Here is a 120,451-nt window from a genome sequence, read left to right on the forward strand (position 1 = left end):
ATGGCCAAAAACTACAATACACAGGATGACTAATCTGGACATAAACAGCGCTCCGACTAGAATGTGGACAAAAACAAACAATACCTCACAATGATAGGGTGCAAAGAACTGAACTGAATAGTGTGTGTAAATGACAGACAGTTATGTGAACAGGTGATCAGAATTCAGGTGTTTGGGATCTGGAGAGTGAGCTGTGTTCAGGGGATCTATGGGTTTGAGAGTGTGAGCTGGAAAGTGAGCTGCGTTCAGGGAATTTATGTGTTTGAGAGTGAGTTGGAAGCAGACGTTACACATGTAACCATGTTTTGTCCTATATTTTTTATTTAATTCATTTTTAATCCCAGCCCCCATCCCCACAGGAGATGTCTATAAGTCTTTGCTAGGTAAAGCCCCGCCTTATCTCAGCTCACTGGTCACCATAGCAATACCCACCCATAGCACGCGCTCCAGCAAGTATATTTCACTGGTCACCCCCAAAGCCAACACCTCCTTTGGCCGCCGTTCCTTCCAGTTCTCTGCTGCCAATGACTGGACGAATTGAAAAAAATCACTGAAGCTGGAGACTTAGATCTCCCTCTCTAACTTTAAGCATCAGCTGTCAGAGCAGTTTGCCGATCACTGTACCTGTACACAGCCCATCTGTAAATAGCCCACCCAACTACCTCATCCCCATATTGTTATATATTTTTGCTCTTTTGCACCCCAGTATCTCTACTTGCACATCATCATCTGCACATCTATCACTCCAGTGCTAATGCTAAATTGTAATTATTTCACCTCTATGGCCTATTTATTGCCTTACCTCCCTAATCTTCTACATTTACACACACTGAACAAAGATTTTTCTATTATGTTATTGACTATACGTTTGTTATGTGTAACTCTGTATTGTTGTTTTTGTCGCACTGCTTTATCTTGGCCAAGTCGCAGTTGTAAATGCTTGTTCTCAACTGGCCTACCTGGTTCAATAATGGTGAAATAAAAGAAAATAAAAGGAGGCCTTTTGATAGGCCGTGATTGTAAATAAGAATTTGTTCTTAACTGACTTGTCTAGTTAAATAAAGGCTAAATTAATTATTTTTTTTAAAAACAGCGTCTTTTCGTAATTGAAGATGTAAACTACAGCTGTAAAACTAGTAATTGAAGATGTAAACTACAGCTGTAAAACTAGTAATTGAAGATGTAAACTACAGCTGTAAAACTAGTAATTGAAGATGTAAACTACAGCTGTAAAACTAGTAATTGGTGAGTATTACTCATCCTTACTTTGAGTCCATAGCCTGAAAGAGGTTGAGTGGTCATATCCATTGGCCTGATAGTTGTGTTAAGATGTGTACTATTCCTCAATAATATAGCAACAAGTCATTATATTATTTTCTATCATGAAAGCCTCTAAATGACACTCTAGTTTTTCTGTCATGGTACATAACATAGTAGAGAGAGAGCGAGAGAGAGACACACACAGAGCGTATTGATGGGCTCTCAGGCTTGCACCCTTCCTGCTGCTCAGTCACATGCTGGCGAAGGCTGTGCTCCCATGATTCAGTCTGATTTAAGGCTGTGATAGAGCGCTTATAGGGATAATAAGCAACATCATTTGCAGGAAGATGTGACCGGACTGGATAAATTAGGCAGTCGTTTTCTGCAGCGCGCTTCTCTCCCTCTTTCTCGCTCCGTTTCTCCATCTTTCTCTAGTTGTGTCAATGTTTCTCTCTCTGTGTCATTCCCTCGTTCTCTCTCTTTCTCTTTAGAAGAGGAGGGTTTCGTTGTGACAGAGAGTAATCACATCTATAACCTGTGTACCATATGTCTCCTTTCTTTCACATTGATCATGTTTATCCTTATCAAGCCCCGTGCCGTTCCTATCAGGACGACAGAAGCAGCATCTGAAAATGGATCGACTGCATGCATCACTATCATCAGTCATACTGACTGATCAACAGGCTAAGACATGAGCTATGAAGTCTGCTAAAAGAACATGATTGAACAAGTCTGTGAGATCTTCTCCTTTGCCAAGCGTCTCAGAAAATCGTGAAGGTTCAAGAATGAACAGAAATTCCGCTCCAAAGGTCCTCCAATGGAGTGTGTTTCTCTCCAAGACAACTAGGAGAAAAAACAACAGAAAGCAATATTTTGTCAAATGAAATATTGATATTCTACATGTTCAATACTGTAAAAGTGCACCTCGCCTTGGCGCCTTCAAACAACCATAAGAGACTTGCAGCCAGGCCAATCATGTAATGAAGCAGCCTCTCTACAGCCTGGTCCAAGATCTGCTTGTACGTGTTTGCCACTGCTGACCAAGACAGCACAAACAGATCAAACTGTTCTGGGACTAGGCCATCTCTCCTCTAGACCTACAGTGCAAAGCTGAATTGCTGGTCATCAGAGGCACAACATGTATCATTTTCGTCATTTTAGTCAATAAGATTTTTGCAACGTAAGCTTAACTTTCTGAACATTCGAGACGTGTAGTCCACTTGTCATTCCAATCTCCTTTGCATTAGCGTAGCCTCTTCTGTAGCTTGTCAACTATGTGTCTGTCTATCCCTGTTCTCTCCCCTCTGCACAGGCCATACAAACGCTTCACACCGCGTGGCCGCTGCCACTCTAACCTGGTGGTCCCAGCGCGCACGACCCACGTGGAGTTCCAGGTCTCCGGCAGCCTCTGGAACTGCCGGTCTGCGGCCAACAAGGCTGAGTTCATCTCAGCCTATGCTACCCTCCAGTCCCTAGACTTCCTGGCGCTGACGGAAACATGGATTACCACAGATAACATTGCTACTCCTACTGCTCTCTCCTCGTCTGCCCACGTGTTCTCGCATACCCCTAGAGCATCGAGCCAGCAGGGTGGTGGCACTGGAATCCTCATCTCTCCCAAGTGGACATTCTCTCTTTCTCCCCTGACCCATCTGTCTATCTCCTCATTTGAATTCCATGCTGTCACAGTTACCAGCCCTTTCAAGCTTAACATCCTTATCATTTATCGCCCTCCAGGTTCCCTTGGAGAGTTCATCAATGAGCTTGACGCCTTGATAAGTTCCTTTCCTGAGGATGGCTCACCTCTCACAGTTCTGGGTGACTTTAACCTCCCCACGTCTACCTTTGACTCATTCCTCTCTGCCTCCTTCTTTCCACTCCTCTCCTCTTTTGACCTCATCCTCTCACCTTCCCCCCCTACTCACAAGGCAGGCAATACGCTTGACCTCATCTTTACTAGATGCTGTTCTTCCACTAATCTCATTGCAACTCCCCTCCAAGTCTCCGACCACTACCTTGTATCCTTTTCCCTCTCGCTCTCATCCAACACTTCTCACTGTGCCCCTACTCGGATGGTATTGCGCCGTCCCAACCTTCGCTCTCTCTCTCCCGCTACTCTCTCCTCTTCCATCCTATCATCTCTTCCCTCTGCTCAAACCTTCTCCAACCTATCTCCTGATTCTGCCTCCTCAACCCTCCTCTCCTCCCTTTCTGCATGCTTTGATTTTCTCTGTCCCCTATCCTCCACGCCGGCTCGGTCCTCCCCTCCTGCTCCGTGGCTCGACGACTCACTGCGAGCTCACTTCTCCTCCCTCCTGAATCCTCCTCCCCTCCTCCCTCTCTGCGGATGACTTCGTCACCCCCTCCTCCCTCTCTGCGGATGACTTCGTCACCCATTTTGAAAAGAAGGTTGACGATATCCGATCCTCTTTTGCTAAGTCAAACGACACCGCTGGTCCTGCTCACACTGCCCTACCCTGTGCTTTGACCTCTTTCTCCCCTCTCTCTCCAGATGAAATCTCGCGTCTTGTGACGGCCGGCCGCCCAACAACCTGCCCACTTGACCCTATCCCCTCCTCTCTTCTCCAGACCATTTCTGGAGACCTTCTCCCCTACCTCACCTCGCTCATCAACTCATCCTTGACCGCTGGCTACGTCCCTTCCGTCTTCAAGAGAGCGAGAGTTGCAACCCTTCTGAAAAAACCTACACTCAATCCCTCCGATGTCAACAACTACAGACCAGTATCCCTTCTTTCTTTTCTCTCCAAAACTCTTGAACGTGCCGTCCTTGGCCAGCTCTCCTGCTATCTCAGAATTACCTTCTTGATCCTAATCAGTAAGGTTTCAAGACTGGGCATTCAACTGAGACTGCTCTTCTCTGTGTCACGGAGGCTATCCGCACTGCTAAAGCTAACTCTCTCTCCTCTGCTCTCATCCTTCTAGACCTATCTGCTGCCTTTGATACTGTGAACCATCAGATCCTCCTCTCCACCCTCTCCGAGTTGGGCATCTCCGGCGCGGCCCACGCTTGGATTGCGTCCTACCTGACAGGTCGCTCCTGCCAGGTGGCGTGGCGAGAATCTGTCTCCGCACCACGCGCTCTCACCACTGGTGTCCCCCAGGGCTCTGTTCTAGGCCCTCTCCTATTCTCGCTATACACCAAGTCACTTGGCTCTGTCATATCCTCACATGGTCTCTCCTATCATTGCTATGCAGACGACACACAATTAATCTTCTCCTTTCCCCCTTCTGATAACCAGGCGGCGAATCGCATCTCTGCATGTCTGGCAGACATATCAGTGTCGATGACGGATCACCACCTCAAGCTGAACCTCGGCAAGACGGAGCTGCTCTTCCTCCCGGGGAAGGACTGCCCGTTCCATGATCTCGCCATCACGGTTGACAACTCCCTTGTGTCCTCCTCCCAGAGTGCTAAGAGCCTTGGCGTGATCCTGGACAACACCCTGTCGTTCTCCACTAACATGACCCGATCCTGTAGGTTCATGCTCTACAACATTCGCAGAGTACGACCCTGCCTCACACAGGAAGCGACGCAGGTCCTAATCCAGGCACTTGTCATCTCCCGTCTGGATTACTGCAACTCGCTGTTGGCTGAGCTCCCTGCCTGTGCCATTAAACCCCTACAACTCATCCAGAACGCCGCAGCCCGTCTGGTGTTCAACCTTCCCAAGTTCTCTCACGTCACCCCGCTCCTCCGCTCTCTCCACTGGCTTCCAGTTGAAGCTCGCATCCGCTACAAGACCATGGTGCTTGCCTACGGAGCTGTGAGGGGAACGGCACCTCCGTACCTTCAGGCTCTGATCAGGCCCTACACCCAAACAAGGGCACTGCGTTCATCCACCTCTGGCCTGCTCGCCTCCCTACCTCTGAGGAAGCACAGTTCCCGCTCAGCCCAGTCAAAACTGTTCGCTGCTCTGGCACCCCAATGGTGGAACAAGCTCCCTCACGACGCCAGGACAGCGGAGTCAATCACCACCTTCCGGAGACACCTGAAACCCCACCTCTTTAAGGAATACCTGGGATAAGATAAAGTAATCCTTCTACCCCCCCCTTAAAAGATTTAGATGCACTATTGTAAAGTGGTTGTTCCACTGGATATCATAAGGTGAATGCACCAATTTGTAAGTCGCTCTGGATAAGAGCGTCTGCTAAATGACTTAAATGTAAAATGTAAATGTAAAAGATGTCAACTGTTGATGTGTGTGGTGATGAATTCAAACGGTTAACAGAAGCCTGCTGCCCAGTATTGCAAACATTTACTTTTATAGTTCCTGTTGGGTCAACCTACTCATGCATTGACAGTTATTTGTAAGACCCTCCTGACCAGTAGTTAAATAACAATTAAATAAAAAAAATAACAGCATAACAGGGTCAACAATGCTATGGGCTCCGGTCAAAAACAGTTCAATTTATAGGGAAATAGGGACGGAATCTTGAAAATCCAAAACACCACACAGTCTCAAAGGAGAAACCCTCGTCAGTTTTGTCTGCTTTAGTCCTCTTCAGAAATAAGGCCTACACTTGTAGAACAATATCACAACATGCAGCCTGTTGCATCAGAACGATTAGAGCTCACTCTGCACCATTCGACAGGCACACACACACACACACACACACACACACACAACACACTCTTTGACAACAGGCAGCCCCGCTCGGCGATCCATAACGCGTGCCCTTAAACTCTACAGTTGCCAATTACAGGGCGTCATTAGCATCAAAATGTATTTCAAATCAGGGTCTTTTTGTTAACTAAACCATGGTGGAGCTCCTCGGCGGTGCACGCACACGCTCCTCAGCGGTGCACGCACACACAGTGTGATCAAGTGCACTGAACCTCACAGCTTGTTCACATTAATTAAGGGGTTTTGAGAAAACATTCCATCTACATTCACGGAATGTCTCAAATCTTTTGGGTTGGGGTTTGTTTCCACTTATGTACACTCAGGAGGACTTTGTTACACAGCCACCCAGAACGGGAAGATTCCATGGTTTCATCACCACAGCGGTTGGTGTGTGTCGTGCATTCTTATGAAAAACTCCCAAAAAGTTCAGGGGAGGAAGAAACTGACTGTCAAGGAATGCGTGATTTTAGTAGATCGGTTTAGGGGTTTAGCGGGAGCATTCCTAAAGAGAAGGTCTTGTTGTTCAATGAATGTCAATCATCTATGGATTGCGGAATATGCAGACATTTTTTTTTTGGGGGGGGGCTAAGTTACTGTATATAATATGTCTGTGGTTAAGCAAGCATGAGGAGTTACACCAGACAGACACACACCATTCAGGATCAGGGAATACATCTTCCTTTTCAAGTGCCATCACTCATTCACCAATTAGGCAAGGAGAGAAGATAGCGCACCATAAATTGACAGTCTTACAGCAGTACTCCTGTATACCAGGACACTGTGAATGTGTCGGTGGTGAGCTAACCAACACTGGCGCTGAGTGCTAACTGTGCTATAAGCCCTGTGGGCGTCACGCTGGGCTGGCCACACAAAGCCACAGTGTGAACAAGTGTTTGGTGTTCAGAATCCTTGGGTCGCCTCCATGGGGAACCCTACCCCCCGCCTGGGCCTTGTCTTTCATACAGGCTGGAGCATGTAATGGGGGAGGTGGGGGAGGAAAAGGAAGAGGAGGAGGAGGAGTACTGTGTGTTTAGAATTTCAAAACTCATCTACTGAAGGAAGATGAAAAGCAGAGGCATTAATAAAGCCAAGATGCTTTCAGAAGTAATTCAACCGCCGCTGAGTATGACTACACTGCATTCTACAGATATCCTGTTTTGTTGTTTTCTTTCAGAAAATCAAAAAATGACCCAAAAACAAGAAGACTATCTGTTGTTATCATGGAGCCAGCTCGCTCCTGAGATGTTTGCGTGTGTGTGTGTGTGTTTTTTCTCTGGATATGTTGTCTCCTCAGTTCCCTGCACAGCAGCAGTGTGAGCATGTGTGTCTGCCTCTCGAGGGTGGAGCAGACATCCCCGCAAACGCCGTGGACTTCTGAGTGAGGCTTAGGAGTGTGCGTGTGTATGTGTGTGCATACGTATTGAGATTGCATGTGCTTGATCCCCTCCGAGATGAGGTTACATCGACAGCGTATGTAAGATGGTGGGTTGGGACACCTCGCCACCCCCCCCCCCTCACCCTTCCTGCTCCTGACAGGAATGTACATGCCGGAATCACACGGTCACGCCAATGACAGGAGCCAATTTCAATGTGATCTGAGCAGGAGACACATTTAAAGAATGTTGGGTTGGGAGAGAGAGGAGAAAGGGAAAAGACATCCTCCAACCAGTCTTGCACATTCCAGAAGGTTCTGCCATATGCTTGTTGTTGAGGACACAGACACAGCTGCCCCCGAGACTGATTTTTGCTGGGTTTTCGTGGTCCTGTCTTTAGGCGCCAGTGTGGTTCTGGGTGCTAATTACAATTCCAGACCAAAAAGGAAAGGGAAAAATGAAAAGAGGGAGATGGAGAGAGAAAGACGGAGAGGAGGGGATCTTAGCTAAACAAAGGCTTCTGTGTAAGTGAGGATTGGGCCAAGATGGAGAGTTAGTTATCAGAGGGGAGATAGAGTCTGATTGAAACTATACTCTGTGGAGAAACCATTGTTAGGAGACATGGAGAGAAACTGACAACACTGGGATTGTTCTAGCGTTGCTTTCGTCCACTACTTCAGACGTCGATTTTCACACAAACTAAAAATAATAGAAACTCCTTATTGATATTCTACTGGTCAAACCTGAGCAACAAAGGAAAAAAGCATCAAAAGATTGTGATGCAGAAGGGATACCTCCAATCATTCACTAATCTGACTATAGGCCTACAGTACCAGTCAAAAGTTTGGCCCCACCTACTCATTCAAGGGTTTTTCTTCATTTTCACTATTTTCTACATTGTAGAATAATAGTGAAGACATCAAAACTATGAAATAACACATATGGAATCATGTAGTAACCAAAAAAGTGTGAAACAAATCAAAATATATACTTTCAAAGTAGCCACCCTTGATGACAGCTTTGCACACTCATGGCGTTCTCTCAACCAGCTTCACCTGGAATGCTTTTCAACAGTCTTGAAGGAGTTCCCACATATGTTGAGCACTTGTTGGCTGCTTTTCCTTCACTCTGCGGTCCAACTCATCCCAAACCATCTCAATTGGGTTGAGGTCGGGTGATTGTGGAGGCCAGGTCATCTGATGCAGCACTCTATCACTCTCCTTCTTGGTCAAATAGACCTTACACAGCCTGGAGGTGTGTTGGGTCATTGTCCTGTTGAAAAACGAATGATAGTTCCACTAAGCGCAAACCAGATGTGATGGCGTATCGCTGCAGAATTCTGTGGTAGCCATGCTGGTTAAGTGTGCATTGAATTTTAAATAAATCACTGAGAGTGTCACCAGCAAAGCACCAGCACACCTCCTCCTCCATGCTTCACGGTGGGAACCACACATTTGGAGATCATCCGTTAACCTACTCTGCATCTCATAAAGACACAATGGTTGGAACCAAAAATCTCAAATTTGTACTCATCAGTCTAAAGGACATGTTGAGATGTGTCTGTTACTTGAACTCTGTGAAGCATTTATCTGGGCTGCAATTTCTGAGGCTGGCAACTCTAATGAACTTATCCTCTGCAGCAGAGGTAACTCTGGGTCTTCCTTTCCTGTGGCGGTCCTCATGAGAGTCAGTTTCATCATAGCGCTTGATGGTTTTTGCGACTGCACTTGAAGAAACTTTCAAAGTTCCAGATTGACTGACCTTCATGATGATGGACTGTCATTTCTCTTTGCTCATTTGAACTGTTCTTGCCATAATATGGACTTGGTCTTTTACCAAATAGGGCTATCTTCTGTATACCACCCCTACCTTGTCACAACACAACTGATTGGCTCAAAAGCATTAAGAAAGAAATTCCACAAATGAACTTTTAACATGGCACACCTGTTAATTGAAATGCATTCCAGGTGAGTACTTCATTAAGATGGCTGAGAGAATGCCAAGAGTGTGCAAAACAGTCATCAAGGCAACTTTGAAGAATCTCAAAATATATTTTGATTTGTTTAACACTTTTTTGGTTACTACATGATTCCACATGTGTTATTTAAAAGGGGTTGCTCCATACATTCTTCGATTTATAAATTAATGATATGTACCCATTGATTCTTGAAGAATATAACTTATAAATGCTTCAAGAGCTTAGTTCAACTGTCGTACCCAATCAGTACCCAACATATAAGCTTGTTTTACTCCCATGTTTGTAAACAAAGTAAATTTAAACAAACACTATATAGCCTCAAAACATGCTTAGAACGATAATTTTGAAATAATGGATGGTCAGTCTTTGCATCCATAACTCTGTCTATGAATTTGAAAGTGGTTACATTTCTCCAGCCCCATGCCTCAGCTTTTACCGAAACAGGGACGGGGAGAACGCTTTGTTATTGTTTCTACTGCTGATTGACGCTTTACGTGAGATGTGTGTGAACGCATGTGTGTGTTGGGAATGTAATATTGCATGAGGCTAGACTAAAGTCAAGAGCACACACTCAAACCAAAGCCCAGGTAGCCTGACAGAGTCCAATAACCCAGGAGAATAGTTATAGTTATGATGCCAGCCGAGTATCTCTCAATAGTGCCACTCACAGACTTTATCTCTCTCTCCTCTTTCCCATTAGTTTGAGTGAGCAACTGTTTGGAAAACATAAGGCCAGGCATGGCTCCTAAACGAACACACCACACACACACACACACACACACACACACACACACACACACACACACACACACACACACACACACACACACACACACACACACACACACACAACAAGAATCCAATCTATGAGAATGATTGGCCGTGGGGTTAGAATGCAATTCACCACTTCAGAAAACAACACTGTAAATAAAGAGGCCAAACTCCTCAAGTCACCTCCACACAGGGTTGGGGAGTAACTGATTACATGTAATCAGTTAAAATGTAATCAGTTACATTACCAGCAAAAATATTGTAATCAGATTGCAGATACTTTTGAAAAACTAGATCAGTGTTTCCCAAACAGTGAGTACCCTGAACAGTACACATTTTTACTGTAACCCTGGACAAGCACACCTGATTAAACTTGTCAACTAATCATCAAGCCCTCAATGAGTTAAATGAGGTGTGTTTGTCAAGGGCTACAACCAAGGGCTACAAACTGTGTACTGTTGGGGGTACTCGTGGACCGGGGTTTTGCTGAGTTTCAGTTCATATAAGGAAATCAGTCAATAAAAATGAATTCATTAGGCCCTAACCAGGGGTGGACAACTCCAGTCCTCTGGGGCCTGATTAGTGTCACACTTTTCCTCCATCCCTAGCAAACACAGCTGATTAATCAAATTGCATTCTAAACTGAAGATCATGATTAGGTGATTACTGGAGTCAGGTGTGTTAGCTGGGGGAAAACTGTGACACCAATCAGGCCCTCGAGGACTGGAATTGCCCACCCCTGCAGCCTAATCTATGGATTTCACATGAGTGGGCAGGTGCGTAGCCATGGGTGGGCTTGGGAGGGCATTGGCCCACCCATTGGGGAGCCAGGCCCAGCCAATCAGAATTAGTTTTTCCCCACAAAAGGGCTTTATTACAGACAAAAATACTTCACCTAAGAGAAATAAGCTTTTTTGGCGTATGGAACATTTCTGGGATCTTTTATTTCAGCTCATGAAACATGGGATCAGCACTTTACATGTTGAGTTTATATTTTTGTAGATGATTACTTCTTGGATGACACCTGCTCCTTATAACACCTTTCTGTTTTCTCAAGGACATTCAATTAAGCAATGAAAAAAGGAGAAAGTTTTAGTTTGTTCCACCTGAGCAAGTCTAACCACAAGTCAGAGGCCACTATGATGACACACCAAATGCGTTTGATGGATCCTTTTAGTCTTCTTCTAATGCAGGGGTAAGGCAACCCCGGTCCTGGAGTGCCGCAGCACTTCATGTTTTTGATTTAACCGACCTGGAAGACCAGGTGTGTTGAATTTAGGCAATCACTGAACTGATCAATTAGCTCAGTTGGTCAGGTGTGCTGCCTAGTTGGAACAAAATCCTGCAGCACTCCAGGAACAGGGTTGCCTACCCCTGTTCTAATGCCTCTTAAGGGTAAAGTAATCCAAAAGTAACCGAAAGTAATCAGATTGTTACTGAGTTTTAGTAATCCAAAAGTTACGTTACGGGCAATTCCACACAGTAATGTTACGGTCTTCTTAGAGAAGACTTACAGTTGAAGTCGGAAGTTTACATATACTTAGGTTGGAGTCATTAAAACTCGTTTTTCAACCACTCAACAAATTTCTTGTTAACAAACTATAGTTTTGGCAAGTCGGTTAGGACATCTACTTTGTGCATGACACAAGTAATTTTTACAACAATTGTTTACAGACACAAGTTACAAAGAGAGGGTTTTTTTTTTAATCTCTGACTACCTTCCACCTGAAAGAGAAACCCTCACTCCATTGATGGTTAGGAACAACAGGGCCAAGGGGGCCATGTTCTTTTGTATTCCCCTGAGTCGATATAGAACATCTCCCGCCTGTGTCGACTCAGGGGAACACAATATAACACAGCCCTGGTGTTCCTAACCATTCATGGAGTGAGGGTTTCTCTTTCAGGTGGAAGGTAGTCAGAGATAAAAATGGCATTCATCTCTTTGTAACTCGTGCCAGAAGGTTTCTCAAAGCTCGAGTATGGCACTGCAAGTACAGAGTCCCGCTGTTTGTTACCACAGAGGTTCAATATAGAGCGGTTTAGCATCCGCAGTAAATACTTTATGGTATCAGTGTAGAGTAGTTTTAATGAGACTGCTAGATGGGAATATGTGGTACTAAGTCTGAAGGGTTTGAATGGTAGGCTATTTGGCAGAGTGGTTATCTGGGTCTTGGGAGTTTGAGAAAGTGGGTATCTGCAATGTAACAAAGTGGATATCTGGGTCTTTGTGGGGGATTTTGAAGTGGAAGGTATTTGTGGTATTTTGGGACCGTTCTCGCCCCCATCCCAGACTCCTGAAAGGGATCTGAAATCTGAATTCAACATAAGCTCTGCTGAGTGTCTGAATCCTCTAGTCTCTCGCTCCCTCTTTCTCTCCTGCCTTCCCCCCCTCTCCCTTGCCAACTTCTGAGACACTTATCGCTGAAACATTTATATTCTTTCTCCTTCCATCTGTCCCGCCTTCCTTCCCTCCCCTACTATTTTCTATGGGCGGGTATTGGTACTTCTCAGACACTTGAGGGGGAAAACGTTATTATCGAAGAAACATTTCTCTTTGCCGTACACACACATTTGCTGAGGTGTCGGCAGGCTCCTGTAATAATTACCACACTACAGTTTAAAGTCATTTTACAGGTTATCAATTAACAGAAGATGAAACGACACACATTGTTAGTGGTGTCCTCGTTAGATGTTTAATCCTCGGCTAGATCAAACTGTTACAACACTATACTTTCACGTCCTTGTAATTAATTAGTTAAACGAACGCTTTAAAATGACTAATTTTGCAGCTGAAAGCTAATTGGAAATATTTAGACAGTGCATTATAGCGCTGGCAATTAGCAACAGTTAGGAGGCCATTGAGCCTATTGATTCAGCTCTAATGTACAGTGCATTCGAAAAAGTATTCAGACCCATTGACTTTTTCCACATTTTGTTACGTTACAGCCTTGTTCTAAAACTGATTCAATTGTTTTTTCCTCCTCATCAATCTACACACAATACCCCATAATGACAAAGCAAAAAATATTTTTTAGAAATGTTTGAAAATGTATTACAAATAAAAAACTGAAAGATCACCTTTACATAAGTATTCAGACCCTTTTCTCAGTACTTTGTTTAAGCACCTTTGGCAACGACTACAACCTCGAATCTTCTTGGATATGACACTATAAACTTGGCACACCTGTATTTAGGGAGTTTCTCCCATTCTTCTCTGCAGATCCTCTCAAGCTCTGTCAGGTTGGATGGGGAGCATCACTGCACAGCTATTTTCAGGACTCTCCAGAGACGTTAGATCGGGTTCAAGTCCAGGCTCCAGCTGGACCACTCAAGGACATTCAGAGACTTGTCCCAAAGCCACTCCTGTGTTGTCTTGGCTGTGTGCTTAGGGTCATTGTCCTGTTGGAAGGTGAACCTTCGCCCCAGTCTGAGGTCCTGAGTGCTCTGGAGAAGGTTTTCATCAAGGATCTCTCTGTACTTTGCTCCGTTCATCTTTCCCTCAAGCCTGACTAGTCTTCCAGTCCCTGCCGCTTAAAAACATCCCCACAGCATGATGCTGCCACCACCATACTTCACCGTAGGGATGGTGCCAGGTTTCCTCCAGACGTGACACTTGGCACTCAGGCCAAAGAGTTCAATCTTGGTTTCATCAGACCAGAGAATCTTGTTTCTCAGGGTCTGGAAGTCCTTTAGGTGCCTTTTGGCAAACTCCAAGTGGGCTGTCATGTGCCATTTACTGAAGAGTGTCTTCCGTCTGGCCACTGTACCATAAAGGCCTGATTGGTAGAGTGCTGCAGAGATGGATGTCCTTCTGGAAGGTTCTCTCAGAGGGGTTGGGTTAAATGCGGAAGACACATTTCAGTTGAAGGCATTCAGTTGTACAACTGACTAGGTATCCCCCTTTCACCATCTCCACAGAGGAACTCTGGAGCTCTGTCAGAGGGACCAGCGGGTTCTTGGTCACCACCCTGACCAAGGCCCTTCTCCCCCAATTGCTCAGTTTAGCCAGGCGGCCAGCTATAGGAAGAGTCTTGGTGGTTCCAAACTTCTTCCATTTAAGAATGATGGAAAATACTGTGTTCTTGGGGACCTTCAATGCTGCAGAAATCTTTTTGCTACCCTTCCTCAGATCTGTACTTCGAACACAATCCTGTCTCGGAGCTCTCGGACAATTCATTCGACCTCATGGCTTGGTTTTTGCTCTGACATGCACTGTCAACTGTGGGATCTTATATAGACAGGTGTGTGACTTTCCAAATCATGTCCAATCAATTGAATTTATCACAGGTGGACTCCAATCAACTTGTAGAAACATCTTAAGGATGATCAATGGAAACAGGATACACCTGAGCTCAATTTCGAGTCTCATAGCAAAGGGTCTGAATACTTATGTAAATAATGTATTTCCATTATTTATTTATTTTTTTTATAAATGTGCAAAAATTTCCTAAAATCTGTTTTAGCTTCGTCATTATGGGGTATTGTGTGTAGATTGATGAGGAATAGTTTTTTATTTAATCAATTTTATAATAAGGCTGTAATGGGGAAACAAATGGAAAAAGGGAAGGGGTCTGACTACTTTCCGAATGCACCGTATGTAGGTACAACGTATGCCGACTTCCGGAGTGCTTCGGGGTGGCAGGGTGCAGCCGCCTAAATGGTGCCACTTAATGCGTCTACAAGTGTCATTTGCTCTGTCGTCTTTTGAACTGGGTCATGACAGAGTGGCGTTACAATTTTATATATCCTTAGAAGGGCTATGCTCACGTTCATCAGGCACCAAACGGAAGGAAACTGGCTACTCAGCAAATCGGATGCAGTCTATCACAGTGCCGTCCGTTTTGTCACCAAAGCCCCATATAGTACCCACCACTGCGACCTGTATGCTCTCGTTGGCTGGCCCTCGCTTCATATTCGTCGCCAAACCCACTGGCTCCAGGTCATCTGTAAGTCTTTGCTAGGTAAAGCCCAACCTTATCTCAGCTCACTGGTCACCATAGCAGCACCCACCCGTAGCACACGCTCCAGCAGGTATATTTCACTGGTCACCCCCAAAGCCAACTCCTCCTTTGGCCGCCATTCCTTCCAGTTCTCTGCTGCCAATGACTGGAACGAATTGCAAAAATCACTGAAGCTGGAGACTCATATCTCCCTCACTAATTTTAAGCATCAGCTGTCAGAGCAGATTACAGATCATTGCATCTGTACATAGCCCATCTGTAAATAGCCCACCCAACTACCTCATCCCCATATTGTTATTTAGTTTTTTGCTCCTTTGTACCCAGTATCTTTACTTGCACATTCATCTTCTGCACATCTATCACTTCAGTGTTTAATTGCTAAATTGTAATTATTTTGCCACTATGGCCTATTTATTGCCTTACCTCCCTAATCTTACTTATTTGCACACACTGTATATATACTTTTCTATTGTGTTATTGACTGTACGTTTGTTTATTCCATGTTTTAACTCTGTCTATGTTTGTGTCGCACTGCTTTGCTTTATCTTGGCCAGGTCGCAGTTGTAAAATGTGAACTTGTTCTCAACTGGCCTACCTGGTTAAATAAAGGTGAACATTTGTATTTCTTTTTTTTAAACAGGGAGGGACTAGCCTACCACCTGGACTTGTCCAATATGAAATGCCCATTTTTCTTTTTCCATTGCACAACATTTAAATGTTTTCCATTATGTGCCCTGATGAACATGACAACAGCAGTTTAGGACAGCTTGGATTTTAAAGATGCAATCTGGGATTTGTGTTAAAGCTCAACATTAGCCCACCACCAAATATTAAACAGCAAATATCCCAAATTGCACCTTTAAAATCAGAGAGTGCTGCGCTGAGTTATGAAAGTCAAAGCTGTTTGAAAAGTAAATAGTTTTTATGGGTCTTCTCCAAACTGCTCTAACAATCAAGGGCTGAACATTTCCTCATTCATTTAAAAGATGGATGAGTCATCGTGTGGATAATGTGTTCCGACTACAGACACTATGTCGGACCACATTCACTCTGTTTGCACATTCCATAGCACTAAATGTTTTGAACTGTTTTTGGAAATCTTGAATATTTAACGGAAGAATAATTACATAGTACAATGCCACAGCGCTCTTGTTAAACCTTTGAAACAGGAATTAAATTAGGGGGAGTGTTTTTCTGTTTTTGTTTGAATCTAGTTAAACATTCAACTGTTTTGTGAACATACGGCTTTTTGCATTCTATAGCACACAGGCGTACGCTTGTGTTCATTCACAAGGAGAATAATAAAGATTCTGTACTCTCTCTATTCTACACACACACACACACACACACACACACACACACACACACACACACACACACACACACACACACACACACACACACACACACACACACACAAAGAGAATACTGTTAATAAAAGCAGGGCAACTGAAAAAACTATGTTATTTTGAATCTTTTGAACTGATTGGCCAGGAGGGGAACCCCAGTCTGTACATGCCCTCTTACATGGGCCTTTATATCGTTCTCTTCTCTACACACCATCTCATTCAGGGTTATTGACGGGGGTCGGGCTTCGCCCCCATTTAATCAGAAAATAGGGCTGTATCCATGGCACCGGGAGGAGCAGGCAGAGTGGAGGTAGTCCTGAAACACAGGCTGGTCAGAGAGAGAGGAAAGAGCGAGAGAACGAGGAAAGAGAGCGAGGGTAAACTAGAGGAGAGCCCTCCTGTTCTGTTCTACCTTAGAGAAAGGAGTGTAAGGACCCCCCCCCATAATGCTGCCCCCCACTCTGCCTGTGTGAAAGCAGCGGTGGGAACAGGCCCTCTCTGTGGCACGCCCTGAATAGGGAGCCTTCGCTCTTCAGCGCTCCTGAGCGGGCCTGCCAAAACAGAGGCTTTGGCCCTTCTCCCTCGCCTTCTCTCTCTCTGTCTTGGTCTCTCTCTTTCTCTCACAGAAGAAAGAGAATAGGGGTTTGGCTGAACAAGAGGTAAAGGGAGTTGAGGGGAGGGGACCCATCTGTGTAGCCCCCCCATCACTGTAATTAGTCATCTCCTCCAGCCTCCTCCAGAGAGTCCGCACTCTCCCTTTGTGGAAGGCTGGACTCGGACACATCGAGGTGGGCTTAGTGGTTTACATTCATCCCCTCTCTCCCCTCCTCCTGGTGGGGTTGCTATTGGGCTGGGCTGGGCCGGGGAAGGTCCATTATCTATGGTGATTTGTGTCCTAATGATGCTGGATTTATCTCCCTCTATAGAATTGTTTCAGCCCTGGCTCCACCCCCTACCACAGAAGGAGGGATGAGACACCTAATGGAGGGTGGGTAGGATACTGTCACAGTTGTGTGGAGAGACGGTCGTAGCCCCAGCCCAGACCCCGGATCCGGCCATGGCGCCGGGCTGAACGCCGTGCCTGGACTGGGCATCGGCGCAAAGGAGGGCTCCGGCCATGGAGCTGGGTTGGACGCCGTGCCTGGACTGGGCACCGGCGCAGAGGACGGCTCTGGCCTGTGGACCGTCGCCGGAAGCATCCGGACTGGGGACCGTCGCCGGAAGCATCCGGACTGGGGACCGTCGACGGAAGCATCCGGACTGGGGACCGTCGCCGGAAGCATCCGGACTGGGGACCGTCGCCGGAAGCTCTGGGCTATTGATGCGCACTGGAGGCCTAGTGCGTGGAGCCGGTACAGGTGGCACCGGACTGGTTACACGCACTTCAGGGCGAGTGCAGGGAGCAGGCACAGGACATGCCGGACTGTGGAGGCGCACTGGAGGCCTGATGCTTGGGACCGGCACAGATTGCACCGGACTGGTGACACGCTCTTCAGGGCGAGTGCGAGGAGCTGGCACAGGACGTACTGGGCTGTGGAGGCGCACTGGAGACCTGGTGTATAGAGCTGGCACAAATTATACCGGAACGATGACACATTTTGCACGGTGAGTGCGGGGAGCTGGCACAGGACGTACAGGGCTGTGGAGGCGCACTGGAGACTTGGTGCGTAGAGCTGGCACACATGGTACAGGACAAATGATACGCAACTCAAGGCGAGTGCCGAAAGTTGGCACAGGACATACAGGGCTGTGGAGGCATACTGGAGACCTGGTGCGTGGAGCTGGCACAGTTTTTACCAGACTGCTAGCACGCTCCTCAGGACGAGTACGGAGAGCTGACTCAGGTGGCATCAAACTGATAACACGCTACTTAGGGCGAATGTCCTGCATCATACACCAACACAACAACTCTAGCATTTCTCTCTCATCCAATTTCTCCATCAACTCACTGACGGTCTCTGACCGATTACCAGCTGCCTCTAATTGGGAACCATACCAAGCACATCAACATAGAAATAATAAACCTAGAACACCCCCTAGTCACGCCCTGACCTACTATACCATAGAGAAACAAAGGGCTCTCTATGGTCAGGACGTGACAGATACACACATTCAAGGTAGACGTTTACAGCATGAATCAAGAAAAAAGGAGCAAAACCGTGTACAAAGAATGGTAAAGTATTGGAAACAGTTCTAGACACAACTGCAGGCCTCATCTTGGTGAAGCTCACCGAGAAATGTTACCAAAACAGAAACTATAGCCTGTAATGCTTTGCTTTCCTGAGCTCCGTTCCCCCCATGCCCATCAAGCAGAACAGATATGAAACAGCCTTCATCACAAATTCATTTTTCACAGATGAAACGGCTAATGAGGCAGCAGCACTCTCTCAACAGATCTATGGCAAATGAATAAAAACAACCTCAGAGCGTCGCGTCAAATCTGGTATTAAACAGAGAACAGGGAGATGTAAAGCTGAAAGCGAACATGAAATGAAGGCGGGTAGAACAGCGTAGCCATACAACAACACATAGGAAAATAGGCCAGATGTGCCGAGGCATCATATAGAAATGTTGCGAATGTTTTGCTTCTAATCCCACATGAATCCATACCTCGATTATCTATGTACATTCATTATGTAGCCTGCATTCATTATCATTATATGAAAAAGATACACGGTTATTTGGTTGTTAGCTGATGATGGGCGTGTTGGTTCTTTAACATATCCAGCTGGTTCTTTTCTTTGAAACTGAATTAAAAAAAGACAAATACTGTTCCTCTAAATTGATAGATCATAGTATTTAAGCCTAACGTATAACCTTTCTTTAGAAAATACCCCTTCTAGGCCTTCCTACTCTGACAGTATTTGCTCGGCAGCCCTATGAAGATGTATAATAATAGAAATCCTATGTTATCTACAGCGTTTTATCTCTCTATTTTGAAGCCGATGTCAGCGGACTGATAGCGCTTTGTGCCACGGGTGGTTACCAATGCAATCCAGGGGTATTATTAACGACTACAATCCCCACGAACTGCTCACTCGATGCCGCCTGGAGAACTACGGGATCTTCCCATGGTCCTCCTGAAATATGCATGGCGGGACATGGCTCCATACCGCAGGCTCCATCCATAATCTATGAGCTCACATGTTGGAATGAATTCACATGTTGGAGGTGTGGATTACCTCTGGATAGTTGGATTGGCCTGGTGTAAGAATGGTTGTGGCATATGTGGGAGGGCTGCACCTGTTTTCCCCCAATGTAAATCTTGCATTTCGGCTGCACCTCAATTCTAAGTCAGTTTGGGTACTGCCTTTTTCTACAGACGTGAATTTGGAGGAAAGGAATCATCAATAGAGGGAATATGATGTTGCTTGTTAGCATCTTTACTGGGATGTGGTGCAATTGAGACATTCACATTGCAGTCCTAAAGGGCCTGTCTCAGTCCCTATAAGCCAAGGCCCAGCAGTGTACCCAGGGACTGTAATGTGGCAACACCGCTCACTGGTGCTCCGTCCTAATCTATCCTAAGCAGACACTATTCAGGGCCCATTACTGTAAGTTCTGCTGGAACTTTCCTGGACCCGTGGAGGTCCAGAGAGAGGTGTCGTGTTAGTGGGAGATGTGAGAAGCTTCGTCCCTATAGTGATGGGGTAAGCGATGACCTGTCAGTGCAGACACAGGAAGGGATGGAGGGAGCAGCTGGACACTGTTACAGGCCAACGTCAAGAGACTCCTAGGTGGTAAGACAAGGATGTATAATGGGACGAGGGACGGAGTGTTTTCAAAACTGTAATGTTTACATGAATTTGGATTATTTCCATTGATACACAACATCCTGAAATACCTGTAGATGTAGATATCTTTGTTAGAAAGAATACTATATTTCCTTTGACTGTGGGAGGCTGAATGTGAAAAATGGCTCAACTTACCCCTCTCTCCCCTACAGACATTCCAAGGCGGATCCACCGTCACTCTGTTTGCATATTCCAAGTCATTAAATGTTTAACTGTTTTGGGAGATGTTGAATATTTCATGGAAATATAATAATTACATAGTACAATGCCACAGCACTCTTGTTAAACCATTGAAACAGCAATTCAATTAGAGGGAGTGTTTTTCTGTATTTGTTTGAATCTAGTTAAAACATTCAACTGTTTTATTTAGCTGTATGGCTTTTTCCATTCTATAGCATACAGGTGGTGTATGCTTGTGTTCATTCAGAAGGAGAATAATAAAGATTCTGTACTCTCTTTCTCTATCATGCACACACACACACACACACACACACATGCTCACACAGGTTCTCAGTCTCACTACAGAATTAGACGTTTATTCACGTTTCTCCAAAAGTCACATTTCAAAGTGTTTTTGACACCCCGGGTTGACTCCTGCTCAGCATCGTTCTGTTTCTCCAAACATCTCATTTTGAAGTGTTTGACACCAAGGGTGTGGAGGATAGGAATCATCAGTAAAGGGGATATGATTTCGCTTGCTAGCATCTGCACTGGAATGTGGCGCAATAGTCTTGAGCCATTGCAGTCCTAAAGGGCCTGTCTCAGTCCCTATCAGCCAAGACCCAGCAGTGTACCCAGGGACTGTAATGTGGCAACACCGCTCACTGGTGCTCCGTCATAATTTATCCTAAGCAGACACTATTCAGGGCCCATTACTGTAAGTTCTGCTGGAACTTTCCTGGACCCGTGGAGGTCCAGAGAGAGGTGTCGTCTTAGTGGGAGATGTGAGAAGCTTTATCCCTATGGTAGTTGGGTGAGCGATGACCCCGTCAAAGCTGGCACACGAAGGGATGGAGGGAGCAGCTGGACGATGTTACAGGCCAACGCCAAGAGGCTCCTAGGTGGTAAGACAAGGATGTTTAATGGGAGAGGCTAGGCACTGAAAGACAAAGGGGGACAGAGGAGCGAGGGAGAGAGAGAGTACACGTCAGGGGAGGGAGGGAGAGGAGATGTTCGACAAAGGGATCTCCTCTCCCAGGTTTGACTACTCTGAGGTAACCACAGACAAGGGAGGGGAGGACGTCAGTGGGATCATGGAGTACTACTCATCTCATCTATATTCTGGGTTCGTCTCACTAAGTGCACCAGGGGTTGTGTTCTGTTCATATGCAGCAGCAGGTGCAGCAGAGCCAGCCCACTGCACCCTGTGAGTTATGGAGAATACGCACACCCTTAGCAGGGCTTAATGGCAAACTACCGTGTGAACTGGTTTACTGCTCAGTTCCTTTGAGTACTGCTAATATGTGACACGAATGCAAAGACACGCACGCGCACACACACACACACACACACACACACACACACAAACAAAAGGCATATGTTTCTGACAGTTGGGCCTTAATGGAATTCGTGGAGGTTGTGTTCGCAATAAAGCAAAATTATTAGCATAGACAGTTTTACAATGAGGGCAAACCTGAATGACAACACAAATCTGCATCAATATAAAACATTTCAAATGCTATGTTCTCCAGGTGCTGGAGAAAATCAATACTGTGGGTCTTCTCACACCGTAACTTTACGGCTTATTCTCAGAGTTAGACCTGCCTGTCAACATGATTGTGACCTATTCAATCCTAAAAGCACAGAAATACGGTACACTGAACGAATGTACCTCCAGGCCTGGTCCGAGCTGTTCCACACTCCATCAACTTACAGTTTCTCTACACCATGGCAGAGCTCAAACTGTGTTAAACAGCTTTTCATAAATGTCTCCTCAAAATGGCACTGGGGAGTGTGCCTTCAAAACCCAGGTAGACTAGAGAGCTAGCTATGGGGACTTGGAGAACAGAGCTCAGATTAAAAATGAAGAGAAGTGAAAAAGAAAAGCATTTATGAAATCTAAAGGTCCTGGTAGTCAGTGACTCATGTAGAAGCACATTTAGAGCGCTACTACTGCTATGGAAGTTATGGAATCATTCACCAATGTCAACAGCTCAAAAGCACTGAACACAAACAGATGTACTGACCGACGCATCTTGGCATTTTCATCAAAACAACAGTCAAGTCCTTCTCGGTATCTTTCAATTCCGTTCTATATAAAACTCGGTTCCTTTATTCCTTTCTCTTCCCAAAGCCTGTGAGGCAGCATCGTTCCACCTGTGACCCTGTGACACTGTTCCGCGCAGGATGGACCCCATTGAGGCGAAACAAAGCCATCTGATTCACTTCCCCAGGTTAACCAACCTGATTCCAGATCAGTTTGTGCTGGATGGCCAAGCAGTTTACTATGCAGCACTAACAGATCTGGGAGCAGGCTACAGGTTAACCAACTTCTCTTGTTGACTTCAACTAGTACATAAAACAGAGAGAAAGGGCTCCTCCTAGTGGTAGAATTGAAGACCTGCAACTTCACTCAGATGAGAAACGAGGCAGCGAAATAGTCAGCCTCTTCCATAGCAACAGCCCCTACATAGCAACAACTTCCTTGAATAAAAAAGTGCTATTATAGCCTTGATCTCGCTTTCAAAAGAGACAGCTCTTTGTAGCCATCATCCTTGGGCACAGAATTGAATTCGATCCAGTTGTTATGTGAACGACCTTGCGTGGTATACAGCACAGCCAGCATTTCAATGGTGCCCTATGCCGACCTGATATTTAGAACATGGCGATTCCAATCTATAGTCACCATAGTCTCTCTATAATCCATTTTGTTTTTCATGGATTTAATCCACAGTAGCTATAAAGACAGAGGGTCTCATCGATCAATCCAATCTCATCTACATAACAGTGGCAGACAGAATCTATAAGGGTAAAGTGAGGGAGATAAGTATTCTCCAAAATATAAAAGTGAGGCACACCACCTTCAAAGCATACCACATCCCTATTGATTTGCGCAACACTCCTGTCCACATTAGCATTTCAGTCAGAGAATCCTCTTTCCTCCACTCCACCATGGACTTTTTACTCCATTTCCACACTGGGATGTGTATGATGAATGCAGGCCTATGATGAATCCCTTCAAAGCCAGAGCCAGAAATAATCTCGGGGGGGTAGCCTCGGATGGTGAGCCCATGGTGTCCAAACGGTCCAACTGCAGCCCCCACAATGCTGCACTTTGATCAGGGTCGGTTGAGGTACGGTTGATTTAAACGCCCCTGCTTCTGGCTGTCACTACCCGCCCAGCAGGGAGCTAGCTGAGAATTCTGGGTATTGATACCTGGTGGAAATCAGTGACTGGATGAAACAGACTCCCCAAAGGACTGCATGGTGGAACGACTCTATTGCCAGCTTGTCTGGTACATACTCAGTATATATTAAGAGGAAAAACAGCAGGTGGGGACAAAAATGCGGTAGAATATCATCAGGGAACACAAACAAGCAGACTACTGTCCATTTTCACTGCCGGTAAGCATCACCTTTGAATACAGTACAGGCATATGCTGGCTTCTAGAAAAGGATAAGTGTGCTAGGATGCAATTATGCAACTAGTGGCAATCTAATGCCTGTGGACTTGGAACAGTTTGATGCCACATTGGTCTGATGTAATATTGCAACTTGAAAGTGATGCACCCAGCACTTCCCTCCGAGGGACCAGTGTTCCACCACAGGCACAGCCCACAGAGAAGAGGCTGTCACAGAGATCCTTATGACAAGTGAAGGCAACTGCCATCTTGTTGTCAAGTTTCCCCAAAACATCCCAGCGTTTATTACTGCGGTTGGTTTAATTTCAATTAGCATCAACCAACAGTTAGTAACATGTCTTCCTGTCTGTCAAAGAGTCTCTGGTAGCCTTGAAGTGTAGCAGTCCCAGCATTGCAGGCATACAGTGCATTAGGAAAGTGGCCCAGCCAGAGCCTGGACTTGAACCCGAACGACAATCTCTGGAGAGACCTGAAAATAGCTGTGCAGCGACGCTCGCCATCCAACCTGACAGAGCTTGAGAGGATCTGCAGAGTAAAATGGGAGAAACTCCACAAATACAGGTGTGCCAAGCTTGTAGCGTCATACCCAAGAAGACTCGAGGCTGTAATCGTTGGCAAAGGTGATTCAACAAAGTACTGAGTAAAGGGTCTGAATACTTATGGAAATGTCAATATTGTAAATATTTCCGTTTATTATTTGAAATACATTTGCAAACATTTCTAAAAACAGTTTTTGCTTTGACATTATGGGGTATTGTGTGTAGAAAACAATTTAATCCATTTTAGAATAAGTACGTAACATATTGTGGAAAAAGTAATGGGGTCTGAATACTTTACGAATGCACCGTAACGGCCCAGATGACAAGTTCTCATGGGATGAATGTATGACGAAAACGCTGTCCAACTTAGACGGTAGTTTTGGCTCGAGCCAAAACTTTTGGACTACGAGCTTCATAATTTTGTCAGGTGCGGTCAACATCAATCGTTACCATCATCAGCCTCATCAATCACCATCATCGTCATTATCATCGTCCTGACCTTGTAAAGGCATGGGGACTAAGAACAAAGTAACCTACATAAGATATTTTTTCAATAGAAAGTCTTCAGTAAAACATCAGTAGTCTGTGTGCGTGTACCCACACACTTGCGTCACATCAGTGAACAAAACACTACACCACCGTGGCTTTTCCAATTACCTGACATTATGTTACAATTTCCTGATGGAAAACTGAATCACTTCTACGGTATAGCATCCATATCCCAACATTTGCGGGGGAGAAAACGTCAGGTTGTTTTAAGCAGAACATTGGTGTCAGCTTTTTAAAAAGTAACAGGGAAAATAAATATCTGACATTTTCAGCGAGCAGGAATCAAAGAGGTGATAAAGATAGTGTTTACTCCCAAATGGCACCCTATTCCCTTTATAGTGCACTACTACCCCCATGGGGCTCTGGTAAGAAGTAGTGCACTTCTATAGAGTATAGGGAATAGGGTGCCATCTGGGATGCACACAGTGTCTGTCTCTGTCAGAGCCAAACAAACAGAGGAGAGGAAAAGAGAGGAGAGGAAATCACTGTCTGGCCATTAACAGGGTGGGTGGCATGAGAAATCGCTCTGTGTGTCTCTGTCTGGGCGATGCGATGTGCATCTTGGCTGTCACCTGGGCACCCCTGCTGAGAAGGATCTGACAGAGGAGATAAGGAGAGCACAGGGGAGCAATGTGGGTGTTTATACAAATGGTAGGCATTCCTCACATCCAATTGTAAAGAAGGTTGTGTAGGTTGGTGCTATGTAGGTCTGGAAAGCCTATCTGCTTCAGCCCTGTGTACATATGGCATCATATCAAAGCATGCAGCCTGCATTACATAAAAAAAAAACATGTTAAAATGTATGGTAGAAGTCATACGTCTCATAATAATGGGGAAAGTCAAGACTTCAGTAAAAATCCCAAGGCAGACTTCAAATCAAATCACATTTTATTTGTCACATGCGCCGAATACAACAGGTGTAGACCTTACAGTGAAATGCTTACTTATTGTATCCCTTAACCAACAATGCTTTAAGAAGTTAAGAAGAAAAACGTGTTAAGTTAAAAAAAATGATATGTAAAAAGAAAAAAGAAGATGAAAGTAACAAATAATTAAACAGCAGCAGTAAAATAACAATAGCAATAGCGAGGCTATATACCAGTACAGAGTCAATGTGCATGGGCACCGATTAATCAAGGTAGTTGAGGTAATATGTACATGTAGGTAGAGTTAAAGTGACCTTGCATAGATAATACACAGAGAGTAGAAGCAGCGTAAAAGAGGGGTGGGGGTGCAATGCAAATAGTCTGGGTAGCCCTTGGACTTAGCTGTTCAGGAGTCTTATGGCTTGGGGGTAGAAGCTGTTAAGAAGCCTTTTGGACCTAGACTTGGCGCTCTGGTACCGCTTGCCGTGCGGTAGCAGAGAGAACAGTCTATGACTAGGGTGGCTGGTGTCTTTGACAATTTTTAGAGCCTTCCTCTAACACCGCCTTGGAACTTGGGAAATAAGTGTGATGAATAGCAGAAAGATGCATTGCAGAGCCTACTTTTGCCTGAGTCAGAGCTGCATTGTCATTCAGCTGGGGTATTAGTTATAGCTTCAGGAAAGGGTTATAGAAATATTCATTTGCTCCTCATGATTACTCATACCCAGTGCTTTGGGGGTTATGAGGAAACAACACAAGGAAACCACAGTCAGTATACCAAATCACAACTATTTCTCAGTTTTACAAATGTAGGCAAGAAGAGCTCTCCAAAACCTTGTCTCAGACAGAGAACTTCTCTTGCTCTGTCACTGTGGCTGCGGGTAAAGACCCAAACTCCCCAACTCTCAGAGAAATAACAGGTACCACAAAGCTGAGCTATAGGGGAGAGCGGGGTAAGTTGAGCCAAAGGGGTAAGTTGAGCAACCCGTGTTTCTAAGAAACCATACACAAAATGAATAAATTGACCAAAAAGGTAATCCTTTCATGGAGTCAATGAAGGAAGAAACCACATGGAAAAAGTGGTAAGCAAGTTAGGTCTAAAAAGTCAAATGAATTTATTGTGTTAGAGACTGCAGGTTTTCTGTTCTACCTGATAATTATTTCCACAAGCCTGGTGTCTCAGGTCTAAATCAGTCCCTGATTAGAGGGGATCAACAATAAGCAGTGGAACTGGCTCTGAGGTCCAGAGTTGAGTTTGTTAGAGGTTTCATGACACTTGTATCTAAACCAAAGTAGATCATTCTAAGATTGTTCTATACATCAGTTGGGGTCTCTATAAGCTTCAATGTGAGGTCCTAAACCTAGCATGAAAGTGCATCCTTGTAGCTGTGTGGGCTAATATAGTCCAAATGTTTGTAAGTTGAGCCAATGGCCATGTGGTAAGTTGAGCAAAATGAAGTGTTTTCTTCCCAGGTGTAATTTAAGGCATTGACGCTGCAATATGAGGTAACAACTGGGCCTGGCATATGTTAAAAGTTTGATAAATGATTAAAAGACAAAAAGTGATTGTTTTGAATTGTGTTTGGGAAATAGAGATAGACATGTTTTTAAAAAGGTAGTAGTAGGGGGGATCACGTGACCCTTGAATGAGATGGCCGCATGAACTAAGATCTCCGCACAAGTAGTTTCCAATTCCTAATTTTACCTCCACTTCAAGTTTAAACTCCATTAGCTTTAGTCAAAAAGTCATGGCGGCTACAAAAGGTGACATTTTTACCCAGACTCGAGCACTAGCGGCGGAAAAAGCCTCCAAGAAGCAGCTAGCTTCAGAAAAAGCTAGCGCCATTAGCCAGGAGCAAGAGGACCCGTCCCCCTCCGAGGCCCAACAAATGCCAACCTCGCACTCTGTCGAAGACATCCTTTCTGGGCTGAGATCCCAACGTACAGAACTCAACATTAAATTAGATGCCATTAACTTTCAGCTCAGTGCGATAGGGGGCAAGGTGACAATCCTGGAAAATGCTTTGCCTGACATAAACAACAAGATAACCATCAAGGCGGGGCGCCTGGACGAGGCAGAGGGGCGAATCCTATCCATGGAAAACTTACTGACAGACGCCATGGAAACAATAGCATATGCTAAAAAGAAAATAGAGCATCTGGAAGAGAAAACAGAGGACCTGGAAAACAGGGGGCGAAGGAATAATTGTGTTCTATTAAATCTGGGAGAAAAAGAAGAGGGAAACATGCCACTGATCTGCTACCTGCAAGACAAACGTCCCGAGTGGTTCCACCTGTCCACCGACAGGCCCATAGGGAGCCCACCGAGCACTGAGGCCCCCACCAGCAGCCAGACAACCACCGCGCCCAATCACCATACGTTTCCTGAGATTCACCGACAAGGAACGAGTCCTACAGGCGGTGAAAATCAACACCATTACAGTGGGAAACGCCAAACTCACTTTACACCAGGACCTGTCAGCTGGAATACGCCGAGAGTTTGACGAGGTGAAGAAATACTCCATTGACTGAGGCATCTTTAGGGGATTCAAATACCCAAACGAGCTCAGGATTCTTCACCAAGGAGCCCTGCGACACTTCAAAACTCCCGAAGAGGCAAAACGTTTTTTGAAAGACAATCCTGGTCAATGAGAAAAGGACCAATGACTAAATGCGATTACTGTTATTACTAAAGGAGGTAAGACAACATATAGCCGACATCCAAAGACCCACCCGCCCCGCTAAATGTCATTATAGCCATCTAATCTATATCTATTTTCCTTTAGCTGAGAGGGATAGGCTCTATAGCCTAACCTAGGCCTACTAACGTTTCAGCCTACTTTTATTTCCCTCTTTTTTGTGCTATTATTACTTGTGGTTCCCTATGTCCCTTGGGGGAGGTATATGTAGGCTGGGCTATTGATTTTATTTTCTCCCTCTTTTAATGTGGTCTGGACGGGGGCTACGTTGTCATTTACTCAATGCGGGGCGGAGAGGATGAGGCATTTCTTTGGTAAGGAGGGGGAGACGTTGTGCGTTGCTAACTGTTCCCGTTTTTTGGGTTTTTTCGGAACACAGAATTGAGACTGAGCGCGGGGGTAATAGATCCAACGGGATGTGTCGAGTTGTTTGGGAACTCGGCTGGGGTGTTCAGAGATTGTTATTTTATGTACACCATTTATTTTCCTTTTATGTGAACGCAGCTGTAACTATTATCCACCTTTACCCAGAGATCACTTGCACTAAAGTTCGATTACTCTTCGATGACGATGACTAGTACCTTAAATCTATTGACATGGAACTGTCAGGGTCTAGGTCATGCAATAAAACGGAAAAAGATACTATGTGCTCTAAAAAAGGAAAAAGCAGACATCGCGCTATTACAAGAGACACACCTCTGTGATGCCAAACATGCCAAACTCAGCAGAGCCTGGGTGGGACAGGTGTATTTCTCATCTTTCAAATCAAACAGTAGAGGTACAGACATACTTATCCATAAGAATGTTTCACTCATAATTGACAAAAACATATCTGATCTGGAGGGGAGATTTATTCTGATAACTGGGTCACTGTATGGGCAACCAATTACTATCTTAAACATATACGCCCTAACACAGATACTCATACTTTCATGTCAAAAATTATAACCCTGATCAATGAGCATTGTGTTTCCTTTGGAGTGGTGGCCGGAGATTTTAATTGTACCCTCAACCCAACCCTAGACAAATCATCTCAAGTCCCCACCACAAATCCTAGATCTGCAAAGATGTTGAACTCTCTTACTAAAGAGATGGGACTGATAGATATCTGGAGAGAGACTAATAGCTCATCTATGGACTATACATACTACTCTAATGTCCATAACACCTACTCCCGTATAGATTACATTTTTATCCCAAAGAGTTTCATAAATTCAGCCACGTGTACAATCGGACCCATAGCACTTTCAGATCCCGCCTTTGTTCACCTCCGCTTTGACCTCTGCAAAAACATTCTGAGGTCAAAGAGCTGGAAATTCAACGCCTCCATGTTATCAAACGAAGCGTTCCATACATTGGTAACTACATGGATAGACAACTACACACAAGACAACAAAGATTCTCCTGTTTCTCCGGCCACAATGTGGGACGCTGCTAAAGCCACACTAAGAGGTCATCTAATTGCATATGCGTCCTCTAAGAAAAAAGCAATGGAAGCACACAGGCTAGATCTTCAGAGGGAGCTGGAACGCTGTGAAAAAGTACATAAACAATCCCCAGACAGCACCTCCTGGAGTCAACTTAAAGCAGCCAAAGCCAAACTGAATTTGGACTATACTCTGGAGATAAAAAAATATTTTCTTTACTAAACAGAAATACCATGCGTATAGCAATAGGCCGAGTAGATTGCTTGCTTACCAATTTAAAAAAAGAGCAGTCAGAGCGTACAATCATGGCTATCCGAACAGCAGAGGACGAGGTCACATATAACCCAAAAAATATAAATTTAACTTTTCATGATTTTTACTGCAAACTATATACCTCTGAGAGAAAACATACAGAGGCAGAACTGCACTCCTTCCTAGAGGGATTCTCGCTACCTAAACTATCAGAGACCGACCAAGAAGATCTCAACTCCCCCTTCACTCCTGAGGAGATCCTGGAGGCAATTACCTCCATGCCACATAATAAGTCCCCAGGCCCAGATGGATTCCCCAGAGAGTTTTACAAAGCTTTTTGGCCCCAGCTTAGCCCTATTTTCATTTTTGCAAAAACGAAGTTCTCCCAGACTCAATGCACACAGCTCGCATTACAGTGTTGCTCAAAAAAGACAAGGACCCTCTATCCTGCTCGTCCTTCCGGCCCATAAGCTTGTTAGATTTCGACTAAAAAATAATTACCAAATTGCTCGCCAAAAGACTAAACACTCTTCTTCCCAAAATAATAAAAGCGGACCAAACTGGATTTATCAGAGACAGATACTCTTCTGATAACATTCGCTGTCTTTTTGATATTATTGATCAAGTAAACGCACAGAAGACCCCTGTCCTGCTGGCTTCACTGGATACTGAGAAGGTGTTCGACAGGATGGAGTGGAGCTTTCTGTTCGCAGTCTTAGAAAAGTTCAATATGGGCCCAAACTTTATTAAATGGATTAAGTCCCTATACTCTCATCCAAATGCCATGGTGACTACTAACGGACTGAACTCTGACAGATTCCCTTTGGGACGGGGCACAAGACAAGGATGCTCACTGTCGCCCCTGCTCTACTTGTTGGGGGCGGAGCCTCTGGCAGAGTTGATCAGGAGCAATCCAAGTATTATGGGTGTCTCTGCAGGCGGCCTGCAGCACAAGATTTCGCTTTACGCGGATGATGTCTTGCTCTACATATCCAACCCTGAGAAATCCCTCCCATTTTAGACACAATTGCTCAGTATGGCAAGTTTTCAGGATATAAGAAATTTGAACAAATCCACTGTCTGCCCTCTCAATCTTACACTCACCGGCTCTATGAAGACACTATGTCCATTCCAATGGAAGACACAGGGGTTTCAATACCTTGGGATCTTCATAACACCAGATCTGAATAGCCTTTTCAAGGAAAATTATCTTCCACTCCTGGATCGAATCAAGAATGATCTCCAAACCTGGATCTCCCTCCCAATTAGCTTGGTAGGAAGATTTCATGTAATCCGTATGAACATCCTCCCTAGACTGAACTATTTATTTCAAATGCTCCCATGCTACCTCACAGATTCCTTTTTCAAAACAACTAACCAAAGCTTCACCAAATTTATATGGGGCAATACGGTCCCATGTGGCTCAGTTGGTAGAGCATGGTGTTTGCAACGCCAGGGTTGTGGGTTCGATTCCCACGGGGGACCGGTACGGAGAATTTTTTTTTATGAAATGTATGCATTCACTACTGTAAGTCGCTCTGGATAAGAGCGTCTGCTAAATGACTAAAATGTAAATGTAATAAAAAACCTAGGATCAAGTTCTCCACTCTATCGAAACCTGAATCTAAAGGTGGTCTTGCCCTTCCCTGCCTTCAATTGTACTACTGGTCTTCCCAAATCCGCAACATGCTAACATGGATCACAAATAGACAAGAGTCAACGTGGATTCAGATAGAAGCCCAATCCTGTGGTTCATTGCCCCTAAGCTCAATTATATTCATTAATAACTTTAGTGAAGTCGGCAACATAGCCAAAACCTTTGTGATTTACAGCACCATACTAGCGTGGAGGGACTGTAAGAAATACCTGGGCGTTTCCTCCAAAATATGTTCTCACTCGCCGATAGTAGGCAACCCAGACTTGCCAAAAGCCCTGAGTGATGCCAACTTTAATTCTTTGGCATACTCTAGGAATCAGGACCTTTTCAGACCTATTTCATCAGAGAACCACTACACTGAAATCCTTTCAAGAGCTCTGCAGTAAATTCAATGTGCCAAGATCCCATTTTTTTTAAATATCTTCAAATTAGACATGTCATTTCCTCATTTACTTCCAAGAGGAGGTTTAGAGCTCAGCTGAATGAGGTTGAAACCCTTCTTGCTACAGCACAATCCATTAAAGGCAAAATCTCCTATATCTATAGACTCCTTTCTGAGAATGGAGGCTCCTCCTTTACTCCTTTGAAAATAATCTGGGAAAAGGACCTTGGTCTGACTATCAGTGATGAGTTATGGGCGGAGGTTTGCGACAGGGTATACTGCTCCTCTACTAACGTAAAAATGAAAGAATCTAATTACAAATGTTTGTACAAATGTTATTACACTCCAATGAGACTCCACAGAATGAAAACAGACATTTCTCCTAACTGTAAAAGATGTACCTCTGAAAGTGGAACCTATATGCATGTATTTTGGAGCTGCAGAGAGATTGCCAGATTTTGGTAATCTATACATACTGCTGCACAGATAATACTAGATGTACAGTTTGATATGACCCTGTGTATCTATCTTCTTAATGCCCAGCAGGACTTTGTTCTTGATCCTGACAGAGAAAATTTGCTTATGACTATTACATACTGCTAAGAAATGTATTCTTCTATTGTGGGCCTCTAATACTTTTACATTTAAAATGTGGATTGACCAGATTGTTGACTTTCTCCCTCTTGAAAAGCTCACTTATGACCTCCGCAAGAGACAGCCCAAGTTTGATAGACTCTGGTCTCCACTACTCAACTATATTTCAAATTGGACAGAGTGAATGGGGTGATTAGGGAAATGAGCAGATACATGTTGTGTAAGGTGCTGTAAAATCTAAAAACTAATTATTTGCTCGTCATCTCAGCTAAGGCTGGAAATAGCTAATAAGAACCTTGATAGTGCTGCTGCAAGCTTTTATATATATTTATTTTTGAATAATTATTCTTTATTTTTTTATATATATTTTTTTTTACATTTTCATTTTTATTATTGTTAGTTTTTATTTTTATTTTTTATTATTAGTTTATTTGTATTATTATTATTATTTTTTAAAGTCTGTCACATCTGTGAGTGCGGAATATGTTTTGTTGGTTGTTTGAAAAACAAGAAAACTTTAAATTGAGAAAAAAAAGGTAGTAGTAATATTTCATTCAGTACAGAAATTTGTAGGCGGCTTAACTTACCCTGTCCCTCAGCTCAACTGACCACATACCCAGGGTAAATTGTGCCAAGACACCACTTTTTTTTGGACAAGCTATATTTACATGAATTCTGATTTTTTCTATGGATACACAACATCCTGAAATATATGTAGATATCTTTGTTAGGGGCCTCCCGAGTGGTGCAGTGGTCTAAGGCACTGCATCGCAGTGCTAGCTGTGCCACTAGTGATTCTGGGTTCGAGTCCAGGCTCTGTCACAGCCGGCCGCGACCGGGAGACCCATGGGGCGATGCACAATTGGCCCAGCATCGTCCGGATTAGGGGAGGGTTTGGCCAGCAGGGATGTCCTTGACCCATCGTGCACTAGCGACTCCTGTGGCGAATACTATATTTCCCTTGACGGAGTGATAATGAATGTCATTTTTTTTAACAAATTTAACATTATTTAACTAGGCAAGTCAGTTAAGAACAAATTCTTATTTAGAATGACAGCCTACCCTGGCCAAACCCGGACGACGCTGGGACAATTGTGCACTGCCCTATGGGACTCCTAATCACGGCTGGATGTGGCACAGCCTGGATTCGAACCAGGGACTGCGATGCAGTGCCTTAGGCCGCTGTGGCACTCATTTAATCCCACTCTCCCCTAGCAGCCATACTGAATAGCAATGAAGGAAGCAATGTGGTCAAAGGAACATTACTTCCTGATTCACAAGAGACAACCCACCCCTTCGGCTGTGAGAGATTGATTCCACCCTGCTACCTGCCTGGGCCATTTCCACACAAATTGAATAGTACTAGCAAACCAAGAATGTGTCAGCCAGGCCCAGGAGTTATGCTGCTATAGGCTCACACTATGCTAGAAAATGAAAATAAATTGTGCATCACATCTCGGGAATGTTTACCTCAGGCTATGGGGTATGCTATGGTGCAGTAAATCAACATTTGCAGCATTCACACAGAGTGCCATGGTTTCAATATGGTCAGTGCTATTTGGAATCCTTGGGAAGTCCCTACCCCTAAACGCTTACCTAACCTAACCCAGACCGTTTCAATATAGGCTCATCGAGGCGGAACACAATTTGTTTAGAGCAGTTGCACTTAAGAAGTGTTATAAACTTCAGAAATAGGAGAGTCCATTAGTGAAAATACAGCCTGGACACCGATCTGTTTGTGCGGACTTGGCGTGACTATGACTATAGAAGTTGGCAAGACGGCACAAACAAATCAGGGACCAGGCTAGTCAAACTAGGGGGCCCTAAATGTATTCACATCCTGAGCAAATACAGTCAATTATCAGTGTTGATGGTACATCAACATGTCATGTCACATCTGCAAAAATACAGTGTTCACTCACTGTTCATGGGACTGTGCTCCCACCCATCCAGGACATCTACTTGAAACTGTGCCTGAGGATGTCTCGCAGCATCATCAAGGACCCCACACACCAGCTGTTCGCTCACGTCAAGCAGACGGTATCGGAGCATGAGGTCTGATACCAATCAGGCCCAGAGACAGTTGCTATCAACAAACCATCAGACAGCTGAACACTTGAACGGGACTGACCACCTGCACTGAGTCACAGCACCTTAGCACACATGCATGCACACCTCTTATTTACTATTGCTAAATACTGCACATTTTAAACACTTGCCCCCAACCCCCCCTTCCCCAAAACGTGTAAATATTGTTAGATAAATTGTGGCTTCCTGTATTATGCTAGAATGTTCATTCTATTTTACTGAGCCATTTACTTTGTTTGAATACTTATATTGTATTACTTCTTATTGTTGTTGCATTGTCGAGAAGGAACCTGCAAGTAAGCATTTTGTTGGACGGTGTATATCCTGAACATACGACTAATCAAACTTGTTGTGGTTGGGTCTACACTGACTTGACACAGACAGGCTGCATCCCAATCCTCCACCCTTTTCCCAAAGTTTGTAATTGCACACTTCCCGTCACAGATTTATCAATGGTGGAAACTCCCTGCAGCCAACAATTACACCACTCAAATGCTTTTAGATCCATGACTGATGTGTACAAGTGTAAAGGGGGGGAGAATCTGGACACACACTCACACACACACACACACACACAGACTAGATAAATTGCATTGCATTTTATTACACAGACTAGCCAAAAACAGTCTTGACAATATACAGTTGAAGTTGGAATTTTACATACACTTAGGTTGGAGTCATTAAAGCTCGTTTTTCAACCACTCCACAAATTTCTTGTTAACAAACTATAGTTTTGACAAGTCGGTTAGGACATCTACTTTGTGCATGACACAAGTAATTTTTACAACAATTGTTTACAGACAGATTATTTCACTTATAATTCACTGTATCACAATTCCAGTGGGTCAGAAGTTTACACACACTAAGTTGACTGTGCCTTTAAACAGCTTGGAAAATTCCAGAAAATTATGTCATGGCTTTAGAAGCTTCTGATAGGCTAATTGACATCATTTGAGTCAATTGGAGGTGTACCTGTGGATGTATTTCAAGGCCTACCTTCAAACTCAGTGCCTCTTTGCTTGACATCATGGGAAAATCAAAAGAAAATCAGCCAAGACCTCAAAAACTAATGTGTAGACCTCCACAAGTCTGGTTCATCCTTGGGAGCAATTTCCAAACGCCTAAAGGTACCACGTTCATCTGTACAAACAATGGTACGCAAGTATAAACACCATGGGACCATGCAGCCGTCATACCGGTTAGGAAATAGACAAGTTCTGTCTCCTAGAGATGAACATACTTTGGTGCGAAAAGTGCAAATCAACAGCAAAGGACCTTGTGAAGATGCTGGAGGAAACAGGTACAAAAGTATCTATATCCACAGTAAAACGAGTCCTATATTGACGTAACCTGAAAGGCCGCTCAGCAAGGAAGAAGCCACTGCTTCAAAACCGCCATAAAAATGCCAGACTACGGTTTGCAACTGCACATGGGGACAAAGATCGTACTTTTTGGAGAAATGTCCTCTGGTCTGATGAAACAAAAATAGAACTGTTTGGCCATAATGACCATCGTTATGTTTGGAGGAAAAAAGGGGACGCTTGCAAGCCGAAGAACACCATCCCAACCGTGAAGCACGGGGGTGGCAGCATCATGTTGTGGGGGTGCTTTGCTGCAGGAGGGACTGGTGCACTTCACAAAATAGATGGCATCATGAGGCAGGAAAATGATGTGGATATATTGAAGCAACATCTCAAGACATCAGTCAGGATGTTACAGCTTGGTCGCAAATGGGTCTTCCAAATGGACAATGACCCCAAGCATACTTCCAAAGTTGTGGCAAAATGGCTTAAGGAAAACAAAGCCAAGGTATTTAAGTGACCATCATAAAGCCCTGACCTCAATCCTGTAGAAAATTTGTGAGCAGAACTTGAAAAGCGTGTGCGAGCAAGGAGGCCTACCAACCTGACTCAGGTTCACCAGCTCTGTCAGGAGGAATAGGCCAAAATTCACCCAACTTATTGTGGGACGCTGGTGGAAGACTACCCGATACGTTTGACCCAAGTTAAACAATTTAAGGGCAATGCTACCAAAAACTAATTGGGTGTATGTAAACTTCTGACCCACTGGGAATGTGATAAAAGAAATATAAGCTGAAATGAATCACTCTCTACTATTATTCTGACATTTCACATTCTTAAAATAAAGTAGTGATCCTAACTGACCTAACACAGGGAATTGTTACTAGGATTAAATGTCAGGAATTGTGAAGAACTGAGTTTAAATATATTTGTTAAGGTGTATGTAAACTTCCGACTTCAACTGTACACTGAATAAAAATATAAAACGGAATATGTAAAGTGTTGGTCCCATGTTTCATCAGCTGAAATAAAATATCCCAGAAATGTTCCATACACACATAAATCTTATTTCTCTCAAATGTTGTGCACACATTTGTTTACATCCCAGTGAGTGAGCATTTCTTCTTTGCCAAGATAACCCATCTGCCTGATAGGTGTGGCATATCAAGAAGTTGATTAAACAGCATGATCATTACACAGGTGCACCTTGCGCTAGGGATAAAGGCCACTCTAAAATGTAATGCCACAGATAGACTATACAGTTGAAGTCAGAAGTTTACATACACCTTAGCCAAATACATTTAAACTCAGTTTTTCACAATTCCTGACATTTAATCCTAGTACAATTTCCCTGTCTTAGGTCAGTTAGGGTCACCACTATTTTAAGAATGTGAAATGTCAGAATAATAGAGAGAATGATTCATTTCAGCTTTTATTTCTTTCATCACATTCACAGTGGGTCAGAAGTTTACATACACTCCATTAGTATTTGGTAGTACTGCCTTTAAATTGTTTATCTTGGGTCAAACGTTTTGGGTAGTCTTCCACAAGCTTCCCACAATAAGTTGGGTGAATTTTGTCCCCTTCCTCCTGACAGAGCTGGTGTAACTGAGTCAGGTTTGTAGGCCTCCTTGCTCACACACGCTTTTTCAGTTCTTCCCACAAATTTTCTATAGGATTGAGGTCAGGGCTTTGTGATGGCCACTCCAATACCTTGACTTTGTTGTCCTTAAGCCATTTTGCCACAACTTTGGAAGTATGCTTGGGGTCATTGTCCATTTGGAAGACCCAATTGCAACCAAGCTTTAACTTCCTGACTGATCCACATAATTTTCCTCCTCATGATGCCATCTATTTTGTGAAGTGCACCAGTCCCTCCTGCAGCAAAGCACCCCCACAACATGATGCACCAAAGTACTTTCATCTCTAGGAGACAGAACGTGTCTCCTTCCTGAGCGGTATGACGGCTGTTTGGTCCCATGGTGTTTATACTTGCGTACTATTGTTTGTACAGATGAACGTGGTACCTTCAGAAGTTTGGAAATTGCTCCAAGGATGAACCAGACTTGTGGAGGTCTACACATTTTTTCTGAGGTCTTAGCTGATTTCTTTTGATTTTCACATGATGTCAAGCAGAGGCACTGAGTTTGAAGGTAGATCTTGAAATACATCCACAGGTACACCTCCAATTGACACAAATTATGTCAATTAGCCTATCAGAAGCTTCTAAAGCCATGACATTTTTTTCTGGAATTTTCCAAGCTGTTTAAAGGCACAGTCAACTTAGTGTATGTAAACTTCTGACTCACTGGAATTGTGATACAGTGAATGATAAGTGAAATAATCTGTCTGTAAACAATTGTTGTAAAAATTACTTGTGTCATGCACAAAGTAGATGTCCTAACCGACTTGCCAAAACTATAGTTTGTTAACAAGAAATTTGTGGAGTGGTTGAAAAACGAGTTTTAATGACTCCAACCTAAGTGTATGTAAACGTCTGACTTCAACTGTATATACAAAAGTATAAAATTAGTGGATTTGGTTATTTCAGCCACACCTCTTGTGGCCTGTGGGACCACCGAGTGCTAAAACGTGTAGTGCGTAAGAATCATCTGTCCTCGGTTGCAACACTTATTACTGAGTTCCAAACTGCCTCTAGAAGCAATGTCAGCACAATAACTGTTCGTTGGGAGCTTCGTGAAATGGGTTTCCATGGCTGAGCAGCCGCACACAAGCCTAAGATCACCATGCGCAATGCCAAGCATCAGCTGGAGTGGCGTAAAGCTCGCCGCCATTGGACTCTGGAGAAGTGGAAACGCGTTCTCTGGAGTGATGAATCATGCTTAACCATCTGGCAGTCCGACGGGCGAATCTGGGCTCGCCGGATGCCAGTAGAATGCTACCTGCCCCAATGCATAGTGCCAACTGTAAAGTTTGGTGGAGTAGGAATAATGGTCTGGGGCTGTTTCCCAAGGTTCGGGCTAGGCCCCTTAGTTCCAGTGAAGGGAAATCTTAACGCTACAGCATACAATGACATTCTAGACGATTCTGTGCTTCCAACTTTGTGGCAACAGTTTGAGGAAGGCCCTTTGTTCCAGCATGAAAATGCCCCTGTGCACAAAGTGAGGTCCATACAGAAATGGTTCGTCAAGATCGGTGTGGAAGAACTTGACTGGCCTGCACAGAGCCCTGACCTCAACCCCATCAAACACGTTTGGTATGAATTGGAACGCCGACTGCGAGCCAGGCCTAATCGCCCAACATCAGTGCACGACCTCACTAATGCTCTTGTGGCTCAATTTAAGCAAATCCCCGCAGCAATGTTTCAACATCTAGTGGAAAGCCTTCCCAAAAGAGTGGAGGCTGTTACAGCAGCAAGGGGGGGACCAACTCCATATTAATGCCCATGATTTTGGAATGAGATGTTCGATGAGCAGGTGTATCTCAAGTTTTGAGGGAGCGTCTAATTGGCATGCTGACTGCAGGAATGTCCACCAGAGTTGTTGCTAGATAATTGAATGTTAATTTCTTTAACATAAGCCGCCTGAAGTCATTTTAGAGAATTTGGCAGTATGTCCAACCGGCCTCACAACTGCAGACCACGTGTATGACAGTGTGTGGGCAAGAGGTATGCTGATGTCATTGTTAACAGAGCGCCCCATGGTGGCAGTGCGGTTATGGAATGTGCAGGCATAAGCTACAATGAACACAATTGCATTTTATCTATGGAAATGTGAATGCACAGAGATACCGTGACAAGATCCTGAGGCCCATTGTCGTGCCATTCATCCGCCGCCATCATCTCATGTTTCAGCATGATAATGCACTGCCCCATATCTCAAGGACCTGTACACAATTCCTGGAAGCTGAAAATGTCCCAGGTCTTCCATGGCCTGCATACTCACCCACTGAGGATGTTTTGGATAGACATGTACGACAGTATCCAGCAACGTCGCAAAGCAATTGAAGAGTGGGACAACATTCCACAGGCCACAATCAACAGCCTAATCAACTCTTTGTGAAGATGTGATGCGCTGCATAAGGCAAACGGTTGTTACGCCAGATACTGACTCCACGCCCCTACCCTTTAAAAAAAAGTATGTGTGACCAATAGATGCATATCTGTACTCTCAGTCATGTGAAATCCATAGATTAGGGCCTAATGAATTTATTTCAATCAACTAATATCCTTATATGAATTACAACTCAGTTACATCTTTGAAATGGTTGCATTTATATTTTTCAGTATACTTGTAGCTCATTAAACCATCGGATTTGTCCAAACATACATCGGTAGCCTACATATTGGATGGCTAACCATAGGCCTGGGGCCATTAAACACTACTGTTTAACAGACTGCTTATCAAAATGAACAGTTACAAGAGTAACTCACTAATTTCCCTCATCTCCCATAGTAGCATTGTGTGCGTGTGTTCATTTCCCCATCTCCCATTGTAGCTAATTTCCCAGGGAAGTAAATAAGGTAATAGTGATTAAATCAGTCTACAATTGATCTGATTGATAAATGCATTACAGAGTCAATATACATAAATTACAAAACATCTGCAGGACAGCAAGTATAGTTGAAGGCACTTTTACTTTTGGGCAGAAGACTCTATTAGTTGCACACATGCACTGAATTTAAAGCAACAAAAGAACATAGCTTCCATCGATCATGGACAACAATATGGATTTAAGAGATTAATGTAGTTACTCATACTATGAAAAATAAAATTGACTTCTTACAAGGGCCTATACATTTGACTTTGGTGAACAGTTAAAATGACAAACCAGAGGGAAGTCAAAAGATGAATACCCATATAGTTCAAGAAAAACAGATTCAAAACGCACTTTATAAAACTAAAAGCAGTTAAGGGCAGTTTGACCAACTATTGAGATACAGTAGTTCACTAAATAAAAAGGTATAAACATTCTCCATTGCCATTAACTGAAGTTGAACAGTATTTTTCAGTTCTTGTCTACTTTGTAAATGCAGGGGTGTATTCATTACGCCAATTGGGCATGACAGCATGCAATCGCTCAGTCCTTGTATTCAGTGTACTTCTTAGACGAGCCATGCACCTTGCTGGCTGGGTACTTCAGCCTATTTAGGGCCATTTTGCACAGCACTGCTTGGGGTAAATCGATATGACACTTCTCGGCCAGCTCAACTAGGTAGATGAGGACGTCGCTGAGTTCATGTGCCAGGTGCTCGCGCTCGGAGTCGGTCCAGCCGGGAAGTCCTTCGGTCACCTCGCCACGCCACTGGAACAGCTCCGATACCTCGCCCACTTCTCCGACCATAGCTAGCAGGAGGTTGCGGGGTTGGTGGAACTGGTTCCAGTCTCGCTCGTCAGTAAATTCCGCTTGCATCCGTCGTATGTCTTCGATGGTAGGTTCGGCAGTGAAAGAGAACGTATCAGTTGGGGTTCTTCTCTTAGTTCCATTTTGTTTGGCAGCGTGGGTGTCTGCCTCGCCGTTTTCACAAGCTATTTTTGACTTGCTAGGAGTGCCATTGGTGTGTTTAGCTTCAGATGGGGCCACCGTCTCTCTGTCCAGTCCATGCACTCCATCGCCGTTCATTGCCATTGTCAATTTTACACCAAACTATTGCACGGATCAACACTTACTTCGCTGTAAACAGCCAACCTTGACGACAATATGGGAAAACTCCCGCCACATAGACGCTGCTCTTGTAACCCGGAAGGTGTAACATAAATCGCCGGAAATTCGAAATATGGGTTGCATTGTGGGGTGTTTAGTGTTCCTAAAGGCATTTGCCCTCGGACTTTGTGTGAAACTAATTTACTATGACTACAACTACCATAATACCCTAAATAGAAAGGCTAAACATGGCAGGCTCCTCTGCACTGCTATGTAATATGAATAAACAAATTGCAATATTTTATCCAACGATTACTTACCGAAGGCACAGTTGGTGTGTGATACGGAGAATATGTATGTCTGTCTCCCGATGCCAGAGTCAAGCCCAAACAAAACGGAAAAGGTAGGTCCACGGAGTGAATGCTAACGTTAGCTAGCTCGCACTGATGTGCACTGTTTGTGTATCGTGTGCGCGCCTGTGCTAGTTAGCGAGGATGACAGTCGCACATCATTCATAACCACATTCCCTCCGTATTTAGACGTTGCAAACATTGCTGTTACTTAAAAACCTTCATGCAGTTTATTTATAGCTAGTCGTCTGCATTGATAGCTTCCTTTATAAATATGTAAATAGTGTCCTTCTTACCCCTCTCTGCCTTCAGAGCATCCTCACAGGTTGTCTTGACAGGGATTCTGAATGACTTTGATTAGGTAGGATGATGTCACTAACGTTTTGCTGATATGCCGCATTCAAAACAACTGGGAACTCATGACGTCAGTGATATTTAGGTCGGAAAGTCGGAGCTCTAGAAAGAGGCCCGAGTTTTAAAAAAATACATTATTTCACCTTTATTTAACCAGGTAGGCAAGTTGAGAACAAGTTCTCATTTACAACTGCGACCTGGCCAAGATAAAGCAAAGCAGTTCGACACATACAGTCAATAATACAGTAGAAAAATAAGTCTATATACAATGTGAGCAAATTAGGTGATTATGGGGATGAGGTAGTTGGATGGGCTATTTACAGATGGGCTATGTACAGGTGCAGTGATCTGTGAGCTGCTCTGACAGCTGGTGCTTAAAGCTAGTGAGGGAGATATGAGTCTCCAGCTTCAGTGATTTTTGCAGTTCGTTCCAGTCATTGGCAGCTGAGAACTGGAAGGAAAGGCGGCCGAATGAGGAATTGGCTTTGGGGATGACCAGTGAAATAGTTCAGAGTTGGATGACTGTTCATATCGATTTTTTTTTTCTTCCCCCAATCGGAGCACGTTTTTCCCCAGTTCCCAGTTGTTGAACGCACTGAAGTTGGAGATTTCCGAGTTCCCTGTTTTGAACGCGGCAATAAGTCCACCAACAGAACTGTCTACATAAATGTTGCACTGTAATTAATGACCCACATCTAAACTCCTATAACAGACAACCCTGGCAGTTAGCTATTCATAAGTCCAGTCTATTAGTCAGTTCAGAAAATGAAATCGTGGAGTTGATATGGTGGCCTCCCATTTGTAAGTGTTCATTTCTCTGACTGTGATTGTGTGCTTCTAGTGCTCCCCAGGACCTGGTCGGTGTGGTGGGTCTGGAGATCCATGCTCAGATCCACTCCAACACCAAGCTGTTTTCTGGCTCCCAGGTCGGGTTCCAGGCTCCACCTAACTCCCTGGTGTCCTTCTTTGATGCCTCCTTACCTGGAACTCTACCTGTGAGTTATCGTGCATCTGATGATAAGCATGCCTCATGTCAATAAAGGCTGTTTGTTTGTCTATTCGTTGCGTAATAATACAGTTGTCCATCATAACATAATCTGGTCTATGTAACCTAGCCTACAATATGTCGGTGTACATAGGCCTACTCGGTCAAAGGAAAGTTCCTTTCCTCTTCCTCCTCAGGTGCTGAACAGACGATGTGTGGAGGCTGCAGTGATGACAGGCTTGGCCCTTAACTGTACCATCAACAGGAAGTCTCTCTTTGACAGGAAGCACTACTTCTACGCTGACCTTCCTGTAAGTCAACCCCGACCCCATCTATCCTCCAATCACAAGCAATCGTCAATCACATTTATGTCTAAAGCCCTTTTTAGGCTGCATCAGCAGTTTTTACAAAGTTATTGAATACAGTAACCCGGCCTAAATCACAGATGAGACAACTTACTCCCCCGTTAATAAGTAGCTCTCGTCGGTCAAAGCAGCCATCTCTCCCCAAAGTAACTTTGCCATTTTACTTCCTTATTGCCACCGATATCTAGCCAAATGACAGCTTCTGTTCCTGCAATCTGTTAGCTGTTAGAAGTTAAGTCGCGGCCAAGTGATATTCACCCTCACCTTGCTGCCAGGCGCTCCTGGGTAATGTTAGTGCCGTTATGACTGACATTTTATGACCTTGACATCAAGACATGTCATTGGAAGAGTCGATGAGATTCAATAGCAATTGCCCAACAAAGCCTCCCAAAAAGTTTCATTTCACTTTGGAAAGATGGGCAGCCCTAGCTTAATGTGACCTATGTAGAAAGAAATGACCCTGACATTACTCTTGACGAGCTGATGATGAGAAATTGTGGCCTGAGAAAAGGATGAATTTGAATAATTTAAGTGCCTTAGCGGTATTATACCATAATGGGACTTTCCACTCTGAAGAAAATGACAAGACAGCTAGGAGATTTGTCTGTTACAGTGCAATCCATACCTTTCCTGTATTAGATGAGTGAAGAGTTTCAAAAGCTTCCCTGACTTTGTCCTAAGATCAAGGTCATTTCTAATGACCAATAGAGTAGCTTGTGAGGGTTATTTTGTGGGGTCAGGGAATGGATTGTTGATCGTCGGGTTGTCAGTGCTGTTGTCTTAATGTTATGGTATGTCAATATCCTGTCAATTAAGAAATGGACTAGATGACATGATGGCCTAAGTCATTCTAGTTCTTTTGAATGAAAGCATATGATCAACACAAGGCCTGCCAAGCCTAGATTGTTAGAAGATTGAGTTGTCTTCGAACCCAGCAGTCAGATTCATTGGTAATAATGTTATCGTGAGGCTACAGCTGCATAATCCTTCCTCGCAGCAGAGGTACATTATTGATTTCAAAAGCTCCGACATGTATCCCAGGGGTGAAATCCCAGCAGGAAGCCGAAGGATTATTCCCAAATCCCACCTCATCTTGTTTCCCCGTTGTAGATTTTCGGTCCGCTTACTGAGTGTTGCATCACCTCTCTCTCTGGGTTATGTTAAAACATGCTGTTGAAACGATAGTGCTAGTTAAGATTTAAATGTTCACCATGCCCACAAGTGGTACCAATGCTTATAAATATGTTTTTGCTTACGCTGTAGACAACACTTGTGTTTTACCAGACCTGGGAAATAGACAGGGAATAGGGAGGGAGGGTAAAAGGCCTATATTGCATAATGAATCCTGCTAATGCGTTAAATTCAGTTGGGAGTGATGTTCATGCTCTCTTCATGATATGTAGAGCGAGAAAATAATAGCCGTGATGACTGAAGCATTAAGCAGCACATTCTCTATTAAACTATTTTACTAGCAGCCTATTGAAGTAGAGAGAACGAGGACATAAGAAAAACATGCATTTATTAAGAACACATATATGGAGTTGTGCATTATTGATGTGTTCCATGATTTAATTTCACACAACGAACGCACTGCTGCTCATTACATGATTTATGATGCGCTTGCCTGACCAGCAGCAGGAATGAATTGAAGTGACAGGCAGGTGTTATAACAGCTAGCCTCTTCTTAATAACATGCACCAGCAGCTTCACACTAAGCTACTAGCGGATATGCATAATTAGACTTTTCTGGAGTGTTTTCTGTGCAGACGTTTATCCCTGACGACTATTTAATGACTCAAATGGATCTGTTTCGTGGGACGTGGATGTACAGTAGCTAGGCCTAGTTGAATCCAGGGTTGTAGAGGGGAATAGATTGGTGCATCGAATCATGAATCCGTTGAAGTGAACCGAATCTGAAAACGACAAATAGCTGGAGAGAGAGCTCTAGTTGGAGAAAACGACAAATAGTTGGAGAGAGAGCTCTCAGGTTTGGATTTACTTTCCTGAACCGACTGAGTGCTTTAATACCAGACTGCTCATTAGGCTTTGGGGCTGGGGTGTGACGAGAAGAGCTTGAAGGACCCAGAGGCTTCCAGTAGCAGTTTTTTACCACCACTGGTCTGCATCCAACTTCAGCTGCCCTTCATTATACAAAGCACCAACACCCCTTCAGTGATTATGCAGGAATTGTAAATGATCCACCATTTTGGTGGATGCTAAGCTAACTAATGTAACCTGTGTGTGAACAGCAATGCATACACTATGCTAACTAGGAGGCACTTGCGCTAATGAATTGTAATGAATTACATTTGCATTGACACTGACAAAGCTCTATGAGTGAATTGATTATTCTAGAAAGGGAGAAATCAGCATCTTTTAATGCTATAATCCTGTATTTATAGTACATCGCTAAGATAAAATGGAATGTCTCACGTGGTTCATTATGCTTGTGTTGTTGCCAATGATTGATTTGTTGATCAGGTACAGTACAACACACAGATGGTTATGGTAAATTCACTTTATTTCTCTCCTTTTTTTGCTCATATTTATTCCTTCCCTTTCTTTTTCTTCCGTCGGCATGCCAATAAGTATGATGAATGTTTAGTCTTTTCTAGCGCCGGTTGCCGTGGCAACGGGACATAGTGCTACCGTACTCACTTGTGGAATAGCGGCAGCCAGCACAGTGGCTCTTCAGAATAAGAGAACAGATAAAATATTAATTCAGTTCGCTTTTGTGACTTTGAACCCCTCTCAACGAAACAACAATAATATTCCAACTGCATAATAATGAGTTGGAGTAACCAGTTTTAGGGGCCTATTATCCCCCCCAAAGTAACTAACTAATGGCTGAATCTTAGCTCATGTTTAATGCAGGGTTTTCTATTTTGTTCATAACACTCTTGACCCCTTTGAAATATTTAAAGTTATTTCCAAGTTAATTGTAATGGTAAATCGTTGATTATGCAGGCCAAGTTTATTTCGGTATTATCCCCATGTTTTCCTATAGTGTCTATAATATACATTACTTAATTGTATTATATAGTGGCTGTAATTAAATACCTAAGCCTGGTCCCAGATCTGTTTGCGAGGAGTCATCTATAGGTAATACCTATAATCGTTGTCATGCCAAATGTCAAGTTTATACAGCATATGAGACCAAGCTATTACATACCTGATAAATGAGACACATTTAGACTGCTGAAGCAAGCACACAGAATTGACCTTTTCTAGTTTCATGTGTTTCCTCTGTCCAGGCGGGTTACCAGATCACCCAACAGAGGCTGCCCATCGCTGTGGACGGCACCCTGACCTACAGTCACCTGGGGGGCCGTAAGAGGAACACGGTGGTCACCAAGAGTGTCAGGATCAAACAGATCCAGTTAGAGCAGGACAGTGGCAAGAGCCTCCACGATGACTACAGGAGCCAGACCCTTATAGACCTCAACAGAGCAGGTAGATGGAGTTTAGCTTCCCATCGGTGTAGCTCAATAGAGCAGGTAGAAGGAGTTTAGCTTCCCATCGGTGTACCTCAACAGAGCAGGTAGATGGAGTTTAGCTTCCCGTTGGTATACCTCAACAGAGCAGGTAGATGGAGTTTAGCTTCCCATCGATGTACCTCAACAGAGCAGGTAGATGGAGTTTAGCTTCCCATCGGTGTACATCAACAGAACAGGTAGATGGAGTTTAGCTTCCCATCGGTGTACCTCAACAGAGCAGGTAGATGGAGTTTAGCTTCCCGTTGGTATACCTCAACAGAGCAGGTAGATGGAGTTTAGCTTCCCATCGGTGTACCTCAACAGAGCAGGTAGATGGAGTTTAGCTTCCCATCGGTGTACCTCAACAGAGCAGGTAGATGGAGTTTAGCTTCCCGTTGGTGTACCTCAACAGAGCAGGTAGATGGAGTTTAGCTTCCCATCGGTGTACCTCAACAGAGCAGGTAGATGGAGTTTAGCTTCCCGTTGGTGTCCCTCAACAGAGCAGGTAGATGGAGATTAGCTTCCCGTTGGTATACCTCAACAGAGCAGCTCCCATAGAGTTCAAACACTCATAGACTCCAAGAGGAGTCTACCATAGAGCTCCAACTAGTATATACAGATCTAGACAGAACAGGGACTGGCTAGCCAAATCCTATGTAGGCATATGGGGAGTGTATGTAACATCTCTCTCTCCCTCCAGGTGTGGGACTGATGGAGCTGGTGATGGAGCCAGACATGAGCTGTGGAGAGGAGGCAGCAGCAGCCGTCAGAGAGATGCAGCTCATACTGCAGGCTCTAGGGACCTGCCAGGGAAACATGGCTGGTGGGGAGGCCTGCATTGGACACAGGGGCGCCGTATCTCTCTTGCAATAGAGGACCAGCTGTATCATACCTTCTCTCTTGCAATAGAGGACCAGCTGTATCATACCTTCTCTCTTGCAATAGAGGACCAGCTGTATCATACCTTCTCTCTTGCAATAGAGGACCAGCTGTATCATACCTTCTCTCTTGCTATAGAGGACCAGCTGTCTCATACCTTCTCTCTTGCTATAGAGGACCAGCTGTATCATACCTTCTCTCTTGCCATAGAGGACCAGCTGTATCATACCTTCTCTCTTGCTATAGAGGACCAGCTGTATCATACCTTCTCTCTTGCAATAGAGAACCAGCTGTATCATACCTTCTCTCTTCCTGTAGAGGGCCAGCTGTCTCATACCTTCTCTCTCCTATAGAGGACCAGTTGTATCATACCTTCTCTCTTGCTATAGAGGACCAGCTGTATCATACCTTCTCTCTTGCAATAGAGGACCAGCTGTATCATACCTTCTCTCTTGCTATAGAGAACCAGCTGTATCATACCTTCTCTCTTGCTATAGAGGACCAGCTGTATCATACCTTCTCCCTTGCTATAGAGGACCAGCTGTATCATACCTTCTCTCTTGCTATAGAGGACCAGCTGTATCATACCTTCTCTCTTGCTATAGAGGGCCAGCTGTCTTATACCTCTCTCCTATAGAGGGCCAGCTGTCTTATACCTCTCTCCTATAGAGGGCCAGCTGTCTTATACCTCTCTCCTATAGAGGGCCAGCTGTCTTATACCTCTCTCCTATAGAGGGCCAGCTGTCTTATACCTCTCTCCTATAGAGGGCCAGCTGTCTTATACCTCTCTCCTATAGAGGGCCAGCTGTCTTATTCCTTCTCTCTTGCTATAGAGGGCCAGCTGTCTCATACCTTCTCTCTCCTATAGAGGGCCAGCTGTCTCATACTTTCTCTCTTCCTATAGAGGGCCAGCTGTCTCATACTTTCTCTCTTGCTATAGAGGGCCAGCTGTCTCATACCTTCTCTCTTGCTATAGAGGGCCAGCTGTCTCATACCTTCTCTCTTGCTATAGAGGGCCAGCTGTCTCATACCTTCTCTCTTGCTATAGAGGGCCAGCTGTCTCATACTTTCTCTCTTGCTATGGAGGGCCAGCTGTCTCATACTTTCTCTCTTGCTATAGAGGGCCAGCTGTCTCATACTTTCTCTCTTGCTATAGAGGGCCAGCTGAGAGTGGATGCCAACGTGTCCGTCCACAGACCTGGGGATCCTTGGGGCATCAGGACTGAGGTCAAGAACATTAACAGTGCCCGCAACCTGGCCAGGGCCATAGGTGAGTGCTGCAGAGGGCTTTTCACAATACTGAGCCAAACCAGAGAGGCGAAGCGAGAAGCTCCACTCGCGTCTATCTGTCCACGCGAGAATACGGCGATAAGTACACCAAGTGGGGATTGTTTTTGTATGGAGGTCTATGAGAGAGTATCGGATCTGGTAAGAAAAAAAATGTAATAGCTGATTTTCTAAGTGAGGCTTATTTGACCTAATAGAAGTTGCATAATGTTTAGGTTGTTACGAATGTACTGATATACACTACATGACCAAAAACATGTGGACACCTGCTCCAACATCTCATTCCAAAATCATGGGCATTAATATGGAGTTGGTCCCCCCTTTTGCTGCTATAACAGCCTCCACTCTTCTGGGAAGGCTTTCCACTAGATGTTGGAACATTGCTGCGGGGACTTGCTTCCATTCAGCTACAAGCATTAGTGAGGTCGGCACTGATGTTGGGCGATTAGGCCTGGCTCGCAGTCGGCGTTCCAATTCATCCCAAAGGTGTTCGGTGGGGTTGAGGTCAGGGCTCCAGCCCCAGACCATTTTTCCTCTTCCAACAAACGTTATAGTTGGCACTATGCAATGGGGCAGGTTGCGTTCTCCTGGCATCCGCCAAACCCAGATTTGTCTGTCCAGAGAATGCATTTCCACTTTTCCAGAGTCCAATGGCAGCGAGCTTTATACCACTCTAGCCGATGCTTGGCATTGCGCATGGTGATCTTAGGCTTGTGGGTTGCCATGGCTGTGCTGCTGCTCGGCCATGGAAACCCATTTCATGAAGCTCCTGACAAACAGTTATTGTGCTGATGTTGCTTCCAGAGGCAGTTTGGAACTCTGTAGTGAGTGATGCAACCGAGGACAGATGATTTCTATGCGCTACAGCACTCGCCGGTCCCATTCTGTGAGCTTGTGTGGTCTACCACTTTGCGGCTGAGCCATTGTTGCTCCGAGACATTTCCACTTCACAATAACAGCACTTACAGTTGACCGGGGCAACTCTCGCAGGGCTGAAATTTGACGAACTGACTTGTTGGAAAGATGGCATCCTATGACGATGCCACGTTGAAAGTAAACTGAGCTCTTCAGTAAGGCCATTCTACTGTTAATGCTCGTCTATGGAGATTGCATGGCTGTTTGCTCAATTTTATACACCTGTCAGCAACGGGTGTCCACTAATTTGAAGGGGTGTCCACATACTTTCATTTATATATATATATAAGTGGACGCACGTGGCATCTCAGCAACTTTGAGGAAAATAAATGATATTGGAGTTGTCTATTGTTTACAAGTGTATCTGCCCTCTGGCTAGAATGTTCCCATCTAATCTCGCCTCCTCCCGCCTGCCTTTGCGACAACGACTCCCATCGTCAGGGCAGAGACAAGACCATCTCGTCATTATATGGACTATGTTATAGAGTATCTCTGGCCAAACTGAGCCGAGCCAAACCAAGCTGTATTGAGCTGGCCTGGTTAAAGCCCTTCACCATAGTTGCTGGAACCGTGCCGAAAAGGACAATGTGAATAGACAATATCTGAGCCAGAACAGTTTGGTTCAGGTTGGCACAATAGTGTGTGAAGGGTATATCCTCATTGTCATTGGTGGGAGTTAGTGGAGGTACTGAAGTGAAGCGGTCACAACCCAGTGGGTCTGGAATGAGCTAGTTGGATGAGCACTCAGGGAAATATAGATACACACACACACACACACACACACACACACACACACACACACACACACACACACACACACACAGAAAGAGAGAAAAAGAGCGAACAGCATGGAATCCTTTTCATGGGCTGTCATCTTTCTGAAACAGTCGTCTGATGGAGGGCTGTGTAATTATGCGTGCACTGCAAGTCAAACTGGGAGTCAAAGATTAGAGACACCATGAGGCATAAACACACACACACACACACACCGGCCTTATCTGTCTTCGCCTGTGTGAATGTTCTCTCAGACAACTCAGTGAAGTAACTGCCAAAACTTCCCCTTGTCTCAACTTCATACGTCTTTCCATGATTTGTTCTTTCTGAGGTGTTTTATCCCGAAAGGCAGTCGTCACTCTCTCTGCCCACAGGAATCAGAGAAACAGGCTTTCTGTTGACAGGAACTGAAGATGGAAAGTCTTCTGAAGAGACGTTTAGTGTCGAGGGATAGTTAACATTGACCAGAAAGCACGAGGACTTTCCTACCCACACAAACTCAGGAAGATATAGAATACAACTTTATTGACCGTTTTGTTTCAGGGAACAACTGAGCACACACCGTCTGTATGCCTAACTTAGGCTAAATTGGCTTTCTACAGAACAATAGATTTCCCGTCAACACTAATTCCATTTGTACAGAGTTTCCCCATCAAACTGTCTCCAACTTACTGGAGAAAGTGGAGAGTCATAGGGGCCATTGGAATTCTTCACCGGGAGCAGCAGGCCATTAACAGTTGGTGTGATACGAAGTGACTTGGCCGCTTGCATTATTTATCCCAAGAGTAGACTTCCATTTTAGCTTAGTGCAGAGAAGTGATAAAGAGTTTTTAAAAGTCAAAACTCCAGATAGTCGTTTGTCACAGAGAACTAATGTAGCAGCAGTTAGGAGACTTCAGGCATGGCCATGTGTCATGGCAGATGTTGGGAGGATCTAACACTGTGCCAGTGGGCTGGATGCTTGCTTCTGATCAGGCCTGGTGTGTGTGTGTTGTGTGTGTGTGTGTGTGTGTGTGTGTGTGTGTGTGTGTGTGTGTGTGTGTGTGTGTGTTCATCAACAGACTATGAGATCCAGAGACAGATGTTTGTCCTGGAGAGCGGCGGCACGGTGCAGAACGAGACACGGTCGTTTGATGGCAAGACAGGGTAAGAGGCTTATAGAACCAACCCTCGAACCAAGTCGAGCCGACAAGTCCCATTACGTTACAGTGAGAGTGTTTCTGATAACATGTCAAAAATGTCTATTGACTAAGAATATGATGTTTCACAGGATACGGTACAATGTACACAGGATGTGTCTTTTCAGGGTTTTAATAGTTATTTGGGTCAGATATTCACCCCCCATATTTCAACACTGTATTCCCATATCCAGTGTGATATTTGATCTCAAGACATTCTCTCTTCTGAGGTTGATTTGAAAATGTTTTAGTAACTTAAGAATGATGAATGAGGCCACTTGGAGTCAGTCAGTGTCTGGTGTTGTGGACCAGCATGCTAGCGAAGGTTGTAAAGCCCATGAAATGAGCTGCTCTTCACACAGCTGGGGCCTGCCTCTAATGCGCAAGTTAGCGTTTTTCGTCATGAATCTTGTACTGGAGGCAGCTGTGCAGAGTGGTCAATAGCTGGCACAGCCACAAAGTCATAAAATCTGATTTTAAACCTAACCTTAACCACACTGCTAATATCCTGATGCCTAACCCTAACCTTAAATGAAGAACAAAAAGCCAATTTTGACTTTGCAGCTGGCCTATCTAAGGGAAAATCGCTCAGTTCTGCCTCCAGGACAAGACTCATGACAATAAACGTCAACCTGCCTATAACACCATCCCATGGCTGTGTGTGCGTGCGTGCGTGCATTGGGCCTGACAGAGTGTGTTTGACAGCAAAGGCCCACAGCTCTGTCATGGTCCAGAATTACACAGAATGACTGGGGGGCCCTCACCTCACACCTGTGGCCCTCGCCCATAGTTACAGCCTCTTCAACATGAACAATCTGCCGTAGTAACTGTTATAACGAGCGAAACACTATCGTTATACACTACCTCAAAGCCATAACATGTGTCTGTCTGTTTTACAGTCACACCATTCCAATGAGAGACAAGGAGGGCCTTCAGGACTACAGGTGAGTACATCTCATATTCACTTCAGAATGTTCTAGCAGCACAGCCTCCAGCACGGTGTGTGGTATTATAAGATCACTGCTGTAGGGCCTGCGTGGAGAGAAGAGGGGGAGCGAGACAGGAAGGAGAGGAGAGAGGTCATCGTGCCTAGGGGCCCAGTAGATGGACATCCCGATAAACATGCGCCACCTCGCGGCCCTAACGCTTCAGTTAGCAAGAACTGTGACGGAGAGTAAGCGTGTAAGTGTGTGTGTGTGTGTTTTGTGTGTAGAGGAGACAGCCCTCCGTCTGACCGTGTGGCACTGTGCCGTCTAAGAGGCCTGCAGAGATACAGCCAGCACTTCTCTCTTATCTTTCTCTACTGCTGATAACAGCTCCCTTTCCATCTCCTCTTATCTCACTCTTTCTCGCTCCCTCTCTCCTCTGTTGTCTTTAACCGTGCTTGCTCTGGGTGCTCCCTCTGTCACACATGCACTCTCACCTCTCCTCTCTCTTCTCTCTCCCCTCGCTCTCTTTTCTTCTCTCTCCATCTTTCTTTCTAACCCCCCCCCTCCAGGTTCATGCCGGAGCCCAACCTGCCTCCTCTGATGGTGTACGAGGCGTGCTCTACAGCCCCCCCTGGTGTTGCCCCCAGCCAGGTGGTGGTTCTGGAGGAGGTGAGGAAGAGGCTGCCGGAGCTGCCCAGCTTCAGGAGGCAGAGGCTGGTGGAGACCTACGGCATCCTCCCCGAACACAGCTTCACCCTGGTGGTGAGTGACTACTACAGTATGTAGGTGTGTCTGTTAACGTCCACCTGAGCAAGTTAATTATAGGAGATGGTAGGTAGGTTTCTCCCTCCATCTCTCTGGCTTTCATCTTCTGTCTTCCTGTCTGTCTCTCACCCTCCCACTTTCTGGCACTTTCTGCTCCCCCTCTTTCTGCTACCCCTCTCCTTTATCTCTCCATTGTACTCTCTCCCTCACTGTCTCTCAATTTAATAACTAACCAAAGTAACCTATTCTTGCACAGCCAGTTACCCTGTCTGCACTTCTGCCTCTGTCCAGCAAGGTGCAGTAGATTGTTGTATATACAGTATTATTGAGTGTGTTTCATTGGGTCTCCTGTTGTAGAATGAGGACGGGCTGATGGACTACTTTGAGGCCGTCGTCAAGGAGACCAAGGCTGGACCGAAAAAGGTGATTGGCTGGGTGATGAACGAGCTGCAGGGCCTCCTCCATCAACAGAACCTGAGTGTCAGCCAGAGGTGAGACACTCAGTCGTCCTCTTCCTCCTCCTCTTCCTCTGTGTCCTACTCTAGCCTCAGTCATTCTCTTTCTCCTCTCCACCTCATCCCTATCATTCTTCCTCTACATCCTTCATCTTGTTTCGCCCTCTTCTCCCTCCCTCCCTCCCGAACTCCTATCATGTGTCTCTCCTCCCCTTCCTCCTCCTCCTCCTCCGTTCTACTCTTTTCAGTCTTGCGTTGCCTTCAAACCCCATGTTGAAGATCCTATCTCAGGATCCAACGTCTTGGCTAGACGGAGGCCTGAAATCATTTCCATACTGGAAGCATAATTTATGTGCTTTTCCCCTGCGATGTTTCCTATCTGTCTTCGTGTTGATACCTTCCATTATTACTATGGCAGGCCGTGAATGTGAATAGAGAATATATCTGGGTAATAAGCTGAGTGTTTTTATTGTTTTTTTATATTACTGTTTTTATCCTACACTCCAGACTGTTCTAAGACTGATCAAACAGAGTAAAGTATGTGTTTTGTTTTGTCTTTGTCTGAGAACGAGTGGATGGGTGGGTGTTTGTGTGCCTTTTTGTCATTTAAAAAAAAGTGAGAGTGGATGTTGACTATGTGTGGATTCACGTGTTTGTTCGTTTATTCATATTTCCGTTCATAACTCAGTCAGTGTGTATGTGACTGTGTGTCTCTGGCTCAGTGTGTGTCTGACTCGGGGATTCGTGACGGCATTGATGATCATGTGCCCTGTAGGTGGCAATGGGCTGTCACAGAGAGAGACGGGCCAAATAGCCTCTCATTATAAGCACAGTGACTCCAGGGTACATAGACACTGTCACACAGGAGACGATAGACTGGGTCTAATGACATCTCCTGTGCTTTCTGTCTCTTCCTTCTCTTCTCTCTCTCTCTCTCGCTCTCTCTCATATCTGTCTCTCTGTCTCATATCTGTCTCTCTCTCTCATATCTGTGTGTCTCTCTCTCATATCTGTGTCTCTCTCTCATATCTGTCTCTCTCTCATATCTGTGTGTGTCTCTTTCTCTCTCATATCTCTCTCTTGCTCCCTCTCTCAGTCCGATCTCTCCTCAAGCTCTAGCCCAGGTACTGAATCTCCAGGAGAATGGACAAATCTCTTCTTCTATCGCCAAGCAGGTGAGAGGGAGCGAGAGAGAGATATGAGAGAGAGAGAGACACACACAGATATGAGAGAGAGACAGATATGAGAGAGAGACACAGATATGAGAGAGAGAGAGAGAGACAAATATCACAAAATGGCATAACATCCAAAACATTTAATGCAAAGTCCATATGTGTTACTACACTGAGTGTACAAAATGTTATTAACACTTTCCATGACACAGACTGACCAGGTGAATCCAGGTGAAAGCTATGATCCCTTATTGATGTCACTTGTTAAATCCACTTCAATCGGTGTAGATGAAGGGGAGGAGACGGGTTAAAGAAAGATTTTTAAGCCTTCAGAGGGTGAATGGGCAAGACAATAGATTGAAGTGCCTTTGAACTGGGTATGGTAGTAGGTGCCAGGCTAACTGGTTTGAGTGTGTCAAGAACTGCAAAGCTGCTGGGTTTTTCACACTCAACCGTTTCCCATGTGTATCAAGAATGGTCCACCACCCAAAGGACATCCAGCCAACTTGGCACAACTGTGGGAAGCTTTGGAGTCAATGTGGGCCAGCATCCCTGTGGAACGCTTTCAACACCTTGTAGTGTCCATGCCCTGATGAATTGTAGCTGTTCTGAGGGCAAAGGGGGGTGCAACTCAATATTAGGAAGGTGTCCTTAATGTTTTGTACCCTCAGTGTATATTATATCATTTTCAATTGGGGTTTAACCTGAATGTTTCATTGCTCCATACAGGTGTTCCAGGAGCTGTGGAAAACCCCAGGTAAAACGGCCCAGCAGATCGTCAAGGAGCAGGACCTGGGGATGGTCAACGACAGCATAGAGATCCACAGGATTTGCCAGAAGGTGGTGGACTCACACCCAGACCAGGTGAGGCCTCCCTGGGCAAGAGCTGCCACAATGAGGGCAGGTAGTTTGCCCCTGGTGATGCGTTGGGCAGACCACACCATCCTCTGAAGAGCCCTGCGGTTCCTGGCGGTGCAGTTGCCATACCAGGCGGTGATTCAGCCCGACAGGATGCTCTCAATTGTGCATCTGTAAAAGTTTGTGAGGGTCTTAGGGGCCAAGCCAAATTTCTTTAGCCTCCTGAGGTTGAAGAGGCGCTGTTGCACCTTCTTCACCACACTGTCTGTGTGGGTGGACCATTTCAGATTATCAGTGATGTGTACGCCGAGGAATTTGAAGCTTTTCATCTTCTTCAAGTCCACGATCAGCTCCTTCATTTTGTTGTCATTAGGAGAGAGAGGGGTTATTATTCTGGCACCACTCCTCCAGGGCCCTCACCTCCTCCCTGTAGGCTGTCTCGTCATTGTTGGTAATCCGGCCTACTACTGTTGTGTCGTGATTGAGTTAGAGACGTGCGTGGCCACGCAGTCATGGGTGAACAGGGAGTACAGGAGGGGGGCTGAGCACACACCCTTGTGGGGCCCCTGTGTTGAGGATCAGCGAAGTGGAGGTGTTGTTTCCTACCTTCACCACCTGGGGGGCTGCCCGTCAGGAAATCCAGAACCCAGTTGCACAGGGCGGGGTTCAGACTCAGGTCCCTGAGCTTAATGAGGAGCTTGATGTGTACAGGCTCATTTACTTTTTGCAAGTAGCAGTCTTGATAGAATTCTGTTGATGATCAATAAATTAAACGCAAACGTAAGTATTTGTGATTTATGCTGCTGTTACTGTGCCCCCTACAGGTCCAAGCCATCCGCAGTGGGAACAAGAAGGTTCTGAACAAGCTCATGGGTCTGGTCCAGAAGGAGACTAAAGGCAGGGCTGACCCAGTCCTGGTACGGGCCATCCTGGAGCAGAAGACCTCCTGAGGACTAACTAACACTGTCTGTGGCCACCTTGACTGCCTCAACCTTTATATGCCTGGTGGAATATCAAACTGGTCCAAGAGGCAGCAAGCATGACAACTTTATGGCTTCATCATAGTTATCATGTCCTCTGGTCAAGAGGATTATTGTTGCTAAATCAACTGTCTGTCATGTTGTCTTTTGGCACCGTAACCGGCTTTAAGTTGTTGCAGTTGTATTGTAACTTTATTTGTGTACATAAATATATTCTAATTCTCTTTGGAGTGTGCACACTTATCCCCTGCCAAACACACACTTCATCTAAAACTGTCAATGGAATGGGATGGCATATACTTCCTCCATAATAATCACACTTTAAAAGAGCCATTCTGGAATCCCTTTGCAGTTTGGAACACTCTGAACCCACCAGTGGCAGAACACAGCTAATAAAGGTATGGCCCATTACCAGGCAGTTTGGGAGTTGTCCCAGAAGTCATCTTTCTGCTTTTATCACTGCCCTCTGGCAGCACTGGAATGAATCAGGAGAGCAACAGAGGACAGAGGTAATATATGCAATGTATCTCCTAAAATGGATCGGATTAGGAATGATTTAGAGGTCAGTGTTCAGTCAGAGGAGAGACAGGAAGTAGTCATGAGTAGTGAGCGCCCCCTTGTGGCTGTCAAGTGAAGGAGATACATCTCTATCCTTCAGCCTTCTATGCTTCTCTCTAGTTAGGCATCTCTTACATTCAGTTGGCTTGAATATTGAGTTTTGTCAAATCACGCGGTAATTCAATACTGGTTGGCTGTGTGCATGTGACTTCAGTTTGGTAAGTAGGTAGTTGCCTCCCATTCATCCCCTTTATTTCTATTGAATGCCGTATGCAGTGACCTATATAAGAGGTATTGTGCACAACACAATTGGACTTCTTGATAAAAAAAGAGGGTTTGTGGCTGGCTGCTGTTTCAGTGCCTGTGAAGAAGACCTAGTTTTGAACAGAAGCTGGGTCACTGGATGAGGGGCTGTCAGAAGCCCTGTTTATACCTGCTGTTAACATTCGTCCTGATTTTTGTCCGTTTACACTTAGATCTGATCACAATGCGTCTTTTAATCGTCCAAAAATGTGGCCATAATCATAATTGGACAAGATCAGGACAAAGGCTGCATGTTAGAACCAGGTATGAACAGGGCTAGAGGGGGGGATTGTTTACTAAATGAGGCCAGAGGAGTCCACTGAACAAACCATTGCAAACACAACCACTTCTGGACAAAGGAAGAGGGAGGAAAAATGTGTTTTCCCTGTGTTTTGCATTTCACTTTACCTTTGCCAAGGTGAAGCTAAAATATAAATTTGGGTAGAGAAGCTGTCAAGTCAAAACACATGAAAATATTTTTCTGTTCTTCAATAAAAAACGTATTATGAAGAATACACTAATACATGTCTTCATTGGACAAGAGATGTCTTTATTAAAATAATCATTCCTTGGAACCTCTGACTTTAATGACAGAAGAATACACAGTGGAGTTACCTGACAAGGTCATCGCTGACATCTAAAATGGATGCTAATAGTTGTAGAAAGGGAGAAACTAGACTACTTCTATTTGGAATGAAACCTCTACGCAACTGAAGAGAACTGTGCCTCTAAATTTGGTTGAAATAAATGTGCTCCACAAAACATTCCACTACAAGAAAATATGGAGTTCATCACCAAATTTAGCAATGGCAAGAAATGATGCATTCCATAACTGTCCATCGGTCCAATTTGTGGACTAGTTCGAGCAGACAGTGATATATTTTTGCCTTTGCAGCTGCATCCACATTCATCCCCTGGGTCATGTTCATTAGGATGCACCATAGGAAAAAGTTTTGCAACAGAAAACAAAAAAGAGCATTTCTAAATGGATAAGCTCCCTTTTATGCCTACTGAACATGACCATGCTTAGCCCAGAGTAGACACTAAGCAACAGGAGAAAATTCATTCAAAATTCAGGCACCAATTTTTAGGTAGTTCTTCCCTAACATACCGATTTAACAGGCATTGTAACAAAATGTCTCCTTGGTTGAAATCAAAACCTTAAATAAAATTAAGTCAATTAAAATCAAGGCTATTTATTTGTTGCTAATGGTAGACCATGTCTTAGTCTGGAATTGAAACTTAAACAATGGTGAAATGGAGCATATCAGCTTGGATTTCAGGCTACCCATGTCTTCCTGTGAGAGTTGGCCAACACTCAATGCTAAAATGAATGTGCCAAATCATCAATGAACCAACCAACAGTGATGTTTTCCAATTTTCCCAACTTGACTCATAAAAACATACAAGAAACATGCATTCCCTAATACAGCAACGAGAAGACAGAACAACTCAAGTTACAACTTCTGTGAAAAAATATGGCAATAGAACCTCTCTCTACAAAACAGTTCCATTATTGTGACATTAAGTACATTCTGTATTAAATACCCAACCCCATCAGGAAACAAAACGTAATAAAGTACTCTTATACCCCAAATATCAATAATGATTTGCATAGTGTGCTGCTTCTTTGATTATTTTTTTCCAATTATATACATAAAGCACTAAAATAAGGCTAAGACATTGAGGGCTTCCCAAACGGCACCCATTACCCCATATAGTGCACTACTCTTGATTTATTTGGTCAAAAGTAGTGCACTACATAGGAAATAAGGTGCTGTTTTGGACGCAAACATTGAGTGCATCACCCTGATATTGGAAAGCTCCTTTTAGAGATATCATTATAAATAACGTGCATTCAGTGGACAGGACCTGGTGCACCAGGGAAAAATGGAGTTAGCCGCAGCATTGAGACTTGACGTCAGAAGAAACCAGTGTCCTTAAGTACACCCCTACATTTAAAAAAAAAACTTCTAACTTGATTATCTAATGTGCATTGAAAACATAACATCATTGAAATATGTCTATTGAACAAAGAAAGTGTTTGATTTAAGGTATTTAGCGACACCCAAACTTGTTCTGTACAGTGAGCCTGATCTTCTAAGTTACTAGGCCTCTCCTTCAGTCACGAGTTTTGAACAACAACGACCACCAGATACATAACATTAGTGAATGCCATGGTCTACACCAACTCATAAAGTAAGTATGAGATGAATGGGACTCCCACTAGCATCCCGCTTCTAACACCAACGCGCTAAACAGTAGAGTTTAGAGAGGTGCTGCTAGGGTACTTGTTACTGGTACCCCCGTGTTTACAGCCAAGTTAGCGTTACTCATTGTGGATTTGTTATTACTTTTCCACTATTTCTCTATTTTCTTTCTCTCTGCATTGTCTGGAAGGGCCTGTAAGTAAGTACTTCACTGTTAGTCTACACCTGTTGTTTACGAAGCATGTGACAAATAAAATGTGATTAGTGATGAATATTCCGCAGGGAGAGATCCTGAAAAATAGGCTCCTGATTATTTCCAGTACAGCATGCAACCCCAGGGTGTCAACACGGCACCACCAGAGATTTCGGTAAGGCCACGTATAAGTCCCCATTGTATGGTGGCCATCACTACAAGACAACTAGAGCTGGTCACTGGAGAGGCTGTTGCTACCAGGGCAGTACACTGACATTTATGAATGCAATTTTGTAAGTCTAAAAGCCTAAAGGGACAGATTATGTGTCCTTTGCGTATCGTTAACTTCCCATTGTTCCATTCAGCCTGTTCCATTCTATTCAGTCTTTGGTCGATTAGCCCCAAGCTTCCATTTCTGCATTCTTATTGGTTGGTGCAGGGGTTCCACCAAAGGCTTGAAGTAGGTCAGTACTTTCCAGTCATTATAAATCACATGACCTGCTCCTTGGATGTGACATAGGCCTATGCATACAACTCTCTGAGGGCAGAGCCATATACATATGAGCCTGTCTGAGGGCATCAATGGCAAATGCATAAAATGGGTGAGAGATTCCTGTAAGTTATGTGTTACTGTACATCAGAGCCCGCCGTTTTTATATATTGGTTTGGAAAAATATATTAGTCTCAAATATATATATATATATATATATATATATATAACCCAATTTAAAAACTACCTCAGGGAGAGCGATAAAAGACGAGTGAATCAATCCAAGAGGTATAGTCTTCTACATCAAGTAGTGTTGGAAAACATGAAACACTTTCAAAGAGTCTTTTTAAAACGTTTAAAATGACCCGTGTGAACACAACAGGTCAGGGACAGACACTCACTTCCCTGTGAGACAATGCTACCATAACATTATTAAAACATTATAATAATAATAATGTTATTATATCGTTACTCCTCCATAGGGGCGTGTGATAGTATTGAGTGCTCCTGCGCAATGGCCGCCAGTTCTTTGAGGAACTCTGTGAAGAGGACGGTAGCGAAGACCTCGGTCCTGGCCAGGGAAATGGTCTTGGGCTGGGGAGGAGGAGAGCTCTTCATCATCCTTCCTGCCTCCAGGGGGGAACATTCTCGGCTGTCGCCGCTGTTTGTATCTGTGGAGGATAAGTAAATAGAGAGGAAAAATAAGACATTAGTAATAGTAACGTTTAACTGCAGTTGGACATTGTAGCAAGCTCATGTTAGTCCACTTGAAAGAAGAAATTCTCCCTTTTATATCAGTCTCATTTTCCTTTTTAAATCTCATGCAATCTCATACCCATACATTCCTTGCTCAGAGAGAAAGCTCGCAGATAAAATGGTGGGGAGAAACCATTGGGAATGCAGTAGACTAGAGAAGTATGAGAAGAACGTCAGAAGGACCGGAGTTGTTTCTCCATTGCTGCAATGCTTCATGACCAAGCTGAATATATTCTCCAAGTCCTCGAGGAGGAACCAAACACAACACAAACTAAGCACAGATACAGTTTTAATCTTCAGTGGTGCTTCATTGCATTGCAGCAATTAGAAACAACATTATTGCTAGGATCATTGCTGGTCTTATGATCTAGGATATTGCCTCAAATCCTCCGGAAGCTTTGCCTGTATCTATTCTAATCTCAATGACCTGGCTATCTATGGCTATTGGCTACAAAACAGACCTAAATTACATTCTAATGATGTTCATAGGATAGCTCACAATAAAGCTCAGAATTCAACATTGAACAACCTCTCTTCAAACAAAACATTTATACTACCAGTAAGTAACAGTCCACAGTTATACGGTTGTTAAACACTTTATGTATCCTGGCAGGGAAGCCATTACGTTAGCTTCAGAACATCTTTACTAACATGGAACTGGATATGTAGGACAGAGCATTATGGGTACTGTAGTCAATCAAGTCTCACCTTGACCCTTGAGGGAACTCTCCCTGGCCAGGAGGCAGTGCTGGGCGGAGGTGATCAGCTCTGGGAAGTCCTTCTTGGTCGAGGCCTGCTGCTCTATCTGGTTCTTAAGGGAGGCTAGTACCTGATATGGAAACACATATATAGTAACATCAGTAGAACATCAGACAGGAAATACAGTGCCTTCAGAAAGTATTCACACTCCTTGACCTTTTCCAAATTTTGTTGTGTTACAAAGAGGGATTAAATATGGATTTAATTGTAACGATCTACACAAAATACTCTGTCAAAGTGGAAGAAAAATGTTTTAATAAATGTTAGAATTGATGAAAAATAAAACACTAATACATGATTAGATAATTATTCACCCACTGAGACAATACATGTTAGAATCACCTTTGGCACCAATTACAGTTGTGAGTCTTTCTGGGTAAGTCTCCAAGAGCTTTGCACAGCTGAATTGTACAATATTTTCCCATTATTAGTCAAAATATTATTCAAGCTCTGTCAAGTTGGTTGTTGATCATTGCTAGAAAGCCATTTTCAAGTCTTGCCATAGATTTTCAAACCGATTTAAGTTAGAACTGTAACTCGGCCATTCAGGAACACTCAATGTCGTCTTGGTAAGCAACACCAGTATAAATTTGTGTTTTAGGTTATTTTCCTGCTGAAAGGTGAATTAGTCTCCCAGTGTCTGTTGGAAAGAAGACTGAATCAGGTTTTCCTCTAGGACTTTGCCTGTGCTTAGCTTTATTCTGTTTCTTTTTAGCCTAAAAAACTCCCTAGTCCTTGCTGATGACAAGCATTCCCATAACATGATGCAGTATTCAGGGCAAATAGTTCCTTTCTTTGCCTAATGTTTTACAGTATTACTTAAGTGTCTTGTTGCAAACAGAATGCATGTTTTGGAATATTTTTATTCTATACAGGCTTCCTTCTTTTTACTGTCATTTAAGTTAGTATTGTGGAGTAACTACAATGTAGTTGATCTATTCTCAGCTTTCTCATATCACAGCCATTCAACTTTGTAACCGTTTTAAAATCATCATTGGCCTCATGGTGAAATCCCTGAGCAGTTTCCTTCCTCTCTGGCAAATGAGTTAGGAAGGACGCCTGTATCTTTGTATTAATAACATCACCATGCTCAAAGGGATATTCAGCGTTTGCTTTTTAATGCGAGTCATTGAAAAATCTCCCTGGTCTTTGAATCTGTGCTTGAAATGTATTACTCGATTGAGTGACCTTACAGATAATTGTATGTTTGCGGTAGTCATTCTGAAATCCTGTTAACCACTATTATTAAACACAGAATGAGTCCATTAAATCTATGTGATTTGTTAAGAACATGTTTACTCCTGAATTTACTTAGGCTTGCCATAACAAAAGGGGTTGAATACTTAGACTCAATACATTTCAGCATTTCATTTTTTATTCATTTCAAAAATGTTCTACTAACAAAATTCCACTTTGATATTATGGAGTATTCTGTGTCGATCAGTGACACAAAATGTATATTTAATACATTTTAAATTCAGGCTGTAACACATCAGAATGTGGAAAAAGTCAAGGGGTGTGAATACTTTCTGAAGGCACTGTAGCTGCCAGAGCACAGAAAGTACAGGATAAATATTGTATCAAAGCTACAATGAGGTAGTCTCGTTCGGCTATCCTCATCTCGCGAGCTTACATTGAAACAAGATGGTGGATCAATGAGATAACCATGCTGAATTGTTTTTGTTTTTTGCACACATAAAACATTGTATTGTTCTATTGAGAAAAATGAATGCACTCTGCATTTCCACAGCGCAAGATGCCTTATCAAAGAAAGTTTGTTTTGACTGAATTAAGCCAACAGGCTTTACGTACTTGATGCCAAGAGTATTGCTATACACACTATTAGGTGTAAAACGGGTAGCTTTTGCATAAAAGCATGTCACACGATTGAAAACAAAACCAGAGGCATAAACCAGACAAAACAAGGACATTAAGCAAGACAAGACACACTGATGATGAGAGAACCAAACCGCATTCATCTCCATGACAAACAATCCACCTATTTTAATCTGGACCCTAATGAAAATGAAGTACCCAGTGTTTGTACATCAACAACTCGCCATCCCCTTTCATCCCCATCCAAACATTCCCTTTAATGCCAGCTTTCAAACAGCCCCATTCCATTTTGATTTACTTGTTTACACATCCTCTATTCAATTATGCATGAATCAGCCAGCAGGAGAGAAAAACACTGTGTTAAAAAAATCTCACTAGACTTGTTTCACAGCCATTTTGAACTCTGTTTTCATTGCTACGTTAAGTGTACACCGCTCATAGGCTTGCGTCCCAAATGGCACCCTATCCCCTATATAGTGCACTACTTTTACCCAGGGTCCATAAGGCTCTGGTTAAAAGTAGTGCACTATTGTCACGCCCTGACCAGGTGAACTCGGGGATATTGGGTCAGGGTGTGTCATGTTAGGTATTTTTCCTTGGTTTGTGTTTTGTTTACGTTTTAGCCTTGTGTAGGCTCTAGGTGGGAAATTCTAGGTTGGGTTCTGTTGATTCCCAATCAGAGACAGCTGTCGCTAATTGTCTCTGATTGGGATCACATTTAAGTGCTGTTTTCCCCACGCTGTTTTGTGGGTTGTTGTCTCTTTGTTTTGAGCACGTAACGTATCAACATTTTTTCTTGATTTTGTGTACATGTTTAATTCCAGTGTGTTCAATAAACATGTGTTCGCTCCCAGCTGCGTTTTGGTCCGCTTCCTCGTCAACAGGCGACGATCGTTACAGAACAACCCACCGAACCAGGACCAAGCAGCGGGAGGAAAAGGAGCGCGAGAGATGGGCTCGCGAGGGGAAGGAGTTCTGGACCTGGGAGGAGATCATGTCGGGGAAAGGACCCTGGCGGACGGATTCCCAGGTCGAGGAGGTAAAGCCAGCCGGTAGACGGAGTCGCAGGCAGCGGTCGAGGAGGCCCGGAAAACACCCCCAAGAAATTTTTTGGGGGGGGCTAATGGGGTGGTCCGGAAGGGCAGAGGAAGAGCCCAGACCACTGCTCTCGTGGGGGATGACGGCGGAGGAAGAGAAGGAGATGAGGCGTTTGATTGAGGACCTGCAGAGGGAAGATCTGGAGGAGGAGCCATGGTATGCGGAGTTGCGCGCTGTGTCGCCAGTGCGCCCGCACAGCCCGGTGCGTTCGGTGGACATGCCCAGCACATGCCGTGCTAGGATGGGCATCCAGCCAGGACGAGTGGCTAAACCGGCTCCACGCTTCAGGTCACCAGTGCGTGTTCACAGTCCTGTCTGGCTCGTTCCTGTTCCCCGCACCAAGCCCACGGTGCGTGTCCACAGTCCTGCCCGGCCCGTTCCTGCTCCCCGCACCAAGCCATGGGAAGCGGAGTTGCGCGCTGTGTCGCCAGTGCGCCCGCACAGCCCGGTGCGTCCGGTGGACATGCCCAGCACATGCCGTGCTAGGATGGGCATCCAGCCAGGACGAGTGGCTAAACCGGCTCCACGCTTCAGGTCACCAGTGCGTGTTCACAGTCCTGTCTGGCCCGTTCCTGTTCCCCGCACCAAGCCCACGGTGCGTGTCCACAGTCCTGCCCGGCCCGTTCCTGCTCCCCGCACCAAGCCATGGGAAGCGGAGTTGCGCGCTGTGTCGCCAGTGCGCCCGCACAGCCCGGTGCGTCCGGTGGACATGCCCAGCACATGCCGTGCTAGGATGGGCATCCAGCCAGGACGAGTGGCTAAACCGGCTCCACGCTTCAGGTCACCAGTACATGTTCACAGTCCTGTCTGGCCCGTCCCTGCTCCCCGCACCAGGTTATTGGTGCGTGTCCCCAGTCCTGTCCGGCCCGTCCCTGCTCCCCGCACCAGGTTAGTGGTGCGTGTCCCCAGTCCTGTCCGACCCATCCCTGCTCCCCGCACCAGGTTAGTGGTGAGTGTCCCCAGTCCTGTCCGGCCCGTCCCTGCTCCCCGCACCAGGTTAGTGGTGCGTGTCCCCAGTCCTGTCCGGCCCGTTCCTGCTCCCCGCACCAGGTTAGTGGTGCGTGTCCCCAGTCCTGTCCGGCCCGTCCCTGCTCCCCGCACCAAGTCAGTGGTGCGTGTCCCCAGTCCTGCCCGTCCCTGCTCCCCGCACCAGGTTAGTGGTGCGTGTCCCCAGTCCGGCCCGGCCCGTCCCTGCTCCCCGCACCAGGTTAGTGGTGCGTGTCCCCAGTCCTGTCCGGCCCGTTCCTGCTCCCCGCACCAGGTTAGTGGTGCGTGTCCCCAGTCCTGTCCGGCCCGTCCCTGCTCCCCGCACCAGGTTAGTGGTGCGTGTCCCCAGTCCTGTCCGGCCCATCCCTGTTCCCCACACCAAGCCCACGGTGCGTGTCCCCAGTCCTGTCCGGCCCGTCCCTGCTCCCCGCACCAGGTTAGTGGTGCGTGTCCCCAGTCCTGTCCGGCCCGTTCCTGCTCCCCGCACCAGGTTAGTGGTGCGTGTCCCCAGTCCTGTCCGGCCCGTCCCTGCTCCCCGCACCAAGTCAGTGGTGCGTGTCCCCAGTCCTGTCCGGCCCGTCCCTGCTCCCCGCACCAGGTTAGTGGTGCGTGTCCCCAGTCCGGCCCGGCCCGTCCCTGCTCCCCGCACCAGGTTAGTGGTGCGTGTCCCCAGTCCTGTCCGGCCCATTCCTGCTCCACGCACCAGGTTAGTGGCGCGTGTCCCCAGTCCTGTCCGGCCCGTTCCTGCTCCCCGCACCAGGTTAGTGGTGCGTGTCCCCAGTCCTGTCCGGCCCGTCCCTGCTCCCCGCACCAGGTTAGTGGTGCGTGTCCCCAGTCCTGTCCGGCCCATCCCTGTTCCCTGCACCAAGCCCACGGTGCGTGTCCACAGTCCTGTCCGGCCCGTCCCTGTTCCCCGCACCAAGCCCACGGTGGGTGTCCACAGTCCTGTCCGGCCCGTCCCTGTTCCCCGCACCAAGCCCACGGTGCGTGTCCACAGTCCTGTCCGGCCCGTTCCTGTTCCCCGCACCATGCCCACGGTGCGTGTCCACAGTCCGGCACGGCCCGTGTCTGGTCCACCGGTGCCCAATCCTGTTCCGGTCGACGGCTCCGCTCCGGAGCCTGAGCATGCCGCTCCACAGTGGTCCAGTCCGGGCCAGAGGGGTAGGGTTAAGGTGAAGGCGGGGGAGAGAACACGCCCGGGGCCAGAGCCTCCACCGAGGGTGAGGCGCCCACCCGGGTCCCCCCCCTAATAGACTTAAGTTTGGTGCGCCGGGAGTACGCACCGTTGGGGGGGGGTTTCTGTCACGCCCTGACCAGGTGAACTCGGGGATATTGGGTCAGGGTGTGTCATGTTAGGTATTTTTCCTTGGTTTGTGTTTTGTTTACGTTTTAGCCTTGTGTAGGCTCTAGGTGGGAAATTCTAGGTTGGGTTCTGTCGATTCCCAATCAGAGACAGCTGTCGCTAATTGTCTCTGATTGGGATCACATTTAAGTGCTGTTTTCCCCACGCTGTTTTGTGGGTTGTTGTCTCTTTGTTTTGAGCACGTAACATATCGACATTTTTTCTTGATTTTGTGTTTAATTCCAGTGTGTTCAATAAACATGTGTTCGCTCCCAGCTGCGTTTTGGTCCGCTTCCTCGTCACCAGGCGACGATCGTTACAACTATATAGGGAATAAGTATCAATTTGGGACACAGGCATAGTATTCATAATCTCCTCTCTAATTAATACTATTCATAACGGATCCCTCCTCTCTAACTTCTAACAGGTTGTTTCATGAGTCTCCAGAGGTTTAAACAGCTTAGAGCAGTGAGGAAGAAAAGCAAACCGTTTTTTGGGGGGGAGGGCGTTTTTACACCTCAAATGCTTACTAAATGGAGCAGAGTGAAATGTTTACGAAGAGAGTTGTCTCTCTTTTGAGTAGGCGTGCAATGCAGTGTCTATGATGAGTATCTTAACAGTAGGACTGTGTCCATCTCAGCCTCAAAGTCATTGAGAGAGAACAAAGGATACAGATAGACAGAGACTGAAAGTCAATACATAGAGATAGATGGACAGACAGACTGAAAGTCAATACATAGAGATAGATGGACAGACAGACTGAAAGTCTATACATAGAGATAGATGGACAGACAGACTGAAAGTCTATACATAGAGATAGATGGACAGACAGACTGAAAGTCTATACATAGAGATAGATGGACAGACAGACTGAAAGTCTATACATAGAGATAGATGGACAGACAGACTGACAGAATTAATGGAATCTAGGAGCGGGAGTGGACACTGGGCTGGTGACAGTCACACTCACAGTCGCACACACACACACACACACACACACACACACACACACACACACACACACACACACACACACACTATCTGTACCTGATAGAGTGAGCGCACGCTGGGCTGGAACACCATGTTGGTGTTGAGGAGGAAGGATTGCAGCAGGGGCTGGGGGTAGGCAGCCAGCTGGGCCAGTATACCAGTCAGCAGGAGGTTGACATGGAGAGAGTTATCCAGCATGTTCTCCAGGCGTGACAACAGCACACTGACAAATGGCCCTACAGGAAGAGAGAAAGAGAGTCTTCACTCAGACTGTCGAACCTGGTTAAAGATCAAGAACAAGTCTTAAAGTAAGGCAGATAATACTTCAATCTACACAGGAAGAGAGAGAGAGACTTTACTCACTGAAGTTTTATCTGTCTGTTATTTAACCAGGTTTGACAGTCTGAGTAAAGGCTCTCTCTCTCTCCCCCTCTCTCTCTCTCTCTCTCGCCGTGAGCCAAATGCATTGTAAGATAACCACGTTGTGATTCTTCAGCAAATTCTTGACACGTGTTAGAGAGCTGACCTTCATACCTGGTGAAGATATTGTAGAAAAGTTAAGACTTTTATTTCTGAGAGTGTTGTTTTTTCTTACCTGTAAAAGGCACCGAATGGCTCCTAGTGCTGCCACTGCGGAGCTTGGTCCCAAACAGGGACGAGTGCTGCTTCTCCAGCTCTGGCGTATCCATAGAGAAGGAGCTGAAGTCCACCTCGTCCTCCTCCATGGGGTTGACCACAGGATTCCGGAACTCTTTGTCCACCGTTTTCACAGGGCTGCTCCCCCCAGTCCCGGCCTCGTCGCTGCCCAGCGTACGAATCAGCTCCTCGTACTGACCCATGAGGTCGTCCCCCACCTCAGTAGCCGAGGGGCTCTGGAGGTTGGAGTTGTGGTCCGCAACATGAGCTTTGACCTCCTTTGACCCCTTTGTGACCTCCGAGCTTTTGACCTCCATGTTGGTGGGATGGAGTGGAAGACTCAGGCCATTGCTGAGGGGGACCTCATCCTTCTCCTGCAGACTGGATTCTTTGAAATGGTCCTCCTCAAGGTTCAATTCTGAGTCCATTTCAGATTCCAGTAGTGTCTCCCTGCTGGGTCTGCGGCGATCCACAGTATCGCAGGCGTCCTTCTTTGCCACAAGGTCATAGATCATGACATCATCCTGGAAGTCGGACTCCTCGTTGTAGGAACCCTTAACCAGCATGATGGCAGTCCTCCTCATCTCCTGGATGTGTTTGGGCGGCTCGGCTGCAGGCGGCTGTGGAGGTCTACTACTCTCAGCAGCAGCAGCCTCGGGGGACACCACCGGACCGGCATCATAACTATCGTCCCACTCCAGCTCTAGTTGATTAGTAGGGGCTGGGTCTGTGGTCTGGGGCGGGCAGGGGGGACGAGGCCGTGGATGGGGATGTGACCTCTTGGGGTTGACCGTCTGGGCTTGGCGTCCCCTGGCCCCAGCCTCCTCCAGGGCACTGGGCTGGTACTCCTCTGGAGGGGGATCCTCTCCATCGTAGGGGGCCGACCACACCTGGCAGGCCCGGATGCAGCTGCTGATGCCCAGGCGGGCGTTGTAAAGGTAGTGCAGGTAGTTGACGTCCAGGTAGATCTCAGAGCCGATGACGCAGGAGTAGCCCGAGCCATCCTCCTCCAAAAAGGTCTCCTCTGTCTCTGAAAAACAGACAGAACGATAGGGAGCACTACAAGTCAGTAATGTATCGAAACAGTGATAGACAGAGAGAGAGCCAGAGAGACAGAGAGAGACAGACAGACAGACAGACAGACAGACAGACAGACAGACAGACAGAGAGACAGAGAGAGACAGACAGACAGACAGAGACAGACAGAGACAGAGAGACAGAGAGAGAGAGAGACAGAGAGAGAGAGAGACAGACAGACAGACAGACAGACAGACAGACAGACAGACAGACAGACAGACAGACAGACAGACAGACAGAGACAGACAGACAGACAGACAGACAGACAGACAGACAGAGAGAGAGAGAGAGAGACAGACAGACAGACAGACAGACAGACAGACAGACAGACAGACAGACAGACAGACAGACAGACAGACAGACAGACAGACAGACAGACAGACAGACAGGAAACAGAACAAGTCAGTGTGATGAATAATATAACTAATCCTGGCTGACACACTGCGCTGCATGCACGCTGCATTCACGCACAGCAGAACTAATGACGTTGACAATTAACCACAGGAGGCTAAACTGATTTAATTGAGATTTCATGAGTTGATAAAAACACTTTCTAATAAGGCCTCTTATGTTATTAATCTGACAACATGAGACTTCATGTAAAGATCATACAGAACCATAACTGATGGATGTTGAATGACTCTTGATAAGGAATAGCAAATAGATAGGAATAATGCATTATCAATAGAACATGTTCTACTACAGTGATAGGAATAATGCATTATCAATAGAACACGTTCTACTACAGGAATAGGAATAATGCATTATCAATAGAACATGTTCTACTATGGGGATAGGAATAATGCATTATCAATAGAACACGTTCTACTACGGGGATAGGAATAATTCATTATCAATAGAACATGTTCTACTATGGGGATAGGAATAATGCATTGCCAATAGAACATGTTCTACTATGTGGATAGGAATAATGTCACGTCCTGACCAGTAAAAGGGGTTATTCGTTATTGTAGTTTGGTCAGGGCGTGGCAGGGGGTGTTTGTTTTGTGTGTTTCGGGGTTTTTGGTTTATGTTCTATGTTATCTGTTTCTATGTGTTTATTCTAGTTCTTATGTTTCTATGTTGTGTATTTTGGGTTGATCTCTAATTGGAGGCAGCTGAATCTCGTTGCCTCTGATTAGAGATCATATTTAAGTAGGGTTTTTTTCTTCATGTGTTTTGTGGGTAGTTGTTTTTCGTATAGTCCTTGTGTCCTTACGGAACTGTTGGTTGACGTCGATTTATTTTGTTTAAGTGTTCACTTATATAAATAAAAGAAGATGAGCACGATACCCGCTGCAGTTTGGTCCCATCACTACGACGCACCTGACAAATAATGCATTATCAATAGAACATGTTCTACTACGGGGATAGGAATAATGCATTATCAATAGAACATGTTCTACTACGGGGATAGGAATAATACATTATCAATAGAACATGTTCTACTATAGGGATAGGAATAATTCATTATCAATAGAACACGTTCTACTACGGGGATAGGAATAATACATTATCAATAGAACATGTTCTACTAGAGGGATAGGAATAATTCATTATCAATAGAACACGTTCTACTACGGGGATAGGAATAATGCATTATGAATAGAACATGTTCTACTACGGGGATAGGAATAATGCATTATGAATAGAACATGTTCTACTACGGGGATAGGAATAATGCATTATGAATAGAACATGTTCTACTACGGGGATAGGAATAATGCTGTCACGCCCTGACCTGAGAGAGACGGTTTATTTCTCTATTTTGTTAGGTCAGGGTGTGGGGTGGGCATTCTATGTTTTGTATTTCTTTGTTTTGGGCCGAGTATGGTTCCTAATCAGAGGCAGCTGTCTATCGTTGTCTCTGATTAGGAATCATACTTAGGCAGCCTTTTCCAACCTGTGTTTGTGGGTAGTTGTTTTCTGTTTTGTGTTTCTGTACCTGACAGAAATGTGCGCTTTCGTTTCCCATTGTTATTTTTGTTTGAGTGTTTATTTGATTTAAATAAATAATCATGAACACGTGCCACGCTGCATATTGGTCACCTCTCTACAACGATCGTTACAGAACTACCCACCACAACTGGATCAAGCAGCGTGCCCGGGAGGAGATGGATTCCTGGTCTCAGGAGGAGTTGCGAGAGAGGATAGACTGGACTTGGGGACAAGTATTGGAGAGATGCAGAAGCCTGCCGGGGAAGCAGGTGAAGGCAGTGAAAGAGGAACTAGCACGGCAAGGACGGAAGCACGAGAGGCAGCCCCCCGGCACGCGGGTAGATTGGCGGAGTCAGGGTTGAGACCTGAGCCCTGAGCCAACTCCCCGTGCTTATCGTGGTGAGCATGTGCCTGCTCCTCGCACTCTCCCTCCAGTGCGCCTCCATAGCCCAGTATGTCCTGTGCCTGCTCCTCGCACTCTCCCTCCAGTGGTCCTCCACAGCCCAGTATGTCCTGTGCCTGCTCCTCGCACTCTCCCTCCAGTGCGCCTCCACAGCCCAGTACGCCCTGTGCCTGCTCCTCGCGCTCTCCCTCCAGTGAGTCTATTCAGCCTGGTACGCCCTGTGCCTGCTCCACGTACCAGGCTGTCAGTACGTCTCCTCAGTCTGGTGAGACCCGTTCCAGCTCCACGTAAGAATCCTCCAGTGATTATCCATGGCCCGGAGCCTGTAGGGATGATCCATGCACGAAGCCTCCAGTGATGATCCATGCACGAAGCCTCCAGTGATAATCCATGCCCCGGAGCCTCAAGTGATAATCCATGGCAAGAAGCCTGTAGGGATAATCCATGGCAAGAAGCCTGTAGGGATGATCCATGGCCCAGAGCCTGTAGAGATGATCCATGGCACGAAGCCTGTAGGGATAATCCATGGCAAGAAGCCTGTAGGGATGATCCATGGCCCGGAGCCTGTAGAGATGATCCATGGCACGAAACCTCCAGTGATGATCCATGGCCCGGAGCCTGTAGAGATGATCCATGGCACGAAACCTCCAGTGATGATCCATGGCCCAGAGCCTCCAGTAATGATCCATGGCCCGGAGCCTCCAGTGATGATCCATGGCACAAAGCCTCCAGTGGTGATCCATGGCGCGGAGCCTACAGTGATGATCCTGTAGCCTGTAGCGACGGTCCCCAGTACGGAAACTCCTGAGACGGCCTACAGCCCAGAACCTCCTGAGACGGCCTACAGCCCGAAACCTCCTGAGACGGCCTGCAGCCCGGAACCTCCTGCGACGGCCTGCAGCCCGGAACCTCCTGCGACGGCCTGCAGCCCAGAGTCTTCAGCGGCGGCCTGCAGCCCAGAGTCTTCAGCGGCGGTCGGCAGTTCAGAGCCTCCGGCGATGATCCACGGTCTGGTTCCTCCGGTGACACAGAAGCGGGGGGATCAGCGGTCGGAGTGGGGGCTACGCCCCGAACCAGAGCCGCCGCCAAGAATAGATGCCCACCCGGACCCTCCCCTATAGGTTCAGGTTTGCGGCCGGGAGTCCGCACCTTGGGGGGGGGGGTACTGTCACGCCCTGACCTGAGAGAGACGGATTATTTCTTTATTTTGTTAGGTCAGGGTGTGGGGTGGGCATTCTATGTTTTGTATTTCTTTGTTTTGGGCCGAGTATGGTTCCTAATCAGAGGCAGCTGTTTATCGTTGTCTCTGATTAGGAATCATACTTAGGCAGCCTTTTCCAACCTGTGTTTGTGGGTAGTTGTTTTCTGTTTTGTGTTTCTGTACCTGACAGAACTATGCGCTTTCGTTTCCCATTGTTATTTTTGTTCGAGTGTTTATTTGATTTAAATAAATAATCATGAACACGTGCCACGCTGCATATTGGTCACCTCTCTACAACGATCGTTACAGAACTACCCACCACAACTGGATCAAGCAGCGTGCCCGGGAGGAGATGGATTCCTGGTCTCAGGAGGAGTTGCGAGAGAGGATAGACTGGACTTGGGGACAAGTATTGGAGAGATGCAGAAGCCTGCCGGGGAAGCAGGTGAAGGCAGTGAAAGAGGAACTAGCACGGCAAGGACGGAAGCACGAGAGGCAGCCCCCCGGCACACGGGTAGATTGGTGGAGTCAGGGTTGAGACCTGAGCCCTGAGCCAACTCCCCGTGCTTATCGTGGTGAGCATGTGCCTGCTCCTCGCACTCTCCCTCCAGTGCGCCTCCATAGCCCAGTATGTCCTGTGCCTGCTCCTCGCACTCTCCCTCCAGTGGGCCTCCACAGCCCAGTATGTCCTGTGCCTGCTCCTCGCACTCTCCCTCCAGTGCGCCTCCACAGCCCAGTACGCCCTGTGCCTGCTCCTCGCGCTCTCCCTCCAGTGAGTCTATTCAGCCTGGTACGCCCTGTGCCTGCTCCACGTACCAGGCTGTCAGTACGTCTCCTCAGTCCGGTGAGACCCGTTCCAGCTCCACGTAAGAATCCTCCAGTGATTATCCATGGCCCAGAGCCTGTAGGGATGATCCATGCACGAAGCCTCCAGTGATGATCCATGCACGAAGCCTCCAGTGATAATCCATGCCCCGGAGCCTCAAGTGATAATCCATGGCAAGAAGCCTGTAGGGATGATCCATGGCCCGGAGCCTGTAGGGATAATCCATGGCAAGAAGCCTGTAGGGATAATCCATGGCAAGAAGCCTGTAGGGATGATCCATGGCCCAGAGCCTGTAGAGATGATCCATGGCACGAAGCCTGTAGGGATAATCCATGGCAAGAAGCCTGTAGGGATGATCCATGGCCCAGAGCCTCCAGTAATGATCCATGGCCCGGAGCCTCCAGTGATGATCCATGGCACAAAGCCTCCAGTGGTGATCCATGGAGCGGAGCCTGCAGTGATGATCCTGTAGCCTGTAGCGACGGTCCCCAGTACGGAAACTCCTGAGACGGCCTACAGCCCAGAACCTCCTGAGACGGCCTACAGCCTGAAACCTCCTGAGACGGCCTGCAGCCCGGAACCTCCTGCGACGGCCTGCAGCCCGGAACCTCCTGCGACGGCCTGCAGCCCGGAACCTCCTGCGACGGCCTGCAGCCCGGAACCTCCTGCGACGGCCTGCAGCCCGGAACCTCCTGCGACGGCCTGCAGCCCGGAACCTCCTGAGACGGCCTGCAGCCCAGAGTCTTCAGCGGCGGCCTGCAGCCCAGAGTCTTCAGCGGCGGTCGGCAGTTCAGAGCCTCCGGCGATGATCCACGGTCTGGTTCCTCCGGTGACACAGAAGCGGGGGGATCAGCGGTCGGAGTGGGGGCTACGCCCCGAACCAGAGCCGCCGCCAAGAATAGATGCCCACCTGGACCCTCCCCTATAGGTTCAGGTTTGCGGCCGGGAGTCCGCACCTTTGGGGGGGGGTACTGTCACGCCCTGACCTGAGAGAGACGGTTTATTTCTTTATTTTGTTAGGTCAGGGTGTGGGGTGGGCATTCTATGTTTTGTATTTCTTTGTTTTGGGCCGAGTATGGTTCCTAATCAGAGGCAGCTGTCTATCGTTGTCTCTGATTAGGAATCATACTTAGGCAGCCTTTTCCCACCTGTGTTTGTGGGTAGTTGTTTTCTCTTTTGTGTTTCTGTACCTGACAGAACTATGTGCTTTCGTTTCCCGTTGTTATTTTTGTTCGAGTGTTTTTTGATTGAAATAAATAATCATGAACACGTGCCACGCTGCATCTTGGTCACCTCTCTACGACGATCGTTACAAATGCATTATGAATAGAACATGTTCTACTACGGGGATAGGAATAATGCATTACCAATAGAACATGTTCTACTACGGGGGTAGGAATAATGCATTATCAATAGAACATATTCTACTACGGGGATAGGAATAATGCATTATCAATAGAACATGTTCTACTATGGGGATAGGAATAATGCATTATGAATAGAACATGTTCTACTACAGGATAGGAAACTACATTCAGCCACGGGACCATTTTCGTCCGAGCAAATGAGCCGGAAAATAATTTGTACACTGCAAATTGACCACAACTAAGCGCAAACAGAGATTGTATCTATTGTATCTATCTATTTTTTATTTGTGGGAATACTTGGGAACAGATTTCCTAGATTAAACTATTTATTTGCTGAATTCCTGGTGATTTTACAGTCTTCTTGGGGAGCCAAAGAAAATCACTTGCGGGGCCAGTTTGGCACACAGGGCACCTGTTGCCGACCCCTGTTGTTCTATATATATCATGTTAACTTTCCAAGGTGATGGGCTGTATCATGGATATCTTGACAGTTCAAACACTTTGGCTGTGTGGTTTGTGTTTTGTTGGTTTTTGGCAAATACTCCACAAATTAGGTCAAAGCGCTCGCCACCAACAATGTTATGACTAGTCGCAACTCAGTGAAGGAACTTTTTGTGTGTTGGGAGATTTTGGCTCAGCGTAGAGCTCATTGAAGCTGCGATTGTGAATACAGAAGAGAGGGAAGTGTGAATCAGATTAGGATCAAATGTGATCTTAATTCGTTTCGTCTACTCAGACTAAGCTGCAGCACATGGCCTAAAATCCCAAACACAAATATTCAGGCCACTTGAAACAAAGGAAACTAGATTGTCTATCTCTCGACCTAAAATAATGAAACCCATTGTTAAAATCCTTCAGAAGTAACAGTTTATTCTCTGAGAACCATTGAGGGATTCAAAAGATCACCTTCAAATACAAAGCAACTGGGTAAATAGGGGGTTAATTCCACTTTACTTCTGCATGTGGCATGTTACATTGTCTTGCCCTAGTGATAGGCATATATAAAGTACAGAGCCAGCTAGAAATCTCCAGTGAACCTATCTTACCCATGGTGCCAGTGTTAGGACTGTTGTCTGTACCCTTTGACCAGAGGATGGAGTCCAGCTGTCTGAGGGGTGGGGGGCTGTGTTCGGGGGAGCAGCAGGAGGGTGTGAGCGCCAGGATCTTAGCGGCCGACACAGAGTAGAAGTCTCTCTCCTTCACCACGCGTCTCTGGCTCAGCATCATGTGATTACAGGGGATCAGGTACCTGGAGAACCAGAGGAGGGGGGTAGATCCTGTTAGGGAGCCCCAGCAGGGGGAACTGAGACTGGGGTTAGGGGGAGGACGGCGGGTTGTGGCTGTACCAAGAAATGCAGATGGGTCGGTGTTTGGGTGTTAAGGAGAAAAAGCGGAGTAAGGGCTCATCACATGGTAAACCAATCAGCTGTACCATGATTTACAGTAAGACAATGAGGCTTAGCTGAGAGGAGAAACTGCATTTCTAAGTGTGTGTGTGTGTGTGTGTGTGTGTGTGTGTGTGTGTGTGTGTGTGTGTGTGTGTGTGTGTGTGTGTGTGTGTGTGTGTGTGTGTGTGTGTGTGTGTGTGTGTGTGTGTGTGTGTGTGTGTATGTGCATACCTCAACTAGGTATACAGAGAAAGACATCATACACCCCAAATGTTCCATATAATATTATCATGAACATGCATAGAACAGGCCCCACCCACTCACCTCAAGATGAGCTGCAGCATCACATCCTCACAGTACAGTCCAATGAGAGTCTGGAACAGAGCCAGAGACACAGTACCCAGCTGGAAAACACCAAAAAGATAAACATCACAAGATGATGAAATAAAGGCCTCAGAGGACCGGAATACATCGCAGGGCTGGATTAACAAGTAACGGATTACCAAGGCTGAATTTCAAAATGGCTGCACCTAGCATCGTACCTGTTTAAATGTTGCCGAGTGACCATGGACAGCCTGAAGTCACAGCTTTTGTTGATACTTGTTTTGTAAGTATCCCTGATGCAACTTCACATAGTTGGCATGTAACCAGGCAATAGTGCCCCTAGGTCCTTAATGAGTTATGTTTTAGGCATGGGGTATGTCTTGATTAGGTTGAATCGTGTGGAAACAGGTGTATGCCTATCTGTCTGAGTTGCTGACAGCTGAATAATGAGGGAGTGTAGGGAAATGTCTGTCCATTTGAGGGTTTAGAATAGGGCGACTCACCAACAGTGAGTCGACCTGGTCAAGGCTTTCGACTCTGTCAATCACCGCATTCTTATCGGCAGACTCAACAGCCTTGGTTTCTCAAATGACTGCCTCGCCTGTCTCATCATCTATTTCTCAGATAGAGTTCAGTGTGTCAAATCGGAGCGCCTGTTGTCCGGACCTCTGGCAGTCTCTATGGGGGTACCACAGGGTTCAATTCTCGGGCCGACTCTTATCTCTGTATATATCAACGATGTCGCTCTTGCTGTGGGTGATTCCCTGATCCACCTCTAAGCAGACGACACCATTCTGTATACTTCTGGCCGTTCTTTGGACACTGTGTTAACTAACCTCCAGATGAGCTTCAATGCCATACAACTCTCCTTCCGTGGCCTCCAACTGCTCTTAAATACAAGTAAAACTAAATGCATGCTCTTCAACCGTTCGCTGCCCGCCCGACTAGCATCACTACTCTGGACGGTTCTGACTTAGAATATGTGAACAACTACAAATACCTAGGTGTCTGGTTAGACTGTAAACTCTCCTTCCAGACTCACATTAAGCATCTCCAATCCAAAATCAAATCTAGAATCGGCTTCCTATTTCGCAACAAAGTCTCCTTCACTCACGCTGCCAAACATACCCTCATAAAACTGACTATCCTACCGATCCTCGACTTCGGCGATGTCATTTACAAAATAGCCTCCAACACTCTACTCAGCAAACTGGATGCAGTTTATCACAGTGCCGTCCGTTTTGTCACCAAAGCCCCATATACCACCCCCCACTGCGACCTGTATGCTCTCGTCGGCTGACCCTCGCTACATATTCGTCGCCAGACCCACTGGCTCCAGGTCATCTATAAGTCTTTGCTAAGTAAAGCTCTGCCTTATCTCAGCTCACTGGTCACCATAACAACACCCACCCATGACACGCACTCCAGCAGGTATATCTCACTGGTCACCCCCAAAGCCAACACCTCCTTTGGCGGCCTTTCATTCCAGTTCTCTGCTGCCAATGACTGGAACGAATTCCAAAAATCACTGAAGCTGGAGAATTATATCTCCCTCACTAACTTTAAGCATCAGCTATCTGAGCAGCTTACCGATCGCTGCAGCTGTACACAGCCCATCTGTAAATAGCCCATCCAACTACCTCATCCCCATATTGTTATTTATTTACTTTTTTACTCTTTTGCACACCAGTATTTCTACTTGCACATCATCATCTGCACATCTATCACTCCAGTGTTAATTTGCTAAATTGTAATTACTTCGCTACTATGGCCTATTTATTGCCTTACCTCCTTACTCCATTTGCACACACTGTATATAGACTTTTTCTATTGTGTTATTGACTGTACGTTTGTTTATTCCATGTGTAACTCCGTGTTGTTGCTTGTGTTGCACTGCTTTGCTTTATCTTGGCCAGGTCGCAGTTGTAAATGAGAACTTGTTCTCAACTGGCCTACCTGGTTAAATAAAGGTGAAATAACATTTAAAAAACAGGATGCTTTGGGTTCAGTGCTATAGTACAACCTGCTTCTGATAATGAGGGTTTGGGGCCTGTTCCCTGTCAAGGCCTTTTAAACAGATTTATTTTTTAGATAAAAGACTGTTCTTTGAGCCAGCTCTCAGATGCCCACCATGACCAAAATTACCTTCTTAGTTATCTAAGTTGTGTTGTTGTTTAAAACATCAAATCCTTTTCAAAACCATCAATGTTAAATGGGCTGCAGGTATCAGAGAAGTGTTGTTTTCTACCCTGTAGAGTACAAATCAGCCCAGGAGCGTTTTTCACAGTTGAGTAGTCCCGTGAAGAGAGCCCTTGAACGTTTCAATTGACAAGCCTCTGTTGGATGTTAATGAATGAAGCCTTTCCAGCAATTCCCCCTGTTTGAACTAGACACATTTCCTAATATTTACTTGCCTTGTATCATCAATCCAACAACTAATTAGATTGTTTCCATGGCAATGCGCAATAACTATCTGCTGTCTTTGATACTGACATTTTAAATATTCGTTTAAATTATTAGGAAACGGCCTCTGGGGAAACTATTTATCTGCAAAACAAGTCTCAGTTATTTTAAACATGACTCACACAGCATAGCAGCAAGATTCACAGACAACTTTCTGAAGGATCTAATTTATGTCAGGTTGAGGCGGCCAGGCTATCTACTAAGTGTTACTAGGAGACTCTAGGTTGAAATATGCACAGTACTCAATATGTTTTGCAACTGTATGTGTGCGGTTGTGTGTATTTGTGAGTGCTAGCACGAAGGCTCACGGATCTGAAAAGGGATGTTGACACATGTGCTGAGCAGGTGCTTCAGCCTGCAGACTCCCTCCCGTACCTGGTGTGTCGATGTGGCTGACCAGCGTGTCCAGGATGTGGACGTTACCTGGGTGTGTTGATGTGGCTGACCAGCGTGTCCAGGATGTGGACGTTACCTGGAAGGGTGTGTCGATGCGGCTGACCAGCGTGTCCAGGATGTGGACGTTACCTGGAAGGGTGTGTCGATGCGGCTGACCAGCGTGTCCAGGATGTGGACGTTACCTGGAAGGGTGTGTTGATGCGGCTGACCAGCGTGTCCAGGATGTGGACGTTACCTGGGTGTGTTGATGTGGCTGACCAGCGTGTCCAGGATGTGGACGTTACCTGGAAGGGTGTGTTGATGCGGCTGACCAGCGTGTCCAGGATGTGGACGTTACCTGGAAGGGTGTGTTGATGCGGCTGACCAGCGTGTCCAGGATGTGGACGTTACCTGGAAGGGTGTGTTGATGCGGCTGACCAGCGTGTCCAGGATGTGGACGTTACCTGGAAGGGTGTGTTGATGCGGCTGACCAGCGTGTCCAGGATGTGGACGTTACCTGGAAGGGTGTGTTGATGCGGCTGACCAGCGTGTCCAGGATGTGGACGTTACCTGGGTGTGTTGATGTGGCTGACCAGCGTGTCCAGGATGTGGACGTTACCTGGAAGGGTGTGTCGATGCGGCTGACCAGCGTGTCCAGGATGTGGACGTTACCTGGAAGGGTGTGTTGATGCGGCTGACCAGCGTGTCCAGGATGTGGACGTTACCTGGAAGGGTGTGTTGATGCGGCTGACCAGCGTGTCCAGGATGTGGACGTTACCTGGAAGGGTGTGTTGATGCGGCTGACCAGCGTGTCCAGGATGTGGACGTTACCTGGGTGTGTTGATGTGGCTGACCAGCGTGTCCAGGATGTGGACGTTACCTGGAAGGGTGTGTTGATGCGGCTGACCAGCGTGTCCAGGATGTGGACGTTACCTGGAAGGGTGTGTTGATGCGGCTGACCAGCGTGTCCAGGATGTGGACGTTACCTGGAAGGGTGTGTTGATGCGGCTGACCAGCGTGTCCAGGATGTGGACGTTACCTGGAAGGGTGTGTTGATGCGGCTGACCAGCGTGTCCAGGATGTGGACGTTACCTGGAAGGGTGTGTTGATGCGGCTGACCAGCGTGTCCAGGATGTGGACGTTACCTGGAAGGGTGTGTTGATGCGGCTGACCAGCGTGTCCAGGATGTGGACGTTACCTGGAAGGGTGTGTCGATGCGGCTGACCGGCGTGTCCAGGATGTGGACGTTACCTGGAAGGGTGTGTCGATGTGGCTGACCAGCGTGTCCAGGATGTGGACGTTACCTGGGTGTGTTGATGTGGCTGACCAGCGTGTCCAGGATGTGGACGTTACCTGGAAGGGTGTGTCGATGCGGCTGACCAGCGTGTCCAGGATGTGGACGTTACCTGGAAGGGTGTGTCGATGCGGCTGACCAGCGTGTCCAGGATGTGGACGTTACCTGGGTGTGTCGATGTGGCTGACCAGCGTGTCCAGGATGTGGACGTTACGCTGACCAGCATGTCCAGGATGTGGACGTTACGCGGACCAGCATGTCCAGGATGTGGACGTTACCTGGAAGGGTGTGTTGATGCGGCTGACCAGCGTGTCCAGGATGTGGACGTTACCTGGAAGGGTGTGTTGATGCGGCTGACCAGCGTGTCCAGGATGTGGACGTTACCTGGAAGGGTGTGTTGATGCGGCTGACCAGCGTACACAGCCCATCTGTAAATAGCCCATCCAACTACCTCATCCCCATATTGTTATTTATTTACTTTTTTACTCTTTTGCACACCAGTATTTCTACTTGCACATCATCATCTGCACATCTATCACTCCAGTGTTAATTTGCTAAATTGTAATTACTTCGCTACTATGGCCTATTTATTGCCTTACCTCCTTACTCCATTTGCACACACTGTATATAGACTTTTTCTATTGTGTTATTGACTGTACGTTTGTTTATTCCATGTGTAACTCCGTGTTGTTGCTTGTGTTGCACTGCTTTGCTTTATCTTGGCCAGGTCGCAGTTGTAAATGAGAACTTGTTCTCAACTGGCCTACCTGGTTAAATAAAGGTGAAATAACATTTAAAAAACAGGATGCTTTGGGTTCAGTGCTATAGTACAACCTGCTTCTGATAATGAGGGTTTGGGGCCTGTTCCCTGTCAAGGCCTTTTAAACAGATTTATTTTTTAGATAAAAGACTGTTCTTTGAGCCAGCTCTCAGATGCCCACCATGACCAAAATTACCTTCTTAGTTATCTAAGTTGTGTTGTTGTTTAAAACATCAAATCCTTTTCAAAACCATCAATGTTAAATGGGCTGCAGGTATCAGAGAAGTGTTGTTTTCTACCCTGTAGAGTACAAATCAGCCCAGGAGCGTTTTTCACAGTTGAGTAGTCCCGTGAAGAGAGCCCTTGAACGTTTCAATTGACAAGCCTCTGTTGGATGTTAATGAATGAAGCCTTTCCAGCAATTCCCCCTGTTTGAACTAGACACATTTCCTAATATTTACTTGCCTTGTATCATCAATCCAACAACTAATTAGATTGTTTCCATGGCAATGCGCAATAACTATCTGCTGTCTTTGATACTGACATTTTAAATATTCGTTTAAATTATTAGGAAACGGCCTCTGGGGAAACTATTTATCTGCAAAACAAGTCTCAGTTATTTTAAACATGACTCACACAGCATAGCAGCAAGATTCACAGACAACTTTCTGAAGGATCTAATTTATGTCAGGTTGAGGCGGCCAGGCTATCTACTAAGTGTTACTAGGAGACTCTAGGTTGAAATATGCACAGTACTCAATATGTTTTGCAACTGTATGTGTGCGGTTGTGTGTATTTGTGAGTGCTAGCACGAAGGCTCACGGATCTGAAAAGGGATGTTGACACATGTGCTGAGCAGGTGCTTCAGCCTGCAGACTCCCTCCCGTACCTGGTGTGTCGATGTGGCTGACCAGCGTGTCCAGGATGTGGACGTTACCTGGGTGTGTTGATGTGGCTGACCAGCGTGTCCAGGATGTGGACGTTACCTGGAAGGGTGTGTCGATGCGGCTGACCAGCGTGTCCAGGATGTGGACGTTACCTGGAAGGGTGTGTCGATGCGGCTGACCAGCGTGTCCAGGATGTGGACGTTACCTGGAAGGGTGTGTTGATGCGGCTGACCAGCGTGTCCAGGATGTGGACGTTACCTGGGTGTGTTGATGTGGCTGACCAGCGTGTCCAGGATGTGGACGTTACCTGGAAGGGTGTGTTGATGCGGCTGACCAGCGTGTCCAGGATGTGGACGTTACCTGGAAGGGTGTGTTGATGCGGCTGACCAGCGTGTCCAGGATGTGGACCTTACCTGGAAGGGTGTGTTGATGCGGCTGACCAGCGTGTCCAGGATGTGGACGTTACCTGGAAGGGTGTGTTGATGCGGCTGACCAGCGTGTCCAGGATGTGGACGTTACCTGGGTGTGTCGATGTGGCTGACCAGCATGTCCAGGATGTGGACGTTACCTGGGTGTGTCGATGTGGCTGACCAGCGTGTCCAGGATGTGGACGTTACCTGGAAGGGTGTGTCGATGCGGCTGACCGGCGTGTCCAGGATGTGGACGTTACCTGGAAGGGTGTGTCGATGCGGCTGACCGGCGTGTCCAGGATGTGGACGTTACCTGGAAGGGTGTGTTGATGTGGCTGACCAGCGTGTCCAGGATGTGGACGTTACCTGGGTGTGTTGATGTGGCTGACCAGCGTGTCCAGGATGTGGACGTTACCTGGAAGGGTGTGTCGATGCGGCTGACCAGCGTGTCCAGGATGTGGACGTTACCTGGAAGGGTGTGTCGATGCGGCTGACCAGCGTGTCCAGGATGTGGACGTTACCTGGAAGGGTGTGTTGATGCGGCTGACCAGCGTGTCCAGGATGTGGACGTTACCTGGGTGTGTTGATGTGGCTGACCAGCGTGTCTAGGATGTGGACGTTACCTGGAAGGGTGTGTTGATGCGGCTGACCAGCGTGTCCAGGATGTGGACGTTACCTGGAAGGGTGTGTTGATGCGGCTGACCAGCGTGTCCAGGATGTGGACGTTACCTGGAAGGGTGTGTTGATGCGGCTGACCAGCGTGTCCAGGATGTGGACGTTACCTGGAAGGGTGTGTTGATGCGGCTGACCAGCGTGTCCAGGATGTGGACGTTACCTGGAAGGGTGTGTTGATGCGGCTGACCAGCGTGTCCAGGATGTGGACGTTACCTGGGTGTGTTGATGTGGCTGACCAGCGTGTCCAGGATGTGGACGTTACCTGGAAGGGTGTGTTGATGCGGCTGACCAGCGTGTCCAGGATGTGGACGTTACCTGGAAGGGTGTGTTGATGCGGCTGACCAGCGTGTCCAGGATGTGGACGTTACCTGGAAGGGTGTGTTGATGCGGCTGACCAGCGTGTCCAGGATGTGGACGTTACCTGGAAGGGTGTGTTGATGCGGCTGACCAGCGTGTCCAGGATGTGGACGTTACCTGGAAGGGTGTGTTGATGCGGCTGACCAGCGTGTCCAGGATGTGGACGTTACCTGGAAGGGTGTGTTGATGCGGCTGACCAGCGTGTCCAGGATGTGGACGTTACCTGGAAGGGTGTGTCGATGCGGCTGACCGGCGTGTCCAGGATGTGGACGTTACCTGGAAGGGTGTGTCGATGCGGCTGACCGGCGTGTCCAGGATGTGGACGTTACCTGGAAGGGTGTGTCGATGCGGCTGACCGGCGTGTCCAGGATGTGGACGTTACCTGGAAGGGTGTGTTGATGTGGCTGACCAGCGTGTCCAGGATGTGGACGTTACCTGGGTGTGTTGATGTGGCTGACCAGCGTGTCCAGGATGTGGACGTTACCTGGAAGGGTGTGTCGATGCGGCTGACCAGCGTGTCCAGGATGTGGACGTTACCTGGAAGGGTGTGTCGATGCGGCTGACCAGCGTGTCCAGGATGTGGACGTTACCTGGAAGGGTGTGTTGATGCGGCTGACCAGCGTGTCCAGGATGTGGACGTTACCTGGAAGGGTGTGTTGATGCGGCTGACCAGCGTGTCCAGGATGTGGACGTTACCTGGAAGGGTGTGTTGATGCGGCTGACCAGCGTGTCCAGGATGTGGACGTTACCTGGAAGGGTGTGTTGATGCGGCTGACCAGCGTGTCCAGGATGTGGACGTTACCTGGAAGGGTGTGTTGATGCGGCTGACCAGCGTGTCCAGGATGTGGACGTTACCTGGAAGGGTGTGTTGATGCGGCTGACCAGCGTGTCCAGGATGTGGACGTTACCTGGAAGGGTGTGTTGATGCGGCTGACCAGCGTGTCCAGGATGTGGACGTTACCTGGAAGGGTGTGTTGATGCGGCTGACCAGCGTGTCCAGGATGTGGACGTTACCTGGGTGTGTCGATGTGGCTGACCAGCATGTCCAGGATGTGGACGTTACCTGGGTGTGTCGATGTGGCTGACCAGCGTGTCCAGGATGTGGACGTTACCTGGAAGCGTGTGTTGATGCGGCTGACCAGCGTGTCCAGGATGTGGACGTTACCTGGAAGGGTGTGTTGATGCGGCTGACCAGCGTGTCCAGGATGTGGACGTTACCTGGGAGGGTGTGTTGATGCGGCTGACCAGCGTGTCCAGGATGTGGACGTTACCTGGAAGGGTGTGTTGATGCGGCTGACCAGCGTGTCCAGGATGTGGACGTTACCTGGAAGGGTGTGTTGATGCGGCTGACCAGCGTGTCCAGGATGTGGACGTTACCTGGGTGTGTCGATGTGGCTGACCAGCATGTCCAGGATGTGGACGTTACCTGGGTGTGTCGATGTGGCTGACCAGCGTGTCCAGGATGTGGACGTTACCTGGAAGCGTGTGTTGATGCGGCTGACCAGCGTGTCCAGGATGTGGACGTTACCTGGGTGTGTCGATGTGGCTGACCAGCGTGTCCAGGATGTGGACGTTACGCTGACCAGCATGTCCAGGATGTGGACGTTACGCGGACCAGCATGTCCAGGATGTGGACGTTACCTGGAAGGGTGTGTTGATGCGGCTGACCAGCGTGTCCAGGATGTGGACGTTACCTGGAAGGGTGTGTTGATGCGGCTGACCAGCGTGTCCAGGATGTGGACGTTACCTGGAAGGGTGTGTTGATGCGGCTGACCAGCGTGTCCAGGATGTGGACGTTACCTGGAAGGGTGTGTTGATGCGGCTGACCAGCGTGTCCAGGATGTGGACGTTACCTGGAAGGGTGTGTTGATGCGGCTGACCAGCGTGTCCAGGATGTGGACGTTACCTGGAAGGGTGTGTTGATGCGGCTGACCAGCGTGTCCAGGATGTGGACCTTACCTGGAAGGGTGTGTTGATGCGGCTGACCAGCGTGTCCAGGATGTGGACGTTACCTGGAAGGGTGTGTTGATGCGGCTGACCAGCGTGTCCAGGATGTGGACGTTACCTGGGTGTGTCGATGTGGCTGACCAGCATGTCCAGGATGTGGACGTTACCTGGGTGTGTCGATGTGGCTGACCAGCGTGTCCAGGATGTGGACGTTACCTGGAAGGGTGTGTCGATGCGGCTGACCGGCGTGTCCAGGATGTGGACGTTACCTGGAAGGGTGTGTCGATGCGGCTGACCGGCGTGTCCAGGATGTGGACGTTACCTGGAAGGGTGTGTTGATGTGGCTGACCAGCGTGTCCAGGATGTGGACGTTACCTGGGTGTGTTGATGTGGCTGACCAGCGTGTCCAGGATGTGGACGTTACCTGGAAGGGTGTGTCGATGCGGCTGACCAGCGTGTCCAGGATGTGGACGTTACCTGGAAGGGTGTGTCGATGCGGCTGACCAGCGTGTCCAGGATGTGGACGTTACCTGGAAGGGTGTGTTGATGCGGCTGACCAGCGTGTCCAGGATGTGGACGTTACCTGGGTGTGTTGATGTGGCTGACCAGCGTGTCTAGGATGTGGACGTTACCTGGAAGGGTGTGTTGATGCGGCTGACCAGCGTGTCCAGGATGTGGACGTTACCTGGAAGGGTGTGTTGATGCGGCTGACCAGCGTGTCCAGGATGTGGACGTTACCTGGAAGGGTGTGTTGATGCGGCTGACCAGCGTGTCCAGGATGTGGACGTTACCTGGAAGGGTGTGTTGATGCGGCTGACCAGCGTGTCCAGGATGTGGACGTTACCTGGAAGGGTGTGTTGATGCGGCTGACCAGCGTGTCCAGGATGTGGAAGTTACCTGGAAGGGTGTGTTGGTGCGGCTGACCAGCGTGTCCAGGATGTGGACGTTACCTGGAAGGGTGTGTTGATGCGGCTGACCAGCGTGTCCAGGATGTGGACGTTACCTGGAAGGGTGTGTTGATGCGGCTGACCAGCGTGTCCAGGATGTGGACGTTACCTGGAAGGGTGTGTTGATGCGGCTGACCAGCGTGTCCAGGATGTGGACGTTACCTGGAAGGGTGTGTTGATGCGGCTGACCAGCGTGTCCAGGATGTGGACGTTACCTGGAAGGGTGTGTTGATGCGGCTGACCAGCGTGTCCAGGATGTGGACGTTACCTGGGTGTGTCGATGTGGCTGACCAGCATGTCCAGGATGTGGACGTTACCTGGGTGTGTCGATGTGGCTGACCAGCGTGTCCAGGATGTGGACGTTACCTGGAAGGGTGTGTTGATGCGGCTGACCAGCGTGTCCAGGATGTGGACGTTACCTGGGTGTGTCGATGTGGCTGACCAGCGTGTCCAGGATGTGGACGTTACGCTGACCAGCATGTCCAGGATGTGGACGTTACGCGGACCAGCATGTCCAGGATGTGGACGTTACCTGGAAGGGTGTGTTGATGCGGCTGACCAGCGTGTCCAGGATGTGGACGTTACCTGGAAGGGTGTGTTGATGCGGCTGACCAGCGTGTCCAGGATGTGGACGTTACCTGGAAGGGTGTGTTGATGCGGCTGACCAGCGTGTCCAGGATGTGGACGTTACCTGGAAGGGTGTGTTGATGCGGCTGACCAGCGTGTCCAGGATGTGGACGTTACCTGGAAGGGTGTGTTGATGCGGCTGACCAGCGTGTCCAGGATGTGGACGTTACCTGGAAGGGTGTGTTGATGCGGCTGACCAGCGTGTCCAGGATGTGGACGTTACCTGGAAGGGTGTGTTGATGCGGCTGACCAGCGTGTCCAGGATGTGGACGTTACCTGGAAGGGTGTGTTGATGCGGCTGACCAGCGTGTCCAGGATGTGGACGTTACCTGGGTGTGTCGATGTGGCTGACCAGCATGTCCAGGATGTGGACGTTACCTGGGTGTGTCGATGTGGCTGACCAGCGTGTCCAGGATGTGGACGTTACCTGGAAGCGTGTGTTGATGCGGCTGACCAGCGTGTCCAGGATGTGGACGTTACCTGGAAGGGTGTGTTGATGCGGCTGACCAGCGTGTCCAGGATGTGGACGTTACCTGGAAGGGTGTGTTGATGCGGCTGACCAGCGTGTCCAGGATGTGGACGTTACCTGGAAGGGTGTGTTGATGCGGCTGACCAGCGTGTCCAGGATGTGGACGTTACCTGGAAGGGTGTGTTGATGCGGCTGACCAGCGTGTCCAGGATGTGGACGTTACCTGGGTGTGTCGATGTGGCTGACCAGCGTGTCCAGGATGTGGACGTTACCTGGGTGTGTCGATGTGGCTGACCAGCGTGTCCAGGATGTGGACGTTACCTGGAAGCGTGTGTTGATGCGGCTGACCAGCGTGTCCAGGATGTGGACGTTACCTGGGTGTGTCGATGTGGCTGACCAGCGTGTCCAGGATGTGGACGTTACGCTGACCAGCATGTCCAGGATGTGGACGTTACGCGGACCAGCATGTCCAGGATGTGGACGTTACCTGGAAGGGTGTGTTGATGCGGCTGACCAGCGTGTCCAGGATGTGGACGTTACCTGGAAGGGTGTGTTGATGCGGCTGACCAGCGTGTCCAGGATGTGGACGTTACCTGGAAGGGTGTGTTGATGCGGCTGACCAGCGTGTCCAGGATGTGGACGTTACCTGGAAGTGTGTGTTGATGCGGCTGACCAGCGTGTCCAGGATGTGGACGTTACCTGGAAGGGTGTGTTGATGCGGCTGACCAGCGTGTCCAGGATGTGGACGTTACCTGGGTGTGTTGATGTGGCTGACCAGCGTGTCCAGGATGTGGACGTTACCTGGAAGGGTGTGTTGATGCGGCTGACCAGCGTGTCCAGGATGTGGACGTTACCTGGAAGGGTGTGTTGATGTGGCTGACCAGCGTGTCCAGGATGTGGACGTTACCTGGAAGGGTGTGTTGATGCGGCTGACCAGCGTGTCCAGGATGTGGACGTTACCTGGAAGGGTGTGTTGATGCGGCTGACCAGCGTGTCCAGGATGTGGACGTTACCTGGAAGGGTGTGTTGATGCGGCTGACCAGCGTGTCCAGGATGTGGACGTTACCTGGAAGGGTGTGTTGATGCGGCTGACCAGCGTGTCCAGGATGTGGACGTTACCTGGAAGGGTGTGTTGATGCGGCTGACCAGCGTGTCCAGGATGTGGACGTTACCTGGGTGTGTCGATGTGGCTGACCAGCATGTCCAGGATGTGGACGTTACCTGGGTGTGTCGATGTGGCTGACCAGCGTGTCCAGGATGTGGACGTTACCTGGAAGCGTGTGTTGATGCGGCTGACCAGCGTGTCCAGGATGTGGACGTTACCTGGAAGGGTGTGTTGATGCGGCTGACCAGCGTGTCCAGGATGTGGACGTTACCTGGAAGGGTGTGTTGATGCGGCTGACCAGCGTGTCCAGGATGTGGACGTTACCTGGAAGGGTGTGTTGATGCGGCTGACCAGCGTGTCCAGGATGTGGACGTTACCTGGAAGGGTGTGTTGATGCGGCTGACCAGCGTGTCCAGGATGTGGACGTTACCTGGGTGTGTCGATGTGGCTGACCAGCGTGTCCAGGATGTGGACGTTACCTGGAAGCGTGTGTTGATGCGGCTGACCAGCGTGTCCAGGATGTGGACGTTACCTGGGTGTGTCGATGTGGCTGACCAGCGTGTCCAGGATGTGGACGTTACGCTGACCAGCATGTCCAGGATGTGGACGTTACGCGGACCAGCATGTCCAGGATGTGGACGTTACCTGGAAGGGTGTGTTGATGCGGCTGACCAGCGTGTCCAGGATGTGGACGTTACCTGGAAGGGTGTGTTGATGCGGCTGACCAGCGTGTCCAGGATGTGGACGTTACCTGGAAGGGTGTGTTGATGCGGCTGACCAGCGTGTCCAGGATGTGGACGTTACCTGGAAGTGTGTGTTGATGCGGCTGACCAGCGTGTCCAGGATGTGGACGTTACCTGGGTGTGTTGATGTGGCTGACCAGCGTGTCCAGGATGTGGACGTTACCTGGAAGGGTGTGTTGATGCGGCTGACCAGCGTGTCCAGGATGTGGACGTTACCTGGAAGGGTGTGTTGATGCGGCTGACCAGCGTGTCCAGGATGTGGACGTTACCTGGAAGGGTGTGTTGATGCGGCTGACCAGCGTGTCCAGGATGTGGACGTTACCTGGAAGGGTGTGTTGATGTGGCTGACCAGCGTGTCCAGGATGTGGACGTTACCTGGAAGGGTGTGTCGATGCGGCTGACCAGCGTGTCCAGGATGTGGACGTTACCTGGAAGGGTGTGTCGATGTGGCTGACCAGCGTGTCCAGGATGTGGACGTTACCTGGAAGGGTGTGTCGATGCGGCTGACCAGCGTGTCCAGGATGTGGACGTTACCTGGAAGGGTGTGTTGATGCGGCTGACCAGCGTGTCCAGGATGTGGAAGTTACCTGGAAGGGTGTGTTGATGTGGCTGACCAGCGTGTCCAGGATGTGGACGTTACCTGGAAGGGTGTGTTGATGCGGCTGACCAGCGTGTCCAGGATGTGGACGTTACCTGGAAGGGTGTGTTGATGCGGCTGACCAGCGTGTCCAGGATGTGGACGTTACCTGGAAGGGTGTGTTGATGCGGCTGACCAGCGTGTCCAGGATATGGACGTTCTCGTGGCGGTGGAGGAGGATGAAGGAGAGGAAGATCTGCAGCAGGACCGGCTCTGACACCGACCGCACGAACAGGTCCAGATAGGCCGTGGTAGTCATCACCTCCTCCAGGGTCAGCTAGAGAGAAACACACAACCATCAGTAGGCTGGACACAAATACGCTGCATCCTTCCTTCCAATCTTCCTGGAAGTAGTGACTGATCTGACATTGATCTGGAATGATGGATGTAATACTGTGCGATCCATGCTGTGTTTATACTGACCTTGTGGAGGGCCGGTGCCAACACAGGCACCAGAAAGCCATTGTAGATGTAGCTGACCAGCTGGTCCCTGATGCTGGGGTGAGCCACCTGAATGACTGCATTGCAGAACTCCAGTGAGTTGAGGAACTGGACCAGGGTGGGCATCTGTAGCCAGTCCTCTCTGTGGAGGCAGTGCCACTCCTCACCGGGCACCTCCAGCTTGGTGGGCAGAGACGAGTAGAGACCGCTCAGCCCCGTGGCCAGCACCTAGAGGAGGGGGAGAGAGGAGAGAGAGACACATTTAGTGGAACCCCTTCAAGTAGGCTATTGCTTACTTACACCATATAAACTGTACACTGTGGTCTGGTATCACCAGTATGCGTCCAAGTTGCTGGGAATAACTAGGATCTGATATTATTGTGTGTTTCCTTTCATCTTTGCATGAGTTTCCTTATGTGCATGTGAAAGATAACTATCCATGACTTTGCACAAAGGGCTCAAATGCCTTGGCAGGATAGAGCGATGCCTCTAAACCAGGGAACTGAATGGGCCTCTGTTCTGACTTCCTGGTACAGGTATATCCCTGTCTCTCCATTGGCTTATACAGACAGTAGGAAGCTAGGCTGGTAATCCTGTGACAAAGAGGTATTGTAGCCTACTCCTGCTGTGCAATTACGTCAAATACTGTTACATAACTGGTTATCATCCATGCAGCCTGTACAGTGTCTCTCCACGGTACAGGTGAGATTGAAAAAAATGATGTTGACACTGTTTAAGCACTGCCAAGCTAGATAGTCAGTCCACAACAGCTTAACAGAAGTGTTTGATAGTGAAGATGCTAGTCGCAACAGGACAAGTGTTCTGTGGGGGATACTGTAAAAACATTCAGATGGGCAGACTGGTGCGTTGAGGATTACACTTTAGAGAGTTATAGCTAATGATTTACAGTATACATTAAATATGAGCATTGAGCAACATACATTAATTATGAGTGGGGAAGTGTGTGGCACAAATGACCTTTATGCATTTGTGTGTTCACTGGCTTCACTCTTAGTGGTTTTTATGGTGCAGATATAAATGATGTTTTCCCCTTCCATGCTTTGAGCTGTACTGTATGTTATAAATCTACCAAGTCCCTTCTCTTCATGGTCTCACACTCAAATGACTAGTGTGTGAATCTATGCATGTGATAGGTCAGCTTCTTTGAGACCTTAATGAATATTCGACCACAAGAAGCTTCACCACCCCTCCCCCTCCCTCAAAGCTGAAAGCGAGTGGAGAAAGGCAGCATTACTAAAATGACCTCTAGTTGATTTACCTCTAGTTTATTTATTTTTGATCCTTTATTTAACTAGAACAAATTCTTATTTACAATGACGGCCTACCGGGGAACAGTGGGTTAACTGCCTTGTTCAGGGGCAGAACGACAGCTTTTTACCTTGTCAGCTCGGGGATTCGATCCAGCAACCTTTCGGTTACTGGCCCAACGCTCTAACCACTAAGTTACCTGCTGATTTACCTCTAGTTGACTTAACTGTTGCCCGGCTTCATCAATAACAATGGGCATTGACGTATGGCTGTGTGATTTTAGAGTTACCATCCAAAATCAAGTGATTTCCCTGGTGAGCTAATGCATCAAGATGGTGGCATGGTTTGATAAGTATTCTAATCAACAACACAGGTCAAAGTTACGACATCAGTCTAGTGCAAATCGATTAATAGCATTTATAATCATCATGGACCTAAGTGTTCATCCATTTTATTTTAAATATACAATCTAAGATGTGTATAAATTATTTTTACAGCTGGGCTGAGTTTAGCCTTTTAATAACATAGGTGTGTTGCTTGTTACATTATCAAAAGCATATGAATACCACACGTTTAACATACAACAGCTCCACTCTCCCTCAACCTGATTTATTATACATACAGTAGGCTAAGGATATGCTGGCTATGAATATCATACGCCTATCAGGGGACAAAGAGAGGTCAGGGATATTAACCTGTCTGGTAGTTGGTACAAGGAGTTAATAGGACATTGTTCTGCCCTTGACTCAATCATCCATATGACATGTATACAGAGGAGATAGAGAGAGAGGAGAGAGAGAGGGGGGGGGACAAAGTCTAAACAAAGAGAACAAGAGAAAGGCAAAGGGACAGTGAGACCTAAGAAACAGAAATACAGAGCCATAAAACGAGAGTCACAAATCCCAGACAGAACGTGAAAGAGACCAAAAGAAGCAAGACAACAGTATCATAAAGACAGACAGACACATCTCCTCACCGGACAAAAGTAGGTGTTCTCTGCGATGTGCTGGGCCACGCGCTGGTTCTCTGCAGACAGTGACATGATGAGGAGCAGGGCGTCCCGGGCCTGCTGGCCCACCAGGCCCTCCCGGTGGATGAAGGGGATCAGCAGGGAGAAGATCAGGAAGTTGGCCGCCCCCTGGTCCTCGCTGTAATAATAATCAGCATCATAAAAATTGATGGGATTTCTATAGAGCTTTTCCAGTATCACAAAGCGCTTTACATTGTAAGGCGAGAAACTCACCTTGTATGGAAGAAGAGCTCCAGGACAGACTGGTCCTTGGCCAGGACACAGCACAGTTGGTTGAGTAATGACACCAGCTCAGCCTCCACCTCCGGGCCAGCTGTCCCCGAGCACGACGACAGGAGCATCATTAAGGGGCGTAACACAGGTTTGTGGTGCAGTAAGGGCTGCCGCGCCTGGCCCACAATCATCTCGTACATCTTAGAAGAAAAAGATGACTTTATTGTCAGTTGTCACTGAGATGTCTTTTTCCTTTATCCCAACCCCCCGAGACACCCTCCTCCCCTCCTCACATCCTGACAGATTTCCCTGTCAGACCAGGGAATCAACCCTCCAACCCTCCAGTTACCGACCACAGTCTCTAACCTCTACACCTACCTTGAGCTGCTCCAGTTTCATATCATCAGTAAACTGTCGCCTCAGGCTCCACAGGAAGAGCCTCTCCATGACGTTCTCCATCACCACAAACTCCAGGATGGGTCCCATGGCTCCCGCCTGGCCGGCGTCCTCCTCCATGAGCAGGAACAGCATGTGTTCCACGTAGTTCTGCACCGCGCTGGCCTCGTCCCCCGGGATGGGCCCGCCGAAACGCATGGGGCCGCCGCTGGAGAGGCCGATGACACCGAGGGCAGCCATGTTGCTGCTGGTGTTGCTGCGGAGAGGATCATGCTTCTCCAGGATCTTTACCACCTGAAGGGACAACAGGGAAGGTACAGGGTGATGTCCATAGAAATGAACATAGTACCTGAATAAATAGGATATCTGTGGTAATTTCACCTTCATTTTACAAGGAAGAAGATCAAATAAGATGAGATAGTTCTCGCAGTGAACTGAATATTGTCTTTATTCGATAACCTCGACAGGGCAAGGTTAAATAAACCAACTAACAATAGAGACACAAAGCTACTACAGTATGCCATTGCTACTGTCATCGTAACAGTTGAAATCAAATTAGCAAGTTATTTCATCGCGGCTACACCAGAGTATAAGACAAACACTCTCAAACTCTGCCAAAGTGCTTACAATGATGTTCAGGCTAAATTAGATTGACTGAAACATGTCGGTTTGTTATGTTGGTAATATTCTCTCGGGAGGACTCATAAGTGACAGTTAATAATCATCAGACGGCCTGCTGCTGCCTTTATTGATCTAGACGAACACAACAGTCTATTACAAGAGGAAGATCTGAGAGAGAATACAACTCAAGTCCTACGGGAAATAAATCGGGGAAAGCTGATGCGTCGTTTGTGATTTTACGAAGATTACATTTGCCTGAGTCATGTCAATATAATATCTCAAGCCCAGGCAGTTACAATTGTGTATAACTTGGGGTTGTGGTGTTCCAATTCCACTGTTGCCTGCGGAATTCTGTACTGAAATGTAAATGGACAACCACAAATCAAGTGGCATCGCATTTATATTGACAGTGAACCATAAACAAAATGAACACTTGACAGTGACATGCACATAATATAAATATATAGATGGTAAATCAGCTTTATATGAAAGTGTAGAAGGCTGTTTTGTCCTCTATATGTTTGTGCCTTAGTGTGCAGATAGTCAGTCCCTCTCGTAGGACCTCCCTACATAAGCCTCACTAATGAATACAGGACTGTGTTCAGTAGGCCACAATGCATGAAAAAAGTTCTGTTGCCTGGGAAAAACAAAAATCTGTATTCTCATTGGACAGGTTCAGGTAGTACCTCCCTGTTTCACTAAGTTTCAAAACATTCCTTTAATGAACACAACCCAGACATGGGAGGAACCATTCATAGAGCCACAACAATGAGCTCACTGTCCCCACCAGGCCCTGCTACCATGGCGATGGGAAGTCCACTGAGAGCAGAGCAGAGGGAGAGCCAGACTGGCTGACTGAGACAGGGCCCCCAGGTGACTGATTGATCCAGGCATGATAGCGCGATAACCGCACAGGATGAGTGAAGAGAGGGAAGGAAGAGGGAGTGAGGGGAGTAGTGATGGGTGTCATACTAAAGTTGCCACTTCCTTCACTCATGTCTGTCTACAATCCTGTCGGGTATTTCTGGTGTAACAAATAGCTTTGAGGACATAGCTGGGTAACACAGTGAGGACTATAGATGATCAAGTGGTCTTTTCTAACCACTGACTGGACTGACTAATAATACATGGAGGTGATGGAGGCATGGAGCCGTCAGGATAATGCATAACATGTACTGGTACATAGAGATAAATCAATATAGTTCCCTTTGTGTACTGGTATCTGTATAGAACCATAGTGAGATGAAACAAACTGTTGCCCAGAACATATTATCCTGTCCTGGGCAACCCACTACACTGACTGGATAACGTCCAGCTCTCTCAGACATCCTAACAAAAGGACAGTGATTTCACAGGGGTCTGGAGAGGGAGAGATAAGGCTGAAGCCATTGACTGTCAATGAAAGTCTACCTATTTTTCTGAAATGTCAACAGTGTTCCTCAATACAGGGTCCCGGGGGGTGCCTACTTAGCAGGCTGGGCTTTTCCAGGAATTCTACGATCCAAACTCAATAGCAGTCCTATCAGGCTATTAATTAGTCAAAATGTAGCAATTAAGACTCGGCTGGAGCCGTATTGTAGTGCCAACTTGCCTGCAGAGAGGGTCAAAGATCTAGAAATGTCCTACATTTCAGAATATGATTCTGTTGAAACCTTTAACAGTGCACTTCACAGGCCTAACATTTATATTATCCCATAGAGCGGCGCACAATTGGCCCAGCGTCGTCCTGGTTAGGGTTTGGCCGGTGTAGGCCGTAATTGTAAATAAGAATTTGTTCTTAACTGACTTGCCTAGTTAAATAAAGGTTAAATAAAAATAAATAAAAATGATAAATGAGACACAAAAATTAAACAGATTGAATATAATAATTTCAGGCCTCTTGGTGTGACGGTGTTGTTACTGTGTTATTACGGTTCTACGTCCAGCAACGTGAGCTCCAACCCCCTTTTAGAGTAACTGATGTTTGTGTTTCCAGGCCTTACTGTATTCTATTCTCTGTAGCTGAGAGGGGTGGAGACTCCTGCCAACTCCCTCCCACTGGGGTGAACTGAGGCTGAATAGAGAAGGGAGGAGCCAGTAAGTCATTATTTCAGTTACATACTGTAGCCGTTCAGTTACCACAATGAGGTCTGGGGCTGAGAGGGTTCACGTTCATGGGTGGGATTGTAGGAGTTTAGGTTGTAGGATTTAGGAAATGTTTGTGTTATAGGTTCTGCGGTGGGGTTTGGAGTTATGGTTCCAATTATAAGAGTTTGTGTTTTAAGAGTTTGAGGAAGAGCTTCTGGGTTAAAGTGATCGGGCTACAATGATATGCATTTAGAGTTCTGAGGGTTTGAGTTAGGGTCTGGGTTCTACGAGATTGAGCTATACAAGTTAAATGACGGTTTTGAGCTGAAGTTATATCTAGGGTTACAAGACAGAGTTGTGGTTTTGTTTACCTGTGCCCAGTGGTTCTTGAACACGATCATGCAGGTCTCTGGGTCCACCCCTTTCAGGACCAGGGCCTCCCCCTGTCTGCCATCCCTGTTTCCATTGGCAACCATGGAGGCCATCATCATGGTGACCAGATCTCGTGTGGGTTAAACCATTACACAGGACGGAGAGGGGTAGAGTCCTCACTGGAGACCGGCTGAGACCACTTGCACAGGGGGGTGAGGGAACACTGGGGATCTGCAGAACACAGAACACATCATGTCATCATCCTGTACATGCAGATGGAGAATCAGTAGTTTGTCATTGTTCAAACCTATAACAATACATACTATGGCATACTGTATCAGTAGCTGACAGATTAAGACTACTGTAGCACAGGACAGATTAAGACTACTTTAGCACAGGACAGATTAAGACTACTGTGGCACAGGACAGATTAAGACTACTGTAGCACAGGACAGATTAAGACTACTGTAGCACAGGACAGATTAAGACTACTGTAGCACAGGACAGATTAAGACTACTGTAGCACAGGACAGATTAAGACTACTGTAGCACAGGACAGATTCAGGGTGATTGATTGGGACATATTGTACAGTTGACCACTAGCCAAATAAACCACACAAACACTGCTGCAGCCTGCAACACGGTCTTCTCTCCCCCTGGATTCACAGCAGCTGGGCATGCGAGAGAAAAGAGAGGGAAAACAATGACAGGGCACAGGCAGAGAGGACGAGAGCGAGCGAGAGGGGGGGAGACACTCAGCCGGTGGCACAAGCCATGCCCTCTATTCCTCAGCTCGACAAGCGCCTGCCAAAATGCTTACCCAGGGAAAAGTGGTGATCGCTTTGTAATAATATAAGCCATTTAGCAGACGCTTTTATCCAAAGTGACGTACAGTCACACTCGCATATATTTGTAAGTATGGGCGGTCCCGGGAATCGAACCCACTATGCTGGCGTTGCAAGCTCCATGCTCTACCAACTGAGCTACAGAGGACCACAGAGTTACAGACGTAACGCCTCGCTAGTATGCTACAATGCACAGTGAATTCCATAAGGTCCCAGTGACACCACTTTCATCACCCACTCACTCTTGTGACCCCAGAAGAGATTATGATGCATGACAATAGAGTGTGTATTAACAGCTAGTGGGCCCGCGAGAACTAATAAAACACTATTCTTTCCATGAACGGTCTGGAACTGTTTTGGTATGTAAAACATGTTGACTTTGTCTGCAGCCTAAAGTTATGTTGATTCTGTTGGTTCTAGCTCTGTCCAGAAGCGCCTGTGAAAATATGTGTCCCTCACATATCTAGAGAGTGAGGTCAGGTGTTCGTTTCTCGCACTGCTCGTCAGTCGGGAACCAAAATAATGATTAAAAGTACTAAAAATAACTTGTCTGTCAAGACATTGCAGAACTGTTCCAGCCTTAGCGTTTACCTGCTACACACTTAGACCTGTATCCCCACAGATTGAAATAAAACACAAATACATTCTCTATGCTTATACCAGCGTCGATGGAATTTGCATTGCTCAGAGCCATTGCTACCTTAATTATGTGACTGTGACAGTCAGAAAACAATAGGTGCAAGCCAGGGTTATTTGTTGCCTCCCTTGTAAAGGAGGTGATTGTACAGGAAAGAGGACCATTGCTGCAAACAAAAGCTTGGCTATCTGCTAACATGGTGTAGTCCAACGGGCCATCTCCCTCTCCGCCCCAGTCCCTGCTCAGGTCACGTATAAATAGGACTATAACTCAGGACGGAGGATATCTGGATTCTATTATCTTCCTAGAATCCCGTGTTTCCATTCCTCCGAGGACAGTGAACGGAGACTATGGTGGTTCTGAGAATCAGATGATTTTCATTCTACAGTCTAGTGCTGTGTGATGTCATTGGCCAAGTGCCCACATCGAATGGGCGTAATTCTGAGAACAACTGATGTTCAACAGATTATATCCATGTCAACAGATCACGCTTTGAAGACTTGATAACAGACTAACAGTTGGGACTGACTAGACAGCAAATAAAAAAAACTGGGCTACTGACTCAATCTGACAACAATGCAAACAAACGCACAATACCTAGTTAGCCGTTGCTAGGTACTAGCATATAATCAACCAGGTCAGTAAACAACATTTTAGGACAATGTCTTCTATTGAAGACGTCTGCTTCATACAGTGTACAATAACAACACATGAATTGCAGCCATGCACTGCAGTTCAACTGTAACCCTCCTGCTGGAAGCAGAAGCAGCTGCAGACCGTCAGACCAATTAGAGATCAGAAAGGCTGCCCCTCAAACGGCCTCTCAACCAATCACGGCCAAGTCAAACTTTTTTTTGAATGGTTTCGACCCACTTGAAGAGGAGAGACTCAACAACCAACCACAGAGCTTGGCATGACAGAGAGACACTGAAACACTCATGCTAAAGCTAAACACATCTGTTTTCAGTTAACACAGGGAACGTGCCCTATAGGAATGCATGGAGCAGGGTCCCCCAGGACAGAAATCGCTGAAATTCCTACCTCTGTTTCACCATGGTTGCTCGTCTTGTATCGATGATACAGAATGTCCCCTCTTTACATCCAGACACGCCCAGCCCTGTGGAGATAGAGAGGGAAAATAACTTTGACACACCAGAGGAGGTTTGAGAGCAGCACTGCCAGACAGTGTGACTGAGTGGAGTTCCTGGTAACGTGGTACGGAGCAGTGGAATGACTGGAGACTAGAGCTATGTGAGGAAGTGACTGGACGATGTGAGTAAGAGGCTCAGAACACCACTGACTGTAGAGAGAGAGGGGGAGTAACATACAGAGAGAGACAGAGAGAGAAAGAGGGAGTAACACGGAGAGAAAGAGAGCAATCCAACGACCCCCGCCACGTCCACAGACACTAAACAAGCATGGAGACAACAGTGCCAAACTACAAACTAACATCTTCTGAAAGAACATAATAAATGTCATCATCATTTGTTGAATAATCATGCTACTGTTCAGTCCAATTAGAGCTGTGATATAATTGGCGTCTCTGGTCAACCATGAGCCCCCCTCTCCTCCCCTCCATGCTATGACCTCTGACACTGTCACACTGAGGCACCATGGGAAACCTGTCACAACATATTACAGCGCGCAGAAAGACTTTACTTCTACGATGTAACCACTGACCACACTCTTAGAGGGAGGCCAGATCACGGACGTCCACACACGTCAAATAAAACATAAGCTAAAACGTTCTAGGCATTCTGGACCTCACCGACAACCATACAAAATGCACTGCACACCAGTCATGTCCAAGTTGACTTACTCTGTAGCGACAACTCTGAAATGTTTCCCTGAAGATCATATCGGCATAATGTATTGTAAACACTAACCGCAGTCGGAGCTCAGTGTGTGTGTGTGTGTGTGTGTGTCAGCCCCCCACCCAGCCATAAAACACCCATTCCGCTGCCCAGACTGTGGCTGTAGTGCCTCCAGGGACCTGCTCCACCCATGGAGGGGAAGTGGGGGTCCTGGTCCAGCTGGGTCAACGCAAACAGAGAGGAGAGGGGAGGGGAAAGGAAAGGAGGAGAGGGGGTGTGCTCTAAAGGAATCCACACCTCCATTCACCTCCATTCATTCTCACACCCTCTATACTCCCATATAGAGAAGCCATAAAGCACTAAACCTCTCAAGTACAGATTTGTAACAAGTTCTTAGTTTCACACTAAAAAGCCCCACTATAGTGCTGCAATGCTACCAACAAGACCCATAACTGGACACAAACAACTCACCAAATACCACATTCTCAAAGCTCAGCTTCTTCCTATAACAAGCACTCTTCTCATTGAGTCTGTTGTGAAGACACAACATACTGGAGACAGTGGGAGATATTTTAACAGTCCTCTGCTTAGTGTCCCAGCCAGATGCATGACCCTCAATTATAGGGTGGAGAGAGAGACAGTAGGAGCAGTCTGTTGGGTTCCTCCAGTTGGCTGCGTCTCTGCTCGGTCTTAATGCCACAGTAATACGTCCTCTCCTTCCCCAGACAGACACATTACGCCACCAGAGTCTGTGTCCTCAACCTCATGTGATCAAAACATGCCTGGTGGTAGATTAGCGTAGTACTTTTATAGTGGTTAACCTACCTAACCTGGACTCAGACAACAATGCACCGGCAACTACTGTGTCCTAGAATCAAACTGAAGATTATGTTTGTATCTTGGCCATCTTGGTTTCCTCTTAATATGGTTGGAGTATGACTGAGTACCTTTTGAACTTCACTACTGGGCTAATATGTCCCTGTATAGCTCAGTACTGCCTGTAGCTTAACACTCCTGCATGTTATATCCAGGCTGTATCACAACCTGCTGTCGTTCAGAGTCCCATAGGGTGGCGCACAATTGACCCAGCGTTGTCCGGGTTTGGCCGGTGTAGGCCATCATTGTAAATTGTTCTTAACTGCCTAGTTACATAAAGGTTCCATTTAAAAAATGGATATCCTCCCAGTCGCAGTACATTAAGAGGTAATTCTACAGTGTGCCAAGCCTTCAAACTGTGAGCGACCTCGAAAATAGAGTCAGTCAGTGATGAGCAATGTTGACCTCTTTAACCCATCCTAAATTTGTTTTTCATTCCTGTTATAGGAAGCTACTTGTTTTATTAAATTATGCTGGGATTGACACAGAATCCTTCTAAAAAACAATTATAATCCCAGGAAATTAGGGGTCAGAAATGTACGACTACAGACTCCACACTGCACACCAGTTGCCGAAAACACCAACAACTAGTAACTAATCTGAGACACTGGAGGCAGAAATGTAGCTACTCCCCTCAGTACTTCCTTTCTATGAGAAAAACATGATCTAAATTACACACACTCGCCTACTGTAACCTAACTGCATAGTGCACTGCAGTTGGAAGACATATTGAGGATACTACTGTATTGCCTGGAGAGGAGATGCTCCACTTGCTCAAAATAGAGCCCAGCAACATACTGGCAAGCCTGAAATAGAGCACCACTTCTATAAAGAGGAGCACCAAGGAGATGGGGCACCACTTCTATAAAGAGGAGCACTAAGGAGATGGGCCACCACTTCTATAAAGAGGAGCACCAGGGAGATGGGGCACCACTTCTATAAAGAGGAGCACCAAGGAGATGGGGCACCACTTCTATAAAGAGGAGCACCAAGGAGATGGGGCACCACTTCTATAAAGAGGAGCACCAAGGAGATGGGCCACCACTTCTATAAAGAGGAGCACCAAGGAGATGGGGCACCACTTCTATAAAGAGGAGCACCAAGGAGATGGGGCACCACTTCTATAAAGAGGAGCACTAAGGAGATGGGCCACCACTTCTATAAAGAGGAGCACCAGGGAGATGGGGCACCACTTCTATAAAGAGGAGCACCAGGGAGATGGGGCACCACTTCTATAAAGAGGAGCACCAGGGAGATGGGGCACCACTTCTATAAAGAGGAGCACTAAGGAGATGGGGCACCACTTCTATAAAGAAGAGCACCAAGGAGATGGGGCACCACTTCTATAAAGAGGAGCACCAAGGAGATGGGGCACCACTTCTATAAAGAGGAGCACCAAGGAGATGGGGCACCACTTCTATAAAGAGGAGCACTAAGGAGATGGGGCACCACTTCTATAAAGAGGAGCACCAAGGAGATGGGGCACCACTTCTATAAAGAGGAGCACCAAGGAGATGGGGCACCACTTCTATAAAGAGGAGCACCAAGGAGATGGGGCACCACTTCTATAAAGAGGAGCACCAAGGAGATGGGGCACCACTTCTATAAAGAGGAGCACCAAGGAGATGGGGCACCACTTCTATAAAGAGGAGCACCAAGGAGATGGGGCACCACTTCTATAAAGAAGAGCACCAAGGAGATGGGGCACCACTTCTATAAAGAGGAGCACCAAGGAGATGGGGCACCACTTCTATAAAGAGGAGCACCAAGGAGATGGGGCACCACTTCTATAAAGAGGAGCACCAAGGAGATGGGGCACCACTTCTATAAAGAAGAGCACCAAGGAGATGGGGCACCACTTCTATAAAGAGGAGCACCAAGGAGATGGGGCACCACTTCTATAAAGAGGAGCACCAAGGAGATGGGGCACCACTTCTATAAAGAGGAGCACCAAGGAGATGGGGCACCACTTCTATAAAGAGGAGCACCAAGGAGATGGGGCACCACTTCTATAAAGAAGAGCACCAAGGAGATGGGGCACCACTTCTATAAAGAGGAGCACCAAGGAGATGGGGCACCACTTCTATAAAGAGGAGCACCAAGGAGATGGGGCACCACTTCTATAAAGAGGAGCACCAAGGAGATGGGGCACCACTTCTATAAAGAGGAGCACCAAGGAGATGGGGCACCACTTCTATAAAGAGGAGCACCAAGGAGATGGTGCTTTTCTTTCACACAATGAATGTAGTCATCTTTATTATTTTCGATGCCTGTGTAAACAACTCAATTTATAATGTTTCTGGGAGAGCATGTGACCCAGAAATGTGTGTGTGTCTGTGTGTTTGTGCATGCCTCTTTCCCAGGTGGGGGCTAAACCCCAATCTCTCCTGTACACAACCCTGCATGCCTCTCCACTCAGTTTCACAGTCATTATCCAATTATACCAATCAGGTAATTATGTTAATGTGTTGCTTACACGTCTCCATAGCCCCAAACGCTAGAGACTGGATAAACAGAAAAACTCTGAAGATGTCTTGAAGTCAGCATCTCCCTTTGAAAACAGGAGTGTTGACTAAGGACCCCTGTTGCGAACCTCAGCCAGACACACACACACACACACACACACTTTGGAGGCACTTGAACAGAGTAGAAAAGGGAATTAGAGGCATGCTGCTTTAAGCAGGGAGCGCTGTAAACATTCAGGCGTTTCTTTTCTGTTTTGGAACGAGTCAGTGACTAATCTGGATCAATAATGAATCAATAGTCTCATTGATCATGAGGACGCATGTAGCAACACACTACTTGTGGCTCATTTCTTCCAAAAGGAGGAAGGAGGTGAAATGGAACAGACCTCCTGCTGTGATCGGGCACAGTGAAGAACCCCTGTTGGGATCAGAGACCTGAGTCACTGATGAAAGATTACGATGTAGCCTAGATGGTGATGAAACTGAATGATGACAACTGCAAGGGATGATGATGATGACGATCTCATTCTGTCATTATCTTTCTCCATCCCCACTCTCACAAGTACAAAGGAGAGAGAAACCGCCACACTGCTCTTGCTCATTACCCACTCCTACTGGCACACACAGAGGACATGAATCCACAACAGGAGCTCCCACCGCTTCAAAACACATCCGTTACCTAGCAGCACTACCGAATCTAGTTCCATCCCCCTCTCGCCCACGGTCACAGACCTAGTGTCATCCTCTAACCATGGTTTCTGCCATTCACGACAAGAGGTTATTTCTGAAGGGTTTGGGTCAGAGTATTCAGGGTGAGATGATTTCCCCTTGGGGGTGGGGGGGGGTTAACTCCTCAGAGAGCTTCGTGTGAGTGAGGGAATAAGGAGCGGCAACACCAGGAGAACATCAAACCTGCTTTGAAGCCTAGTAGAGATGATACGGAACATGGAGAATGGAGAGGAAGAAATAGTCCAACTGTAGCAGTGTTTTAAAGCCGTACCACCACAGTCAAACTACACTGATGATAAATGAAATATAGCAGCATACCACCATATTGATTTAGCTAAGGAAGCGCAGGGGGAAAGGGAAAGAGAGATGGAGAGAATGAGAGAGAACAAGAGATACAGAGAGAGAGATACAGAGAGAATGACAGAATGAGATAGAGAATGAGAGAGCGAGAGATACAGAGAGAGAGAGATACAGAGAGAATGACAGAATGAGATAGAGAGAGAGAGAATGAGAGAGCGAGAGATACAGAGAGAGAGAGAAAGAGGGGCAGAGAGAGAGAGAGAGAGAGAGAGAGAGAGAGAGAGAGAGAGAGAGCTTGAAGAGATCAACAACACATTCCCCATGCTACTGTTAAATTCACTCTAAGAACCTGTTAGACTACAGGACCTGCTGACCTGCTGACAGTGTTCTCTGTCAACATTGTGTTAGTTTCGCCTTGGGTATAGAAACATCACTGCATTGACATTTGCTTATGTCCTCTTGACATAACAATGCTATGACATAAGCCTATGCTATACATGCTATAACAGTCACTGAATGTGTATAAGTGTCTCCTGAGTAATGAAAGTAGCCAAGTACAAAAGACACAGTATTACCACAGTAGCCTACATCCCTATTCAACCAGTGCATGCCATGTACGTCTACACCACACAGCGTCCCCAAAATGGCCGTGGCTGGCATCTCTACCAGGTTCCAGACCCCTCGCTGCTAAAATAATATTCAACAGATTACAGCAAAAGTGTTGGGCTCATCAGTCTGTGTACAGGGAATTAGGAGAGGTAGCTTCTAGACAGTAGGGTTTCTACACAGAGAGAGGAATAACTGAATGGATACACTATAGGTCCACCTGAAACTGGAATGGTTTGAACTGAAGTTCAACGCTGAATTCTACCAGACCAAAAGACCATGCATCTTTGTAAAGTTGGTTAGTGGTTGACTATACACAGAGCAACAAGTCCTAGTCTGGCTTAGGTAGAGAGACCTAGTTAACTCCCAAGGTAAATACATTGAGATAAAGCTATAGAAAGTGAAGTGAGGTCTGTCTTGTTACGTCATCTTCTGAACGTGTTATTCAATGGATGGGCTGGGAGGGAGAGAGAGAGAGAGAGAGGCTTCACAGGTAACAAAATATGAAGAGCTTTTCACAGGAGATAACACAGGCAGAGCCACCGATGACAGGATAGAATGTTTGCCTAAGGACAGAGGTTTTGGAAGCATCATCACTGTGTGTGTGTGTGTGTGTGTGTGTGTGTGTGTGTGTGTGTGTGTGTGTGTGTGTGTGTGTGTGTGAGTGTGTGTGTGTGTGTGTGTGTGTGTGTGTGTGTGTGTGTGTGTGTGTGTGTGTGTGTGTGTGTGTGTGTGTGTGTTCTGACAGAGTGGTTCTGGTGACAGAGTGGCTCCGGTTTCTAAAGCTGTGAGATGTAAAAGGCGTCTCCCTCTCGGCAGGTGTTTCACACACCAGGGAGAGGTCCTGATGGATCGCTGAAAAGACAGCTAGCCACACCTACAGTAGCACTCACAAGGCTGTCCTAACTTGCAGTACACTGGCTTTTTTTTAACACTTGCTGAACATGTTGCTGTGCGTCATTCTTACCTCTGAGGCCAGAAATTTAACTCTAATGAATTCTAGGTACACATATTGTTACACCCGCCCAGCAACGAGAACTCTTTTTAACAATATTAATTAGTAGTCTGAACGAGTGTCTGCTTCTTAAATTAGCTAAATGTATGCATGGCATTTTTCCATACTGTCGACTGAACCACCAACCAATGCATTAGTCCACCACACTCCCACAGCCTGTGCATCTGAACTTTGTGACTGATGTGAGATCATTAAGTTCTATCAGGAAGAGCGACTGTCCTCTTCAGACAGAGCCCATAATCATAATTATGTCCTGGTCAGTGGCAGGGCCTGGTCTAGGACTAATGGACCAATGGCAGGGCCTGGTCCAGGACAAATGGACCAACAATAGGGTCTGGCCAGGACGAATGGGCACTTACATTGGCCCTCCTCTCTCTTCTCCCACCGGTGATAGACCAATGGGTGATAGACAGAGGACATTTACAGTGGCTTGGTGGCCATGGCAACCTCGGTGATAGATGGGCCCCATTAAAGTGACGGTGCCTTGTTGAAATATTTACAGGTGGGCCACAACTGAGGCCACAGAGGGAGAGCCTGGCAATATATAGTCTATCTGTCCCCTTCTCCAATGAACAACACCGACATTTACAATAGGAGGACACCATCCAGTGTCATCTAGGCGTCCGTTCTCCTGTAGCTGAGGGGACGATGCCCACTGTCTGCACTACAGTTAGTCTCTATGAAACAGTTAGGCCTACTGCGTTCAGACTAGGAACGCTCATAACATCCCAAATATACATCTCTCTGAAACTCATCTGTGTTGGCTACATTAAAACGGAGTAGCAATCAACACATCATTCTGAGGCAACTTACAATACATCAACAGTAGAGGTCGACCGATTAATCGGAATGTCCGTTTAATTAGGGCCGATTAATTTTTAGACCTTTTTTAACTAGGCAAGTCAGTTAAGAACACATTCTTATTTTCAATGACGGTCTAGGAACAGTGGGTTAACTGCCTTGTTCAGGGGCAGAACGACAGATTTTTACCTTGTCAGCTCGGGGATTCAATCTTGCAACCTTACGGTTAACTAGTCCAACGCTCTAACCACCTGCTTTACATTGCACTCCAGTAGGAGCCTGCCTGTTACGCGAATGCAGTCAGAAGCTAAGGTAAGTTGCTAGCTAGCATTAAACTTATCTTATAAAAAAACAATCAATAAATCATAAATCACTAGTTAACTACACATGGTTGATGATATTACTAGTTTATCTAGCCTGTCCTGCGTTGCATATAATCGCTTAGGTACACGTTGTTCCAACCATAAACATCAATGCCTTTCTTAAAATCAATACACAAGTATATATTTTTAAACCTGCATATTTAGTTAATATTGCCTGCTAACATGAATTTCTTTTAACTAGGGAAAATGTGTCACTTCTCTTGCAAACAGAGTCAGGGTATATGCAGCAGTTTGGGCCGCCTGGCTCGTTGCGAACTGTGAAGACTATTTCTTCCTAACAAAGACAGCCGACTTCTCCAAACGGGGGATGATTTAACAAAAGCGCATTTGCGAAAAAAGCACAATCGTTGCACGACTGTACCTAACCATAAACATCAATGCCTTTCTTAAAATTAATACACAGAAGTATATATTTTCAAACCTGCATATTTAGCTAAAAGAAATCCAGGTTAGCAGGCAATATTAACCAGGTGAAATTGTGTCATTTTGCATTCATTGCACGCAGAGTCAGGGTATTTGCAACAGTTTGGGCCGCCTGGCTCGTTGCGAACTAGTTTGCCAGAATTGTATGTAATTATGACATAACATTGAAGGTTGTGCAATGTAACAGGAATATTTAGACTTAGGGATGCCACCCGTTAGATAAAATACGGAACGGTTCCGTATTTCACTGACAGGAAAAACGTTTTGTTTTCGAGATTATAGTTTCCGGATTCGACCATATTAATGACCTAAGGCTCGCATTTCTGTGTGTTATTATGTTATAATTAAGTCTATGATTTGATAGAACAGTCTGACTGAGCAATGGTAGGCAGCAGCAGGCTCGTAAGCGTTCATTCAAACAGCACTTTTGTGCGTTTGCCAGCAGCCCTTCGCAATGCATTGTGCTGTTTATGACTTCAAGCTTGTCAACTCCCAAGATTAGGCTGGTGTAACCGATGTGAAATGGCTAACTAGTTTGCCTGGTGCACGCTAATAGCGTTTCAAACGTCACTCACTCTGAGACTTGGAGTAGTTGTTCCTCTTGCACTACCCTGCTTTGAGGGTGGCTGTTGTCGATGTGTTCCTGGTTTGAGCCCAGGTAGGAGCGAGGAGAGGGACGGAAGCTATACTGTTACACTGGCAATACTAAAGTGTCTATAAGAACATCCAATAGTCAAAGGTATATGAAATACAAATCGTATAGAGAGAAATAGTCCTATAATTCCTATAATAACTACAACCTAAAACATCTTACCTGGGAATATTGAAGACTCATGTTAAAAGGAACCACCAGCTTTCATATGTTCTCATGTTCTGAGCAAGGAACTTAAACGTTAGCTTTTTTACATGGCACATATTGCACTTTTACTTTCTTCTCCAACAGTTTGTTTTTGCATTATTTAAATCAAATTGAACATGTTTCATTATTTATTTGAGGCTAAATTGATTTTATTGATGTAGTATATTAAGTTAAAATTAGTGTTCATTCAGTATTGTTGTAATTGTCATTATTACAAATAAATAAATTAAAAAATCGGCCGATTAATCAGCAGCAATTTTTGTACGGGGCCCTCCAATAATCGGTATCGGCGTTGAAAAATCATAATCGATCGACCTCTAATCAACAGTCAGTTGTATTTCTGAAATGAAACATCAACACGAAGGGACTCAACAGCTGTGCCCATTAACAACCTAATACAACAGGGTAAAAGCCATAAAGTTAGGACCTTATCAGATAGGACTGTGATTCTGTGTTAAAGACCAGCTGAAGGTTATAGGCTGAGGTGTAGGTTGGCTGAGGTAGGTGCTCAACACGGTGAACACGTGCTGCGTTCAGTCAGTGTTCCCACCTCTTGGCTCAGTGGAGGAGGTTGATTAACATGTTCAAACACATCAGCTCACCTCCTCATTACCTGATAGGGAGGGAGGAGGCCCGAGGGGGGGGGGGGGAGGGAGAGACTGGTAACAAGGGAAAGATCAACAAGCTGAGTGGATTAGAGCCAAACACCCCAGAGGATCAACACATATTATAAAATGCATACCCAGCCTGACACACCCAGCGTTCTCTTGCCCACAGCATTAGGTACAGCACATAATGGCACAGCAACATGCTGCCTGCATTTAGAGTGGCTAAAACAATCCCTTGTGCCACTGCGTAATAATGACTGCCATGAGACTCTGAGACAGGGATAAAGAGAGCTGCACAGCCTGCTACAGTGAGATAAGGCTAGTTGGAATGGTTCAATAATACTGAGACAGGTGAGTAGTAGACAACACAGGAGACAATGATACTAAATACAGCCTTCAAGTGCAGGTTAGCTTGTCAGTGATCCTGGGAGTGAGTGAAATGATTCTTACAGTATGTGTGTATGACTATACTTGTGGGGTAACAGAAATTTGATCAACTGGGGACATTTCGTTAGTCCCCACAAGGTCAAATGCTATTTGTAGGAGGTTTAGGGTTAAGGTAAAATTAGTGGTAGAATTAGGTTCAGGAGTTAGGGGTAAGGTTAGGTTTTTTGGGTTAAGGTTAGAGGTTAGGGAAAATAGGGAAAAAGGTTAGTTAAATAATACTGTGTGTGTACTTTCAGTAGAACAGTACCACAGCAGAACTTCCACAGACGTCGTCCCCATGTAGCTGTACAGAACAAAGGCCAGGAGTCAGGAGCAGAGTAGGTATATCTCTGATGGCAACATGGATAAGCCCCTGACCTATTCTCAATGGGTTTAGTGTGGGAACATCAATCCATATCTCTGCTGCTGCTTCCTCTCTACCTTGTTTGCATGCTGCCGTGCCAACGGGAGATAAAAGGGGTGAGTGTTTGCATGCTGCCTCACCAACAGGAGATAAAAGGGGTGAGTGTTTGCATGCTGCCTCATCAACAGGAGATAAAAGGGGTGAGTGTTTGCATGCTGCCGCGCCAAACAGGAGATAAAAGGGGTGAGTGTTTGCATGCTGCCTCACCAACAGGAGATAAAAGGGTGAGTGTTTGCATGCTGCCTCACCAACAGGAGATAAAAGGGGTGAGTGTTTGCATGCTGCCGCGCCAAACAGGAGATAAAAGGGGTGAGTGTTTGCATGCTGTCTCGCCAACAGAAGATAAAAGGTGTGAGTGTTTGCAAGAAGGAGAGACGGCGGGGGGATAGAGGGATGGCGAGGTGGAGGGATAAATGAATGGAGAAATGGAGGAAGAAGTTTCAAGTTTTATTCATCTTATGTAAAGGATACACATTGTATACACTACTCTGTCCAATGAAACGCTAACTTTCAGGTTCCTTCTCGACAACACAACAACAAGAAATAATAAAAGATAAGAATACAACCATAAAGTAAATGGCTCAGTAGAATAGATGGCAAATGTTTAAATTGTGCAGTATTAGCAATAGTAAATAAGAGTCTGGTAGCAGCAGAGATGCAGCGATGAATAGCATAGCATAGCTGTGATGTTGGTAGGGCCCTTCTCAGAAGGGATGAATAGCATAGCTGTGATGTTGGTAGAGCTGTTCTCAGAAGGGATGAATAGCATAGCATAGCTGTGATGTTGGTAGAGCCCTTCTCAGAAGGGATGAATAGCATAGCATAGCTGTGATGTTGGTAGGGCCCTTCTCAGAAGGGATGAATAGCATAGCATAGCTGTGATGTTGGTAGGGCCCTTCTCAGAAGGGATGAATAGCATAGCATAGCTGTGATGTTGGTAGAGCTGTTCTCAGAAGGGATGAATAGCATAGCATAGCTGTGATGTTGGTAGGGCCCTTCTCAGAAGGGATGAATAGCATAGCATAGCTGTGATGTTGGTAGAGCCCTTCTCAGAAGGGATGAATAGCATAGCATAGCTGTGATGTTGTTAGAGCCCTTCTCAGAAGGGATGAATAGCATAGCATAGCTGTGATGTTGGTAGGGCCCTTCTCAGAAGGGATGAATAGCATAGCTGTGATGTTGTTAGAGCCCTTCTCAGAAGGGATGAATAGAGCTGGGCCTCGCCACGCTCTCATCATGTCATTAACCAGATCAGAGGAGATAATAGGCGCCATTGGTTTGGACTCAACAGGCACACACTACTGCTGTTGCGCCTGTTTTTTGAACTGCCGTAGTGTTAAGATATGAATCATCCCTCTCCAGTGCTGTTCTATAGATGGAGAGCAGTGGAGGCTACTGAGGGGAGAACGGATCATAATAATGGCTGGAATGGAGTAAATGGAATGGTATCAAAAACATGGTTTTCATGGGCTTGATACCATTGCAATCACTCCATTCCAGACATTATTAAGAGCCGTTCTCCCCTCAGCAACATCCACTGACGGTGAGTACGCTTTAGGTCATTGGAGGTCATTTTAGGTTGTTGGAGGTCCTGCAATTTGTGATGTATCCTGAGACAAAAACAAGCTTAGTAGTCAAAGAAAAGCAAATTCAAGAAAAAAGTAAACAGGTAGAAGTAAACGTGACTGTAGTTACGTGAGAAGGAAAAAAAAGTCTTCAATCTACCTTTAAAGGAACATGCCATGTCAAATACGAGACAAAGACACTAAGAAGCTTGACAGCTTCTTCAATCTTCTCAATAAGTGGTAATCAACAGTAGACAATAAGAGGTACATAACCGAAAGATCGCTGGTTCGAATCCCCGAGTCGTCAAGGTGGAAAAGTCTGCCGTGCTGCCCTTAAGCAAAGCAGTTAACCCCCAACAACAACTGCTCCACGGGCGCCGATGACGTGGATGTCGATTAAGGCAGCCCCCCTGCACCTCTCTGATTCAGAGGGGTTGGGTTAAATGCGGAAGACACATTTTGGTTGAATGCATTCAGTTGTGAAACTAGGTATCGCCCTTTCCCTTTACTTAGTGGAGACTTTCAGTTCAATCAACAATAGATAATATAGTTACTTAGTGTAGATTTTCAGTTCAATCAACAGTAGATAAGAGGTACTTAGTGTAGACTTTCAGTCTACAAAGTTACGTAACAGTTGTGTTAAGGTTCAGAGGTATGGGCGACAGTCAGCCATCCCCAGCGGATTAGGTTAAGACTATGTTAACAACTCCAGCAAGTGGCCCTCTCTACACGGCTCCCTTGTTCTCACTGACCCCTCACTGGGGTCGCCAGAGGGGGCTGGGAGGGTAGACAGGGAGGTAAGGGGGGTGTAATCCAAAACACGGGACACTGCTGAGCCTGAGCCGGGCTGAGGCCAGGGCCAGTGTGAGAAACTGGGAGAAATGGTGACCGGTGGGCCGGGGGGCCGGTGAGTCGTCACAGCCCCCGCTGTTGGCATGGTGGCTGTCCCAGACACCTGTTCCTTCCCTGTTCCAGTCACACGGTGACCTGGGTTTAACCTACCTCATGCTGCCCTGCATGGCTGATCACTTTGTTCCCTGGCCTAGTCAGAGAGATGTTTTTCAAAACAAACTTAACCCAACATGCCTTCTGTGCTTGTTGAAAAAGCAGCACATTCTGCAACGTTAACAACAGCCTGTCAGGATAATCAGAAGGACCTCAAGCTCAAGGATCACTAGTCAGCGACACTCTCAGCTGCTCGTGCCTTCTGATTGACAACCATTCCTGACGTAGAGAGAACACCAACTGTTCACTGACACACATTGCTTATGAAGTGTTGCACCATATGTTATAAATAGCCAATGGGAATTGATGAGTACACGATTATAATCATATCTCAGTGCCCTGGGTAAACTGTGTTACATGATACTCTGTCCTCTGTCCTATCCAACTCCCATTGACTGAAGTCTCTTATCTTCAACCATGTAATCCACAGGGTATAACTTTGTTCTGTATGTGTGTATGTGTGTACTGTGATCTCATGCCATTCACAGGTGAACTAACCTGCGATGATAAGTCACTAGTCTCACCACTACCAGGGCTCTACAGTGAGAACATTTTACTCGCATGTGCGCCTAAATGTTTTGCTGTGCGACCTGGAATTGTTATTTAGGAGCACCAGTGAGCAGAGAAAAATGTACGATTCTGGCTTTAATATCGCAAATTATTTTAATTGTGCTCCTAAATTTCTTTGTGTGCGCCTACATTTTTCAACTTAAGCACACGCGTGCGCCTTGTAAAGAAAGTTAACCGTAGAGTCCAGACTACACTCTGCTCTTACATGAATAGCTTGGGTTAGTCCTACAGGTCTCACTGTAGAATGAAGTGGTCAAACCAGACATTCCACTATGTGAAACTAAACCAGCCGGCCTGTGTAATGCTCCACTGACATGAATGTCAGAGATTTAAAAGGGACAACCCTCCACATTGCCTCCTCACTTGACCTGCACACACACATGTGGTTACTTAGCAGAAAAACTCCTTACTTTTCCAGTGCATTCACATGTTACAAAGCCAATATCTTGCTATATAAAAAGTCTCAGTCCCCTGCTATGTTGACATAGTGCAATGAATGATTTGTTTACGTTAGGTATAGGCCCTATATCACAGCCCTTTCTCAATGCTAGGTGCCTCAGTTGGAGCGATGAGGCTTGTGGGATATGACCTCACTAGTCTGTGTGGTTAAAGATCACGAGGCAGAGCATCTTAAAGCTGTGTACTACTAGGTCAGTATGAGAGTAACCTAGAATTCTGGAAAGGCCATATGAAGGCGAGGTGTTTGTCAAGTGCAGGGGAGGCTGGTGTGAGGAACTATAGGAGGATGGGCTCATTGTAATGGCTGGAATGAAATAATTGGAACAGAGTCAAACATGGTTTCCATATGTTTGATAGCGTTCCATTTATTCCATTCCAGCCATTACAATGAGCCCGTCCTCCTATAGCTCCTTCCACCAGCCTCCACTGATCAAGAGGGGCTCGCTACATTCTCTCTTTAGGTTGTGTGTGGGTAGGAACAGACCGCCATTCTCATTGGCCTGGAAATCCACATGGAAAATACATGCAGATGTAAACACAAGTACACAAACAGACACTACTGTACATACTGTAAAATCCCAATTACAACAAGTCCACAATTCAGATTAGCCTAGTTATTCAGTGCCAACAGCCAACCCAACTTCCACAGTGAGTGTGCTGACAGTTTGAAATCACCAAAGCATAATTCAACATTTCTTGAAAAAGTTCACTTCAAATACACTGCATATAGCAAACAGTTTTGACTGAGTTTGATAATACAGAGTATGGTTTTTGCGTCAAGTCAAATTGTGTTCAAATCAATTTGTATCAACACTGATTTTCCTATAACAACTTCGATGTAAAACAATCCCTGTATAGTTCACACCGTTGAGGTATAAAGAACGGTCCACACCCAACCAGACTGTAAATAAAATATGGCCAACCATGAAACATTGATGGGTGTCTGTTTGAATGTGATCCCATGAGGTTGTAACCCAATACCCTGACTTCTTCATCACAGAAAGATGATAAGACTACCAGTCCCGTCCAAAACTCATTTCAAAAATACCCTTCATACTACCATGTTTTGTTTCCCAAGTTCGCTGAAGTTGGAAGAGTGTGTATGTGTCACATATCTGTTAACCTCTGCAGAATGAATAGCAGATAGGCTACAAATAATTATGAATTATGTTACAGTAGGTGACAAAGTACGTTATGTTCGTGTCTCTGATGAAACACATTCGTCTGGGCCCCACAGCATTAACATGTGGATAACTTCAGCAATAAACGTTTGCAAAATGTCACGTGAGGCACAATAAAGCTGAATGAAAGGTGACAGATTGTGTCCAGGCATTTGCAAGAATCAAGCTGTGTCGACAGATACTTTTAAACTTGTTCTGAGAAATGTGCCCAGGACAGATGACAAGTCACTCTGATATACTTGTTTTTAAAGAGACAACCCCATGATAACAACCGACATGTAAACGTGTCACATTATGTCTTGACGGAGTCAGACAGTCCCTGTCACTTCACTTGACAAGCAGCAAATTACATTAATAACAATGTCTTGCCAAGTTATTTACTTTCTAAAATCCGTCATTTACGAACAATACATTAGTTGTAGTATATTTATGTGTAAGAAGACCAACTGAAATATCGTACCGTAGGCTGAGTCTCAGAAGTGCAAGTAGCCGACTTCGTATAACACCACCGCACAGCTTCAAGATGCGGATCAAAATCAACCTTTTACCCTACTTCCCTATGAGCGTCTTTCCAACAACAAAGTGCATAACCCTCTTGAAAATCACTAATTATCCAGCAGAACGTTGTTCAATTTCCCTGGTTTAATGTCGCCTCCTATTAGAAAAGTAAAGATATAAGCTACTTAGCTAACAAGGTCGCCGACCAGTCAGTCTGCTTACTGTACGTAGTGTATACATAGGTGAGCGTTACGAGCACACTAAGCTTTAGGTTCCTCCCTCTCTGTGCCCACAGCAGTTTGTGATAGTGATGGGGGATTCCGGCTCTTTTGGCTCCCAAATGGCTCTTTAAAAAAATATATGGTTTGTATTTTTTTCAAGTCAAACAGTTTGCGATAGTTTGACTATGATTGGTGTTTAAACAATTCGAATTAAATTATTAAATTAAATCATACTCTAACTTAACCACAATGTATTTAAAAATGCATTGGTTTGTTATGAAAAATAATGCTATTAAACATTTGCATTTAAAGTATAACTTTTTTATTGTATATAAACAAAGTGCATATAAATGTGACAATTCAAAACGAATACAATCTGAACAGCATAATAATAGAATATTGCACCATATCAAAGAAAAATAAATCACAATGTGCAAAACTGCAGCATCCCACTTAGAACATTAAACTAGTCCCACTTTTCTCTCTCTCTTTATTGCCATGTTATAACCAGCAGCACACAGCAATGCTGACCATATTTTTCTTTTATGAGATATTTGCATTCAGAAATGCAAGCTGCCTCACTTTCGAGTGGCTGATGTGGTTTCTTCTCTCAGTAATTATTTGTCCTGTTTTCGAGAAGACCCTCTCAGAGGGAACGGATGTGGCCACTATGCAGAGTCTCCCTGTCATGACTTTAGTAAGCCTTGTTCTTCCACCAGCTCAGAGGATCTGCTTATCTTTGGAGTGGGGGCTCCTCCAAATAGGATCGGACCTCCATTATGGCATCTGCTGAGGGATTCCTTCGTGCTGCATCCCCAGTTGCTCTCTCGTCAAACAGCGTCCAAACAGCAGACGTTTGTGGCACTACTGCTGGTGCTTCTGCTCCATCTGATCTCTCTTCTTCCTGGTGCCTGAGCCAGCTGACTGCTGGGGCTGTCCCTCCCTGCTGCTGAGGTTATTCTTTGAAGAGCCTCATCAATCGCTCTGGCATCACTGAAGGCTAACTTCTTAAACCTGGGGTCAAGTGCAGTGGTTTCTGATAGCACGTGATTATATTCCATTCTGTGGAACTTTCTGTCCATTGATGAACATAGGGTGTCCATCAACTCTGTCACATGTCCTGTGGTTACATTTGCTTCTCTCTGGCGGCTGGCTGTGATTTGCTGCAGACCCTTCCACAGGAGTATCATTTTTGAGGCTGTCACATAGCTGAAAAGAGAGAACAGTAACTTATTACTTCAGGTTCATGTTTTGTCTACTGATACTACATTCTCATCTACTGCTCATATACATATATAATACTGTATTAAATAATGATGTAGTAATAACTGCTTACTGTACCTCTCTCCACTGATCTCCACAGTGACCTGCTCAAAGGGTTCCAGGACTCTGCACACCTCCTCCACCACCTCCCATTCCTCTTGGGTCAGAGCATCAACAGGTGCATTGACAATGGCCAGGGTAGAGATGATGGCATCCTTTGACGCAAGAAACCGCTTCAACATATAAAATGTTGAATTCCACCTTGTAGTGCAGTCTTGTTTAGGCCTCAGCTCATGCATCCCCATCTGGCGTTGTGTAGACTTTAGTTTTTCAGCACCTACTGTGCTCCTGTGGAAGTATTCCACAGCTGCGTTCACTTTGTCCACAGTGGGCTTCATCACCTTCAAAGCATCTCTTACAATCAGGTTGATTGTGTGGGCAAGACATAGATGATGGGTCCATTTAAACATTTTTATGGCTTTGGTTATGTTAGCTGCATTGTAGCTAACACAACAGACCACTTTTCCATCTACTTGCCATTCTCAACAGTTCCTCTGCCAAGTTCTCTGAGGTGTGTCTGTCGCTGAACTCAAAGCAGTCCAGAAGACAGCTAGACATCGAAGAATCTTCAATGAAGTGACATGTAACCGATATTTAAGAAGTGCTTAACCTTCATGTCCAGCAGTCAGTGGTAAGGGAAACTGCAGTAGCTTTTGGACTCTTTCTCACACTGAAGCCTGTGTGCTCTCGTACAGCTGTGGAGTAAGTGATTTTGAAAGGTTTTTCCTGCTAGGAATTGTGTACATTGGATTTAGACTATTGCTATAATTTCTAAAACCTCTGTCCTCCACGATAAAAAATGGCTGGAAATCGGTGGCAATCATTTTAGCCAATGCAATATCAATTTGGCCTTGTTTTGCTACAGACATAGACTTTGGCATAAACTGGTCCATAGAAGACTGCGTTGCTGTGGGTTGCGGGGTAGGCCTACTTGACTGAGTGGATACATCTCCACATGTGGAGGTGCTGGCTCCACCACTATCACTAGCAGGCCGCTAGTTTCTGGAAGCTCCGCTACAGCTAGCTTCACAGTTGGGTGCACAGTTTGCATATGCCGATGTAGGTTGTGCATAGAACCAGCTTTATATGAGATTTTGTTTTGGCAAATTCTACACTATGCTCTAACGTTGTCTACATTATTAAAATGCATCCAAATGCTACTGTGCATCCGATTCATTTTCCAGCTGTTGTTTTCTTTTCCTCTCTCTCCACAGCTGCTAAGTGTGTGACTGTGAGTGAGTTGGCTCGACCCTCCCTCGCGCATCTTTGGTTCATTGGTTGACACTGCGTGTCTGATTGACAGGAACAACAGGTGAGCCTGTTAGTCTGAGCAGACAGTCAGAACGAATGTGTGTGCGCTTGAGCACTTAGGCCTATATTATTTTATACATTTTTTGTTGTTCTTTGAATTAGTTCATTCTATTAATTTAAATCTTTTGATTATTCATATCTTTATCTTTTTATTTTTTTTATAAATAAATTTGGCTCTTCTGATATGCGAGCCGGCTCCCAACGTTCACCTACAAGAGCTACAAGAGCTCTTAGAGCCGACTCGTTTCGCGAACGGCCCATTACTAGTTTGTGAATGTGAGAGCAGTGTGAGAAGTCAATGCACTGTGAATGATTGCCCTTCACACAATTGTTTTCTATACAAAACAAGGATTTTAGCCCTGTATTTCAACACCTCTTTTTATCCTGCCTAGTCCATATGATCAAAGGACTAGGCTATTCCATCCTAAACAATAATAATTGAATGGCAATGTGAAACCATACAAACATAGACAACTGTGTCCACCCAAATCCTGTTAGGAGATCAACAACCATGACTGAACAGGACTGTTAACAATGTCACCTGTTTTAAGGAGCTCTGTGCCAGCTGCCATTCTCGTCACAGGGCCCGAGTTGGAGCAGCTATTTGCCGTGTTATTAGTCTCTGTTGTAAAAACAAGGTAAACCTGTGTTCTTGGTCATGGCAGACTAAGTAGACTTCTCATAGCGGATGAGGAATTGACATTTTAGAATATGTTTATTTGCTCATTGTGTATTGTGAAAAATATATGCACACATGTATCATTTCTACTTTTTTTTTACTGTCTATCCTGAACTTGATGGTTTCCTGATACCTTTGTAAACAACCAACTCATTGTGTATTTATTATTACTTTTATTATTACGTTTTATTATTTCTCTATTTTCTTTCTCTCTGTATTGTTGGGAAGGGCTGTAGTATGCATTTTCC

The 120,451-nt window shown here is 46.2% G+C and overlaps 3 protein-coding genes across 4 annotated transcripts; 1 reads left to right on the forward strand and 2 right to left on the reverse strand.

Moving 5' to 3' along the window:
- Nucleotides 1–40,645: 40,645 nt before the first annotated feature.
- On the reverse strand, nt 40,646–41,774 carry dctpp1 (dCTP pyrophosphatase 1). The gene has a single exon (XM_029766205.1). The coding sequence runs from the start codon at nt 41,654–41,656 to the stop codon at nt 41,108–41,110; it is 549 nt and encodes a 182-aa protein (XP_029622065.1). The 5' UTR covers nt 41,657–41,774; the 3' UTR covers nt 40,646–41,107.
- Nucleotides 41,775–41,831: 57 nt separating this feature from the next.
- gatb (glutamyl-tRNA(Gln) amidotransferase, subunit B) lies at nt 41,832–57,621 on the forward strand. Of its 2 annotated transcripts, XM_029766203.1 has the most exons (13): nt 41,838–42,074; nt 43,217–43,370; nt 43,558–43,671; nt 46,980–47,178; nt 47,902–48,024; nt 49,237–49,350; nt 52,118–52,202; nt 53,134–53,178; nt 53,733–53,925; nt 54,286–54,419; nt 55,480–55,558; nt 56,285–56,419; nt 57,238–57,621. In XM_029766203.1, the coding sequence occupies exons 1-13, from the start codon at nt 41,920–41,922 to the stop codon at nt 57,361–57,363; spliced, it is 1,656 nt and encodes a 551-aa protein (XP_029622063.1). In that variant the 5' UTR covers nt 41,838–41,919; the 3' UTR covers nt 57,364–57,621. The 2 variants fall into 2 exon arrangements, with proteins under 2 accessions (XP_029622064.1, XP_029622063.1); XM_029766204.1 differs by lacking the exon at nt 55,480–55,558 and having other exon boundaries at nt 41,832–42,074.
- A 1,162-nt stretch (nt 57,622–58,783) lies between these two features.
- On the reverse strand, nt 58,784–116,960 carry LOC115202219 (protein FAM160A1). Its single transcript, XM_029766201.1, has 14 exons — nt 116,632–116,960; nt 100,704–100,779; nt 98,180–98,411; nt 95,103–95,414; nt 94,725–94,924; nt 94,458–94,629; nt 92,195–92,440; nt 91,881–92,048; nt 78,076–78,155; nt 77,410–77,612; nt 69,511–70,581; nt 68,973–69,151; nt 62,612–62,732; nt 58,784–61,818 (listed from the first exon to the last, which is right to left on the reverse strand). Exons 3-14 carry the CDS (start codon nt 98,297–98,299, stop codon nt 61,616–61,618), a joined length of 3,075 nt encoding a protein of 1,024 aa, XP_029622061.1. The 5' UTR covers nt 98,300–98,411; nt 100,704–100,779; nt 116,632–116,960; the 3' UTR covers nt 58,784–61,615.
- Between the last annotated feature and the right edge of the window lie 3,491 nt (nt 116,961–120,451).

The sequence above is a fragment of the Salmo trutta genome, chromosome 11, assembly GCF_901001165.1.
Source record: "Salmo trutta chromosome 11, fSalTru1.1, whole genome shotgun sequence".
In the NCBI taxonomy this organism is placed as follows: Eukaryota; Metazoa; Chordata; class Actinopteri; order Salmoniformes; family Salmonidae; genus Salmo; species Salmo trutta.

What these genes read in the sequence shown, in the direction of transcription:
- dctpp1 (XM_029766205.1), bottom strand. Translation starts at nt 41,656, where the DNA reads ATGGCAATGAACGGCGATGGAGTGCATGGACTGGACAGAGAGACGGTG.
- gatb (XM_029766203.1), top strand. Translation starts at nt 41,920, where the DNA reads ATGGCAGGCTCCTCTGCACTGCTATGTAATATGAATAAACAAATTGCA. An exon ending in AACACAGCTTCACCCTGGTG is followed by an intron (nt 53,926 to 54,285) that starts GTGAGTGACTAC and finishes CTCCTGTTGTAG; the next exon opens with AATGAGGACGGGCTGATGGA. An exon ending in AACCTGAGTGTCAGCCAGAG is followed by an intron (nt 54,420 to 55,479) that starts GTGAGACACTCA and finishes TCCCTCTCTCAG; the next exon opens with TCCGATCTCTCCTCAAGCTC.
- LOC115202219 (XM_029766201.1), bottom strand. Translation starts at nt 98,299, where the DNA reads ATGATGATGGCCTCCATGGTTGCCAATGGAAACAGGGATGGCAGACAG. An exon ending in AGAACACCTACTTTTGTCCG is followed by an intron (nt 92,441 to 94,457) that starts GTGAGGAGATGT and finishes CCCCTCCTCTAG; the next exon opens with GTGCTGGCCACGGGGCTGAG. An exon ending in CCATTCGGTGCCTTTTACAG is followed by an intron (nt 69,152 to 69,510) that starts GTAAGAAAAAAC and finishes CTCTTCCTGTAG; the next exon opens with GGCCATTTGTCAGTGTGCTG.